General features: G+C 28.9%; 7 protein-coding genes, 1 long non-coding RNA gene and 1 pseudogene across 14 annotated transcripts; 4 read left to right on the forward strand and 5 right to left on the reverse strand.

Moving 5' to 3' along the window:
• The first annotated feature begins 14,364 nt into the window (after positions 1–14,364).
• Positions 14,365–15,225, forward strand: LOC132934125 (uncharacterized). Its single transcript, XM_061000398.1, has one exon. It carries the CDS (start codon positions 14,365–14,367, stop codon positions 15,223–15,225), a length of 861 nt encoding a protein of 286 aa, XP_060856381.1.
• Positions 15,226–20,534: 5,309 nt separating this feature from the next.
• Positions 20,535–26,375, reverse strand: LOC132935213 (class E basic helix-loop-helix protein 22). The gene is made up of 5 exons (XM_061001692.1): positions 26,054–26,375; positions 25,765–25,851; positions 23,779–23,979; positions 21,626–21,908; positions 20,535–21,541 (listed from the first exon to the last, which is right to left on the reverse strand). Exons 3-5 carry the CDS (start codon positions 23,973–23,975, stop codon positions 21,431–21,433), a joined length of 591 nt encoding a protein of 196 aa, XP_060857675.1. The 5' UTR covers positions 23,976–23,979; positions 25,765–25,851; positions 26,054–26,375; the 3' UTR covers positions 20,535–21,430.
• A 14,169-nt stretch (positions 26,376–40,544) lies between these two features.
• On the reverse strand, positions 40,545–80,110 carry LOC132934740 (G-protein coupled receptor Mth2-like; annotated as a pseudogene).
• LOC132934735 (G-protein coupled receptor Mth2-like) lies at positions 58,355–68,934 on the forward strand. Of its 4 annotated transcripts, none has more exons than XM_061001071.1 (6): positions 58,357–59,179; positions 61,904–62,580; positions 64,164–64,242; positions 66,177–66,361; positions 67,888–68,062; positions 68,478–68,934. In XM_061001071.1, the coding sequence occupies exons 1-6, from the start codon at positions 58,602–58,604 to the stop codon at positions 68,725–68,727; spliced, it is 1,944 nt and encodes a 647-aa protein (XP_060857054.1). In that variant the 5' UTR covers positions 58,357–58,601; the 3' UTR covers positions 68,728–68,934. The 4 variants fall into 4 exon arrangements, with proteins under 4 accessions (XP_060857058.1, XP_060857057.1, XP_060857054.1 ...); XM_061001073.1 differs by having other exon boundaries at positions 58,360–59,161; XM_061001075.1 differs by lacking the exons at positions 67,888–68,062; positions 68,478–68,934 and adding an exon at positions 66,490–67,849 and having other exon boundaries at positions 58,355–59,179.
• LOC132934741 (uncharacterized) lies at positions 64,249–66,165 on the forward strand. Its single transcript, XM_061001086.1, has one exon. The coding sequence runs from the start codon at positions 64,738–64,740 to the stop codon at positions 65,542–65,544; it is 807 nt and encodes a 268-aa protein (XP_060857069.1). The 5' UTR covers positions 64,249–64,737; the 3' UTR covers positions 65,545–66,165.
• Positions 71,792–77,966, forward strand: LOC132934743 (uncharacterized). The gene is made up of 3 exons (XR_009663064.1): positions 71,792–72,871; positions 77,023–77,116; positions 77,842–77,966. It is a non-coding gene; the product is annotated as an uncharacterized LOC132934743 (long non-coding RNA).
• A 5,145-nt stretch (positions 80,111–85,255) lies between the features above and the next one.
• LOC132934737 (G-protein coupled receptor Mth2-like) lies at positions 85,256–108,147 on the reverse strand. 4 transcript variants are annotated; one of them, XM_061001078.1, is made up of 6 exons: positions 107,130–108,147; positions 96,631–97,142; positions 95,106–95,184; positions 92,492–92,673; positions 86,106–86,280; positions 85,256–85,714 (listed from the first exon to the last, which is right to left on the reverse strand). In XM_061001078.1, the coding sequence occupies exons 1-6, from the start codon at positions 107,723–107,725 to the stop codon at positions 85,462–85,464; spliced, it is 1,797 nt and encodes a 598-aa protein (XP_060857061.1). In that variant the 5' UTR covers positions 107,726–108,147; the 3' UTR covers positions 85,256–85,461. The 4 variants fall into 4 exon arrangements, with proteins under 4 accessions (XP_060857061.1, XP_060857060.1, XP_060857062.1 ...); XM_061001077.1 differs by having other exon boundaries at positions 107,112–108,145; XM_061001080.1 differs by lacking the exon at positions 86,106–86,280 and having other exon boundaries at positions 85,577–85,714; positions 107,112–108,146.
• An 8,929-nt stretch (positions 108,148–117,076) lies between these two features.
• Positions 117,077–127,647, reverse strand: LOC132934736 (G-protein coupled receptor Mth2-like). Its single transcript, XM_061001076.1, has 7 exons — positions 127,558–127,647; positions 122,974–123,675; positions 120,196–120,713; positions 119,346–119,424; positions 119,073–119,251; positions 118,534–118,711; positions 117,077–117,949 (listed from the first exon to the last, which is right to left on the reverse strand). The coding sequence occupies exons 2-7, from the start codon at positions 123,582–123,584 to the stop codon at positions 117,697–117,699; spliced, it is 1,818 nt and encodes a 605-aa protein (XP_060857059.1). The 5' UTR covers positions 123,585–123,675; positions 127,558–127,647; the 3' UTR covers positions 117,077–117,696.
• A 7,143-nt stretch (positions 127,648–134,790) lies between these two features.
• Positions 134,791–140,390, reverse strand: LOC132934742 (uncharacterized). Its single transcript, XM_061001087.1, has 2 exons — positions 140,015–140,390; positions 134,791–134,967 (listed from the first exon to the last, which is right to left on the reverse strand). The coding sequence occupies exons 1-2, from the start codon at positions 140,363–140,365 to the stop codon at positions 134,917–134,919; spliced, it is 402 nt and encodes a 133-aa protein (XP_060857070.1). The 5' UTR covers positions 140,366–140,390; the 3' UTR covers positions 134,791–134,916.
• Between the last annotated feature and the right edge of the window lie 3,789 nt (positions 140,391–144,179).

Consider the following 144,179-nt stretch of genomic DNA (forward strand, 5'->3'; position numbering starts at 1 on the left):
CCCCCCCCCCCCGTAAATACGCCACTGTACGGGTACCTAATCTTGACATATTGTCATTTGAATTCAGAAATACCTACTAAGATCATAATAATAATATTATAAAAAATACGTACGTAAAAAAACTAATTGAGGTTTTAAATATATAAACTAAAGAAAAATCACGAATCTACTGTAGGTTTAGGTACCTAATAACAGCGGTAGCATTTGCAGTTTATTAGAACTCACTTTTTTTGATTATTTTCGAAGATAATTTCATTTTCTTCACTAAAAATATTAAATAATATCATTGTCAATTTCAAGTGAGCTCTCCCATCATCTTTCTGAATTGTTATTTTTTTTTTTAATATCAGCTAATATTATTTTGTTACAGTCAAATTTCTTTAAGTAAAATTATTTATAATTAGAAACATTTTTTGTTTATTATGCTATTATAAATATCAAGCGGGCCTTCAATAATGCAGTAGAGTCAGTCAGTCTTTAACATCTTTTACAGGACATAACTGAATTATTATACAATATACCTACTTACCACGTAATTCACTTATCAGTAGAACCGTTGGAAGATGTATAATAATATGTAAGCAAACATATTTGTTTTATTTTATTTTATTATTTATTGTATATTTAAAAAAACCTCAGTTTTATCAATAATAATAAATAGTCATAATCTTAGGAACAATCTCTGAATTATAACTAATAGTTAGTGCTAGTCATCAATTATTCTGTACATCATATACAGCAATAGGTACATATTTTTTCAGATTTCATTAAATTGAAAATATTTTTTATCAGGTAGGTACAAAATAAATATAATTTTAGTATATCAGCGTATTAAGTATTATTTGTGCAAGTTTAAAACATATTCAGCTATTTTCTTTTTATCACTTTTAACGGAAAACAGTTTAATAATATTTAATTAAAATGTTAAAATTTTACTCTAAATATATTAACTTCAAATAAGTAACTAACCATAATATTGAAACTTGAGAGAGTTCAGAAAATGAACTTCATTTGATCACTTGCAAAGTAAATATACTTTTATTGTGTTTACAAATAAATGATGACATTGTATAGAGGTAATCGGTTTAGGTATAGGTAGAAATGAATAATGTATGTACAGACTTTAACATCATATAGAGTTCTAATATGGTGGTAACTGGAAGTCACTAGTTGAATATCTCAATTTTTTTATATAGTTACCTGGTAGATTTTTAAAACTAAAACAATATTATATTGTGGTGCCAAAAATGTATAATCTGTGGCCGGTACCTTTTTTTTACGCGACCAACAGGTGTGGATCTAGGTGGGAGGGAGGACTCCTCACAGTTGCCATTTCATAGGGTAGGTAGTCACTTTGTGTGTATACAATTATATTATTATTCTGTATCACCGAATATTATTATTATATTGTTATATTCGAAGTTAGATACGAATTCGTTTTTTTTTTATCGTTGTAACATCATTGTAACATCTATTCAGCTTAATCTTCTCAAAGGAGCACAAAACAAAAAATAAGTTTTTAATTTGAAAGAATGTTTCATTCTAAAAATAATGGTATAGGTTTTACGTTTCTACTCACATTATAGACTCTTATTAGGTGCTCGCTTCATACAAAGATTTACCATCCTAAAAATGGTATTTTTGTAAATTAATTTTCATATAAATGTGTGGTTTTATGTGTTTAAGACGAATGATCAGAATTTCAATATAACGTTAAGTTTTTAAATATTAAAAATCTTAAAAGAGATAATTATGAATTTTTATTTTATATTTAAATGGCCATGAGCCGCCGTTTAGGAAAAATATCACTTTTAAGATTTATTAATATTTAAAATACTAAATGTTAAGTATATTGAAATTCTGATACTTTTAACGTCTCGAACACATAAGGTCACAGTTATAAAAGTAAAAATAACTAAATTTCAAAAATAAAATTTTTCGATTGGTAAATCGTTGTGTGAAGCGAGGAACTTTTAAACGTATAAGATACGCAATTACGATGAGCGGAATGACGTCACGCGGTTATTCCATATTTTTTAATCTCTTAAAGTAGGTAATAATTTTTTTTTTACATCGGTTTTTTACCAAATCATTTCATATAACCATAGATACATTAATTTAACATTTAAAAAAAATTTAAAGACATTTTTTTTGTGTTATGTGCTTTTAACAAAATAAATTGTCTTATATTAATAGACTATTACAATTTCTAATCCTAATTAATTAAATCAATCTATGAATAATTTGATAGTTGGTAAGTAGTTGATAGGTATTACCGTAGATGTCGAAAGTTATATTAATATGGATTAGACAGGTTAATGGACGTGCAAATCAGAATGTATTTAGTACTAAAATCATGTTATACGATATTATTAATTATTCAAGTAGATACGTTTTAGATTCTGAGCGAATCGATGAATGTATTAATTTTACAATGATGTGTGTTTTTTTTTTATTTTTGTGTCATTCATCACCTTTTAGAACAGTAAAAGTGCTTGGATTTTCTTCAACAGTAACTTTCCTGATAGGAAAGTGAATCTAATTGGTACTTTGGGGGGTCAAAAGTAAAAATTTCCCAGTAGTTTTCAAAAGCGACGTGAAAAACAAAAGAAAAATTAAGGAAAAACGGGAATTTTTACGCAAGATCTGTTTTTGAGAAAATCGATTTTGGTTTTTGGTGTAACTCTAAAACAAATGACCGTAGGGACATGACATTTTGACTGAATGTTTATAATTACATTTCCTATACACCATAACATTTTCCAAATATTTTGACTTATTTTGAGCTGTTAACGGATATTATCAATTTCCATTTTTTTAGTTTTTTTTTCTATAAATATCAATAAAATTTTATCTGTTGAGTAAAAAAGCTTGAAAATTTAATAGAAGGCTCCTAGGTTATTGTTTCAAAGGCAGATGAAAAAAATTAAAAATCCTTAGTCACAGTTTTTATTTATAAGCATTTAAAGTTCAAATTTTGACAAAATACTGGAAAATCACGAAAATTAGCAAATTATTTTGAGTTGAGAATTCATAAAAATTTTTCTTTTTAAATCTAAGATTTGAAAATGTAATATAAGATTACTAATAAGCTTGTCTACCTTTATCAAAAAAAAAAAATGTCTACAAGAAACTTAAATTAAATTTTTATGAGCGTCTGAAATTTATATTTTTACAACATTTGATATTCACTCGATTTCTCATGTAACAATTTTCTTATTTTATTATTGTAATTGAAAAACAAATAACCGTAGATACTTGAAAATTTCATTGAATGTTTATATTAGCATTTTCTATACACCATACAATTTTGAAAATATTTTGACTCTTTTTGAGCTGTGTCCGTACATTGCCAGTTTTCAATTTTTTTGTTTTTGTTTCTATAAATATCAATAAAATTTTATTTGTTGGGTGAAAAAGTGTGAAAATTTAATATAAGGCTCCTGATATATCGGTCTAATAGCAGTTGAAAAATATTAAAAATACATATACACAATTTTTTTTTATAAGCATTTATTGACAACATTTATCAAATTTATAATTTATGAAGTATTTTGTAGTTAAAAATGTATAAAATGTTTAACTTTTATGGCTAAGGATTGAAAATTTAAAACAAGGCTCCACGTAAATAGGTTATATATAAATAACTTTATTCACAATAATATCATCAAATATACTTGGTAATATCATAGGCTGAATGACCGTTTTCGCTCAGAATCATTTTTCTTATACAATGATATTATATCATTGAATTCAAATTTAACACCATCCATTACAGTGACCCACTTAACCTACTGTACAGCAGAGCGACATCCTTTTTATCCACCTTTTTTTTTCTTTGACGTTCACAATTCTTACTATTTGCAATCGCCGCCAAATTAACTAAATCGTTTAGGATTCAATGTATTATATCGGTAATTGTGTATATTTTATATCGATAGGAACATAATATGATAACAAAGATAAACATTTTTTTTTTAATTTTAATACCGAATAACAAAATTCTACCAAAAAAAAATAATTCATTGTAATTTGTAAATAATAAAGAAATATTTTTAAATATTTATTATTGTATAATATTATATCATATAAATATAAATATAAATTAACTAATATAATATGATTTAACTGATAAAGCCCAATCACTATGATATCTAGGTTTTACTAGTTAATGCTGCTAATAATTGTATTCAGAAAGAGAAGCAATATGAAATGCAAAATTTTTTTTTTTAGGATTTTACTTAAACAGTTTTGTACAACAGTAAAAGCTAATTGATCCGTAGCAGAAATCTAATTTAATTTTCTTCGAATAATGAATAATTAAAACTTAGTTATGTATTAACATAGTACTTACATTTTTTTTTGTAATCAAAAGTATGGACTATAATATTAGATGATAATTCATAACAAAATATTTAAAACGACACACCTGATAGTTGCTATATGGCAGAGTGTGTTGTACTTGTGAGTGAGGTGCATTGTACATTTGTACCAATATAGTAGTAATAACTAGGTATATATTATAAAAATGTCATAAATTTGTCACAGAATATACGGTCTATAACATTATCGATAATTTATATAAACCATTTTTCAATGTTAGCCGACAATATATTTATTGAAAATCCAAGTTGAAATATTATTTAGAGCTGAATATTATTTATAATTAATTTACGATATGATTGACATTATAAATAATTAAAATCTTATTTTTGCTCTAATCCTCATTAGGAATTAGAAATATGTGTCTTGTTCAATTTGTATTTAACAAAAGATGTTCAAATTTCAAGAAAAAACGCTATTATATTTATTATTTAATTTGGAACTTTGACAGTAACCTCAAGTCATTCTTGTCAATTTGTGTTTTGTTCACAATTCCAATTACCAGATACAACTGTTACAAGTATATAGTACTTAAACCTTTTAATTCTTAATTGAATCCAAATGTTTTTATTTCTACGTGTAACTATTTTATTTTATTATGTATAATAAACACGTGATAATTTGGTAATAATTAATTTCAACTCATTGAATGATTTGGCTGAAGTAATTAAATAAATAATAGCAATAATAATAAATTACTAATTATACATACACGTTTATATTAATTATAATACTCTACCATCTGTATATTTATAAAAATAATCATTAATCATTAAACATTAATTATTATTAAATATGAGTTAAGTACTGCAGATCTAATAGGTATACGCTATACATATCATTATGTTTATCAGACTTCAGCAAAAGTATAATGGATGTTACGACTCTCGGACTTAAGTACGAAAGTATTACGTGGAGTGTTCGACGTTAGGGTTAGAATTTACTGTGGAGACACTTATTTATTTTTTATTTTTATAAATAAACAGGTATTTAAACCCTTTATCGAGGTAATACAATAATGTGAGTACAAGTTTCAGCTTAACACCAGTGGGTATACATTTTAATTGAGTTATAAAAATAAAATAATATAAAATAATATAATATTAGTCCCGTAGGTACTTATAAACAAAATATTGAACTGCATAAAAATAAAGTAATAATGAACAATAACAGTTTACTTATAAGAACTAGGCTTAATTCGAACTTCCACTTTTTTCAGTTTACCAAGTAAACTTAATTGTAGAGACATAAATATTTTTATCGCACGTTTTATTTTACAAATACTTACCAATATTTTACTATTTTTACTAGTCGGTAACTTAAAGTTATTTATTAAAAACAAATGTTGTACTTTAAGAAACAGTATAAAACGTACCATTTTTATAACAGTGGATTGTATTCTAGTTCTTAAAAGTGTCTCGAATATTTAATATATTTTGCTGTGTTAATTCAAACATTAATATATGTTGCTATAAATATGTTTTATGTTTATTAATTAAACTTCAATTGATTGCAATACGTTTATACCTTACGGTTTATATAGTTAATAAAGTAAATCAATTATTACAAGATTTTAAAACAATCTTAACACTTTTAAAAGATAGTAGGTACCTGTTCTTAAGAAAACGATTTCCAAGAATCTCTTTGAATTAATATCAGCTTATCAGACATGGGTATATTATGTAACGTTAAATAACTTTATAGGAATGTAATATAATAATATTCATATTTATTTTCAAACTAAATAATGTAACGTAAAACACTATAAAAAAAACGAATTACAGCCAAATAGTTTTATTATACTATGACGTCGTATTATCCAAACCTTGTATACGTCATCTCTATATAAACAAAATAATGTATATAAATTTGTATACATTTATTAACTATCTATTTCTAAAATAACACATTGTGTCAATATAAATTCAGCCAAAGAATATTATATATTATAACATGGAAGGTTATGGTTATCTATAATAGCAAATACGTTCAGACGTATACTCACGTAAAATTATATATAACATAATGTCCTATACAAACATAATAATATTATAATATATTATAATATACCATTACATTAATATAGGTACCTATCCTGAAATTCAAATAACATTTTTGTCCATTCGTCCCTTTATAAAGGTTCATGTGGTTTAAAATTTTAAACTGTATTTCCAGCCAATTTAAACACAAACTGATGTTAAATTGTACATTTTGGACTAAATTATGTAAAAAATGAAACATTGTCAATGACACTCAGTGGGTCTTGACGAATATTTTGATGTAACTTCTACGAAAATCAATCCATTAGTTCTGGAGATTAACCAAACATCTGAATGCCTACGTTAGGTTATATAGATTTATGGATTGGAAAAGTTCTCCACGAATACAGCCCCCACCCTCTCAAATCTTTCCAGTGATAGGAATAACAACACAAATTTAATTAATGCATATATTTTATTAATATTATACAATACAACTAAGACACTATTACATGATCTGAAAGAAATTTCTTAGTTAAATCAACATCGGTACCGGCCAGAACACCACACATGATTAGGAATATTTTCCGGGAGGAGAAATTTTTTAAAATCAATAAAAGCAGTTTTATTTGAATTGTTGATATTTTTAAATAATCCTGTTGCATTAAAATTATATGGATGTGTAATTTTAGAATAATTTCCATTTGCATTATATGTCTTGTTGTATAACTTCATATCTTTCACTATATCAGCGACAGTGAAAGGTAAAAATGATTTTTGATTATCATAGTTTAATGTTGCTGCTTGATTAATAATAATAATCATTGATAAAACAACCAATATTTGCACCGGAAACATTTTATCTATAAAACAATGTAAATACATATTATCAGAAAATAATAAAATAAATAGTGTTACTCCTAACCATGTAACAATATCAAAATTATTTATTTGAAATAAACTTAGTTTATCTTACTTTTAACCCTACCCTAAGTTTTCCGATATGTAAACGTTGAATTACATTTGTAAGTATTGGACAATTTAAAGTGTTGTATAGAGATCATTAGGTACTTTCACACAAAATGTTAGTTGGTCAAATTACTACCAATTTCTCTAATAATACAAATATTATAAATAATAACCTACCTATATTTTTATTTCATTATTAAAAATTTAAAGCAAATTATTTTATACTATACCTAACGTAGAAGTTACCTATGTATATATTTTTATTTATAACTGTTTAAAAAGTAAAATATACAACTTATTATTGTATTTCCATTGGGAATCTCCTATTTAGGTCCTTTAGATGCTATACCATTTTATTTATTCATCAAAATGTTCAATGTTTATTACTAAAAAAAATTATACATTGTTAAATGGCGGTAAAATTGCATAACTCTGAATACTATCATTGAAGATTCAATTCTTACTAGAACTAGAGACATTTTTGGTTGCAGCCAAGTCTGTTTAGTGTTTATTATTCACAAATCAGTACTTAATACTTTTATACAATTAATGATTAATATATATTTCTGTGTTAAACCAAAATACAAATTTCAATTTTTAGATTGAGTGGTATACCTCTAAAGTATAGCTGATGATAAACATCGAAATAATACAGTTATTTTTATCATTTGAATTATACATACCTAGGTACCTATAGGTAAGAACAGTTAATAGTTGAACATTTTTGTTTTTGTTTAATTTAAATGTTAACAATACTACCTATCAAAGTTTAAATAAACACAAATACCTATGTTTAATAACAAAGAACAATGCAATACCTACCTTAATTTTAACTTGAAAAATATAGGTACTTTAGAAAAAAAGCTTATATGGAGGTATTTTATCCATATTGTATCTACCCATATACCTATCTACCCGTATACTTATGGAGTAATTGAGTAATCGTTATTTTCGTGATATGAATGTTAACTTACCTGAATTTATTTATTTTATGTTTCATTGGCCCACGATATAGATAACTATTTTTGTACACATCGCAAAACATGTAGTTAATTTTGTATACCTTATGATCTAATGTTACTATACCTAAGGTTGTTCTTTTCATTTAAAAATAATATCTAATATTAAGTAAATTAAATAATATTATATAATAAGTACAAACCTGATATTTTGATGTTCGTCGCTTGGATATGTGGTGGAACTCTCTAATGACTATATGATAGATTCAACTTGCACTATTTAAAGGCTTTTTTTTACTATGTATAGTTTTAATTTTATTATAATACCGTTAAAGATTTTTTTATGTATTGAAAATTGATAAAATGTATGCATGTTTACGTGTTACGTTGTAAACGTATCATCGGTATATCGGTAGTCGATAAAGACATTAAAATATGTAATTGTGTTAAACATAATATTTAAGTACCTACAATTTATTAACACGGGGTAATTATTTTTCAACTTTTACGAATAGGTATTAAAAGTTAAATGACTTAATGTAGGTACTGATGATTAGTTTAAATGTAAAATATATATTGCACCTGAATTTAGAGACGTATATTATAGCCAATTTATAGCATTGCATACTCATGTGTATAACATAATATAATGTGTATTACCTATATATAATTATAGCTCGATATTTTTAATAGCATTAATGAAATATGAAAAAATTAATTATAAATCATTATATTTAATGTTATTTATTTAACAATTTGGTTTTTGGTTGGTAATATTAATTAGTCCAATTTCTATACTCGAAGGTAAAAATAAAAATAAAAGTATGAAGTCATTTGGGAAATGATAATATTTTAAAATGCTTGAATAATGAACACTGGACTAATGATATTTTATAAATATTTTCTTCTCATTATAACAAAATATTCTATTATAATATGATTTCATAAAAATGTTGACTTAAGAGGATGCTACCCATGCATCTAGCTGTTGTCTCCGTCTTACAAACGTACGACATAGCAAATTTTCGTCCACTAGTTACAATAGTGTGCTTTACGTTTTGATATTAGAGTGATTTGACCAATTATAATTTTTTTAGATAATAACACTATCTGTGCTTAAGCGTTGGTTTTTATTCGATATTTTAATTTCCAAGCGAGATACGAGCATTTTTAATTTTTGATATTTCACATAACCTAGTCTTGCTTGAAAATGAAAATTTCGAAAAATCGGCAACGCTTAAACACAGATAAAGTTATTACCTAAAAGTTTTATGACAGGTCGATTCCCTCTAGCACCTATCAAAATTAACAGTACATTATTGAAACTATTGAACGACAATTTACTATGTCGTGCGTGTGTAAGACGCAGACAACAAATGTATGGGTAGCGTCCTCTTAATATTTTTATAAAGTTTCCGTAAAAATGTTTTTTGAAAATATATGATTTAAATGTTTTGTAAATGTTTTTTATAAAATATTTTCAAAAATATGAACTTCTTGGCCAAAGTATAATATTGCTAAAATATTTTCTAATTATCTACGCAACTTTTTAAAATATTTTGACAACTATGTTATTTTTTTGAAAATATTGTTACCATAGTTAGGAAATATTTTTATGCTGTGTGTGATATAGGTATAGGTTATATAGGTATCAATGAAATGATTATGCCACTCTTTTACCACATCATTAATGACAAGTGATTTATGTCAGAAATATGTAATGTTAGTAAACAGATAATATATTATTTTGATTTAATGATTTAATTTAATTTTGATTTAAGCAATTAATTATTTATTTAGCCTTAATACCTAATATAATTGGGAAACATAAAAATAAAAAAATAAACATTTTTACGTAAAAGCAGTTTTTTACAAATTCGATTTTTATGTTGGTTTAACTCTAAAAAAAATAACAATGGGTACATTAAAATATATCCACCTTATGTAAATATTAGTATTTTTTTATACACTATATATAGATAATAGTTAATCATATTTATTCAAAATCACAAAATCATAAAAATAAAACTTTTGGGATTATTTGCAGATTTTTATACTAGTATTATACTTCACGTTTCTCGTTTCTCCAGATAAAACTTATGGTTTGTATTTTACAAATATTAGTGACAAGTCAACAATATTAAGCGTGATCACGTCTCTTTTTGACTTCTGCAAATATACCTATTTGGATACTAATTTGTAGTAACAATTGAACATGGAATTTGTGTGGCGTGATAAAAGTATACACTAATAATAAAGGTGCGGATCAACAACTTTTCAAAACTATGCATACACATTTTTGTAAATATTCCGGGGACTTAGTTTGGCGTTGCAATAATAATTTATGTAGTGTTATGATGACGACAAATGCAGATATTCGTTAAACAGAATAAAAGTGAACATTAACACGAAAACATAGAAATTAATATTTAATACAGATTTAAATGAAATTCGATATGCCGTTAAACGTAATTCATAGTTAGATACTTTCTACGAAAAATCATTAAAAATTTAAAGTAAGAACTATGCATGTCTTCAGTGAGTCAGTGATAGTGCAGATACTATTGATGATATGACTCTATGAGATAGTCAATGAATCGTTAACATTGTATAAACTAGCTTATAGGTCTATGATCGTAAAAGACAAAAACGTCACACTAAATAACGTTGAGCAATTTGTGTTTGTGAATGAGTCAGCTCATATAATTATAGTGACTTGTAGGAGAAACCTCTAATTTATTTTACAACAATGTGTACCGAAAAAATTTTATTTTTGTGTCTGTCACCACCGTTTGGGGGAAAAGACTGCTTAGATTTTCTTCAACGGTGTCTTGTTCGATGGGAAAGTAAATCTAATTACTGTGTTTGGGAGATGAACATTTAAAATCAATATTTTCAAAAACGTAGGGAAAAACAAAATAACAATTAAGGAAAATTCAGGGATTTTTTCGACAAAATAGATTTTGGTGTTTGGTGTAACTCTAAAACAAATTACTGTAGATACATGCAATTTTCACTGAATGTTTATATTAGTATTTTCTATAAATAATAATATTTTCATAATATTTTGATTTGTTTTAAACAGTTTACGAACATTTTCAGTTTACAATTTTTTTAGTTTTTTTTTTCTATAAATGTTAACAAAATTATGTTTGTTTGGTCAAAAAGCGTGAAAAATCAATACAAAGCTCCTGATATATATTGCTTGAATAGCAGTTGAAAAATATTAAAAATACATAAGCAACATTTTTGTCATAAGTATTTTAAGTTCGATTTTTGACAACATTTATCAAATTTAAAATTTAAAATATGATTTTGTAGTTAAATATTCATAAAATGTTCAACTTTTATAGTTAAGGATTGAAAATTTAAAAAACGGTTCCACGGTTATTCTGTAACCAAAAAATCTTAAGAGTATAAAAACATAGCTTTTTCTTATAGCTATTTGATGTTCAAATTTGAACGAAATTACATATTAAATAACTAAGAATAACGATTTTCGTTATTTTGTTGTAGTTTTATAATATTAATTCAACTTACCGACCGTAAAATAATAAGTGATAACAATATAAATATCATATAAAATATTCACACTGACAAACCGTCACCGCTCAGAATCGTTTTTCTTATACAATGATATTATATCATTGAATTCAAATTTAATACCATCCATTATACAGATCCACTTGTAACCTACTGTACAGCAGAACAACATCCACTTAACCATCTTTTTATGTAATGAAATTTAATTTATATTAGCAGATGGAACTTTCACTTACTGTCAAAATGTTGACCTATATCAATAGTGATCAATATCCACAAAATAATAACAGTTGTATTATCATAGAGGTTATCATATTAACTAATATAATAACTTTATATTGTTAACTAATAAATAAATTAAGGAATTATTATGTACACTTTCCAAAATACGTAAAACACTAGTCTACATAATTTTTTTGTAACATTAGTACATTGTTTAGATTTCTTAGAATTAGTCCGAAAATGTTGCTATAAATATTTGTTTCATTATTTTAGCTGTTTCTTATTTTTGCTTTCTATGTTCTTTGCCTTGTTCTTATAAATAAGCAATTCTAAGTATTACATTTATTTTTTATTGGAACTCGTTTGTTCTTAACAAATATATACATATTATTTGTTATGAACCAATACAGTTGTTGATCTTATCCAAATCCAAAAACGTTGATTAAATTTAATACCTAATTTCATTTTCTCATTTTTTGCATAGTCAATACAAAGAATACAAAAAACGGTCTTATGATAAAAGGTCTTCCTATTCCCCGTTTCCAATTCGTAAATAATTATATTTATTTCTTAGAGTATTATGGCTGTATAATAATAGCGTAGGAAGCATTATATTTTTTTTACAAAGATAAATATATCTTTTTAAGTAATGTTTGTCTGTGATAAGTTTTATATGAATTCTTACGAAAATGAAAATAGTTAATACTGCTTAATTTGAATTAAATCCGTAAAGTCCAGAGAACGGTGTTACTTAACTATATAAACCTGTAATTTGCAGATGGTACACTTAACCTAATCACGGTACACACGATGATTGTGCCCACAATGTTTTATCGATTCATACATTTGTATATTAATAATATGTTGATTCCACCAGCCATCAATTCCATATTATGTATATCATAATGAAAAAAAAATATAATCTATTAAATAATAAATTACATACTCAAATACTGACTAATAGCTGTTATTAATTTGTGAATCTAGTTGGTATGCAAAACTAGTTTTCCAAAAATTCGATTTTGTTTTTTTGTGTAACTCTAAAAAAAACTTTGATTACCTACATAAAATTTTCACTGAATTTTCATATTGGCATCTCCTATAAATCAAACCATTTTTGAACTGCTTATAAACTATTAATAGGTATAAGAAAATTTTGATTTTAGGTTCTGAAAGGAGCGAGGGATCTATTGGTTTTACAATGGGATTTTTTATTTTCTTGTATACAATATTTCTACCCGACGGAGTGCTTCAATTTCAACATATCGTATCTTATTTTTTAACAAATTGGATCAGTATGATACCTTAAAGAGGTCAGTTTTCGATTTTCTCAATAATCATTTTATGGCACAGGTTAAACCACCGACAAAGTACAAAAAACCGCTAAAAATGGGATTTTAATTTCTAACGCTTTGTTTATCACCATAGAAACGAATAAAAATAAAAATAACGATTTTAATTATTTTGTTGTAATTTCTAATATTAGTTCAAAATACAGGCTATAATAAAATATAAAATACCTATACTAACAAACCGTCTCCGCTCAGAATCGTTTTTCGTATACAATGATATGATATCATTGAATTCAAATTTATTACAATCCATTATACGGTGACCCACTTGTAATCTACTGTACAGCAGAGCAACATCCATTTACCTGCTTATAATTATTTTTTTTTAGATAAAAAAATAATCGCTTGACAAAAAACTCGAAAATTTAATATAAGGTTTCTCGCATAAATTGTTGTTAGTGAAAATTAAAAACAAGTTAAGCATAAAACCACAGTCATTTTTTATGAGCCTTTGAAATTAGACATTGTATATTCACCCGTAAATTAACAAATCCTCATAGAACGATTCCAAGCCTTGAATAATACATTAATACGTACACAACACTACTATAATCAATATTGTAATTTGTAGGTATAATATATATTGCGGAATCATGAAAATTATTACAAAATATATATAGATTATCATGAATTATAATATTATGATGTACCTATACACTATAATAATAGGTATGCATGCACTATGCAGGTGCTAGTGGTTGGATATTGCACTTAGTCCACAATATCATAATATATCTTATAATATATTTTTATTGAGCGGCATTATCTTAGCAACGTTGTATTGTTAGTACTGAAGGAAAAAATACAAACACATTTTTTTTATTTCTATCTACGCGTAATATTCGAAGTTCGAGAGAATTACGAGTAGAAAATCGCTTAAATAGATAATCAAACAAAATTTGACCGTATACACTCACCCCCGAAACCACAAACACTATTACAAACACAAACGAAGCGATGAACAAAAAAGATGTTAATGTGTGCGTATCAGCCCAATGCTGTTGCAAATTGATAATGAAATGTCCTGAAAAACCGGCCCCGGCGGCAGCTGTGAAACCACGCAATCCTTGCGGTGAACGTGCGAAAAACCCCGAAATGAGTCTATGCGATTACTTAAAATCGCAGTCCGTTTCGGACTGGATGAAATCCCTGCAGGACAATCGTGCCGGGGCGAAAAATCCAAAAGACAGGCCGCGCGGCCCGGTAAGGCCGGTTGTGGCACCAGCTCCGGTAAGTCGTATTTGTGAACAGCCGCCATCCGCCGACCGCGGAGCGAAACAACCTCAGAACCATCACCCGGATATTAAGCAGAATCCGGTCCAAGAAGATCGTAATATGTCGCAGATCATCATCAACATCGGGACGATAATAACTAATGGAGTCTGCAAGCGGGACTCGTGTCAGCAAACTGATTCGGAAGTCCAGATCTCCGTCAGTCCACCGGCCAAATGTCCGACCTCTGCTTGTCCACCGGTCGAGCGCCCGACCTCCATCTGTCCACCGGCCGAAAAACTGATCATTGCCTGTCCACCAGCCGAAAAACCGACCATTGCCTGTCCACCGATTGAACGTCCGACGTCCATATGTCCACCGACTGAAAATCGGACTTCTGTCTGTTCACCTGCCGAACGTCCAACTGCCGCCATCCACCCTAAAGTCCGTTCACCCGCGGTTGGATCTATTCCGGTGTCACGGGACCGTTCCTGTCGATACCAGGGCAACACACCATCTGCTATTCCAAGCACAGAGCCGAAATCCTGTCCCGAGCCCAAAATTGTGTTTAAGGTGAACTGTTGTTGTACCTGTCACTCGGACTAGCCTACCATAGAATAAATGACGGCCGATAAAGTTATACGTTTTTAAAGCAATTTGTAATACAATTTCAAAAATGTACAGACAATATTCCTATCTGATGATCCACAAGTCCGAAGATAAGTGAAGAAACATAACTATATACCTAGTCAAATTTTATTATAATATATTCGATTTTTTAGCACATGACAATTTAAAATTTAAACATAATATTGTCACGTTTGACAATGGCTCTATAACTTATAACTTAGAGAATATTTTTTTTTGCTTTTGCGTTTTTGAGTATAATTAAAGACAAGCTCAACATTTTTGACAAAATTTCAAACACAAATTTTAAGGGGGGCGTGCATATAGGTGATTTTATCTTTAAAAAAGGGGCGTGCTGTATCTGAGAGTGGGAAATTGGCAATATATAATATAATATTTGACATTCGATTTTACAAGTATTTGTAACATATGTTGTTACAATATTATGATTTTAAAAAAACCCGATAAAAACGTATCATTTACCAACTTTCAATTTTATTTAGGTAATGTGATTACAAAGATTTCAATCCAGCAATAATGTTTTTATTTGTGGATGAAATTGTCCAAAATGAAAAATGTATAAAAAATATTTTATAGAAGATAAAAAGTAAAGTTTTTATCGGATGATTCTATCGTAGTATGAAAACGTGGACACAAAAATAACTCAAATGTAAACTTTTATACGAAAAACTTAAAAATAACTTTTGAATCTATAGAACAGCGATTTTAAACAAAATGCATTTTGGTTATGAGGTTGTGATTAAAAATTACATTATTTAAGTTAGTAACAAAATATATGAACCTTCCTTATAAAGTTATACATTTTATGAAACGTTTTTTCATAATTTTTTTTTTTATAGATGAATATATCATAATATAATATTACTTTTGCTTATTATTATAATAGGTACCTATCATATATAATTTGATTTGTATAAAATGTTTTCTTAATCAAGATTATTTATTTCAACAATCGAAATTCAACATTAACAAGACATAATACATTTTATATTACCAATGAAAATGTATACTATAATGATAGTTGATGTGTGCAAAACAGGGACTGGCACCTTCAGAATTTTACGGTTCCGTTTCCAGTTCCGGTAGGTAGGTACCTACTAAATTATTTCATCATGGTGTTTTGGTACTGACTCAATTTTTTAGAAAATTTAATTCAAGGATTCTGGTTCCGGATTTCCCATCTCTAAATAAATGTAACAATAGTTTATAAAATCACTTATGCACTTTTTATACCCGAAAAATTGATTACATGCGATGGAAGTAAACACAAAATAACCGTTGTAAAATCAGATTTGTGTAATTTATAAATAAGAGTTCCGATTTCGGATCAAGTTAGGTTTCAGTTCTCAATATTTTAAGAGATTTTGTTCATAGTCCCTGGTGAAAAATAAGCACACCTATTATAAGGCTGTTTATTATAACTATTTTTATCATATAAAACATTATATTTTGTAATTTATTTAAACTGTTTTAGTTTTAAAATCCCTTGAATTATAATTTCATCAAACTGAACGTTACGTACGAGAAAGTTTTTAGAATTTAAAAGCTGAACAATAACGTTTATCTATATCAACTGAATATTAAAGCAAAATAGGGATCACTGAAACTCCCACTAATATAATATTGAAACATCTTGTTCTGTTGTCCAAAGTGGGAATATAAATAAAACGTAAACTAAAATATTTCGCCGACATAATAATATTACGAACGGTGGTTTTTTTTTAAATTAAAATTCAGTAAACAAAAACATTAATTAAATTAACATTTCAATTATAAACTAGGGAACTCAATGTTTTAAGCTACTGTAAGACATATTTATGATAAACTAACCTTGTATTACATTGTCAGGCTTTTTTATACTTAAAAACAAAAATGTTATCAACATTAAACTAAAAAAAATAAATTCAAATTCAAAATGTCTACGAATAGTTGTTTAATTAAAGGCAAAATATTTTGGAATTTATGAAATGCTAATAAAATGTAATGATAAATATTTGGTGAAAAATTCAAATTTCTACGATTATACCTTTCAAAATTTTTTTTATGTAAGTAATTGTTAAAAAAAATAAAAAATGTTGTTAGTTTTCCACAGTTTTTCCTACAAATTGCACTTATATATACCTAGGTAATACAACATTTTTATATTAGTAAAATTAACTCAACAGAAATACATTTAATCAAATAATAATTAGTACTATGAACTTTTAATCATCATCTAAAAACATATTATAACATGAATATACTATTCAACATTCCAAGTTATAATACAATAATATATTTTTTCACAGTATAGGTTAGGTTAGGTACGTATCTATATACATATTTAGCGTACTAATAAATTTAACTATTACATTTATTTATACTTTTAAATTCTGCAAAATAATAAGTTATAACTCAAAATTAAAATTAAAAATTTAAAGATAAATTAATTTATACAGTTTAACAGGTATATGGAATAAGTACCTACATACTTATATTAAAACAAAATACAAAACATGTGACATAACTTGAATAGAAAGTAATAATAAATCATTGGGAGACTCTATAGTTTATAGACATTTATGTACGTTTCAGATGGTCTGTAAATTATTAACAGAGTTCGAATTCGTATGCAAATTTGTATTTTGACGTAATTAGTATTATAATCAACCCAATATGTGGTAAAAAATTTAAATATACTAGAAAAAATTAGAAAAAAGACATTTGGTTTCTGAATATTTAGTTAAAATAATAAGTTTAAAATTATGGAACCCTACTGTAAATACTTTTCATTCAAATATCTGTGTTTTGTAGGTAGTTTTAATCTATAAGAAAAAAATATGATTCAATTAATATTAAATATGTATCCTAAAAAGAATTTAATAACCTAAATGATTTGTGATTTTTTGCAGGTGTTTTAATCGATAAGGAATAATATAACATTTTGTTTTCTATAGTACGACAAGTAATTATTTCAAAAATGTCTAAAAAAACACCAAAATATACACTAAAAGAATAGATGAATCAATATGCAATTAAAATCGTAAAATAAGCCCTAAAAAAAAAAAAATGTATACACCATAAAAGTGTCATGGATTAAATCTATGTCATTATAGTATTTACTATTTAAAAGTTTTAGGTACAATTGCCAAAACTTGGACGGATTGAATGGATTTAAATTCACCAATAATAGTGTACTATATTTCAATTTTAATATTTATCATACATTGTTAAATCACCAAAATGACTTTATATCAGTTTGTATATAATTGTATGCTTAAAGACAGCCTCTTAAATTTGTTATACAATAAATATAATATTATATAAATATTTTAAATATACTAAAAACAAAACATTCTATGGTTATATAAGTGTATATTTAAGTGTTTGATTTTAATCATAACGTTTAGTTCCTGTTTTAATATTATTTAATATACATATAATTACATTTTTAAATGTTAGGTAACAAATATCTACTTCACTTTGAATAGGAACATATTTTAATTTTTTTTAAGTATCTATATCCTGTTTGTGTACCTGGTGATGTTTAGCTTTGTGTACAAAATTTACTAGAGTCTAGAGGTACTATGTAAAATTGTATTTTTAAGTAAATAATATTAGTTGATGACAAAATATAATAATAGCATAGTAAGTTAATACATCACGCTATAATTTTAATAGAATATTAAACTCAAATAAATTAGTAATAGCACTAATAGGCTCATTAGGTATATTAATTTAATGTAAAAATATTAAATAATAAATAAAGTTGATGTTTAAAAATAAAAATGTAGTGCTTGTTTGTATTTATTTATTTTTCATAAATTATTAGGTAGGTATACAAACATGGCAACATTTTTAAATTCAATAGTTCCTATAAAAATAAAATCATTAAATATTACTGGTATACATTTTTAAAAACAATAAGTGCCTCATATGCATAACTCAAAAACAGTGCGCGATAGTAGGTCGTATAACACTATAATTATTATTAGTAAAGTATTACCTGCAGGTACCTACGTCATTTCATAGGTACCGACCGGTAGTGATATAATATGTAAGTAATAAGTAATTAATTATTTATTTATTTCTATTAAGATGTATTTTTAATATTAAATGCCGACAATATGAAATGGTATTAAAATCATCTATAGTAATGTTGGCTTAAGAGTATTTCCGAAATAGTTATATTTAAACATTTAACAAAGAAAACAATTTCCAATTTATAATAAAATGTTTTTCTAGTTTCCGTGCTATGGAATTAAGTTATTTGAAAATGTGTTCATTTGTCAGTAGGTACCTAGGTAGAAGTGATTTTATACAATTTGAATAAAAAATGTTATAAAAACAATTATAAGTGCATACCTAACCATTATCGTTTTAAATCTTAAATACATAATTATGAAGTACGAATTAAATACTGTTTAGGTAGGTTAGGTCGTATAGTGTCTTATAACTTATAACTTATAAGTATTAATTTTTGTTATTATTAAAAAAGAAAAATATGATAATTAAGGACCTAATTGAGTTATTTATTTTAAACATTATAATGATGTCAAATACAAAATAATATTATACGATTTTTAAGCTATCTTGTTTTGTATAATATTTTAACACTTCTATTTGTTTAGAGTTATTTTTTTTTCCTAGAGATAACTTTTTGTTATTATAATATTTTTGATGAAATAAAATATAAATTAAGTGGACAACACACCCGTTTTTTAAAGTGTTTTATTTAGGCAATTTTAGTGACATTTTGAGAAAATTAAATTTTTACTCGAATATCTTTAATTATTAATTCAAAGTAACTTACAATTAGTGGTAGGTTAGGTACCTATCTATGTTAGTACCATAACTGGTTATTAAATAATAAATTATGAGATTATTTAAAAAAAACAATTCAACGCGAAACAACTTAAGCTACAGTTTATAGTTACCAAGCGTAATAAAGAAGAATATAATATATTCTGAGTTTTTACTAATTATTATTGTTTGTATATACATTTTACAAAAAAGTTATTATTTTTTTTTTTCAATTTGGTATTTTTATGTTTTTCAAACTGATATAACTGTTTTGTACTAATGATAATATCAAACAAATAAAAACGTAATGACAACAAAATATATATGTTCTTGTGTATCGTGTATAAAATATAAATGTGATTTCTCAGCTATGACTGTAGCCAAACTCAGTAGTTATTTTTAACGTAAAACAGTTTTTACAAACAATTTGTATTGATGGGCGTGTTGTGTCCTCTTAAAAAGTAAAAAAATCACCGAAGGCAGCATGAGACAAATGCATTTTTATTGTATACAATAATTGATAAAATAATATTATGTTTAAGAATTGGATATGATAAAGATTAAAAAATACATGTTTTAATTTATTATTCCTATTACAATATGAGTCTAGTCAGTAATTGTATTAAAATGTATCAATATAATTATGAAATATTTAAATGATAAATTATAGCATTAATATTATATTATAAGTACTTTAAGTGACTAGATTTTCCTATCTATAAACTAAATAATAGTTTATCGTATGCATGGCAGTACGTATAGCTAAATTAATACATATTATAAAGTAGAAACTATTTAGGTGCTAATTAAAATAAAATACATTTTTAACTTAATAAGCCATCAATCATTATTTACACGAATTTAGTTTTACCTACCATTATATGTAAAGAATACGCAAGCAATTATTTAATAGAAATGATACATGAGTTATAGTGTGGGAAATATTGGTACTCTAAATTATAATTTATTCATTGAAAAGAGGCTAACAATAATAATTAGTCTGAATATTTGAACACAAAATCATTATGCTTAATGTAAGTATATTATGTTACAAAGATGTGCATTCATGTACAAAATATTATGTTTTTCAAATGTCCGTCTACTTCATACAGACAGGTCAAAAATATAAAATCGATTTGTATTTATAACAACTATGATAATATAATTTAATATATAATAATATTATTATTGTGTGTGTAATGTATATAATATATTATTATGTATTAATAATAATTTATGAAAATCACATTGTAAAACTTAGCGACGTGTTGTTTGCTTAGAAGTGTTAGTAGTCCACTCATTAATATTGTTTACATTTTAGTATATTATCATATTATATTTTTATATTTTTTGTTATAAAAGCGGTCATTAGTGTAACATTTTAAGACTGTGGAGAATCTGGTGAAGCGTTGGGTGAAGCCAATGAAGGTTTAATGGGATACATCGAAGCCTGTAGATCAAAACCTGGTGGCATTGTCATTGTTCCTTGAGCCTAAAAATTAGAATAAGTCGCAAATAAGAAAGAAAAATATTGAAACTGAATCTCAAAACGCAAGACACGTGTTCTCAGGTATACCTGTATGTAAGTGATCAGTCTTCTTAATTCTTCTAGAGCGTTTGCTTGCATTAAAATGTAATTTTTTGCCAATAAAAGCGTAGCGATTTTCGACAATTTCCTTACGGACGGCGAGTGAGCATATGGTATGACACTTCTAAGTTCATCCAGCGCATCATTCAAGTCGTGCATCCTTCTCCTCTCACGAGCGTTGATATTCAACCTGACGGACTTGCCTTGCTTGGACTTGGACTTGCCTCCCGCACCGGACATTGTCGAAGTGCCTTGACCATTGTTAGGTATTCTAAATGTAAAAATAAGAAAGCATTGTGGTAAATAGTAAATATAAGAGTATGCCTAAATAATATATATTTGTATGTTCGCAGCACCTTTTTTTGTAACGAGATCTCATCTGTTTAAGAGGATGCTACACCCGCATGTGTTGTCTCCGTTTTACAAATGTACAACATAACAAAAACTGTTTTGCGTGGGAAACAACCGAGAAGGCTAAAGTCATAACTAAGAAACGAGATTTTCACTACCTACATAAAATGGAGAACTATGGCTGTGCAATGTCGTTTTTATATCACTCATGCGAAATAAGTTATTCAAGTTTGAAAAAACGCAAACAGTAATGATTTTTGAAACAGTAATAACTTTTTTCGTAAAAATGATAACCAAAAAAATAAAAACGACATTGCACAGCTAAAGTTCTCCTTTTTATATGGTGAAAATCTCGCTTCTTAGTTATGACTTTATCCTTCTCGGTTCTTTCCCGCGCAAAAAAGTTTTTGCTATGTTGTACATTTGTAAGACGGAGACAACACATGCCGGTGTAGCGTCCTCTTAAGGGGGCATTTTCACAGCCTCTATCGTGTAACGCATAGTCACAGAATTGTTCAAAAAAGTGTAATGTATGATGTTCACAGCACTTTTTATAGGTATTAATCTGTACATTTAATTGTCATTTAACAATAGTTACTTTTAATGTTAAATTCGTCATTGTATGTGTTATTCAGTATTCTTTACATTGCAGTCATCGAATAATCATTTTTGTATGTGCTCTTACTATTTTAGTAATGAACGGATATTATAGCTAAAAAAATATATTTTTAAAAATTTAGTAGGTATATTCCAGATTTACTGGAATTGGAGTATTTCACACTAAATAAACTAGGGAAGAAAAATCAATGGTATTTTTTTTTTTTGTAAATCTATGTTTTTAATGAAATTGAAAAAAAAAATTAAAAACGAGAATAAAAATAAAAGCAACTTAGTATAATAATGAATTATTAGTTAGGTACTTAATACATGACTAAATTAATTTTGTTATAACCGAATAATAGTTCAGTGTGCCAATATTTGTAATAAATAATAAATTGATTACAAATAAACAAAATTTTGAAAAATTCTATGATTACACGGCGTAGAGCATGAGGAAATGTCTGGTTAAACTAATGAAATCACAATGTAAAAAAGGTGATGTGAACATATAAATGTATACTAGCCACTTACATATTTTAATTTCGATTCGAATATATACTCTTAATATACCTAAATGGCAATTGACAAATGCAAGTTATCACAACAGACATAAGAGGTAAGAACCACCCCTATATCTTTATTCCTACACGAATAAAACGAAAACAAACTATGTCATTTTTTATTTTTGGAAACCTATTTTCATAGATACTTACACGAAAATGACAATTTTTCGATACCAAAACAAATTTTTTTCATACTTTAGACTTACAACTTTAATTTAATTGGTGACGAGTGAGGTTATTATAATTTGTTTGTAAATGAGTACTGAATTAAATAAAATGTACTGCCAACACTATTTTGCATTATAATTCTTAGGTAATGAAGATAAGTCTAGATCGGGGGTGGCACGTTGGATAAATTTTCACGGCACACAAAAACGACCAGAAAACGGTTTGCTACTCCTGGTCAAGATAGTTAAGGTGTTATATTATTATGTAATAATGAACAGTAGGTACCGATTTAATTGTACCTATCTATAATATGTAGGAACTTATAAGTACCTACTGAGGTACTGGTGATTTTTCCCGTAGGAACTTACATATTATTATAATATATAACCGTTGTCCGTTCACCTGGTACGTTTCGTGTGGGAACATAGCAAATACTTCTTATTTACGGATTTCGTTTACCTGTTGTCAGAACCATTATTGAATGGTTGACAAGCCGGGCCCGGGCTATTTTCGTCGGAGGCCACTGATGATGGTTGCGGGAAATAGTATCCTCCCAGTCCAACGGCGCTCAGAGGAGTCCGTCGGCCGGGTACTTGGTTAGATTCACATGCAAAGTACGTGCCGTTGGTTTCCAAAGAACTAGACGTGAAATCCATGGTCCTATAAAATGTAAAAAAGTCATTTTTCATAATTTTGCCAAAACCTGACTGCAACTATATACATTTTATTTCTACTACTATTACTGTGGTCTTCTGTGGTCTGACGCATAAGCTTCAATTGTACAGATATTATGATTGAGACACTTTGAAAAAGTCAATTGAATCAGCTTATCATAATAATATATTGTATTTCCGTATCAATGTATCAAACTGATTATAATATGATGTATTTCATTATTAATAGATTTAACTATTATATTTAAATTAGAATATTTGATCATGTTATTATAAGTTATAATTAACAAACTAACCTGTACCTACATGCATATTAGGTATATTATGTAATAGGTACATAAAGGCAGTGTTCGGATTAGATAAGTATTTTTTTATCTAGATAAAGATAAAGGTAATGCAAATCAAATGTATCTAGATAGATATAAAATATAACCTAACTCGTATTTATCTAGATAAAGATAAAAAAAAATACTTTTTTTCTAGATAAAAAAAAGATACAATTTTTTTTTAAATAGGTTTTAAATATAGTTATATTTTAGTTGGACACTAGAAACATAATAATAATAATGATATAAATAAAAATAATTACATTATTTATAAACCATAAACTTGGTTTGAGAATCTGTATAAATGTTTAAAATGTGTTATACAATTTCGCGATTTTTATCAATAAAAAATGTATCTAGATGAATTTATTTAGATTAGTAAAAAAATATCTAAGATGAACGTTTAGATACCTTGTAACTATTTATCTAGATAAGTCCTAACACTGCATATAGGTAAATCGATGTCATGAATAGGGATGTTAGGATGGTTAATTATATCTAAACTCATAAAAATAGATGGTTTATTGTTGGAAACAATTATATCGAATTTAAAATTAAAATCATAAGTTTTCAAAATAATGTATTTATGTAGCTTATGGATACGTAATAATTTAATATATTTTTAATATATTTTAAAAAGCATCGTGTTTAAAATATTATTTATGTTGAATAATCAATAAAAACAAAAAAATTAATAAATAAATAAAAAAATGGTTATTAAAATATGTGTAAGAAATACTGTAGAGTTTGAAATTTAAAGTTATAGAGGGATAAAAGTTCAAAATAAAAATCATACCTTATTATTGCATCACAGTTCCATAAGTTAAAAAGTAATATTAACTCATTAGGTACATAATGTGGGCAATGCCTATACCTATAATATAGCAATTTAAACGAACAAAATAATATATTTGACAAAGTTATTCGATTTCTAATTAAACTATTACCATTGCACCAATGAAGTATAGATATTTATATATTATAATATATATGCATTATATACGATATCCAAACGAATTTAACTGCTATTTGAATCCATCGTAAACATGCAACAGTCTTTAAGTATAATAGGTAGGTGCAAACTACTCTCCAATAAAAAAAAAGTCATTTATGCAATAATAACAAATATGCGTATAATAGAACAGGTACAATAAATTGGAGTGCAGCTACCTATAAGTGGTAACCTTCATGTGCTATAATGAACAATGGTACTATGTAGTTCAGTGAATGCTATATAAATATCGGTAAGTAGGTATTCATGTTGAGGCATTCTTAGACTATCTCGTAGTTTGTCAGTCTGTGTATACCTATTATGTAATGTTTTGTTGTCTGTGTATACGGGCATACGGCACGTAAAAAACCAACGCCTAGCGTCATTTTAAATAATATGTATGATAGAAGCCAATAAAATGATTTTAATAATATCAAAACTATAAAATTCTTACAGAATCCACGGAAAACAGCTTTTTCATTTGTTGACAAACGGTGGTTGTGGCGGCAGCGGCGGAGAGGCTGCGGCGGAAACGAGATCCCTGTACAAACACGTATAGTATATATATATTACAACAACAATCATGACAGTAAACAATATATATATATAACAATGACGACGATGCTCGATTATTAGGTATCTAATAATATAATATAATATTATTATGTTTGTATACAATAATAATATTAGTATCTATTTTGGATTAAAACTAGTATGAAATATTATTTACACAGACTACGTACCTCGTATATGATATGCGACGACAGAAATAATTAAATATTCACGCGCGCTCGTCGTCGTACGATGTTCGGAACGGACCGGCGGCGGCGGCGATGACGACGTCTCTCCCGGCTGTGATCCCGCGGCGGCGGTGACGGTGAGATGAAGCGGGACAAAGCGCGCGCCCCGTGTGACTGTGTGTGCGTGCGTGCGCGTGTGTGTGAGCGTGCGTAATGTTTTGGGACTCGCGTAAAAGTCGATAACGGGTGTCGTGGACCACCACCGCACCGCGACTGCACCGCACCGCGACGACCGAAAACTCGTCCGGTTCTGCGGGTCCGGAAAACCGAATAAAGCGCGGCGGTGGCAGCGATAAAGCCCTCGCACCACTCGACCGTCCGTCCGCCCTCTCCGTCGCCGTCCGCCACCCTTAGCCATCACCACCCGCTCACCGCCAAACACCGCGACCAACGACTCGGTCACCCCGCACGATCACTCGGCGGCGAGCTAGTAATCAGAAATCCGTGATTTTCAAAGGGATGACAGATGGTGCGGCGGCGGCAGAGGGGAGATCCCGGACGGCTCGGCGGCGACGAGCGTCGTTACCGTGGTAACCCCGCCGCGCCCGGCGCACGAGTTATCGACACCCTTTTTTTGGCGGCCTTTACGGTGGTGCTTTTGCTAACAGTGCCGCCGCCGCCGCTACCGTTATATAATAATACATTATTTGTACTCACCCGCCCACTCGACTATCACCCACCCACCAACCCCTCAAACTAGTGGGGCCGAGGCTGAGTTGCTGCACCGACGGAGCACCGCCACCGATCCCCTTTATATTATTTATTATTATTATTATTATTATTTTTTTGCTTCGTTTTGTTTTTCGTTCTCTTCTGCGCCACCGCCGTTATACCATCATCATTATTATTCGGTAAGACTTGGTAAACGTCGATAAAATGTGTACACCAATCGTTGTTATGTAAATATATAATACGTAAATTTATATTTACATATTATAATATTACATAATATACATATTATAATTTATATGAGGTGATTTATTTAATTATGGCCACATTAATTTTCTGTCATTTTTGTTTTGTTTTTAATAATAATTTTTATTGTTATATTTTGATTTATTTATAATACTTCATTTTTACAACAGTTTATTAGTTATTAAATGTAGATCAGAAGTAATGACCACAATTTATTCAGCGTACCTCTTGCCAATTTATTCTTCAACATTAAATGTATATTAATTATAAACATTAACAAAAAATTTATTCAATATTTTTTTATTTATTCATAAACATTTTTAAAAAAGTACTATACGTTTGATAATGAAATTAATATAGTTCGTTGTTTAAAATATTAAGAAATCACTGTGATGCCTACAAGTAATTTCGTAAATTTTCAGAGTAGGCATAACTTATAAGTTATAATATTCCAACTATAACATTGTGTTAAGTTTATATATAATTTTTTTTTCTCACAAACTGAGTTGTAGAATTATTTTAGCCATGTAGGTATAAGTATACATATATATTTATTTATTTATCTATAGATTACCACGTAGTCTGTAACCACGGCAGGTCTTCCGCGTCAAGCCGTCTAATGATATTATATTAACCAATACCTATAATAGGGTATAGTACGCACGAGTCCGGAGTGACTTACCTTATAAAGATCCCAAATAGGTACACTTCACTCAACAATTATTATACATAATTATTGTTATTACCATTTTATTACCATAGGCAGTAGGTACCTACGGTTTATGGTTAACCAACCGTGGCCCGTGGCTGCGGCCGGCTAAACATAAATACATAATACATATTATGTATTAATAAATTCAATCAACAATAATATGGATGATTGAAAAGACATGCTATTTTTAGGTGTTATCGAAGAGCATATTACTGACCTAACCAAAATGGTAACATTAAATATTAAGATTGTGGTATTGAAAATTGATAAGTAATAGTTAAGTAACTTACTAAACTATATTATTTCCTACTGATACAGGTAAGTGGCGATACTAGGTACCTACTATAATATAGCATGTATATCTACATAGCTTAATAATATATATTTGTTAATTTATATGTTTTATTTATATTATTTACCAAAATGGTAACATTAAATATTAAGATTGTGGTATTGAAAATTGATAAGTAATAGTTAAGTAACTTACTAAACTATATTATTACCTACTGATACTGGTAAGTGGCGATACTAGGTACCTACTATAATATAGCATGTCTATCTACATAGCTTAATAATATATGTTTGTTAATTTATATGTTTTTAGGTCCATACACCAAATTAAATGTTTGTATATATATTTTTCTTCATACTGATATCTTTTAATAATTTAAAATAACTAGGTACCTAATTAATTTTCAAAGTAAATACCTTCAAAATTAAACAGATATTAGTTATTACTATTTGAAGGTTATTACTGATAAAGTTCATTAGCTGAAAAATAACTAAATTTATGGAGCTGTGTTGGCAGCGTGATTAAAATAATAAAACGATGGCAGCTGTCAATAAAAAATAGACAGTAAAAGAGGGTTTAAAATATTGAATATCTACTTAAATTCTTTCGGCTACGACTGTAATTATAATATGAATCAATAATTAATAATAGAAAAATGATATGAAATTGTAGAAACAATTAGAGAAAATAATTGTCCGGTATTTAGGATTTTAGTAGCTGACAACTGGTTATAAACTATAGAAATATTTATTTAATTGGGAAAAAATATATACAGTAATACTAATTTACCTACTTCAACTTAATCAAAGTTTTAATATATTAAAATTCCATCCAATGATATATTATTATAATATGCACATATTGGTTTTTCATTAGACTATAATTAATAATATGTATATATCTATAATAGTAAATAATAATATAAAATTATTTTATTTTATATCAGATAAAAAAAAATTTTAAAAGTTTAATAGTTGACAGGCGTCAATTCCGTTAGATAATTTCCTTGTGCAGGATTGAGACTATATCTAATTTTGTGTTATTTTATCGACGTAAAAAGGTAGATTTCGTTCAACCCATATCAGCACACTATGACGCAAATAGACCCTTTTTAAACCTTTTTTGTCCGTTTACAAAACTAACATAGCTACTGATACATACCATCCTACTGATTATAACATGCGACGTAGGAGAGAATGACACTTCATCTTTCGATAAAAAATACTGATATTTCAGATATAAAGACTCTTCAATTACATGACATATAGCTCCCTATGTATGATTATCAGGTTAGTTTCATGCTTGTACCCTAAAACAAAATTGTATTTTACGTGATTTAAATTTTTTTTTATTTATTCGAATATTTAATTTTTGGATATTACATTTTTTCGTACTTAAGATTTTATATATTAAGTTGTATAAAAAACTGGTTCTGTTATAAAATATAAGCCAAGTACCTACTAGTACTTATTTGCATTAAGAGCGTTCTTTGTTACCCGCATGTGTTGTATCCGTCTTACAAGCGCGTAACATAACAAATTTTATGCTAGGCCGATCACGTTTAGCTCCGTTAGTTTAAAAATTAGAGGAAATTGAGCTCTTATAAATGTTCTTATAATGTAAATGTAAGATTGTTATCTAGTCAACCTCATAGGCACATTGCTATATTTTAATTTTTAAGCCAGTTATGAGTATTTTAAAATTGAAAATTGTTTGTACATCCTAAAATACTTAATTATTCACTATATTTAGGTACCATTTTTGATCTTTTTCCTGGGGAAAGGAGGTTTTCTTCAGATAAGCCAATATTTTTCTGAGCATTTGTATTAGTATTTTTCTAATAAGCAGGTACAACAATTAGTACCGAAATAATACAAGAAATATATACCAAAATAAATTTAATTTGCTCAATAATATAATCTTACCAATAATTAATTAAAAAAATTGATCAAATATACATTTTTTTACTAGTCAAAATTGTAGTTTTAATATAATATAAATTAGTAATATATTTTAAGGGCTACTTTAAACTTAATGCATACTAAATAGGTATGTGTACTAAACAATTATACGAATTTAAAGAAAAAATAGACACTTACTTTCGACTTTTTCGATATTTCTACAATAAATTTATTCATTTTAGCAAGTTGTCGAAACACTTTTAATTTTGAATCGTTCGCGGATAAGAAATAAAATAATACAAGTGTCAAAAATAAATGCATGTATTAAACAAACAAATAATAATTTTAAGCTATATGAGACACGTTTTCACTATCAGCTGCCATTGAGACTCGAGTCGGCCGATCACAATAAAATATAAATAGGTATACACTATACATATTGGTATAATAATAGAAAATGGTTAATCACCAACTATAAATAAATGTGGAAAGAATACAATATAATAAGAATTCCAGTGCTTCAAAATTAAGTTAAACATTGGTTCTCAAAATATAAATTAGTTAATTTATTATTATATTGATATTTGAATTTTTTGAAAACTGAAATCGTAATTTTTTGGAGCCGCAAAAAGATATTCTTGCGACCCTGTGATATTTTCAGGGTCAGTGTGACCCCGTGCGACCCCCAGTTTACGCCACTGAACTGAACTGTTATCCGTTTTTATGTTTGAAATATACCTTTAATCTCTGTTGTTTGCGAGAAATGTACATGGACCGATTATCCGCAATCTGTCGTAAATAAAAACTGGCCGAAGTCATAAACCACAGATTAATATAAATGCTGTTACATACCATTATTTTACCATTAATAGGAAATAAATAATAATATTATATTTTATGCATAAAAACAAGAAATTATAAAATCACAAAAAAATATTGTAAATTTGAAAAAGAAAAGGTTGTTTTTTTGAATAGGAAAAATTTTTGCATGCCATTATTTTCGTACGTGTTAAATAAGAATTATGTAAAATGTATTATTTATCGAAGGTATTATTATAATAGTCAACAATACAGCTATGCAGACTGCAATTATAGCGAACACGTCATGTTCTATTGTGTAGATATTGGAGATATCTATTATAGGTATAAATACTGGACTTGATATAAAACCATTGTAGTCAAATATTGTAGAAATAGTTTACAGACAAAACTTTTTTGGTTTTTACGTGTTTAGGATAAGTTTCAAGATGAAAGTGTCATTATTCATATTATGTACGATCATAACAGTTTTACAGGTAATAATTGCATTTTAATAATATTTAATACAATTATTTTCATATTGCCCCATATTGCAAATTGTTCAATTAAGTTCATCAGAACACTCAACCCTCTACCAATCAAAAAAATTATAGTTACACCTATGCTCAAACTCCTCATTTGTAGTAATATATTTGTAGAAATAGCCAATAGGTGGTTTCTATATAAATATTGTCAGATTTTAAACTGTTGTTCGTGAAATAAAATTATTTTATTTTAATTTATCACAAATTGTATATTTTCCGTATATAATCTACAATAGTACACTACAGTTGGATTATCCGCTGTCTTCCACGGAATCGTCTACATACCTATATGTATACAAAAAAATATATACGTATTGTATCTTGTCATTATAAATCATTATAGGTTTAATTGGGTTGTGAATTTGTCATAACCGATAACTCGACAACGACGTAAAATACGCTTATTTAATATAAATACACGTGTAGGTATGTACTTTTATTAATACACATTATGTTATGTTCCTTTAACACTAGACCCTCGAATGTACACTGATTTTTTTGCACATAAATAATTTATAATTTTTATTAATTTTTCATTATACATGTACATACATTCATTGTACATAAATGTGTATCTTTTTTAATAATACATATGTAATAATAATTTTCAATTTCAATTTCCAATTTAGTTTTTATTATAAAATTTAATTTTGCGGATTATCCGCGGAATTCGTTTATCCGTGGATGTCCTGCCACCCTATTCCACGGATAATCGGGAGTAAACTGTATATTGTTTTTTAGTCTATTATAAAGTATCTTAACCTAACCTAAGTACTTCATACATATTCGTAGATTTCAGTATTAATATATAGGTATTATATTGGTGACCAGACGTACTTATTTTAGAGGACAACAAAAAGTTGAATTGTACTATAATTTGATTTGGTGCAAATGGAGATAACGAAACATACGGTATATCGGGAAGGATCATGATTCATGACCAATGATATCGTATATATGGTAAGACAGCTTGTAAAATACACAATAGGTAATATTGATGTATATATAATATAATATATAAACTGTTATACCTATAATCTATATAAATATATCAAATAGTTTCATTTCGATTCAAAAATCAAGGAAACAATATTTATGTTTGGTGCTGTGGGGTAAGTCAATACCTTGCGAAGGTCTGATGATTTGCAACAATTAACTTGTTTGTTTTGTAATATAATATTATATTTTTTAAAGTTTTAGTGTTAATATTATATTGTAATAATATTATATTAGGTACCTAAACTCTGAAATAAGTAATTACAATTAATACCTGTCAATATATAGAGGTTCTTAACAGTGGCGGCTTGAACTTTTTTTTTCTTGACTCACATTTAATATTTTTACACCAACCACCCTAAAAAATTTTTCACTGCTCTCCAAAAGGTGAATTCATAGTTTTTTAGTGGATAAGTTATGCCAGTTATAGGTATTTAATTGGTATACACAGTAAATATTATATAACCCTGTATCACCCCTGAACCAATTAATAATTGTACTTATATTACATATCAATATATGCATTACATTTAGAAAATATTATATAATAATACATTATATTCTAAATGTTAAGTATTAAATGTAATGTTTTCAACAATAATCTAAACTAAAAATTTAATTTAATGATATTTATTTTAAAAAAATTCATGTGATACCAGTTTGTACTTTGTATGCACTAACCTGTAGTTATTGAAAATTTCAAGATAATTTCTTATTTCTTACTTATTTTAACGGTTTAAAGTCAATAAATTGTGAAAATTGAGTGAATATAATAAAATTAAATAACGTGGATACATTATTAATATAACCATGAATCATGATCCTCATGAGAAAAAAAGTTGACCTGCTCCAACTTAGTAAATTTGAATATTAGATTCTGAGCGAAGCGATGAATGTATTGATTTTACAATGATGTGTGTTTTTTTTTTTTATTTTTTATTTTTTTTTTATTTTTGTGTCTGTCATCACCTTTTAGGACAGTAAAAGTGCTTGGATTTTCTTCAATAGTAACTTTTCTGATAGGAAAGTGAATCTAGTTGGTACTTTGGGGGGTCAAAAGAAAAAATTTCCCAGTAGTTTTCACAAGCGACGTGAAAAACAAAAGAAAAATTAAGGAAAAACGGAAATTTTTACGCAAAATCCGTTTTCGAGAAAATCGATTTTGGTTTTTGGTGTAACTCTAAAACAAATGACCGTAGGGACATGAAATTTTGACTGAATGTTTATATTAGCATTTTCTATACACCATAACATTTACAAAATATTTTGACTCTTTTTGAGCTGTTTACGGCCATTGTCAGTTTTCAATTTTTTTAGTTTTTTTTTCTATAAATATCAATAAAATTTTATCTGTTGAGTAAAAAAGCTTGAAAATTTAATAGAAGGCTCCTAGGTTATTGTTTCAAAGGCAGATGAAAAAAATTAAAAATCCTTAGTCACAGTTTTTATTTATAAGCATTTAAAGTTCAAATTTTGACAAAATACTAGAAATACACGAAAATTAGCAAATTATTTTGAGTTGAGAATTCATAAAAATTTTTCTTTTTAAATCTAAGATTTGAAAATGTAATATAAGATTACTAATAAGCTTGTCTACCTTTATCAAAAAAAAAATGTCTACAAGAAACTTAAATTAAATTTTTATGAGCGTCTGAAATTTATATTTTTACAACATTTGATATTCACTCGATTTCTCATGTAACAATTTTCTTATTTTATTGTAATTGAAAAACAAATAACCGTAGATACTTGAAAATTTCACTGAATGTTTATATTAACATTTTCTATACACCATACAATTTTGAAAATATTTTGACTCTTTTTGAGCTGTTTACGAACATTGCCAGTTTTCAATTTTTTTAGTTTTTTTTTCAATAAATATCAATAAAATTTTATTTGTTGGGTAAAAAAAAGTGATAATGTAATATAATACTCTATAGCTCCTGATATATCGTTCTAATAGCAGTTGAAAAATATTAAAAATACATATGCACAATTTTTTTTTATAAGCATTTATTGACAATATTTATCAAATTTATAATTTATGAAGTATTTTGTAGTTAAAAATGTATAAAATGTTTAACTTTTATGGTTAAGGATTGAAAATTTAAAACAAGGCTCCACGTAAATAGGTTATATATAAATTACTTTATTCACAATAATATCATCAAATATACTTGGTAAAATCATAGGCTGACTGACCGTTTTCGCTCAGAATCGTTTTTCTTATACAACGATATTATATCATTGAATTCAAATTTAACACCATCCATTACAGTGACCCACTTGTAACCTACTGTACAGCAGAGCGACACCCACTTATCCACCTTTTTTTTATTGAAATAATTACATTAAATTGGAATTCTTTTAAGATAAAAGTAAATAACTTATATTGTGATATTACTATTTATTCATTTTATTTGAACATAAGGTGTGATTTTAGTAAATCTGAAGAACAATCAAATCTATTTATAGCTTCTTCAATATTAATATCTATATCCTTTTCACAACTTAAAAGAATGAGACTTTCAAGTCGTTCTTCACCCATTGTTGAGCGTAGTCTCGTCTTTCACTTTTATTTTTGTTAATAAAGTATAAAATTCGTCAGTATGACAGACAAATCTCGTAGTGTTCATTCGTTCTCTAACTAATTGCTACAAATCTTTCCAAAACTCTACATCTACTATTATCACTAACGTTAATAGTTATCTTTCATCGATAATTTCTTCGAATTAATAAATATAATATTTATATTCCATTCTTTACACATGCGGGTACCGGGCTTAACCTAATGTTGGCTGTTACTGTACGACTTACGCTGATACACATGTAGTCCATATAGAGCTGAACATGATATTTCTAATTGAATTACCAACTTTTAAAAATTCTTCAAACTAACTTTCCCAACCACAGGACACCCACCCACCCACCCATTAATATCTGGTTCTTAATGTTATTTTTTTTTATACAGTACCTACTTAATTGATAAAAATAAAATAGCATAAGTCAAATATAAAGGGTTAAAATCGGTATCAACCGAAACCGAAACCGAAATATGATATTATTGAAAACGGAAACCAGAACCGGAACCGAAATTTTGGATTTTTGAAAACCGAAACCTAAACTCAAACCGATAAAATCATAAAGATTCCAGTCCCTGATTTAATGCTCAAATTAGTTTTTAGTTATAAATATGTATACAATTTTGCTTAGTGTTGAACATTTATTTAAAGGAGGTTTTTCATAAGTTATATGTTGTTCATACTGTAACCTAACAATTTAAAAAATATAAAGGAAACCACAGTTTTTTCTTTAGATATTTTAAGTTCAAATTTGGACGAACTTTTTTTGGCCAAAACTATAGTTAAAAATAATTATAATTATAATTCAATCTATAATGACTTACTAATGTCCAATAGTGAAATAAATTACATAAATAGCAATAATATCATCATAAAATGCTCTAAATATTATTTTTAGATTTTTTCTATAAAAGTCTTTCAAATTTAATTTCGTTTGGTAAAAAAGCTTTAAAATGTAATACAAGGTTCGTCATATGTATAATAGATGTTTAAACATTTAAAAAAATACATGACGTGCAATTTTTTAATGCTAAATTTGAACAATATTTGTCAAAATCATGAAATTTTGCGAATTATTTTGTTGTTAAATTTTTATAAAATATTCTATTTTTATTACTTAGTATCGACAATTTAAAACAATATTTCTCATAAGTTTTTCAAAGTGTAACCAAAATATCTAATAATTATATAAACACAGTATTTTTTAATAGATATTTGTAATCAAATATTGACAAAATTAGATATTTAAACAAAGAATAACGATTTTTGTAATTTAAAAATAATACCAAATAAGACAAAATTCATTTTTCGTGTACAATGATTGTATGTCATTGAATTCAAATTTAACACATATTATGTATTACAGTGACCCGATGTACAGCAGAGCGGTTATTATAAATAGTACAACATGTTTAAAATCGATATTTGTACTATGTTGTAATGTTAACACATCTCTATGGTGTAATAATATGCAGAACATTTTTTTGTCCCTGATGTAGTAGAATAAAAAAATACGAAAAGATAAAGTAAAAAGTGAATAGTAATAATTATAGAAAAATGAAGTGTATTGGAATATGGTGAAATAGGACGTAAAATCTTAGATCAAATAATATACTATAGATAGCCAACGGGTATAGGTGATATGGTACACGCAAATTAATAGCACAACGTCTCAATAGATGGCGTACTCAGATGTAATATCGAAAAATAGAGAAAAATAAACAGGGAAGATTTTCTGTGCGGGAGGACAATGGGACATGACCTGCGTTATTATGCGTTATGCCGGTTTATACTGAATAAATTAATAATAAAATAATAATTAATACGAATAACAATCGTCAACACTCACAAACAACTCTATTGGCTATAAACAAAAATCTATTTTAATCCCTATTCCAAAAATAGGTAGGTACATAATAATATAATGTAAATATAAATATATGATACAACACAATCACGACAATATAATATGACATTATTAAGTTATATAATATGGGCAAAAAGATTTTCCTAAAATTTTCTTTCATAAGAATCTTATCCTGGCAATTATGAACACAAAAAAAAAAACGGGTAAGTGGATGTCATTCTGCTGTACAGTAGGTTACAAGTGGGTCACTGTAATAGATGGTGTTAAGTTTGAATTAAATGATATTATATCATTGCATAAGAAAAACAATTCTAAGCGAAGACGGTCAGTCAGCCTATGATATTACTAAGTATACTTGATGATATTATATTGTGAATAAAATTATTTATATATATAACCTATTTACGTGGAAACTTCTTTTAAATTTTCAATCTTAGATATAAAAGTTGAACATTTTATAAATTTTTATCAAAATTTGAACTTAAAATGCGTATTAAAAAAAAATTGTGCCTATGCATTTTAATATATTTCAACTGCTATTGTAACAGTTTATCAGGAGCCTTGTATTACTATTAAATTTTCACGCATTATAACCCAACAAATAAAATTTTATTGACAATTATAGAAAAAAAAATTAAAAAAATTAAAAAAATTGAAAACTGAGAATGTCCGTAAACAGGTCAAAAAGGATCAAAATATTTTCAAAATTTTATGGAGTATAGATAATAAAAACATTCGTTGAAATTTTTATGTATCTACAGTTATTCCTTTTTGAATTAGAACAAAATAACAAAATCGCTACATAAGAAATCGAGTGAATATTATCCAATCTAAAAATATGAACTTCAAAAAATCATAAAAATTTAATTTGATTTGCTTGTAGACATTTTTTTTTTTTGAACAGTATCTTTTCTGATAGGAAAGTGAATCTAGTTGGTACTTTGGGGGGTCAAAAGTCAAAATTTCACAGTAGTTTTCAAAAGCACCGTGAAAAACAAAAGAAAATTAAGAAAAAACCGGAATTTTTACAAAAAATCTGTTTTCGAGAAAACTTTAAAACAAATGACCGTAGGTTCGTGAAATTTTATCTGAATGTTTACAATAGCATTTTCTATACACCATAAATTTTCAAAATATTTTGGCTTATTTTGAGCGGTTTACGGACATTTTCAGTTTCCAACTTTTTTATTTTTTTATTCTATAAATATCAATAAAATTTTATTTGTTGGGTAAAAATCTTGAAAATTTAATAGAAGGCTCCTTATATATTGTTTCAAAGACAGATGAAAAATATTAGAAATATATAGTTATTGTAACTTGTGAATGTTTTAATATTATAACTTAATAATGTAATATTTTTGTGTAATCCCTTATTTTGATATGCATTGATTAATACGTAATGTTAAAGTATTGATGTGTTTATATTTTAAAGAGGTGGTCAAACAGGGAAATTGAAAATTTTTTTTGTTTATTAATGGTGGGATTTGGTTGCAGGTTATATATACGAAATATTTCACAAACCTAGGTGCAATTACGCCGATTTGTGCGTAAAAATAAAATGAAATAAATTAAAATAAAATAATATACTAATATATAAATATTAAATACTCCTATAAAAATTCGGTTTAATTAAGTATGTTTTCAATACTATTTTAGGTATACTGTATAAACATTTTTTTCAACTACAAAGATATACTTATAATATAGTAATATAGGTTTTATTTTATCACTCACCTTGTTGTATCCGCAATCTACCGCAGGTTAGGTTACCTGATAATATACTGTTTACATATCCATAAGAGAGTCTCACGGGCAACGCCACGCGGGATGGCTAAAAATTAAATATAATATGATTGTGCTTCCATATGCACAGTGAATTATACCCAAAAGGAGTTAATTAATAATTAATCGACATTTTTTCTCGGGCAATGCCGGATTATTAAGCTAGTTATAGTGTAATATAATAAGAGTTACAACGGTTTGGTCTGGCGCTGCTGATAATTGATTGGGTTTTGGGTTATTTTTACTAAACGTCTGATCAGAGAGGTGTTGAATATTATATTTTATGTGTTGCATGTGTCGCTGTGTGTGTGTAAAATGTACACGTAATGTAGTAATATTATAAACAAATATTTCAAAGTAATAGTGCTATAATATTAATATGCCTCTTTGATGCTAATGCCTAATGTCCTATCGAAACCATTCATCCGATAAAGTTACGTTTTTTTTTTTTTTGAAACAATATAGTATAATATAGCAGAGTATTTTTTAAGCATAGTTTTATAGACCCAACTCATATGACAACGAAATATTGAGGGATAATACAGGAATAAACTGGTGGTGCCATCTGTCCAGTAAAATACAATAAGAAAAATACTACATTCACTTTTTAAAACGTTTTCACTGTCGATGTGGGGTACCACTGCTAGATACTGTATTAATTTGGGTAATCTATGGAAATCTATAAAAAAAAATGTACGACGATTTGAACGTACACTAAAACCGTGATATACGGAAATATTACCGCATGTTGTGTTTCTTTAATTTCGGGTTTTACAGCTAGAGTATACCTCAGAGAAGGATTTAAAATTTTTTTAATCACTATATGTAGCTAAAGGGTAGCTCTTCAGCACGAAAAAACAATATTCTTTTTGTTTATTTAAATGGTTGCCATCGGTTACATATTATAATGGTTACCGCCACTATTATAATAATTAAGAGAAATATAGTTTGTACCTACATATATTTTACAAATCTTTGGCACGGACAACGTCGATCAGGATAGTTAATATAATTTAATATACACTATACATAATACATGGTACAGGTACACATTATATATATATATATATATATATTAAATAGATTTATTCATAATAAATGTTTTACATTTTTATAATAATATTATAGTATAAACTATAAGTTATGAATCACAAATTAATCAAAAACAAACGGCGGGTATTTTTACGCAAAACAAGTTTTCGACAAAATCAATTTAGTTTTTTAGGTGTAACTCGAAAACTTATAATCGTACCTTACAATTTCACATAATGTTTGTATGGTAATTTTTCATATATGATCAACTTTTTAAAATGGTTTGACTCTCTTTGAGCTATTTATAGGCATAAGAAAATTTCGTTTTTTATTAATTTTTATAATTATCTATTGCGATAAATAACTTTTTGCTTTTCACTCGATCAAAAATTTGAAAATTTAATACAAGGTTGCTCATAAGTTATTTTAGTGGAAATTAAAAAAAAAGTTAGGGTAAATCTACAATAATTTTTTATGATTGTCTGAAGTTGGAATTTTGATAACATTTGTCAAATTCATGGAAATTTCCAAATTCTTTTAGTTAGAAATTCATGCAATTTTCATATTTATTTCCAAGATAGAACAATTTAATACAAGATTGACAGTGAAGATTCCTCATAAAATTTTATACCTTTCTCAAAAAAAATTATGGTAAGTCACATTTATTTTTTATGAGCGTTTGAAGTTCAAATGTTGTAAACATTGGATATTAACCCGTAAATATTAACAAATTCTCATCGAACGATTTTCTTCTTTTGTTGTAATTCAAAAGTATACTAATTCAAAAGGTAATGCTTAATATATCATAAAATATTATTTCATTTTTTAATAACCACAAAAAACAAATACGTAATATTTAAAGGAAAAAAATAATGATTTTTTTTATGCCCTAAAAACCTTAAAGCCTCGAGTCTTAATATATAACATAATAATATTTACATAATATTATATATTCATATTGCAATTTAGAAATCATTATAACTTTTATGAGCACTGCCCCCCAGTGCCACTTTTATGACGACCCGGTGACAGTGTTAATTTGTGTCGATTCATTCTGATCCATTGAACCTCTAAACTTATTCCATAAGTCCAAAATAACTTTGCGCTTGGCCACAAATACGATAAATATTAATACTCCATGTAGTCTGTTAATTGGACGAAAAAAGTCAAATATGATCCAATGAATTCGGAATACAATCTGTAAAATCGTAAATAAATATGGGATTCCCATAACTAGAAATAGTTTGATGCTCATTACAAATCTGTAAAAAATTAAAAAATTAAAAGTTTTTAAATGTTTTTTTGAAGATTTATACTAATTTATACTAACTACTTTATACTAACTTTAAATTTATCAAACTTTTAGATTAATTAGTAATAACACATCATATTTTCTATATACCTAATATTTTGTACTATAGTTCAAGTTGAAAATATAGATTTTTCTTTATCTTGATATTTTAAGACGCTTATATATTTTGACTTACCTCACAGAGATTAATGTTTATCACATAGCAAATTAATTTAAGTGCCCCTACATTAAATTTTAAATGACACAGTAGGGCGCATACTGTTGGGCATATACAAATTATAAAGCTTACTAGATTATAACAAAGCTGTGCATTAACGAGTTAAAAATTAAAATTAAGTTAAAACGTTAAGTTAATTAACTCGTTACTATTTTTTTCTCAAATTAACTTTTAACTTAATAAGTTACTTCAAGTTAATTTTATTTCAAAAGTATCAATATTAAGTTAGTTTTCACCTAAAGAATAATACAAATGTTTGAATGGGTTTTTACTTTGATGTATCATTTTAAATTTCCCCAGTAATTTTCTCGTGCGTATAGTAAAACTATCTAATAAACCATACCTCTTATGTTTCTGGAATTTTTTATTTTTACAAATTAGCAAATTTTAACTTTACGCTAAGTTAAGTTACTTTTTTTCAAAGTTAACTTTTAATTTAACGAGTTAACGGAAAAAATACGATTAACTTTTAACTTAACTCATCTTTATTATTATAAAATTACTTAACCAAATGAGTTAAAAAAAAATCGTTAACTTGCCCAGCCTTGGTTTATTATATATAGGTATTAGGTACCTACTACAATAAAATATATAGGTACCTAATTGAGAAATTAAGAAATTTATTAATAAATTATTTATATTATTTATTAAATAAATAATACTCGAAGTACGCCACGATTTTAACTATATTTATTGTGAAGGCGTTTTAATAATGAATATGTAGATTGTAGGTACCTACCAAAAGAAGTTAACAGACTACCTATATTAGGTATGTGCCCTACGTGAATGAATATTACTCTACTGTATTCTTACTTATCTTTGTAATCTAAAAACATTTCTATTTTTAAATTATTGGTTTGTTGGAATTTACTGAGTTCAGATTTAATTCTTGAAAAATGAATAGCAGTTAGCAAGAACAAAATTAAATTGACATTCAGCATAACACAGGAGGGTAGCAAGTAGAAAATTAAAATTCCATAGCCATTGTATTCTGGAAAAATATTAAATATAAATTAATAATTATAGATTTATAACCATGCAATATACAAATTTAATATAGAAAACCAGTGACGCCAATGTCCATTCAAAGTTATATCGCAAAATGTTATACTTATACAAACACCTTACACATAATATACTGTCGATCATTAGTTTTTTCCCCTTTATGAATCCAACAAAACTTTTTTTACAACAATATGTTTTGCCAGAATGGCAAACAATTAACAGTGTATGAATATATAGAAGGTATATAAAATAAATTGCCGCAGTTTGTATAATGTATCTTATCGATTTTGTTGCAGATTGTATAATGTAAATTTTTTTTTGCCGCAATTGACATATCAACTTTTAGAAAAAAGTTAATTTTGCCGCAGTTTACCATCTCCCCATTATACAAGTAAAGAATGTAAACGTTACTAGTTGCAAATAGAATATAAATAAAAGTGAGAGAGTGTGTGAGCCCCCCATTACACTCTGGGGAAGTAAAACTTCTTTCATAAGTAATTGGGCCCGTGAAATTGTATACGATTTTCAATTTCTTTCTTGGGGTGTAACGAAAAATGAAACGACCTGTTTGTTTATTTATTTATATATGTCCGTAGCAACCATTATGAACAAAAATGTCTATCGTAAATTATATATTTTTTTATTGTATTGATTTTTCTCACTCTCTCCCTAATTCACTTATAATTTCATGGCCCAATTACTTATGAAAGAAGTTTTACTTTCCCATAGTGTAATGGTGGGTTCACACACTCTCTCACTTTTATACATTAGATACCTATACATGTCTAATTGATATGCTGTCGTACCAATTATAGTTGACTATCACATTCTATTAAAAAAAATTCATCGGTTCACTCCCATCTGACCAAGTCCAAGACCAGTCTCTTGTTTTTTCCACCCACACCTCAAGAAAGATGTTTTACTTCAAAATGTCGTGTATTAATATTCAACTTATAATCATACTAAGAATTTATTATTCAAGTAAAACATTTAAAACAAGCCATTATTACTAAATTGTACATCGAGCTAAAATTTACAATATTGAAATCTGAGAAAATAAAAATGTCTAAATTTATTTATTTTAAAATAATTGTGTTAACTTACCGAAAAACCAGCAACTACGGTAACCAATATCGGGTGCCAATTTCACTACCGTTTTGTGTTGTGAATGTTGAATGAAATAAACAGTACACACCCAAATACTTGAAAATCCCCAACAGTAAATATGGTACATAATGGTACGTACTGATATTGATCTACGTCTCCTTATTGAATTGTTGTACCTAAATTAAAAATGTGTTGAAAATATTATATGCAGTTATATACTTGTCTGAACTATTATATTTTGTACTTTTAGATTTAGAAGCAGCACCTTATACTATGATACGGTATTACTGGACACTGGTATAATACATTAGGTAATACTATATAACCCAGATATTGAAATCGAAATAAAACATTTTGATTTTCATTTCAATTTTGGTTATTGATATATTATTTTTTTTCTGATTTCAATTAAAAATTATATTATAATGATTTTATACTTTAATGAGTTTTATTATTTTTATTTTTTATTTTTATTTTGTTGCAGAATATTGATTAAATATTTTTTGTTTTTACTTAGGTAAAATCTAATAATATAATATAAAAACATAATTTTTTTTTTCTATTTAAAATGTCTCTTTTACATTTATACGATTTTAATTTTGATTTCTATCCACGAGCCATATATGCAAGATTGCCGTGTGCGCGTTTCATATATTATGCTTGGATGTTAAACAATCATAATAAAACAAAATTTCCTACTGATGAACAATTTTATTATAGACCTGTTGTCTATTGTTGAATTTTAATTTTGAATTAAATTAATTTTTACAATTTAAATCAATTTTTTCATACAAATTATCAAATGATTATTATTTTGATTTAACTTATTAATTTAAATTTCAATATAAATATATCAGTATATAAAAATTTAAATGTTTATATGACTATTGATTTCATAGAGATATTTTATCGATATCTTTAATCGAATAATAAACTATCTATATAGCAATATGTAAAATAATAAATATGGTATACGCATAAGGCATTAAGCATAATTATTTATCTATAATATTTAATAACATGTATTAATATACTCCATACTAGTTAGGACAGTTAGGTACTATGTAGTGTGTAGAAATTTCTCACATGATTTATTATAATAATTGCTATTTATATACCTTTTTGAATATATGAACATGGGTGGTCCATGACAAGTCCAGGGAGGAGTGAAAATACTTTAAATATATATATATATATATATATACATATCTTCTTTTTTTTTACTGTTGATTATAGGACAATGATCAGTAAATATAAAATTATAAACAGTGTTCGGACTTATCTAATTAAATTTATCTAGGTAATTATTTATTCATATTTTATCTTATTTAGATAAATAGTTACAAGGTATCTAAACGTTCATCTTACATAATTTTTTTAATAATCTAAATAAATTCATCTAGATACATTTTTTATTGATAAAATTCGCGAAATTGTACAAACATATTTTAAATATTTATACAGATTCTCAAACCAAGTTTATGGTTTATAAATAATGTAGTTATTTTTATTTATATCATTATTATTATTATGTTTCTAGTGCCCAACTAAAATATACATAAATTTAAAACCCATTTTAAAAAAAATTGTATCTTTTTTTTATTTAGATCGTTCCAATTTAGTATATGTACTGCCGAAGCAAGTAGAAAATAAAAAAGTATTTATCTTTATCTAGATAAAAAAAATACTCATCTAATCCAATCACTGGTTATAAACTTTGTAACGGTCGAAAATCAACAAAAATTAAAATGTTCGGTATTGTTCGATAGCGGTCTCCGTCCCGCGGGTATCTCTGCCCACACCCAAGAAAAACGCCGATATTCATATTATAATCGGCGTTCACACACACACTATCACTAGGCAGCCTAGTACCCGTGGTTGAGATTGACCAGCCGGCGCTACGTTATTATCTATTACTTATCCACATGTAACACAAATACTGGCCAATCAAAATAATGTTACCAATTATGTAATATAAAGTTTTTTTTTTTTTGCGTGTGATGACGCTCTCGTACATACGTCGTTTCTTTTTATTTTGCCTCTCTGCCGGACAACAACATGGCCGCGAGTAAGAACACCGCCTCACCGAAGACGTCCTGGTGACGATGTTTAGCACCGCACGCAGAATTGGTAACGACTTTATTATTATTAAACATGTACAATTACACCTTGGCTGGTATTCGTTATTTTGTAGGTATGATTTTTATTATGTACGCCGGTAATCACATAGTTGCCGCACCAGTACCCTGCTATGAGGCAATTTATGTATTATTATTATGCCGTTTGTTTTTTTTAAGGTGACCCTCTTTTACGGAAAAGTTTTTACGCCGTGTGGGCTTTTCTTGGTCACAAATTAATTATTATTCGTCTATATTATTAAAATAAATGTTCATTTCATTCTCCCATCAAATAGGTGTTATTATTACTTTTTACATTTCCCTTATTATTTTTACAATCCCACATGCTCCGATTTCCAGATCTCGGCTGTGGGTTGGCGACCTTACAACTAAGTTTTCGTCAACGTACGCTCCATGCCGAATCTGGGTAAGCCACCGTGTGAGACGTTATAACTTATATACACTTTTATTATATAATTCAAATCTATAGGTATTAGGTATGTTATGAAATAATTTTTATTTAGGTATAGTTTTTCAATGATTGACGTTTTGATGACTATTTAGACTTAAGTACTTCAAATGTACTCATTTTTACATGCCAGGGAGTGGGGCCCTCCACCTCAACCATATAACCGATACCGGTTATGACAGTAAAAATAGCAGTCCAAGGTATAATAAATATTAAATTTATTTTATGAAAAGGTTGACACTATAACAATAGTATTATGTAACGCACAAATATGCAGTAAGTGGTAGATTTGTGGTGATTTGTAAGTCTTATCCCGTATAGTTCTAATAGAAGATGTTATAGTTATAACTTATAAGTTGAATTATAATTACCTGCCTAGTTATTTGTAGCTTAGAAGTTCATAACACCACATAAATATTATACACATTATTGTTTTACACATTTTATTACCATAATACTATGTAAGAATATAATTTACATACCTTATCGTCCAGTAAATATCGAAACATATTACGTTTAACCAACAAAATGATGTCAAATATGTAAATAAAATAAAATAACCTAAAATTACACTTTAAATTAATTCAAAATACATAAACAAATAAAATATAAATTAATAGTATATGTATACAATGTGGAATCAAAAACATGAATGCCGATAAGACAAATAATAACGGAAATATTTATATTTATTGTTGTTAAGTTTTTAGATGCATGGACAGTTAGTTGCGTCCCCTCCCCACATTGCCATTTTCACTACAAACCTTCACCAATATTTTGTATTTTAGTTTTTTTTCTGTGGATGTCAATAAAATTGTATATGTTGGCTAAAAAAGCTTGAAAATGTAATACAAGGCTCCTAATATATTGTTACAATGGCGTTTAAAAAATATTAAAAATCCTTAGTCACAGTTTTTTTTAGAAGCATTTAAAGTTCAAATCTTGACACAATACTGAAAAAAAATGAAAGTAAGCAAATAATTTTGAATCACAAAATATTTCTTTTTAAATCTAAGATATGAACGTTTTATACAATATTCCTCATAAGCTTATCTACCTTTATCAAAAAAAAAACATGTAAGACATACCAAATGGAATGCACAACAGGCTGCTTATGTCGTCAAGTGTCATTGCGCCGATTGTATCGCAGACGTACGACAAGAGCTGGGTGGCCACATAGCACATGAGGTAGGAGCCGTGGAAATTCCGGAGTTAAGGCAGTGTGGTGTACACGAGTAGCGTGAGCGCCAGGCACACGACAGACGGTATGAAACTAGCCGCTCTGACTAAGCGAACCCAGCTGTTACGTTTGTGCTCGGGGATTTTGCGGATGGCTGGAGATTCGGTGTCATCAAGGCATATGAACGCCAGTGGGCTGTCGGCTATCGGTGGCCCGGCATCTTCATAATACTCCAAACAGTATTTCGTGTCCGGCACGAGCTTGTCTTTGTCGGTACGGTAAAGGCTGCCATTCGTGGTCAACTTGAACCCGTCGTGCAACAATTTCACATGGGAACACAGGAGATCGACGTGATGGTACGGCAGCACCGTCCTGTTCGACTGGCCTACAGGACGACCGTCCGCGTCTGTTTCATAGGCCGACAACGTGAAAGGCTTCTCGCTCTGCTTCCAATCCGGACCACTGTATAATATAATATTATACTCGTTAGTGTAATTAGAGGGATACTGCTTTGGTGCAGAAAAGCGTTTACTGTTAATGGTATTTATAATGGCAATGTCAATGCTAATTTTTTCTCAGCAGAACCAACTCTGTTTTGCAATATTAGTGGGTTTTTTTGAAATATTTCAATTTTTCTACGATATAATTATTATTTTTAAAATGTAGTACCTATTTTGTATATCGTGGGTCTAGAATGAAAAGGTTCTAAATCGTTTTTATGAAATTGTCCAGGAGAGCAATTTTAAGGTTTGAGTTCAAATGTTTTACTCCTTGAACAAAATTTTTTGAAAATTAAAGTTCTAAAGCATGCAGAAACTTGTATAGTTAAATTAACAACATTATAATAATAATTTGGTGTATTGGTTGATAAACAAATTAATAAAATAGAAATTATAAAATGTTTAGCATGAAAAGGTTCTACAAAATTAGAATATTTAGAACCTTTTCATCCTAAAATAAAAAAAAAATATATTTAATTAGAACTTTTTCGTTCTTATTTATTATTTTTATTATTGTTAGCTGAAACCTTTTCAGAATAATGCTTTCTCATTGCTACCAATCTTCTATCTCAAAACAATGTAATAATTATGAAACATCGAAATCTGTATCTCGATCGTATAATTCTGTTAAATATGAATAAATGTAATAATAATAATAATTATTATTAGGTTTATTATTGGTAGTGAATAATTTAATTAGAACCTTTTCATACTAACGTGTTGTTAATAATTTGGTTCCATTAACTAAGCGTTTTCAATTTGATTAAATTGTTTTATAATTTATTTTTGGTGATTTAGAACCTTTTACTTTTAAAAAAATTGTCAATAATGATCGTATAATCATAAATATTATCTTAAAAGATGCACCTTTGCACTCTAAAACCATTTTAGTTAAAAAGTGACTTTTGAAAAAATGTGATTTAGAACCTTTTCATTCTAGTCCCACGATACCTATAATATAGTTTATCGTCTTTATTTGGTAAGTCTATAATGTACCTAGATAGTTCATGAAATAACACCATTTCATACTTTAATAGTAAAATATAGGTATACCTTAGTTGTTACTATGTACATGAAGTTGGCCCCCCCACTTTGTCCGAATGACTTCAAAATACCACCACATAATTGCAAATTAATTGCAAATAATTGCAAATCGAGTTTCATTAATTGCAAATCACCCAGTTTCGAGTAAACTCAAATTCAAAATTGGGGGGGCCAACTTTATGTAACCCCCCCCACTTTGTCCGATTCATTTCAAAATACCGCCAAATAATTGCAAATTAATTGCAACTAATTGCAAATCGAGTTTGGCTAATTGCAAATCATTTTTTATATTTTTTACGAATTTTTCAATTTTTTAGCCAGCCCCCCCACATTGCCCGATTCATTTCAAAATGCCGTCAAATAATTGCAAATTAATTGCAACTCATTGCAAATCGAGTTTGGCTAATTGCAAATCATTTTTTATATTTTTACGAATTTTTCAATTTTTCAGCCAGGCCATTTGTTATCTTAGAAGACATACTTCCTTACCTAGATACATTTTATTTAAATCATATTAATATTTTTTTTTACTAAAATTGCTCTATCAGAACACTATCCAATTAGTACATAATTTTACTAAATCACTGTATGCACCTATTAACTATTCGTTACTTTATGTTCAAGTAGGTAAAGAAATATATTTGTTATTTAAGTATAATACAAATTAGTTTTTTCTACCTACCATATTATCTAGATAAAAGTTAGGTAATCTAATCTAATCTAGATAAATGTCAAATTTATAGAAAAAAACAACTTAATATGGTAATATTCAAAATTAACAGCCACTAATTGAATGGAAAAGAATAACCTATGTGGTTACATACAGTGTTGAGAATAAATAATGAAAACCTATTTCTAGATACGATACAGATAATTGTATATACATTTATCTAGCTACAGATAAAGATAAATAAATTTGACATTTATCTAGATTAGATTAGATACTTCGAATAACGCTTGAAAAACGCAAACAGAAACCAGATGAACAAAGTGTGTCTTACATTAATGAAGTAGAGTCATTGTGTAGGTGAATTGACAAAGATATGTCACAAGGAGAAATGGTACGAAGTATAATGAAAGGCTTAAAACCCACAATATTGAGATGTATAGGAATATTAGGAAATAAAACACTTGATGAACTTAAAAAAAACGTTCGCAAATATGAACTTATAGAGTTTATGACAGCAGATAGTATAGATAAAAACCCATATGAAATTGAAACAGAGATAATTGAAAATAAAATCCAGCAAATAAATACAAACTACAAATTAAAAACCAACAAAAATAGTAAATTACGAGAGGAAATAGAAAATTTAAAAGAAACTATAGGTCAGTTAAAACTATCTCAGATAAACAATGATAATAATTATCAAAACAATTCTACTAAATACGACCCAATTTTGAGATATAACGAAAATAACAGTAATTATATCAATAATAATAATAATTCAGCACACACAAAACAATGCTCAATATGCTCGAAGAATAACCACACTGAATATGAATATTACTTTAAAAATAAAACTAATATAATATGTCAATTATGCAATAAATTTGGACATTCCGCGATCACTTGTCGTTCAAGTTCAACTAACAACAAGCCAAAAAAATTAAATACAAGGTTAAATTCTTCTAATAATTGCTCATCTTTAAATACAGAAATACAGAAACAAAATATAAATAAAATTAACTGTACACCCGATGCTATTTATATTGAAGCTCAATTTAATAATATTACCTTACCAATAACAATTGACACGGGGGCAAACATATGTTGTATTAGACAAGAACTACTACCCAGTAATTATACAATAACGCCGAGTACACTACAGCTATGAGGACCAGATAATGAACTACTATGCGTGGTAGGTATAACCAAAATTAAAATCAAAATTGACAATAACTATTTCAATATTGACGCTCACGTAGTAAAAAAATTAAGCAGCGCAATCTTACTTGGAAATGACTTTTTGATCAAAAATAATGCTCTGATCGATTTCAAAGACAGTAACATTATTTTAAATAATAATATAAATATCCAATTAAAAATCAACAATAATATAAACGCGCTCAATAGTATAGATAATACCAACAATATTATAGAATTAACAGGTAGCATATTTAATTGCCCAGATAACTTCGCTATAGCACACTGTATATCTGCAGATCTCAAAATGAATAAGGGGATAACAAATTTACTATCCAAAGTATACGGTGATACTAAACCACAACTTGCATTACAAGAAATAAATGTGGGGGACACAATACCTATAATCAATAACTATAAAACTATATTTCACTTAATAACAAAAAATTTACACTATCACAAGCCCAAATATAAGGATCTAAAATCTTCAATTCACTAAAACTTGAAGCTACAAAACTAAATATTTCAAAAATTGCAATACCCTGCACCTTAGCTTCACGAATAGACAAATTAAATTGGTCTATAATAAGACAATTAATATACTCCGAATTTCAAAATACTAACATTAAAATACATATATACTATAAAGATTAAAGATGAACAAAAAATAACACACAATTGGAAATCAAAAGAACACATTAACATAATAAATAACATTCATACATTTTTTAATGACAATAATAAAAATAAAACTCATGGTACAACCTAAAAATCAAGCCAATAATATATGTCCTATATTCAAACCAGGAGAAAACGTTCTCGACGATAGGAATCGTGGATTGTATACCGTTAAAACAAAAATGTCCAATAAAATTCCCAACAATATAATCAAATTCACATACAAGAAATACAGACACTCGATTCATTGATACACAATATAAAACTTAAAGATACGATAAACGATGGTAAAAACACAACGATTAAAATAAACAAAATACAAATAACTTCGATCGAAAATCATACAAAAAGAAATAAAGAATTAAGAAAATACCCTAACAAACCAATTGATATACAAACAAAAAAAATAAATAATAAAAGGTCAAACAAACCAACACTCTTAAAAATACAAAAAACATTAATCTTTAATTCACAAATCACACAACACTTGTAAAATAAACCAATTAACAATAAAAATAGGTACTACCCTGACAAGTATCCAAACTATATATTATGAAAACAAAAAAAATATTAATACCAAATCTTATGGGATACTCAATCATACTATCAACCTCCTACAGGACTAATAATAAAAACCCCAAATAAATGTTTTGTTTTACTAACATAACTTTAAAAAAAAAAAAATCACGAATTATTAAGACTACTTATATAACTATTATATAACTATTGTACAAGAGTTATAGAATAATAATAACAAATACAAATAACATACCTTAAGTTACTTACCTAAGCACTAAAACCTAATTTAAGTCAGCATAAGCACAAAAATAAATGTTAAAGCAAGTAAATGTATAAAAAAAATGTAAAAAAAAAATTAACCCAATTTAAGTTAGTATAAGAAATTAAAAAAAAAAAATGTTAAAGCAAGTCAAGTACAAAGAATGTGTAAAATTGTTTCTAACTTATTTAAGTCAGCATAAGCTTGAAAACAAATGTAAAAAAAAAAAACAAAATTTAAAAAAAAAAAAAAAATGTAAAATGATTAACCTAATTTAAGTTAGTATAAGATATAAAAAAAAATGTTAAAGCAAGTCAAGTACAAAGAATGTGTAAAATTTCTTCCAACTTCTTTAAGTCAGCATAAGCTTAAAAACAAATGTAAAAAAAAAATGTAAAATGATTAACCTAATTTAAGTTAGTATAAGATATAAAAAAATGTTAAAGCAAGTCAAGTACAAACAATGTGTAAAATTTCTTTTAACTTATTTAAGTCAGCATAAGCTTGAAAACAAATTTAAAAAACAAACAAAATTAAAAAAAAAAAAAATGTAAAATGATTAACTTAATTTAAGTTAGTATAAGGTATAAGATCAATTTAAAGCAGTGAATACAAAAATAAACCTAATTTTAAGCTAGTACTAATAAGAAAATAAATGTTAAGCATAAGAAATACCAAAAAAAAAATATATATAAAAAAAAATTAACTTTGTTTAACTTTTAAGTTATCATAAAAACAAAACAAAAAAAAAAAAAATGTCTATGAACTAAATACATTGTAAGCAAAGTAAATATGAAAAATGTATAAAATGTATAATTATATTAGTTAAAAGTTAAAACTATGTAGAATATATATAGGATAAAAACCAAAATATGTCAAAATTCATAACATGTCAACATGACAATATATTGTACACAAATATTAAATTTAAAAAAAAAAAAAAAAAACTGTATAGCTATCATTACAACACCAGATAGGGAACTTAAAATATAAAATATATAAGAATAGAAACACATCAATGGAATGCGGGGAGTACGAACTTTCAGCTTCAGTTCTATCTTCCTAATTTTTTGTTTTCCAATGTAATATGTAAACTTTAATATTATTTACATTGCCCTTTTTAGATTGTATAGTAAAAATTTGTTTTCTTTATATATATATATATATAAATGTCCAGTTTAAATTGTATAACTTTTTCAACTTTTAATTTTCAACTTTCAACTTTTTCTAACTTTCTCTCTCCTCTACTTAAATGTTTGTATTGCTCTCACTCTCGCCCACGAGTGGTGTTGTGAGGGCACAACACAAAAAAGTGCAGGGTGGATGTAATGATATGCTCACACACCATTATAATAAACTAAAAAGTTTACAGAATAATAAACAACGGCCAGACTGTCACTTGTAGAAATCGGTCGCATCAAATAAAACCATTGACAACGACAACTAAGATATTGACACGCACTCATAACAATATTACGTAGGATGTGTGTGACTTTATTTTATGCTGACGCCAAAGAATAATCTAGTTCCCAGGCCCACGATAATTTAGTGAAAAAGCCACCCACCACTCTCTGGTCAGCATCCTCGCGTCCGTCCCTTAAATCAGTGCATGAGCACGTCCAGCCACCAAGTAACAACCTCTCAAGTACCAAAGAAACCGATTTCAACGAGCGACAACTGGACTTCTTATGCAAGCGATAATCAGTGCGTTCGTTAATTCAATTTGTGTATTTGAAGTAGTACTTTATTTTATCTAAAACCTAAAACTCTCACAATATCGTCTACGAACAACTGCGAATCAGGTAAGACATATGATATAATATTTTATGTTGATTGCAGTCAATACGTTCTATGTGCTTTTCTCCATAAAATCATATTGTACGGTGTATTTGATATAATTCTCGAATACACGATCTCGAGAGCCCTCCGAACACCTGGAGGAAGGTAATAGCGTAATTATACTATTCTAACGTTTACTATTTTAATATAACTATCGACAGGAGTCGTATTTATAATCATTTATATTTAGATTTTATTTTATCTAATTTTACGTTATTACAATATTTAAATAAAGATAAATATAATTTGGAAATTAATTTAGATACATTAGACCACGATAAAAAAGATGCCGTAGTAATTGATTTGATTTTCTTAATTTTTTTGAGATGATAGTTAATATTAACCTAAATTTTTGGAGTTATCTTGTTTTTTGACCAGAACCATGTATTTATTATTTATTCATAATTTGTTTTAATACAAAAAAAAATATTATTATTCATTCTATGTTTTAAAAATTTGTAAAAAATATTAAAAAAAAATAATAAAAAAAATATAATAAAAAAAAAAATATATATAAATATAATTGTATGTACCACTTCGGAGTTATCTGGTTTTTCAACGAAAAAAAAAACCAGACAACTCCATTTACTTTTTATTTCCTATACGAATGATCGGAATTGTCTCGTTCTTGCACAGATATACTCGTAATTTTTTTCTTGATAATAAACAGCCAAAACCCCATTTTTCGAAAAAAAATGGAGTTATCTCGTTCTTGCACGGGCCCCTTCGTATGTAATATTTTCAAATAACCGAAAACATGCTCCCTACTGCATAATATTTATGTTTGAAAATGTCGTGAAATTTAAAAAAATGAAATATTTCAAATAAGTGAAATATTTCAGTATTTTAATAAATTTTGTTTTATTTTTAAATAAGTTATATATTTACATATAACCGTCATAAATCACCTTCATAATTGTTTGGTACCTAAATGTATACCTAACTTTTGGTATTATACATTTAAAATGGTATTCAACATTTTTAAATATTTTAATGTTTAAATGATAAAAGTAGGTATACAATAGTATACATGTATATCATATACCTACTGAATTCTTACATAAGAATTTAGAAAACTGAACATTGTGTTAAAAAAATAAATAAATTGTGTTTTTATTTGTGTTCAAAAAATTTCAATGTTTCACGTTTTTGTGAAATTGTTTTCATGTATTATTACATAATACCTGTTTACCTATTTAATATTTATATACCAGCCAAATACGTCTAAAAAACATAAGCGAACATGAATATTATTTTATTATTTTATTTTAAATGTTTTAAAAAAAAAACACATTTACTAAAAACAAATGGACGTAGGTAATAAATGGATTTATGTATTATGTATATTATAATCCGGGATGGGTTTACTATTCAAGTTCAAACCAGTCATCCCAGGTGTTATAACTTATAATATTATATAATATGTCTACAGAAATATTAATAATCAAAAAATACGATCTATCCAAATATATTTTAGGTATAGTTTATTTTACTCAAATAATTTATCTTTGTTCTAAATACATAGTATAATATTTATATTAAAAAAATGAATAAATTCTATCCAATAAAATTACAAAATAAATGTTGAATTGTTTAATTGATCTTTTTCTTGAATTTTAATATTTTCTTCAATTCATTTCCAATAAACTACAAAAAGTATTTTCTAAAGAAAATATTAACAACAAGTTTTATGCTACCTGCAATTCCATAATTTAATACGTAGGTATATACATATTTATACCATAACAATTAAATCAAAGGTATCATAGTTATTATATTGATGAACTACCTTTTATATACAATTAGCATGCATAATTTATGAGCTGTTTACTTTTTATTTTTTTTAAACTGTAATTTTTACACACATACATTTTGAACCTTGATTATTATATTGTTACATTAATTATTATTTTGTATCTTTACAAAGTAAAAATAACACTGCGAGTATTACATATGGTGTTAAATCACTATTAAGATCAACCGTAATTTTAAGATTTATGATATAATACAAATGAGAATAAGATTAACCATATCCTTCAAGATTTAGCAAAACCAAATTTACAGTGGATTCAATATTCGTTGCAAATTCAATCTAAACCATATAATGTACCTACAAAAATCATATATAATATATATATTATGTATATTTCAGAAATAAACATTTTATGTATATTCCCTATATGTATACAATAGGTATCTATAACAGTATAATGTATATAATATGGTGTTATATTTATATACGCACATTTCTTTGTAACAGGATGCACTTCAAGATATTAACATGGATCGTTGTAGACACGAATCTACATATTCAAACATTAATAACTTTAATAAGTACCTTTTACCGCATTGCTTATACATACTAATATTTACTTGTATTTATAATCAATGCTTTTATTTAAAAGGCAAAAAAAAAGTCATAATAATTAGTAATTGATTTGCAGATATTGATGATAGCGAGTAGATAAGTGTACAAAACGTGCTACCTAACGTGAATTTATTAAACAGACTCATCGAAAGACATTGAAAACCAGTTAAAACAAAAAATGAATGAATAATAATTATAATTTTCCTTAATACCTGTCTACTCTACAAATGTTAAATATTAAGTGAACATTGTGTTTGAATCGTTGAACACGATGAATAATTATTAACACAGGTACCTTACTAACTGAATAATAATATTTTGAATTATTTCTTTTCCTGAAATTTAAATGGTAGAGACTATATATATTAATAAACAACAATCATACCTACCTACAACAATTTATTTATACAAACCATTTTACAGTTGATTTTTTTAACTGAAAAAAAAAATGTAAATTGTAACATAATAATATGTATTCAAGCTGTTTTTTAAAATATGATTAAACATACCTTTTTTATACGAATACACCTTAATATCTTTACTTAACGCGATGTTCTCAATATCATTTTTGCAAATGTATAAAGATTAAAAAAAAAGGTTTAAGATTTAAAGATTTAAAAAAGTTATTTGATAAATATTCATATTTTTAAGGGAAATTAATTTAAAAGGTAATGATTTTTTTCCAATTATTTTTGAAAATTTTCAGACATAATCTTTCGGACATTTTATTATCTTAAAATATTTACTATCCATATAATTTTCATAATTGTTTCCATACGTTTGACTAGTTTTATTTTTTATTTTATTTGTCAGGTAATAATGTTAGACTGGGGTGTAATATATATAATTATAGTTACCTATTAGTAGTATAACACTAGTCAACTTCAGTCCACATTGATAAATTTAAGTTTTGAATAGTCTAACATTTCGTGTATTCATCAACAGAAACAGAGTACATTTGTAATTACTACTAGTATTGGTATATTACTATATTAGTGTATTATTGCTTATTACTGTTGTTAGTTAACTGTGTTCGCACCTCGTGTAGGTAAAATAATATATTGATACTATTTAATTATAAATAGGCCAACTAAAATGTACAAGTCAAACAAAGAAAGCAAAACAAGGAAAAGTACTTCTTAAATAAAAAAAAGAAACTTATAGTGATAAAATAAATTCACCGAAACCCTTCGTCCAACTCCGTGTAAAAAATGGCTCAGTAAAAAAAAAACAGACTTTTAAGTACTATAAAAAGATATATACTCTGTTCAAAATAAGATGATGACTCACGTGTGTGAAATTTGCCCCCCCCCCCCCCCATATCGGGCAAATCGATCCGGACCAATTGTAAGTTAAAGATATTCATTTGTAAGTATTTGTAAGTTGGTTTTTGGAATTTGTAAGTTGGTCCCCACTGAGTTATCTACAGCCCTAGATATTAACCATCAGCCCCCCTCATATCGACCGAATCGATCCGGACCGATTGTAAGTTAAAGATATTCATTTTTAAGTATTTGTAAGTTGGTTTTCAGAGTTTGTAAGTTAAACCCCTACCCTCTGGCTAATTTCCATTTTTAATAAAGAAAATCTTTTTAATAAAAAAATGTATATTTGATAAGTTATTTTTTTTAGTCATTTTTTAATATTTTAAAGTATCAATTTATTATTAATTATAAGTATACATTAAAAAAATCTATTTAATTTAGTTTATTGAATTTAGTACTTCTTAATTTCATCGCAATAAGCTTTTTAAAATTGGCTTTATAAATCTACGTTCAATCTATGGTAGTTAAAAAATTTATACTTGACAAAAAAATCTGTTCATTAAGAAAATCTTTTTAATAAAAAAATGTATATTTGTTAAAAAAAACTATTCATAAAAAAAATGAACATAATTATTTTTAAATATTATTAATGTATTAACAGCTTAGTTTAATTAATTGTTTTGATTTATGTTATTCAACAATTTTTGTTGATATTATGCAGATAAAAATTAGTTTTCCCGTGGTAGTGGATAGTACTTCAGTCGAAAAACCAGATTTTCTGGAGAATAGGTGAAGTATCATATAATTATAATGAAGTATTATCACTTAAAACGGATTTTGAGAAATACACCAACGGGTAAGGGTTTGACTTACAAATTCTAAAAACTAACTTACAAATACTTACAAATGAATATCTTTAACTTACAATTGGTCCGAAACGATTTTCCCGATATGGGGGGGGGGGGGGAAACTTCACACACGTCGATGACTCGCCGGCCGAGTTGTGTGCATGGGCGTGGCTTTGTTCCGTAACAGCGCCCGACGCGTCGTCGTAGTATAGGGAACGAAAACTGGTCACCGCCAAGTCATCGTCTTATTTTGAACAGAGTATAAATGTGTAAACATTTATATAAATAATAATCATATTTCAATAATATTATAATATTATTTAGGCGTCGAAAACCTAAATATTACATTTTTATAATATTATTACATACGAGCGCGGCTGTCGGCGACGGCAGCTCGTCGAACGGTCTCGATTGCAAACATACGCGGCACGGCGCCGACAGTCACGAACGAGAATGCAAACAGTGTGGGCACACGATGAATACCGTCCGTTCGTATTTTGCTGTCACCGTCGCGTTTCTCATGGTCGCGATCGGCTGGTGGGCCGCCGACGCCGTGGTTTGTTGCAACAGTACTTCAACAGATATATTTTGCTGGAACAAAAATCGGACATTCGACATAATCGAGACGATCAATGAGGAGCCGTGCGATGACAACCGGACGGCAGTGCAGGTCTGGAAGTGCTATCCGCCGTTCTATTCGGAATGGCAGAAATTCGGACCGGCTGGGGTGGACGGTGACGAGAGGATGATGCAGCGACTGAGGGACGGATTTCGGGCGGTGACCGATGCGGTGATGGTGGGTTACTATAATGCGAAGCCAAATTGCGATGACTCGCAAGTGCTAGTCGATGTGCCCGCCATGGAGGTGCGTAGGCTGATGGAGGCGGACCCGTCGGCGGTCGAGTTGCCGCCGGGCTACTGCTTCAGCCTGACGCCATCCGATGAGCTGGTGGCCCAGACGTGCCGGCCACGCAAACAGCACTGCGGCCAGGATGATTACACGTGCGTCAACAAGTGCTGCAATCGTGACCAGATGTACGTCGACGACTACTAGTAAGGCCACGAAGGCCTATGTATTTGAGTATAAAGTAATATATAAAGCTTATAGGTAGGTACTGAGCGTATCGACAGCTGCAACTGGTGCCGTGGTTATTTGGCGGGAAAGGGATGGTGGAGGTTAGGAGTTGTCCTGATTGGTAAAATTCCGAATGTGTGTTTATTTACACATAGTGATGCCGAGAACGTGGTTAATTTAAGGGGTTGGGTGTCGGGTGGTACAATATATTTTGTAAAAATGTCTATAATTATTATTATTCCTTAATTGAATGATATTAAAAAAAATTCATACTGTATTTTTGATATTTAATTTCGTCCAAATTTAAAAATAAAATAATTATTAAAAAATAATGTTTTTTTATTATTTAGATTTTTGGGTTACTGAAAATCTACTTATGTGGCATCTTGTTTTTAATTTTCAATCCTTACCCATAAAAGTTGAAAAATTTATAAAATATTTATAACTACAAAATCATTTTTCAATTTTTGATTTGATATATGTTGTCAAATAATGACAGTTTTTGACTACCATGGTTTTATATTAATTAATCTGTTACGTATCATAGTTCTGTAATCTATATGGGTAGATAAGTAAAACATATTTTTTATCGCTAGTTCACACAAAATGTGCAATAGTTTTAAAAGGCTTTAGCTTTTGAAATTTTGCAATTTTGCTATCTTTATATTTATTTTAGTTGTTTCGCTTGCTGATAAAATTAAGTTTGGTATAAAATATAAACTATAAATGAATAAATAAAATGGTCATAAATTGAAAACAATTTTGGCACAATTCTACTTGTACATTGTGAGGATTACTACAATACATTTCTGTTGACATATTATATAATATTATAAGTTATAACACCTGGGATGACTGGTTTGAACTTGAATCGAAAACCGGTCACGGATCATAATATAGATATTATATCTATTTAATATTTATGTTATTTTATTTTAAATGTTTTTCAGTTTCAATTTTGTAAGTATGATAATCATGAAAACATGTACCTATTTCAACAATAACAATTTTTTAAATGTATTCATTGCATGTTGAATAATTATATTAAATAATTTTACAATTGCAAAATCTGTCATAATATATTAGGTATATACCTAATACTTAAAATGCAATATTAAAATTTAAACAATAAATTATAACGTTACAATTTATTACGTTAATTTATAGGAGCGACTTTCAACGCACTTCTGTATACGATTTTATTATACGACCTTTCTAATTCATTAGTTTATTAATAATATTTAATACTTAAGTCTCTACGACAGTATCACGCGTACGAATAGTTAACAGGTTTTTCCCCAACATAAGCTTGTTTGTATGAATGTTTGTAGTTTTAAAATTGACCAAAGTCGTAAAAATCATGAATTAGTTTGTATTTGAAAATGCATAATACTTTATTTTAATATCACTGATTTGAACATTCAAATAAGGTGCACCATAAGTTATTCTTTCTGGAAGTAACAAAATAAAATTGAAAGTAAAGTCACATTCATTGTTTATGAGGGTTGGATGTTACTGAAGTTTTACTTGAAGTGTTTATTGTTACTTAAAAGTTAAAACATTCTACTTATACTAACATTATTGTTTTCTATATACTATTAAATTTTCAAAATATTTAAATTCAATGACCAATAAATTTATGAATCATTGTATAGGATGAAAAATTATGAAAAAAAAGTGGTGCCAGTAGTCTGTCTGATAATTTTATTTGCGGGGGATCCAGAACCGATTAAAACATTATGGGAGATATAATATCCCTACATGGATCTATTTGTATATCTTAAAAATGACTTAACTTTGGACGTTTATTCACGCTTAAACATTTAAAAACGTAGGTATATATAAGAATTACAACTGGGTAGTCAAGGTTAAATCTTAAATGAAGTATAAATATCATATTATAAATATTATTTTATGACCCCCCCCCCCCCCCAAAAAAAAAAAGAAAAATACTATATCCTGTGTATACCGCTGGTCAGTACACGACCTATTTGTTTTTCTGAACCATACGCTGGCCACTAAAAATTTGCATTCAGCAGAACATAAAAGGAATATTAATGTTAGAGTGAATTGACCCTCTGTTAGACCTAGATTATAGTTACGATAATCATCTGTGTTTTGTGCGTTTACTGTCTTGTTATGATAAGTTATGAGTATGAAATATAGGTACTACAATATAAAAATAATAATTTTATCGCAGAAAAATTTTAATATTGCAAAATATCACACGTTTTGAACAGTTAACTTTTTTATTTGTTTTTATAACAGTCCATTAATTTTAATTTTAAACAACACAAAATTGGTTCTGATGAGTAATTAATTAGCTATGTTGTGCGTGGGTCGGTCAAAGAGAGATAGAAAACAAAATACAGTGCCACGAGATTCTTTTAATATAATATTCTCATTACTGGATATAATTTCTTTTTGATTTTAGCTATCTCTATTTTCTTATCAGTATTCTGTTCTCAATAATTGTAGTTTGAATTAATGTGTTCGTAGTCGGGCGTTTGGGTCAGTTTGATGGTACCTTTACAATTAATAAATTATAATGACAACGTATCAATTTAATATAGCTTAAATCTTGTAAAAAGAAAAAATTGAAATTGCCATTGCCATTATAAATACCATTAGCAATTAACTTTACTTTGCACCGGAGCGTTATCTCCCTCTAATTACACTAACGAGTATAATATATCATACAGTGATTGCATGCTGCAGAGCGAGAAGCCGTTCACGATGTCCGCCTATGAAACAGACGCGGACGGCCATCCTGTGGGCCGGTCGAACAGCACAGTGCAGCCTTACTACACCTACGTCAATCTCCCGTGTATAAATAAGAGAAAGTTTAAATTCAATATTATGTTGGAAATAGATAATATAACTTACGTTACTAAATACGAAGACCTCGCACCGGACACGAAATACTGCGTGGACTATTCACCGGTTGACTACAAAATACTACCGATATTATGCCCCAGTGACTATCGTAGTGGCAAAAGTGATGGGGTGCTGCCTTTATTTGCCAATGTCCAGTGTTTCAATAAAAAAATATTGAAAGAAGGGTTTATATTGACTACGGATGGCATTCTTTACCTTAGCGAAAAAAGCCGGTTTCAAAATCTAATGGCGGACATATGCAACAAGTACGCCGAGGGCAGCATTAGCAGTAGACATTACTTCCTTATTCTGACCGGTTACGTGACGTCTGTCGTGTGCCTGGCGCTCACGCTGCTCGTGTACGCCACACTGCCCAGCCTCCGGAACGTCCACGGCTACTACGTCATGTGCTACATTGCCTGCCTGCTCATGTTGTACGTATGCAGAACAATCGACATGATGGCATTCGACGACTTATACGAACCCGTAAGACTTCCATTCGGTATGTCTTACCTGTTTTTTTTTATAAAAGTAGTTAAACTTATGAGGAATCTTGTATAATACAACAAAATCTTAAATTTAAAAATAAAAGTTATTATGAATACTTGACTCAAAATGATTTGCTAACATTCATGATTTGTCCGTCTATTGTCAAGATTTGAACTTGCAATGCTTAAAGCTGTGATTAAGGATTTCTAATATTTTTCAAACGCCATTGTAACAATATACTATAGGCCTTGTAGTACGTTTTCAAGCTTCTTTTGCCAACAAATAAAATTGTATTGAAATACTTAGAAAAAAAAACTGAAAAAATTAAAAATTAAAAATATCTTAACCACTACAAACAAATCAAAGTATTTATTGTGTATAGGAAATTTTCATATAAACAACCAGTGAAAATTTCAGGAATATACGGTCATTTATATTAGAGTTGCACCAAAAACGATTTTGCGTAAAAATGCCCGTTTATCCTTAATTTTTATGTTGTTTTTTCCAACGCTTTTGAAAACCATTGGGAATTTTGACCTCCCAAATGCACCAACTAAATTCACTTTCCCATCGAACAAGATACTTTTGAAGAAAATCTAAGTAGTTTTACTGCCTTAACTGGTAACGACAGTCATATATAAAAAAAAAAAAACACCAATGTAAAATCAATTCATTTATCGCTCCACTCAGAATCTAATTTGCTTGAATAATTATTTAATTTATTTTTGGTTGATCGCAAGTGTCAATAATAAATTATAAATTATAATATGTAGGTATAAATATTATATTAAAAACATAAAAACGTTTTTAGTTATTTTTTGTACTATTAAGTTTGATAATAATCTTTTTGCAGGTCTGCGCGATCAAACATTATATTATACAAATCCTTGAATATCCCATACATTAAGATGACCTGAAACCCAAATACGTAGTTTACTTTTTACAAACGTAAAAGATAGTAAATTTGCGGTCAGCTGAACTAATTTAGTTTAACTATCTTATGAGCTAAAATTAAATTCATGCGTGAGGCATGATCAACCTTATAAGCTACAGCATGGTTTAAAAGAAATCTAAAACATCCTCAGAGTCTTAAGAAATTTATTGATTTATCTTTCTCAAATTTCCTTTTACTTTCTATCCCTGTATAAACAGTATTGGCTAGCAATTCCGAAGGGTATTTCAGATTCAGCCCACCTTAAGTAAAGGTTGGAGAGTGGATTAGTTTTTTCCCCTGGGCTTAACTATAAATCAAGATAATCGGAATTTAATAAATTATCATTGAAATGTGCCAACCAAAATACAATTTTACTGGGAGAAATATGAAGTTCCAAATTCGGAAAATTAAGTTCCAATTAGATCCAAATAAGTTCCAAAATATTGGTGAAGGTTTCAAGTGAGAATGTCAATGTGGGGAGGGGTTAACTTCATGCAACTATTTGTCCATGCATCTAAAAACTAAACAACAATAAATATAAATATTGCTGTTATTATTTGTCTTATCGGCAAACATGTTTTGAATTCCATATTATATTATATACTATTAATTTATATTTAATTTGTTCATGTATTTTGAATTAATTTAAAATGTAATTTCAGATTATTTTACTTTATTTGCATATTTGACAACATTTTGCTGGTTAAACGTAATATGCTTCGATATTTACTGGAATATGAGGTATGTAAATTATATTTTTACATAATATTATGGCTATAAAATACGTTAAAGAATAATGTGTCTATTTATGTGGTGTTATAAACTTCTTAACTACAAATAAGTAGGTAAGTAATTATAACTAAACTTATCAGTAATAACTATAACTAGTCATCTTCTATTAGAATTACTCCTATGTACAGGATAAGACTTACAAATCGCTGGGTTGTGTCTTGTGTGTTGAGTGGAAACATAAATGGTACCACTTACTGAATATTTGTGCGTTTCATAATATTATTGTGAAAGTGTAACCATTTTCATAAAATTAATTTATAATTAATTTTATCTTGAACTGCTATTTTTACTGCCATAACCATAAACTTAAAAATTTTCACTCTGATCCTTTCAACATTCCATCAGGCGTTCCTCAAGGATCTCACTTAGCCCCATTGTTATTTTTTTTTTTTCATAAATGATTTACATCTTCCCAATTCTAATAAATTACTTTTTACCGATGATATGAAAATCTTTCGTTTAATTAAATCACATTCTGATTCAGCTCTCCTTCAAAATGATCTAAATACACTAACTGTTTGGTGTAATTTAAACAAATTACCGTTAAATATTGATAAGTGCAAAATAATGTCGTTTACAAGGTCTCGATCTCCAATTATTAATGATTATACCATAAATAATATTGTACTTAAACGCGTTTTTGAAATTTGCGATTTGGGGGTTACATTTGACTCAACCTTTTCTTTCAATAAACATTATTTAAACATAACAAAAAAATCATCAACTATATTAGGTTTCATTAATAGAACTTGTCAAGATTTTACAAATTCCAATGCCTTAAAAATTCTGTATTTTTCACTAGTGCGTTCTTCTCTGGAATACAACTCGGTCGTATGGTCACCCTCTAGTGTTGTTCATATACAGAGTTTAAAAGCTATTCAAAATCATTTTCTTCGTTTTATCTCTTACAAATGCAATATACCACGTAAACCAAACTCTCAATATACACCGTTATTAAACCAATTAAATATGACCACTCTAGCTGAAAGGAGAAAAATCATCGATTTGAAATTTCTATATAAAATAGTAAAGGGTTTTTTAAATTGTCCCGAATTACTCAGCTGCTTAAATTTTAATGTTCCTCATTGTCGAACTAGATCTGCAAATACATTTTACATTCCATTTCAAAGAACTAATTACGCGCTTTGTTCACCTATTAATAGATTAATGAAAATAACTAATGACGTCCAGATAGATCTATTTAGTTTTCCTTCTTTTGATTGTTTTTCTAACTATATTGCGCATCTTTAAATTATTTCTGCTACCTATATTATTATTGTCTATATTATATTTTTATATTGTTTTTATTGTTTTTAATATTATATTTTTATTATACATATACTATTTACTGTATTTCTTAATAGATTTAAGTCTACAAAATTGTTATTAAATTATAAAAAATTGTAATTGGGTTCTACCCGTTTGAATTAATAATAAATAAATAAATAAGTATAAGTGCTGATCACGGTACTATCAACAGTATAAAAAAATGAAGATATATATTTATATATTTAAAGTATTTTCACTTCCCTTGGACTTAATAAGAACCACCTATATACAACCAAACAACCCCCTAATTCCCCTCTAATAACGCCCCTGAAAAAGGAATATAAATATTAATTATTATAATAACGTCGTGTGAGAAATTCCTACACATTAGTAATAATGTACCAACAAAAGAAACGAGTGATGAATAATATTATATAATTGAATAGGAATGTAGTACCTACCTAGTATGGAGCATATTAATACATGTTATTAAATGTATTATAGTTAACTATGCGTATAACATATATTTTATTCTATTACCTATTGCTATATAGGTGAATTATTATAATTATAATTTAATTGCATATAATATTTTCAACACATTTTTAATTTAGGTACAACAATTTAAGAAAAATAAATACATCAACATCAGTGCGTACCATTATGTACCATATTTACTGTTGGGGATTTTCAAGTATTTGCCCATCTATTGGTTATTTTTATATACTACATTTATTAAACGAACAGAAACGGATTTTAGAAGCCACAAGCAGCTTTACAATGAGTTGCTGGTTTTCCGGTATGCTCACACAGTTATTTTAAATAAATTAATTTCGACATTTTTATTTTATCAAATGTAAATATTGTAAATTTTATTTTGGTGTACATGTTAATATTTTATGACCACAATATAATGTAATTGTATAGGTGGTTCCAAGATTTTACTTCAGGTGCAGCACATTTATTTATACATGTAATACAGAATATACATACATTCCTAGAGCTGGATAGGCCAGTCAAGCATTCAAGGAAAACTCGAAGGCCTGCTAACATTTTAGGCTGGTAGGATAAAATGTCCACAATACCGCGTTACATTTTTTTATGACAGCTATAATATAATAGAATACTATTAACAAATGCGATATATGTGGCCAATATATAGGCCATTGTGCAACCATAACAAATTAAGGGTTGGTAGAAAAATAATTTTCGAAGGGTCGATATAACACAACCTACCCCTGTAACATTCCTATACCTATACCGGCTATACCACACTCACATACAAACACATATATAATATATCCTATACATTTCATTGTATTTTCCTACTTGGAATTTTCATTTAATTTTATTTTTATAAACAGCTAGTTTATTAAATATTTATAATTATTAGTTATAATAGTTAAAATAGATGGAATGTTGTTTTTAAAGAAAATGAAGCAGCTGCCCTACATGTCCATCTAGTAGTAGACAATGTTAAGGTCAAATTAAGTACAATGAGGATAGCAGTGGACATAATATAGAATATTTTTGTTTTCCATTTTACACTTAGCTTGTCTTCTTCCAATACGTAATACCAGGTATGGTACATGCACCATCAAAACAGACTAACGTAATAGATGTCCAATATTTTTTGTCATAGTTTTAGGCTTAAAGAAATTAGTAAATCAAGTAGTAACATCTTTGGACTATGCATACCTACTCGTAATGATGAATAATTGAATTAAGATCAATACCTATCAATAATTTAACAATTTTAAAAGATAAAGCGATTCACGATCTAAAATGCTTAAAATCATAAAAAGAGACTTTAAAGAAAATTGAATCCGATTAATGTGTGTGACCTACACAACTATAAAAGCAAGTATTAATGACTTGATTTAAATTTTTTGCTTGAAGATAATAATTATTTATATGATTATAAGTTTTAATATTAATACACGACAATACGATATTAGTTATTATCTATTTACTTACACAAAATACAAATACATACATCCATAATAAGTAGTTGAACAGATTATTTTTCAAAAATACCTACCTACCTTTATTACCTACAACTTAAAAATATTTATTACTCATATATTTTATTTGCAACTATTAACTTTTATATTATTTACTCATTTTAAACGTTGATAAAAAAAATTTTTGTTGGATTCATAAAGGGGAAAAAATAATAATCGACGGTATAGGCGTTTGTATAAAGTTTAACATTTTTCAATATAACTTAGAATGAACATCGGCGCCACTGGTTTTCTCTATTAAATTTGTATATTACATGGTTATAAATATATAATTATTGATTTATATTTAATATTTTTCCAGACTGCCGCACCACCGGAAACTTAATTTTCATAATTATATTCGTGTCAATGATGCTGACTGCCAATTTAATTTTGTTCTTGCTAACTGCTATTCATTGTTCAAGAATTAAATCTGAACTCAATAAATTTATCCCTACAGATTCAAAAACAAAAAGTTTCCTTGTTAACAAAGAGATGTAAGAATACAGTAGAGTACTATTCTTTCACATACCTAATATAGTTTGTTGACTACTTTTGGTACCTATACATAATATTCATTATTTAAACATTATTAGATATTTAAAACATTAATCCCTGTGAGGCAAGTTAAAATATAAGTGATAAGCGTCTTTAATTATGAAGACAATGAGAAATCTATATTTTTAACTTGTACTATATTACAACATATTATTTAGGTAATATTCTAATATAAATTGTAATATGACGTTATTAATAATTATTAATCTAAACATTTTATAAATTTGAGTTTGTAGTTTCCCTCTTCTCCACAGGACAATAAAAATCTTCTAACAGTTTTTGATTTATTGGTCAAAAATATATAAAATCTTTCCATTTGACTCAATATAACTTATAATTTTTAATTGTTGGCAGATTTGTAATGAACATCAAACTATTTCTGATTATGGGAATTCCATGGTCATTTGAGATAATATCTATATTCTTCCAATATAAATGGAGCATATTGGAATTTTGTAATGCAATTAAAAGACTACAAGGAGTATTCATATTTATTATACTTGTCGCCAAGGGCAAAGTTATTACGGACATACGGAAAAAGTTTAGAGGTTTAATGGATCAGAGTGAATCGACACAAATTAACACTGTCACCGGGTCATCATAAAAGTGGCACTGGGCAGTGCTCATAAAAGTTATAATGATTTTTGGATGCAATTTGTATATAGGATGCAAACATTATTATATTATAATATATTAAGACTCTAAGGCCTAAAAAAATCATTATTTTTGTGCATTTAAATATTACGTTTTTGTTTTTTGAGGTGTAATAATAAATGACGAACGCTGAAGTTTCAGGTTTTCAAAAATCCTATATATATCTTATAATTTTCATTATTACCTATCTACTGTACGAATGAATATTTTTTACGATGTACAATAAACTACCTAAATACAGTACCTGTCTACCCATCGCCCGTATGCTAAAGCTATAAGAACGTTCCTACTAACGTAACCTACATTCCTTGGGGAATATTCCCAATGGCACATCACTAGTCACGTTAGTGAATGTGCCGACGCCGTACGATCCGGAAGTGTGGTTCTGCGGACTGGCTTGGTCGGACAGCGATGAGTACCTGCGGAGAATGATGCAACTACTGCGGGGCGTATTCCGGGGGTGGCTGATGTGGTGATGGTGGGTTAAGATTATGAGCTACTGTGTGACGCCACGTGCTAGTCCACGTGCCCGCCGTGGAAGTTCGCGGGCTGGTGGAAGCGGACCCGTCGGCCGTCGAGTGTGCGAGGGTCACATTTCAGCCAAGACTGAAATTGCCTTCCCGCACGAGCCACACATACATTTTTTTTGTCATTCATCTGCTTTCATTGATTACGGCAAAGGTAATTCAGGGATCTATGCAACAACTAGACTATAAGTATAATACAACAATATTTAATGAAAGAAATGATTTGGTTTTATTTATTTTAAGCGTCACGCATGGAGGTTATAATATGATTATCTATAAGATGTAACCAAAAGTTTATGTTTTGTAAGGACCGACGACCCAAATATGACGACTATATGATATCAAAAATAAATGTTAAGTATAAAATAGATATGTTTAATCATATTCCAAAAACGGTTAAAATAGTTAAATACATGTTACAATGTCTATTTGTTATTCAGTTAAAAAAATTAATTGTAAAATGGTTTGTATAAATTATTGAAGATAGTCAAGAATGTTGTACCATACTAATTTATTAATATCTGTAGTCTGTAAAATTTAAATTTCTGGAAAAGAAATAAATTATTCGAAATATTATTATTCAATTCCTACCTATGTTAATAATTATACGTCGTATTCAATGATTTAAACATTTTGTTCACTTTTCATTTATACATGATATTACATAAGTAACTATATTATATAACACATTAAAGCTAGTGAGTTTTTTTAAATATTTACCTACACAATAAGAGTCAATTAATGATCCAGTTGGAATTTACCTATCCAATATTACATTTTACCAAGAATTTATCAGCTACCGATTAACTACGAGTTTAATGTTAATCAACATTGTATGCTATATACTTACATAAACATACTTGAAAATTCTTGCTAGTCATAAGTTTTAGTTTGATACTGATTTCAAAGTTCTGGGTCAAAATGTATTGTTTACGTGAACTTGGTCAAACTTTTGATTTTTTGGTTTCACAGTGAGAGTTTGGACTTGCAAATTCAAAAATATACTTGCAAATAACTTGCAGTATTTAGGTGCTCAAACTTCACAAACGTAGCACAAACATACGGGATTTCAGCAGAAACCAGCCCAAACAAAAACAACGGGTTTAAACTAAAAATGTTTAATGGGCGTGCTGGTGACATGCTATAAATATTAAGACCGTAATAATGTATACATAATTTTTCCATAATCCATACATTTATTTATTGTATTTTTTATTACCATCGTGTAATAGAATTTCGTTTGCAGGCATGCTGCAAAAACAACTACCGCGATATGACTCAGACGCTCAGTAGGTACGTTCTTATAGCTTTAGCATACGGGCGATGGGTAGACAGGTACTGTATTTAGGTAGTTTATTGTACATCGTAAAAAATATTCATTCGTACAGTAGATAGGTAATAATGAAAATTATAAGATATATATAGGATTTTTGAAAACCTGAAACTTCAGCGTTCGTCATTTATTATTACACCTCAAAAAACAAAAACGTAATATTTAAATGCACAAAAATAATGATTTTTTTAGGCCTTAGAGTCTTAATATATTATAATATAATAATGTTTGCATCCTATATTATATAACTTTTATGAGCACTGCCCAGTGCCACTTTTATGATGACCCGGTGACAGTGTTAATTTGTGTCGATTCACTCTGATCCATTAAACCTCTAAACTTTTTCCGTATGTCCGTAATAACTTTGCCCTTGGCGACAAGTATAATAAATATGAATACTCCTTGTAGTCTTTTAATTGCATTACAAAATTCCAATATGCTCCATTTATATTGGAAGAATATAGATATTATCTCAAATGACCATGGAATTCCCATAATCAGAAATAGTTTGATGTTCATTACAAATCTGCCAACAATTAAAAATTATAAGTTATATTGAGTCAAATGGAAAGATTTTATATATTTTTGACCAATAAATCAAAAACTGTTAGAAGATTTTTATTGTCCTGTGGAGAAGAGGGAAACTACAAACTCAAATTTATAAAATGTTTAGATTAATAATTATTAATAACTAATAATTAATTATTAATAACGTCATATTACAATTTATATTAGAATATTACCTAAATAATATGTTGTAATATAGTACAAGTTAAAAATATAGATTTCTCATTGTCTTCATAATTAAAGACGCTTATCACTTATATTTCAACTTGCCTCACAGGGATTTATGTTTTAAATATCTAATAATGTTTAAATAATGAATATTATGTATAGGTACCAAAAGTAGTCAACACACAATATTAGGTATGTGAAAGAATAGTACTCTACTGTATTCTTACATCTCTCTGTTAACAAGAAAACTTTTTGTTTTTGAATATGTATGGATAAATTTATTGAGTTCAGATTTAATTCTTGAACAATGAATAGCAGTTAGCAAGAACAAAATTAAATTGGCAGTCAGCATCATTGACACACATATAATTATGAAAATTAAGTTTCCGGTGATGTGGCAGTCTGGAAAAATATTAAATATAAATTAATAATTATATATTTATAACCATGTAATATACAAATTTAATAGAGAAAACCAGTAGCGTCGATGTTCATTCTAAGTTATATTAAAAAATGTTAAACTTTATACAAACGCCTATACCGTCGATTATTATTTTTTCCCCTTTATGAATCCAACAAAAACTTTTTTTATCAACGTTTAAAATGAGTAAATAATATAAAAGTTAATAGTTGCAAATAAAATATATGAGTAATAAATATTTTTTAATCAAAATTAAATTAATTTTTTTAAGTTGTAATTAACAAAGGTAGGTAGGTATTTTTGAAAAATAATCCGTTCAACTACTTATTATGGATGTATGTATTTGTATTTTGTGTAAGTAAATAGATAATAACTAATAAGTAATATCGTATTGTCGTGTATGAATATTAAATGTTAGTGTCGTGTATGTAACTTAAAATCATATAAATAATTATTATCTTCAAGTAAAAATTTAAATCAAGTCATTAATACTTGCTTCTATAGTTGTGTAGGTACCACAACCATCCACCACCCACTCAAAACAATTATAGCGGCTGCATACATTCATTATTATTACTATTCATTGGTACTATCACACACATTAATCGGATTCAATTATCTTTAAAGTCTCTTTTTATGCTTTTAAGCTTTTTTGATCTTGAATCGCTTTATCTTTTAAAATTGTTAAATTATTGATAGGTATTGATCTTAATTAATTAATTAATTCAATTATTCATCATTACGAGTAGGTATGCATAGTCCAAAGATATTACTATAATAACTCCAAAACAAAATACCGTATATACATGCAATTTTAACTGGTTGTTTATACTATAAATTTCTATACACGATCAATATTTTGATTTGTTCAGGGACATTTTCAGTTTCAAATTTTTTAGTTTTTTTTTTCTGTGATTGTCAATAAAATTGTATATGTTGGCTAAAAAAGCAGTATTTTTTGTCCGGTACGAGCTTGTCTTTGTCAGTACTGTATAAAGGCTGCCATCCGTGGTCAACTTGAACCTGTCGTGCAATAATTTCACATGGGAATACAGCGAGGGCCTAATTCAATAATGTTGTAAGTTCATTCTTTGACGTAAATGATAGTATAAGAGTATAATAGTATAAGAATAGTAATAGTTGTATGTTTGCAAATATGTGGTAAGTGATATTGTACATATTTAAGTCAATAGATAGCGGACTATTATGTGATAAGTACTATAATAAAATATTGTAATTTCTAAAAAGTCCTATAATTGTGTATTAATAACAATTTTGCAATAATGTGTTAAGTGAGCACTTACAACATTTCTACCGTCTATGAAATTTTTCCCGCCATATTGGGTGTGTGTTAATTAAATGTGTTAAGTACAGTTTTAATTTATTTATCTTTAAAATGTCTTCTACTCAAAAATATTCCTTATATACTATTAATAGGGTAAAGAAGCAGTGCATCACAACTGTTCTATCTGGTTTCATTATTGCATAATCTCTTCAGTGATACATACAAAATTAAAAAAAATTGAATTGGCTCTACTGTAAAATTCAATATTTTTTGCATACAACATTTTTGAATTAAGCCATCGACAGGAGATCGACGAGCACCGTGCTGTTCGACTGGCGCACAGGATGGCCGTCCGCGTCTGTTTCATAGGCGGACAACGTGAACAGCTTCTCGCTCTGCTTCCAATCCGGACCACTGTATAATATAATATTATACTCGTTAGTGTAATTAAGGGGATAATAATGATTCGGTGCAGAAAAACGATAACTGTTAATAATGGCAATGTCAATGCTAATGTTTACTCAGCAGAACCAACTCTGTATTGTTTAAGGTAAAAAAATTGACTGTGTTAATAAGTGGGGTTTTTGCAATGTTTCAATTTTTCTGCGATATAATTATTATTTTTGAATTGTAGTACCTATTTTGTATATAATATAGTTTATCGTCTTTATTTGATTAGTCTATAATGTACCTAGATAGTTCATGAACTAAACGTAACCTTAGTTGTACCTACTTTATAGGTAACTAAATAGATTGAAAAAATGTCCATGTTTCAGTATTCTTACTTACATAAATTGACTATGCATACGGGCATTAACTGTGTTGAACTCAGATAGTAAAAATATCTAGATAAGAAACAGGTAATTCCACAAAAACATCTAGATAAAGATAAATATAAAACGTTATTATTTAGATAATATAACGGGAAATTCAAATTTTTACATATCAATAAAAAATTTGGATATTATTAGTATTTAGATATAGATGAAGATGATTGTTTACGTGTAAATAAAATATCATCTTCCAAGATTTGATTTTTGAATTAAATTTACTTTTTCATACCCAAAGGCTAAAATGCATGATATTTAGAGTTTAGACTACAAAGCTTAATTATAAAAATGTTGCTACATTTAAATTTATATATAAATGCAAACAAGCTTACCTACGGTATATTTGAAAACACTAATTAATAATTAACATCAATTATAATTATCATTTATCAAACATACATAAAACTAGAAATCTTAATCTTAATTTATTTGTATGAATTTCAACTGGCTTGTTGTTTTGGAATGATGAAAATCTATTGTAATTAGTAATTATATTCTAAAATAATATCAATTGAATCGTCATAAGTATTAATATTTTAATAACTATATCACCATAGCACCATAGTATTGTTTGTGTAAACTGTGAATACGGAATAACAATCAACAATAATTAGTTATTTTATCTTGTAGGTACATAACTGTATGTTATGTTGTTAAATAACCAAAAGCATGCTCGCTACTGCATAGTTAGTGTTTGAAAATGTCATGAAATTTAAAAAAATGAAATATTTCAAACAAGTGAAATAGTATTTTAATAAATTTTATTTCATTTTTAATAATTTATATATTTACATATAATCGTCATAAATCACCTTCATAATTGTATGGTACCTAAATGTATACCTAACCTTCGATATTATACATTTAAAATGGTATTCAACATTTTTAAATATTTTGTAGTTTAAATTATAAAAGTAGGTATACAATAGTATACATTTATATTGTATACCTACTGAACTCTTGCATTAGAATTTAGAACACTGAACATTGTGTTAAAAAAATAAATAAACTGTGTATTTATTTGTGTTAAAAAAATTTCAATGTTTCACGTTTTTGTGAAATATTTCACATGTATTATTACAAAATACCTATTTAACTATTTAATATTCATATACCAGCCAAATACGTCTAAAAAACATAAGCAAATATGAATATTATTTTAAATGTATTTTAAGATTATCATATTAATATTACAAAATCGAAACTGAAAAACATTTAAAACAAATGGACGTAGGTGATAAATGGATATATGTATATTATAATCCGGGATTCAAGTTCAAACCAGTCATCCCAGGTGTTATAACTTATCACTTATATATTATTATATATTGGGGCCGGAGTGGTGCAGTGATCACGTAGTTGACTACGACTCGCACAGTCATCGGTTCGATTCATAGCAAAGTGCAAAAAAATTGTGTGGTTCTATGCAACCACCAAAAATCCCCATGCTGTCGTCCGATCGCGTCATCCGGTTTCCAACTATGTCCCACTCCACGGGAAGTGAAGACCGCACATGTCTCCTCTTGGAGAAGGGGGGTAGTATCATGTATATAGTGATATATATACATAGATAAATAGATCACATGGTCTCCCTACTACCCACTTGTGATAAGCATTGACGAAGACCTTGAGGTCGTTTCAATGAACAAATACAAAAAAAAAAAAAAAATAATATTATATAGTATGTCTACAGAAATGTTCTGTTGTAGTAACCTTCACAATGTACCAGTAAAATTGCGCCAAAATTGTTTTCAATTTATGACCATGTTATTTATTAATTTATAGTTTATACTTTATACCAATCTTAATTTAATCAGCAAGTGGAACAATTAAAATTAAAATAAAGATAGCAAAATTGCAAAATTGTTGCACATTTTGTGTGAAGCATCGATTGAAAAAATTGATAAAAAATATATTTTACTTATCTACCCATATAGACTACAGCCCTCTAAGACGTAACATATTACACGTACAAATTATGCAAGTGCAGTTCCAACTGCAAGCGCAAATATTGTAGGATGTCACCTTTTATAATAGATAATATACTTTTACCCAACTCAAAAAAATGTCTACACTGTTACATGTTAATTAATTTAAAACCATGGTACCTAGTCAAAAACTGAGCAATTTTTTTTTATATTTTTATTTGACATAAAAAATCTATACTATTTTTAGCACAAGAAGTTTTTATGATAAAAGTTAAAGTAGAATAACACGAATGTTAAGCAGCCATCCATTAATGGCTCTTGGCTAATGATAATTTTTTTTTAAAATTATTTAGAGCATTTAAAGGTCATAATTTGACAAAATTTATGAAATTGAAAATTCTAAAATTATTTTATAGTTAAAAATGTATACAACTTTAAACTTTTATGGGTAAGGATTGAAAATTTAAAACAAGGTTGCACGTAAGTAGATTATTCAGTAACCAAAAAATCTAAACAATAAAAAAACAGTAATTTTTTATAGTTCTTTTATTTTCAAATTTGGATGAAACCATCTATAGATATTCAAATAAAGGAGAACGATTTTAGTTATCTGTTATATTTTAAAAATACTATTCGTGGGTACTTGAAACTTCTAAAGTATATAACTGTACCTATATGATAATAAACAAACAATATTAATTCAACTTAACCGGCTACCGTATTAATAATAACAATAGAAATACATATAATATAAAATATCCTTAGCTGACAAACCATCTCCTCTCAGAATATTTTTTCGTATACATTTCTATTATAATATCATTGAATTCAAATTTAACACCATACATTACAGTCATTCACTTGCAACCTACGCTAGAGAAGAACGACCCACCCTCAGCCAAATTATATATGCATAGGCAGTGGCGTGCCCAGGAATTTATAATGAGGTGAACAACATTTTTTTTTTTAAATAAACAAAAGAAAGCGGGCAAGTGGGTGACTGTAAATTTGAATTCAATTATAAATATCATGTGGTTCTGAGCAGAGACGGTTTGGCAGCCTAGAATATTTTAAATTATACTTATATTATATTATTCATATGTATAAACATTTTTAACTACAAAATTATTTTAAAAGCTTGTGGTTTTAAAATGGAATTTATTAATTTATTTTTTTTTTATCCTAGATACAAATTTTCTACCAGAAGGAGTGCTTTGATTTCAACATATAGTATCTTATATATTAGCAAATTGGACCAAGATGGTACCTACTTTAAAGAGGTAATTTTTCAATTTACTCAATCGTAATTTAATTCCACCGAAAAACCACCGACAAATTACAAAAAACCACTAAAAACATGATTTTAATTTCTAACGCTTTGTTCATCACCATAGAAACGAATAAATTTAATAATATTATAATATTAATTAAATTTAAAGGCTATAGCCCAGGGGCGGCCAAACTTTTTTTGGTCACGATCTACTAAAAATATACTTCACCTTTGAGGATCGACTTTTATAGAAAAATTTTTTATTATTGAATAAGTGCATATAAACATACAATAAGTATTATTAACTAATTACTAATTACTAAAAATAATATAATAATAAATAATAATTTCTAAAATCTAATTAGATAAGTTTAATTAACATATTATTTTGTTAGGTTAGCTATAGTATAGCCTATAGGTAATAAATAATAACAATATAAAATATCCAGACAGACAAACCATCTCCGCTCAGAATCATTTTTCTTAAACAATGATATAATATCATTGAATTCAGGTTCAATACAATTCATTATACATTGATCCACTTGTAACCAGAGTGACATCCACTTACCCACTTTTTAAAAGTAAGGCTTCATACATTTTGTCGAAATTAAAACTTTAAATATTTATAATAAAATTGTGCATATGTATTTTTCATATTTTTCAACTGTTATTGTAAAAATATATTAGAAGCTGTGTATTATATTTTATACTACTTTATATACTTATGCATAGGTTGCCGTGGACTTACTCGTCGACGACGATTATCTTGTCGCGCTTGCAGCATTTGTTGACACACGTGTAACCATCTTGACCACAGTACTGGTCGCGTGGCCGGCACGTCCGGGCCGTGAGCTCATCGGATGGCGTCAGGTCGAAGCAGTAGTCCGGCGGCAACTCGACGACCGACGAGTCCGCTTCCATCAGCACGCTCACCTCCACGGCGGGCACGCCGACTAGCACTTGCGTGGCGTTGCACATTGGCTGCTCATAATCGTAACCCACCATCACCGCATCGGCCACTGCCCGGAATCCGTCCCGCAGTCGTTGCATCATTCTCCGCCGGTACTCGTCGCCGTCCACCCCAACCGGACCGCAGAACCAAACTTCGGGATCGTACGGCCGGCCTGGCGGACAGCAGTCCCATACCTGCACTGCTGTCCGATTGTCATCGCACGTGCCACCGATCGTCTCGATCATGTGAAACTTTCAATTATTGTTCCAGCAAGACGCCGCCGCTCGCTACTGAACTACTGTTGCAACAGACCATGGCATCGACGGCCCACCAGCCAATCGCGACAACGAGAAACGCTACGGTGCCGGCGAAACACGAGCGGACGGTATTCATCGTGTGCGCACTACTGTTGGCATTCTCTTTCGTTACTGTCGGCCTCCGCCGTATGTCTGCAATCGAGACCGTTCGACTTGCTGCCGCCGCTGACCACCTCGATCGTATGCAATAATATCTGCATCATCAGCCGCAGGTACCTACTCGTCGCCGTCCGACCCTGCCGGTCCGCAGAACCGCACTTGCAGATCGTACAGCTGACCTGGCGGACAACGCACTTCCAGACTTGCACGGACGTCCGGTTATCATCGCACGTGCCGCCGCCGATCGTCTCAACCGTGTGGAACGTGCGATTTTCGTTCTGGCAACACTCGACTGAACTACTGTTGCAACAGACCATGGCTTCGGCGGCCCACCAGCCGATAGCGACAACGAGTAACGCGACGGTGGCGGCGAAACACGTTTGGATGGTATTCATCGTTTTTGGGCGGCATCGTTAAATTCACTATCCTGACTGTCGGCCGCCGCGTATGTCAGCGATGGAGACCGGTCGACCGTCGATCTCTTATATTGTAATGTTATAAAAATGAAATTAATTGATTTTCGTTGCTTAAATATTATTATATTATTGTGTGATGAATTATGATAATTATTTTTATCATGTTAGGTTGTACGAGTTGTCAATATTATTATTAAGTATACCTTTTATGTCCGGGAGGGTTATCGCATAAATTATAATCACAACAAAAACACTTAGACGAACTCCGTTTAAAAAAACAGCTAAGAATAAATAAAAACAGATATTTAAGCACTATAAAGATGTGATATCAAAAATAAATGCTAAGTTAATTGAATTGAAGTACATATTTTTTGTTTCAATAATTTATTTACATTGCGAGAAATTATTTTGCTTAAAAATGTACATTACAATGAACATTATAAAAACTATAAAGAACTTCTAAAGCTTTTTGTTTATTTTGTTCATGTTATTTTAAGTGCTGTGTCATAATATAAAGCTTATAATTTCTCGCCAAACAAATCAATTATTGAAACAAAATAAATGTACTTGAATTCAATTTACTTGGCATTTATTTTTGATATCATATCTTTATTATAGTGCTTAAAGACCTGCTTTTTTTTCTTTACTTAGCTGTTTTTTACATTCTGAGTTTGACAAAGTTTTTTTATTGTAATATGGCCAATTTTTTAAAAAAGTGTAGAGACAACCTTTTTTTGGCGAATTTATTTTATCACCGAGTATTTTTTTTTTATTTAATACTAGCCAACCCGTCACAGCTTCGGCCGTGATTGGTTGTTTATTTTGTCTCCAGAGGATGTTATGTATAATTTTTATTCAAATTTTATCGATTAATGTGATCGGCAAGTAAATATAAAAAATGGTTAATGAAAACGTATTGAAATGTTTTTAGCGGTATTAATGATAAATATATTTTTATCAAAAATAGCTGATTTAACTATTTAGTATCAAAGTTATACGAAGTTTGTCGTTTTTACTAAATTCCACCTACGGTGGATTAATATAATCAATTATTACAAAATCCTAACCTAACCTAACCGTACTAAAATCCAATGAATAAAAAAAACCAAATTTAACCCTTTTTAAATTAATCTATCTTCTTCCCAGAGGTCTAATCTACACACAAACATTCATTTATATACACCTATATATATATACCTATATGGTTACCTATTGGTTAATCGGGCATGTTTGTTGATTTTTATTATTATTTTTCGTCAATATATTAATAATAAAAATCAACAAACATGCCCGATTGACCAATAGCAACCAATATATATATATATATATAGTACAGTAAAACCTCGCTAAAACGGAACTTTGGTAAGACGGAAACCCCGGTATTACGGAATATTTGTTTAGTCCCGTTTCAAATTACATATAATTTTATCCCGCTAAGACGGAAATCTCGCCAAGCCAGAAACGGACACGTTTTTGTAATGAAAGTTGATGAAAACCCTCGCTAAGACGGTAATATAACACGATTTTCGTGTAATAAATTTATTTTTGTACTGTCGATACCCATAGATAATCGATATACGAGCGCGTACGATGACATTAAAAACTAATACAATTAATATGTATACGCATACAATATTATTATCTGAGTTGCTTTGTTCAGTATCAAATCGTATATCGTTAAGTTCGTGTCGTTTGCGTCGTTGCGTTTCCCGTCTATCGTTTAAAATGTCGAAAAAAACAACTCTTACGCTATCGGATAAAATAAAATTAATCGAGTTAAAGCAACATGAGAATCTTTCAGTGAAGGAACTTATGGTGAAATGTAAGTGTGGAAAAACGCAAGTTTATGAGGCAATAAAAAATAAAGACAAACTAATGGAGCAGTGGGTGAGTTGTAAAAATTCTGGTAAAAGTAAAAGATTGGTGTGGGTGGGATATGAACGAGATTTAAGTATACAGGTGGTTCATCAATTGTCGGTCGAAAAGTTTGCCCATCTCTGAACCTATTATACAAACAGAGGCCACTAAATTGTACACTATTATTATTTTAATCTGCAACAATAAACAACATTTTTTAGTATTTAGTTTATTTTTTTCTGGACAGATGGCGCTACTGTTGTTTTTTTTTACATCCCTTTTTCCTACTTTTCTGGTGAATTTTCTTAAAATGTTCTTTCATAAGAACCTTGTCCTGACAATTACGAACAAAACAAAAAAAAAATCAGCCAAATCGGTTCAGTAGTTTTGGAGTTTATCCCGAAAAAAAAAACCGACTTCATTTTATCTATCTATAAATATAAAACTGAAATCAAGCAAAAGATCTTTGTTACGGTTTGGCTTCGAAACTTCTTATCCAATTGTCATGCAGATTTTTTTAAATGAAAGAGGATATCACGGAGCAGTTTTTGGGCATAAATAAAGTTCGATAATGTTAGTCAATAATTAGTTATCTATACATATAAAATCCAAATACCACTGACTCACTGATCGCTGTATCTCAAAAACTACTCAACGTACGGACTTGAAATTTGGAATAGAGGTTCTTCTCATATTTTCACCGTGCAATAAGAAACGATTTTCAAAAATGTTGCGTTTTAGTGGAGTAATTAACGATTATAATTATTCACTACCAATTTGTGATATCGTAAATCTCAAAATTCCTGTTTGAGCGCCTACCGGGGGTGATCACTTCCCTTTTGAAATTAGCCTATGTCACTCACAAAGAATGTGGCTTTGTATTGGTGAAAGAATTTTCGAAATCGGTCCAGTAGTTTCGGAGTTTATCCCGAACATACAAACAAATGCTATCATTTTATAGTATAGAAGATAAAAATGAATATTTATGTGTAAATTAGACACTGGGAAGAAGATAGGCTAATTTAAAAAGTGTTAAATTTGTTTTTTTATTCATCGGATTTTAGTACGGTTGCGTTAGGCTTTTGTATTAATTGATCATATTAATCCTTCGAAGGTGGAATTAAGTAAAAATGACAAACTTTGTACAATTTTGATACTTTAGAGTTAAATCATACACTTACGTACAAACAGCACGGGGTCCGCGATCTACCGCAGGTAGATTGCCTACCTGATAATATACTGCTGCGAATCAGAATTTTTATTCCGGGCAACAGAAAAGTTAAGATAAATTTTGAACACCATACACCATACACCGAATATTAAATAACGAATTGAACAAAGTTTGAGTCATATAGAATTGGTACATTTAACGGGCAACGAAGTGCCAGCGGGATCAGCTAGTATAGTAGTATAGAAAGACTTTTCCTTATTTCGTTTTGTTTTGTTTTTTTTGTTCACTTTAGTTGGCATATTATAAACTTGGTATAAGTTTGATACTTTAGAGTTAAATCATACACTTACGTACAAACAGCACTGGGTTCGTGATCTACCGCAAGTAGATTGCCTACCTGATAATATACTGCTGCGAACCAGAATTTTTATTCCAGTCTACAATGATCCATCATGTTAATATTTTGAAGCGAAACCGGTTACAAAGAAATGTACTTATATAAATATAACACCATATTATATACATTATACTATTAGGTACCTATAATTGTACATAGAGAATATAATATATAAAATGTTTATTTCTGAAATATACTTATATAATATGTAAGTATATAGGTACATTACATGGTTTCGATTGTATTTGCAACGAATATTGAATCCACTGCAAATTTGATTTTGCTAAATCTTAAAGGATATGGTTAATCTTATTCTCATTTGAATTGTATCATAAATCCTAAAACTACGGTTGATCTGAATAGCGATTTAACACCATATGTAATATTCGCAATGTTTTGTTTTTTAGGTACAGATACAAAGTTATAATAATTAATGTAACAATTGACACGGTACGCAGCGGCAACCAGTACAAAGTACAGATACCGCAGCGACCGGTCTATACTTTTGTTAACCGCCACCACGAGCTAGGCAGCACCACCGGGCCGCAAAGGCACAAGGCGGGACGGGAAGGCAAGTCACGCAAAGCGAGTACCGGCCGCCGCCGGCAGAAACTCTCTCGTTCTCCACCCGTCGTACCTCATAGGCATTTAATTATATTTTAATTTTAAAGCGAACTATGAGTATTTAAAAATTGTAAATTGTTTGTACATTTAAAAGTACTCATGACTCACTCAAAAATTAAAATATAATAAAAAGCTCTTGGGGTTGTCTAGATAATAATCTTACCTTTAGATTTTATAAGAAGTCAATTTACTCTAATTTTTAAATTAACGGAGCTACACGTGTTTTTCTGAGCGTAAAATTGTCTATGTTATGCACTTGTAGGACGGAGACAACACATGCGGGTATCACGTCCTCTTAATAATAATTATGATACCTAGATTAAATTATTATGGTATTAATATGTGTAAACCTACGTATTTAATTATGGAATTGCAGGTAGTATAAAACTTGTTGCTTACATTTTCTTTACTACATACTTTTTGTAGTTTATTGGAAATGAATAAAAGAGAACATTAAAATTCAAGAAAAAGATTAAAAAATGGTTAGACAATTTAACATTTATTTTGTAATTCTATGAGATAGGACTTATCCATTTTTTTAATGTAAATTGTAAATGTTATTTAAAACAAAGATAAATTATTTGAGTAAAATAAACCATACCTAAAATAAACTTGGATAAATCGTATTTTTTGGTTTTTAACTACTAGCTGTCACTCGCGTGCTGCGCGCCCCCGTTGATAGTTGTTTGTAAATTGTGTTTCGTGGCTCCAAAAATCCCGTCTATCTATCTTGCAACGTTTTTTTTTTTATATGAAGAGTAATTGAACTGTATGCAGAGTAGTGTAAAACTGTTGAAAACTTATCTTAACTTTTAATTAAAAAAAATTCTGATTGTTCAACTCCTTTTGGGCGTAATATATGATGTGGAAGCAATATCTTTTTAAGTGTAAATGATACTATATTTTAATGTATAGCCATCTCGACCGGCATTATCCCGTGAGATTCGCAGCAGTATATTATCAGGTAGGCAATCTACCTGCAGTAGATCGCGGACACCGTTTGTACCGGTGGAAGACATAAGTGCCAAAATAAGATAAGAAAAATTAAGTTCTATAGTACGAAATTGTCAAAATCATATCGTACAAAATCGCAAAAACCCTAGATGCCCTTATACCACGATTAATGGATATTAGGTACATTAGAACTAATTATATTTTATTGAATAATTTATTATTGACAATTTTTTATAAGATCCAAAAAATCAACCCATTTATTAAAATTATAATTTATTAATTTCTACTATATTTGTTCATTATTGAAAATTGTTTATAAGATAGACATTTTTAAATAACTATTTATATGAAATATTAATTTTGGCGTAAATGATATGCTATTTTTGCACCATTGGTGCTGCTTATGTCATATTATAGCCGTTTATACGTAAGTGTATAATTTAACTCTAAAGTATCAAAGTTATACCAAGTTTTTTGTTTTTACTCAATTCAACATACAGCGGACATGTTATTAATTTCATCTTCACCTATATTGTTCCTAGATAAGCGCATCCTCTTGGCACCATTTGTGGAGTGGACAAGGTTTGATTTCCTCTTTTTGTTTTAATAAAATTCTTCAAGATTAAAAACCAAAACTATAACAATCATAACCAATAGCAACCTTAAAATAAACAAACATAATATGTTTATTTTTTTCGTGGACAGATGGCGCTGCTAATTCCAGATTTTCTACTTTTCTGGTAGATTTTCCTAAAATTTTCTTTCATAAAAATCTTGTCCTGGCAATTATGAACACAAAAAAAAAAAAAAACGGGTAAGTGGATGTCGTTCTGCTGCACAGTAGGTTACAAGTGAGTCAATGTATAATGGATTGTATTACTCTTGATTTCAATGATATAATATCATTGTATAAGAAAAACGGTTCTGAGTGGAGACGGTTTATCAGTCTGGATTTTTTTAAATTTGTATTATTTACTATACCTAGCCTTTAAGTTAAATTAATATTATAATATTATAATATTTATTCGTTGCTATGGTGATAAACAAAGCGTTAGAAATTAAAATCCCATTTTAAACGGTTTTTCGTAATTTGTCTGTAGTTTTTCCCGTGGCATTAAATAACTATTGAGAAAATCGAAAAATGACCTCTTAAAAGTACCATATTGATCCAATTTGCTGAAAGATAAAGTACTATATGTTGAAATTAAAGCACTCCTTCTGGTAACAACTTTGTATACAGATAATATATATATAAAAAGAAAATAAACACCATTGTAAAACCACTAGCTAGTAGCTTCCTCGCTCCGCTAAGAATCTAATAAGCAGTTTCGGAGCCAAACCGTAACACAAAATATGGACTTGCTTTTATAGTATAGTTGATTTTATTTTTATAGTAATTACAAAAAACAAATACGTAATATTTAAAGGCACGAAAATAATGATTTTTTTATGCCCTAAAGCTTCGAGTCTTAATATATATTATAATAATATTTACATAATATTATATATTCATATTACAATTTAGAAATCATTATAAATTTTATGAGCACTTCCCAGTGCCACATTTATGAGGACCCAGAGATAGTGTTAATTTGTGTCGATTCACTATGATCCATTGAACCTCTAAACTTATTCCGTAAGTCCATAATAACTTTGCGCTTGGCCACAAATATAATAAATACGATAACTCCTTGTAGACTGGTCATTGCATCAGAAAAGTCCCATATGATCCCCTCATAAATTTGGAATAAAGAACATATTATCCAAAAAAAATATGAGGTTCCCATAATCAGAAATAGTTTGATGCTCATTACAAATCTGTTAAAAATAAAAGTTATATTAAGTCAAATGAAAAGATTTTAAATATTTTTTGACCAATAAATCAAAATTTTTTTAGAAGATTTATATTAACTAGTAGATAAGACGGAAACTACTAATTTTAAATTTATCAAACTTTTAGATTAATAAGTAATAACGTCATATTACCTATATAATAATATATTGTACTATAGTACAGTAATATAGATTTTTCATTATCTTCATATTTTTTGACGCTTATCACTTATATTTAGACTTGCCTCACAGAGATTAATGTTTTAAATATTTAATAATGTTTAAATAATGAATATGTAGGTACCCAAAGTAGTTAATAGACTATATTATTAGGTATGTGCGCATGTGAATGGATAGTATCCTACAGTTTTCTTACTTCTCTTTGTAAACAAGAAAACTTTCTGTTTTTGAAACTGTCCCTTTGAATTCGTTGAGCTCAGATTTAATTCTTAAAAAATAAATAGCAGTTAGGAAGAACATAATTAAATTGGCAGTCACCATAAAACTGGTGGGTATCAGGTAGAAAATGTAAATTCCGTAGCGAGTTTTGTCTGGAAAAATATTAAATATAAATTAATAATTATATATTTATAACCATGGAATATACAAATTTAATATAGAAATCCAGTGGCACCGATGTTCATTCAAAGTTAATTCTCAATAAATATTAAACTTTTTACGAACACGTATACCGTCGATTATTATTTTTTTCACAGTCTTAATTACTAAATAATGTATAAGTTAATTGTTGCAAATAAAATATATGAGTAACAAATATTTTTTAATTAAAATTAATTAATATTTTAAAATTGTAGATAACAACATGTACCTTTTGTTCTTTGAACAATTATCTGTTAAACTACTTATTATTGGTGCATGTATTTTGTGTTTCGTGTAAGTAAATAGAGAATAATGAAAAACTAATAATTAATGTTTTATATTAATATTGAGCTTATAATCATACCAACAATTATTATCTTCAATTCAAACATTTAAAACAAACCATTTATACTAGCTTATACCTATTATAGGTACCACAACACTCCACCAACCATTCAAAACATGTAAAGCGGCAGCTGTAGACAGGGTTCGGCTCCACTGAAGTGAACGAACCAAACTATTATGGTAACAAAGGTTTGTTCGAACAAAATAACTACCAATTACATTTTTTTAAAAACATACTTTGTACAAAATAAATATAAAATATCGATTTATTTAATAGCTAAAAGAAAATTTTTAAGCATTTTATGCAATATTTATGCAGTATGGTATATCGGCATATTATTTAAACAGAAAACCTCGTTTCTTAAATAAATTTTAAAAACACATTATAAAATTTATATTTTTTTTAAACTTATATTAGATTCATAATATTATGGTTATTTTATTCTTGGCAACGTCCGCATTCTTCCTAAATAGTCAACAGTATTTAATGGTATAATTAATGTATAATACATTAAGCAATCAACATAATAACCTATATACCTATCGTATAAACACAATTTTCACAAATATTTTAAGATGATTCGCTTAAGATTTACCTACTGTAGTTTATTATGCAAATACCTACTTGTTTAAATGCAAATAAACCTGTCCACCCGAAGTCATATAATATGATGATTAACAGATGTAGCCGTAGGATTTTAAAATTTCTTGAAATATTTTATGAAAAATAAAAATAAAATGTTTATTATATCTAAAAGTTTATAGTCGACAACTTCGAAGTGAAAATTTTTAAAATTTCGTTTATTGTATGAAACAAATTATGTAAGATATTTACATATAATTTATAAGTTGTTTAACAAATCTATAATATAACAAATTTAAACATTGCTTTTAAACTCTGAAGTTACAAACTCATAAACCAACTCAACATCATAACATATTGTTGAGAGCCATGGCTCTACGAATGCATATTATATAATACTATATTATTATTATATTCACAATGTATTGACATAAACCACTCTTAATAGTAGTGACCTTTTAAAATATACTAAATATGATCTAAGTATTAAATAAAAGAGTTCAAGCCCCTTTACATCACTCATAATTTACACGTTTTCAAGGTAGAAATATCTTCTGGTTTTTATAAAATATACAATATAGTTGGTCCTACGGGTGCAGGGTGCAGAGCCAGTGCTGCACCTGACATTTAAATTTTAAACCGCAATGAGACATACAATAAATATTTTAACATGATCTAATTGTTAAGCAGACAAATATAACAAGTCCGGACTTGTTACTTTAATTTGTCAAAAACAATTCATTCAATTTTGGACTGGTAATGTTTAAGACATTATTTAATTTGTTAATCTATTTATAAAAAATGAATATATCCAGACGGATTTTTTTTTTTGAATAACTGTTTTTAATCTATGCCATTCTAATCACCGATGATATGTCGATACGTCTTATTATTTTAATTTGTCTGACAACCCTGTAATGTTGTGTTTTAGTTGTGTCTACAGACTTATGAGTTTCTTATTTTACTTTAATTGGTTAGTATAGTCAATACAATTAGGAAACATATTTCAACTTTGGTTTGATACTTTACAAAATTATTTTTTTTTTTTTAGTAAACATTTTTAATTTTTTTTAATTTTTATAAAAATGGATTTTAATTTCTAACACTTTGTTTATCACCATAGAAATGAATAAAAAATATTAATATTATAATCTATATCTATACTACTATATAAAATTGTAAGGGTTCTTCTGCGACCGCGCTAACCGGGAAAACTACTAAACCGATTTGGCTGAATTTTTTTCTGTTAGACCTGACAGTCTGCTGTCGGTTTTAGTACCACTTTTGTTAATAAAAAATAAGTATAAAGTTCTTGGCAAACTAAAAAACAAAGCTAATTTTTGGGGCCTCTTTGCAAGGTCCGCAAGAATAGGCATTATTTATGTTCCCATTTTGTGACAACACTATTTATCTTTTTTCCATTTTTGTTTCACAGAGTTGTTCCAAATACCCTCCTGAGTGTCACCACATCACCCGATTTTTTATATTAAGGGGGGGGGGTGGTTATTGTATTTAAATGTTCCATTTTTCCGACGACGCTATTTAACATTTTTCCAATTTTTTTTCACAAGGTTATACCAAATATACTCCTACGAGTGATCTATTATTCACAATTTAATTTTATTCGTCATTACAGTTAGAATCGTTTACGCACTCTGTCGTAAATAAACACTAGCAGAAATTATAAACTACAAATTATTATAATAGTTTTAATATTATAAGAGTTGTATGGAAAACACCGATATCTTATCTTTATATAAATTGCGTTATCAAAAAATAACTCAAACGTGTTACGATCCTCTCGACGCCGAATGGGTTTTAATGGTTTTCTGTACATAGCATTTTATATATTTTATTATTTTATATTATAAACAGTATAAAAAAAAAGGTGGATAAGTGGATGTCGCTCTGCTGTACAGTAGGTTACAAGTGGGTCACTGTAATGGATGGTGTTAAATTTGAATTCAATGATATAATATCATTGCATAAGAAAAACGATTCTGAGCGAAAACGGTCAGTCAGCCTATGATATTACCAAGTATATTTGATGATATTATTGTGAATAAAGTAATTTATATATAACCTATTTACGTGGAGCCTTGTTTTAAATTTTCAATCTTTAGCCATAAAAGTTAAACATTGTATACATTTTTAACCACAAAATAATTAATAAATTATAAATTTGATAAATGTTGTCAACATTTGAACTTTAAATGCTTATAAAAAAAAATTGTGCCTATGTATTTTTAATATTTTTCAACTGCTATTTGAACGATATATCAGGAGCCTTATATTAAATTTTCACGCTTTTTTACCCAACAAATAAAAATTTATTGATATTTAAAAAAAAAAAACTAAAAAAATTGAAAACTGACAATGTCTGTAAGCAGCTCAAAAAGAGTCAAAATATTTTCAACATTTTATGGTGTATAGAAAATGCTAATATGAACATTCAGTGAAATTTTCAAGTATCTACAGTCATTCGTTTTTTAATTACAATAAAATAAGAAAATTGTTGTAAATTTACTCGAGAAATCGAGTAAATATCAAATGTTGTAAAAATATAAATTTCAGACGCTCATAAAAATTTAATTTAAGTTTCTTCTAGACATTTTTTTTTTGATAAAGGTAGACAAACTTATGAGTAATCTTATATTACATTTTCAAATCTTAGATTTAAAAAGAAACATTTTTATGAATTCTCAACTCAAAATAATTTGCTATTTTTCGTGATTTTTCCGTATTTTGTCAAAATTTGAACTTTAAATGCTTATAATTAAAAACTGTGACTAAGGATTTTTAATTTTTTTCATCTGCCTTTGAAACAATAACCTAGGAGCCTTCTATTAAATTTTCAAGCTTTTTTAATCAACAGATAAAATTTTATTGATATTTATAGAAAAAAAAACTAAAAAAATAGAAAACTGACAATGGCCGTAAACAGCTCAAAAAGAGTCAAAATATTTTGTAAATTTTATCGTGTATAGAAAATGCTAACATAAACATTCAGTCAAAATTTCATGTCCCTACAGTCATTTGTTTTAGAGTTACACCAAAAACCAAAATCAAATTTTCTCAAAAACAGATTTTGCGTAAAAATTCCTGTTTTTCCTTAATTTTTCTTTTGGTTTTCACGTCGCTTGTGAAAACTACTGAGGAATTTTTACTTTTGACCCCCCAAAGTACCAACTAGATTCACTTTCCTATCAGAAAAGTTACTATTGAAGAAAATCCAAGCACTTTTACTGTCCTAAAAGGTGATGACAGACACAAAAATAAAAAAAAAAATAAAAAATAAAAAAAAAACACACATCATTGTAGAATCAATACATTCATCGCTTCGCTCAGAATCTAAAATGTTAAATGGAATATGGATTTCCTACCGGTTACCTATTGTGAACGTAAAATTCGGTATTTTGAACGTTTGAAAGACGGAGACAGCTTCAAATTGGTGTGGCGTTCTTTAAATAAAAAATATAAGTTCAATGTCAGTGATATTATTATCTATCTAAATTAGATAATCAGCGGAGTACACCCAAATAATAATTTAGATAACATTTCAAATACTATAATATATATTATTTATTACCGATTAGTTTCAACGACAGGATATTACCTACTAAGGGGCCTCGATACGGTTATTATTTAAGGGGTAACATTTAGGCAATTTCTAATCTTGTCATAGCCGCCCTGGAATTATATTTGTTAGTTGTAAATAATTATTAGTGTGAGTGAAATTAAATGCGGGTATCGGCAGTTGCCTCTTTCGTACGCGCATGCACATGTCAATAGATCGATAACCATAATATAAATTTCATTACACAAAATTTAGAACAGTATACGTCTTATTGTCTTGACAAAATTAAAGTTAGTTAACGTTGTCTGATTTTGATTCCGAAAAAATATTTAAATTTAGCAGAAAAATGTCTGTAGATCGTACGAAACATTATCCGTTTTTAATATTAGTTTTAATTTTGATTATGATTCGAAAAAGTTCATATTTTCAAGTTTTTCAGCTTTAAATCCAAAAAACAAAAATCTTCAAAACAAAATAATTTGGGTAGAATAATTTATAATCATAAAACTGCTCTCCTGTAAAATTTAGTGTTTGTGACATACAGCTTTTGGCCTCTTAGCGATGGAATTTTATATGTTACCTTATGGTTTTAATTAAATATACAATATTCCAGTTTATTACAAACATAGGTAGTCCTACGGGTGCATAGCCTGTATTACTAGTTTCTGTAAGCCTTTTATCTGTTATGTCAGTCTGTTTTGATGGTGCATGTACCATGCCTGGTAGTACATTTGGAAGAGTACAAGCTAAATATAAGGTGGAAAATAAAAATATTTTAAAGTATGTCCACTACTATGCTCATTGTATTAATATTGCCCTAGTAGATTATATATTATGTGAAAAGGTAAATTCAGCATTCGGTTTGAAGAATAATGATGAATTAGTTTTTTGGTACTAAACAATTTATTTTTATTTTTATCGAAGGAAGACCTCCTAGCCACGCTATTTTAGAAAATATAATTGCATCATGATCATTTGGTCATACATTTACAACATTGAAATCATTGTCTACTACTAGATGGTATTGTAGGGCCGAAGCTGTAACTTCTGTAAAAACAACTATGCATCTATTATAAGTATAACTATTATAACTAATAATCATAACAATTTAATAAACTAGATGCTTATAAAATTAAAATAAAATGAAAATTCCAAGTAGGAAAATGAAATGAAATGTATATAATATATTATACATTATGTGTGTGAATGTACAGGGGTGGATTGGGTAGTCTCAAAAATATTTTTCAACTAGCCCATAATTTGTTATGATGTCCCAATGGCCCATATATTAGCCATATATTAATATTAAGAAATAATAATGACTTTTTCACATTTGTTGATAGTATACTATTATATAGCTGTCATGAAAATTGTGATGCGGCATTGCGGCCATTTTATCCTACCGGCCCAAAATTTCAGCAGTCCTTCGAGATTTTCTCAAATGCTCGACTGCCCTATCCGGCCTTAGGAAGGTATGTGTATTCTATATTAAATGTGTAATTAAATGTGCTACACTTGAAGTAAAAACTTGGGACTGCCTACGATTACATTATATTATGGTCATAAAATATTAACACCGATCTAAAATGTTCAATATTTAAATCTGAGAAAAAAAATGTCGAGATTAATTTGTTTTAAAATAATTGTGTGAAGTTACCTTCGAACCAGCAATCTCCAATGTCTCCAATGTTGGGTGCTAATTTCTGTAACGTTTCGCTTTGTGAAAATTGAAAATAATAACCAGTAGATACGCAAACACTTGAAAATCCCCAACAGTAAATATGGTACATAATGGTACGTACTGATATTGATGTATTTCTGTTTTTTGAAATGTTGTTCCTAAATTAAAAATGTGTTGAAAATGTTATTTGCAGGTATATAATATGAACTGTTATAATTTGTACTTTTAGATTTTAAAAGCAGCCCTTATATTATAATATGATATACTGGACACTGGTATAATGCATTAGGTGATAGGTATGTAACTATATAAATGTAAAATAAAAATCTCTGTACAGGCTAAACTCTGGAACTACTTATCAGATCTTCTTGATTTTTTTTTAATCGAAAGAGTATTTTACGGAGAAGGTTTATATGAAAGAAAATTTTAGGCAAATCCACCGGAAAAGTAGAAAATCTGGATGTCAAAAATACAAGAGTAGTGCCATCTGTCCAGAAAAAAATAAACTAAATAATAAAATAAAAATGTAGTTTATTGTTGCAGGTTAAAATAATAATAGTGTAGGATATATTGGTTGCTATTGATTAATCGGGTATGTTTGTTGATTTGTATTATTATCTTTTATCAATATATATATATATATATATAAATGAATATTTGTGGGTAGATTAGACCTCTGGGAAGAAGATAGGCTAATTTAAAAAGGGTTAAATTTAGTTGTTAGTACGTAGTACGGTTAGGTTAGGTTAGAATTTTGTATTAATTTATTATATTAATCTACCGTAAACTTTGATACTTTAGAGTTAAATCATATACTTACATACAAACATCACGGGGCCTACCTAAAAATGTACAGCTGCGAATCAGAATTTTTATTCCGGGGTACAGAAAATTTAAGTGAAATTTTGATCACTATAAACGAATATTAAATAACGAATTGAACAATGTTTTAGTCATATAGAGTTGATATATTTAACGGGAAACGAAGTGCATGGGATCAGATAGTAATACTATATAAGCCTTTTGTGGAATTTTAATTTTTAATTACATTTATTTTTAAAATTTGTATCAATTATTAAAAATTACCACACGATTGTTATTTTGATTTTATTTATTGATTTTAAAAGTTTAAATATTATGATATTATTACTATTGATTTCAAAGATATCTATAATCGAATAATAAACTATCTATGTATATAGCAATTGCCAATTGGTAATATAATTAACTATAATATTTAAAAAACATAAATTAATATAATCCATGCTAAATAGGTACTATGTACCTATTCAATTATATATTATTCATGATTTGTTTCTTTTGTAGGTAGGTACATTACTAAAAGGTAGGAATTTCACACACGACTTTATTACCTATGATAATTGCTATTTATATTAACTTTTCGAATTATTATTAATTCCAAACGATTACTTCCTTTTTTTAATGTACGATCATGGGTGGTTCTTGACAAGTCCAAAGGGGAGTGAAAATAATTATAAAAAAAAAAAATATACATAATATCTTTTTCTACTGATGATGGGACAAGATCAGTAATTTTATACATATGAGCTTTTATTTACTTTTATTATATACTTCATATTATATATTATATAGGTATGTTATGAAATAATTTTATTTATAGATGACCTACCAATGTTTGACGTTTTGAGGACTTAGAGTTTCTTCAAATTTATACATTTGCACATGCCAGGGAGTAGGGCCACCCATCTACCACAACAGTAAAACTGACACTGGTTATGACATTACTAACCACTGTGTGACGGGGAGTTATAAGGCCGACACCTCGGGGGTTTTTACACCATTAGCCATATGTCTCGAGGGCGACTCCTTCACTGGTTATGACAGTAAAAATAACCGTCCAAGGTATAATAAATATTAAATTAGTTTTATGAAAACGTTTACACTATATTACAATAATATTATGTAATGCACAAATATGCAGTATGTGGTACCATTTATGTTTCCACTCTACACTCGTAAACATAAGAATTACGGTGATATAAAATGATTTGTAAGTCTTATTCCGTAACAGTATAATTCTAATAGAAAATGACAAATTGTAGTTTTTACTTACAAGTTCATTTGAATCGGGAATTTCAAAAAGGCTCATAGGTAACTAAAAATTCAAATTTTTCAGGAAGCACAAAAAACTGATATTCTTTTTAATTTTGTTTTTCATTGTAGCAATTTTTTTTCTAAAATTACTATTATTTAATGTTATGCCTACGTAATATATAATATTCTTGAAGTGAAATTTTATTGGAAAAGTGATTCATTAACTTTTCCGAGATGAGTCTTTTTCGAAATTTATACGAGGATTACAGGGATTTAAAATTGGAACAGATATGAGCCTTTTTTCTTGGTCTATATAAGACATAAGTAAATGAAAAAAAACATGGAAAAGTATATTTTGATGTAAACTCGACATGGGCCCTTTTCGAAATTCCCAATTCAGTTATAGTTACTTGCCTACTTTTTTGTAGCTAAGAAGTTTAAAACACCACATGAATATACACATTATTGTTTTACACATTCTTTTACGTTATTATGAAGAATATAATTTACATACCTTAACATCCAATAAATATCGAAACATATTACGTTTAACCAGCAAATTGATGTCAGAACTGCAAATAATGTAAAATAACCTAAAATCACACTCTAAATTAATTCAAATTACATAAACAAATAAAATAATAATTAATAGTAAATATAATGTGGAAGCCAAAAAATGTATGCCAATAAGACAAAAAATAACCAGAAAATTTATATTTATTGTTGTTTAGTTTTTAGATGCATGAACGATTAATTGCGTACAGTTGCCCCCGTTCTCACATTGCAATTTACACTTCAAACCTTTACCAATATTTTGGATTTTTTTGGATCTAATTGGAACTTAATTTTCCGTATTTGGAACTTCATACATTTAACAGTAAAATGTATGTCGGTTGGCACATTTTAACTAAGATTTATTAAGTTTTGACCATCTTGATATATAGTTAAACCCAGGGGAACCCACTTATCAAGTCTCCAACATTTATTTAACGTGGGCTGAATCTGAAATACTTTTCGGAATTGCCAGCCAATACTGTTTATAGAGGGATACAACTATAGAAGGTAAAAGACATTTAAGAAAGATAAGAATAATTAATTGATGTGAAAACATCTATAGGTACGCGCCACCTACAAGAATATGTATAGCTGTAGTAATTTCATGTACGATCGAAACGAAATTCATAACAATTGATCAAATCAATAGCCAATCTATTAGAATTAGGTACACCAATTGTTAGTATTATAATTATCTAAATTATTTTGTAAGAATATTGCGTTTTTTTAACTATTGTTTATCAGCAAAGATCAAAATATAAGAATAATTTAAAGTTTAAACAATATCATTAATAAATTAATTAAAGATAAAAGGTAGTCACTTTGCGGAACACATGACATGACGAAATACGATCAGAAATAAAATTGTTGAATTTAACAAACTGTGGTCTACTAATTAAAAATTAGTGTAATCAAGATATAGGATAATAAGCACAGACAATTTTTTCGAGTTTCAAAATTTAAAGCAAGTGGTAAATTCGATCAAACAGCATAAGTTTCCTAATTATTTGAAAATTAATTTAAATGGAAATTTTATAATTGATCACTGATCAAGTTGGTAATTGTAGGATTTTTTACATAATTAATATTGTTGTAGGCTACCTATATGTATATGTATTATAAAAAATAGAAGAAATAGTTTGAAATTCGTAATTTTAAAGAAGTTGTAATGATAGATAATATATATAGGACGATAGTTATATATTATAGATTTATTTATTAATCTTTTTTTAGATAACATTTATTATATTTTTGGGGGATTTAAATATTTAATATCCTATCTGATGGTTTTTTAATCCTGCATTTGTTATACAATAAATACTTTGAGTTGGATGTTTTGGTATAGCATATTTTGCCCTTGGACATTTTTTCCCAAACCAATTTATTACATATTATCCAGCTGGTGTCTTTAGAGTCTTAGATATATTGCTATATTATGTGGTAGGAATTAATCAAATAATGATAAAAATGTAGGTAAGACATACCGTATAGAACGCATGTATGGCCTTTTAGGTCTTCTGTAATCCATTGGCTTGCATACATGGTTGACGACACGAGCTCGCAGGCCATGTAGAACTTGACGTAGTAGTTGCGGCTGTTCTGGAGGCTGGGCAGTGTGTTGTACACGAGTAGTGTGAGCACCAGGCACACGACAGACGCCACGTCACTAGCCCGTATGAATTTGTACACCCAGCTGTCACGTGTGTCTTTTCCGCACACGAACGCCTGCAGGACGGCGACCACCTGTGCACCGGCCTTGGCATAATATTCCACGCAGTACTCAGTCTCCGGTATGCGTTGGACGTCACCGGTAAGGTAAAGGCTGCCATCTGTGGTCAACGTGAACCCGTCCTCATCCATTTGTTTTGTGAAACAACGGGGTTCGATGTTGTACGGCAGCACCGTGCTGTTCGACTGGCCCACAGGACGGCCATCCGCGTCTGTTTCATAGGCAAATATCGTGAACGGCTTCTCGCTCTGCTTGCACTTTCGACCACTGCAAGATATATTATACTCGTTAGTGTAATTAGGGGGAGAGAATGCTCTAGTGCAATGTAACGTTTATTGCTAATGATATTTATAACTACAATGGCAATGGCAATTTAAATTTTTTTCTTTTTACAAGATTTAAGAGACATTTAATTGATACGTTGTCATTATTACTTAGGCCTATCTCAATAGGGGGTGTAAAGGTATCACCAATCCGACCCAAACCCCCGACTGAGAAAAAATTAGTTAAAACTACAATTATGAAGAACAAAATACTGATAAGGAAATTTAGCTAAAAAAAAAATTACAACCCGTAATGGAGAATATTATATTAAAAGAATCTCATGGCGCTATATTTTGTTTTCTATCCCTCTCTAACCCACCCACGCACAACATAACTAATTTTTACTCATCAGAATTAATAAAATTCTGTGTTGTTTAAAATTAGAGTGAACGGACTGATATAAAAACAGGTATATCCCCAGTTATATTTCTTATATATACGTATTTAAACGTGTGGATAAACGCCTAAAGTCCAGTCATATTAAATGTATATAATAAGACCCATTGAGAAGTATTATATCTCCTTTCTTACTCTATGTGGACACCATTAGTGCTTATATCCTTTTACACAGTACTAGCTCTAAGTGAAACTCGGGGGGGGGGGGGGGGTCGTTGGACTCGCTGAGTGTATGTACAGATTTTGGAGTAAGAGTCGTTTGAATTATGAAAGTCGCGACGGTAAAGTTGTAAGACGAAAGCTTAGAATTTGTGATAAGGATTTGAGATGTGGATTGGAGATAAGGCTTGGCATTTTGGTGGGAATGTTTAAAAGATCGAGCGTCTAGAAATCCGTCACGAACATTGTGAATGGATACAATCTCTAGGATCTCCTCACGTTTGTCCACTGCTTTTGGTTGTTAAAATTGTTAAAAAGTGTTAAGTCGATAGATGTATTTGATTGTCTAGGTAGGCGATCTGACTGCGTCGGATCGCGGACAATATGCGAAGCGTATATCACCAGGTATGCAATCCACCTGCGGTGGGTTGCGAACCCCGCTAGTTGCGTAGATATGTCAACAACTTCACGAAGACAATTTAGTTTTAAACTTATATCAAGTAACATACATATTATATTATGGTAATTAGTATTATGGATCTGGACGATCTTAAATATATATATATATTATATTGTCTATTATTAGGTAGGTACCTACTAAACAATTTAAGATGATATTTTCATAAAATTACGTGTAAATCATATTATTTTACATACCTTGGTACACTCATAATGGTGTAATATAATACAGTTACAATTTTTCAATATTATTCACTTCTGGTGTGCCCATGTCGCTACATCAAACTACCATAACTTACTAACTTCCCTATTGATGCATTATACATAATATATTAATATAATAAAATATAATATATAATTAATATAATATATACATAATACATAATATAATTTCTGTAGAAGTTATTTATTACTATTATTATAGGTAGGTCGTTGGTACATTATATTATACTAAAAATAAATAATTATGTTCCCATCTACACATAATTATATAATTCTAAAACATTAAAGTGACTCGGCGCGGCGCAGTGGCTGAAATCAATCACGCGACGAGATTAAGAGTAAGCAACGGCCGCTGCCACTAGTTCTCGGATGGGTGACCATCTTTGTTCGTTGTGCGCAAAAACCTTGTCACACATACACGTGTTCCTAACCGACCGTACCAACAGTCCCAACCCTACCAACCTTACAGGCTAATGACCTCAGTCGTCGAAGCCTTAAAAAATAATAATATACATATTAAAATATAGGCGGCACTTGGCTCTTATTGTCGGATGGGGTAAAAACTAATCACAATTTAGTGACCCATTTAAAAATCTTCTCACATTCAACTTATCTATATAATATTCCACCTAAATTTTTATCTGGGGTAGCAACTGCTATCTCCCATATTATATATCTTTAACGGGGTGTGTGAAAATCATTTTCCGTTAATAACTATTAAATCATAGGCAAAACTATAAAACAAAAATATATACTATAAATAATATAATATATATAATATAAACTATATACAAAACTAAATATATATACGCGTCGGTTGCCGGCGTCATTTCGAAACGAGATTGCGAGGCGAACGACCTGATTTTGAAGGAAAAGCGCATATAAACGGCTTTTAAAATACGTTTACTGCGCGATTCGGGCTCGAACGTCGTGCGAAAAGACGAAACGGTTGAAGAAAACGAAAAAGTCCGGTTGGGAGCACATTTCGACATTGCGACCGCTACGGACGGCGCGCAAATATAAACCACACGCGAATAAAGTATAAAAAGGGGCGAAAAAATTTCAAAAATCGGGGAAATGATAAGAAAAGAGTCGATAACGCCGCTGTAGCAACGGAATTTTTTCATTGCTCTTCCTTGTTCAATCGCACGAGCCTGTCAGAAATAAACGGAGACTCTTGCTCTTTTATAATATAAGAGATTATACAGTTTTGTTCGAGGTATTGTTGTTATATGACGTGTGGTATCATCACTTCCCAACGGAAACACTTGTCGTGTTCATGTTTGGTATACCAATGGTCGTCCGCGGGCAATCAGCTTTGATTTGTATTTATGAAATTGCGGTAGACTACCACACTTGTCCTCCCCTCCCTCTACGGCTCTACGTGCCGCCGGCTTTTCGCGCCACCGGCACGTTACTCCTGCGGCGCTCGCAGCTCGTTCTATCGTCCGACTGACTCCGCGAAAACCATTCGCAACTCTTGTTTTCCGTTACACTTTATTGTTATTCGCACTTTTGTTTAAAGTCACGCAACTTTTTCGTCTTTTTTCGCTCTCGCGATTGACTGTTCGGATCGCCGTTCTCGATAACGAATGGCAACGGCAACCATCATTGTATTAATAATTATATTTTTTTACGTGTGTTATAATAAAATTGTTTTCGTCGACGCATTCACGAACGACAATATTATTTCAATGTGTTGTCTTTATTAGGGAAAACCTCGTGTACCTTCCTTTTGCCTAATAGTTAGAACAGCGTATTATATAAGTGTACGCGTCGTATTGATTTGCTCGAATGGCTATGTTGCAAGTGCTATAGGGGTGAAAGGGAAAAACGGGCACTACTACGTGCTTTGAAAACCCTACAGACGTGCGGACAACGGAGATATATTCATGGTCACTGTGGATGGTTCAAACTGGTCTTCAAACTGGATCGGGGCAGACCAGGGAGCTCGGGCCAGGCTCAGGACGAACCCGGATCTTCAGGTGACGCTCCTAGGAAGAGGTCAAACAGCGACGGTCAGTCATCGGTGAAATTCTATGGGCATGCCAATTATACCCCCATCGACACTACATCCATCAATAACACACACAGGGTCACACGGTCACCATCCAGCTGGCAGAGTTATCACATGATGCCCAGAACAGCAAAGCGTTATCAGCTCATTTGGACCGGCTCAAAGAGCCCCCAGAACCATGACATGTGGTTCCCCCAGGGGTTGGTCCTAGGACCGACCCTGTGGAACGTTTCCTACGACGACCTCCTTAGCATGGTGGTACCACCGGGCATTCACCTGGTAGGCTTTGTGGCCGGTTCGAGAAGAGGACCCTCTAAACGAGATGTCTAAGACAACAGGCGCAGGCCAGTCGGAGAAGACGCCGAACTCAGTTTGAAACTGCAAAACTAAATTGCAAATATGTGAGGGGATTTCCCGGGGCATGTCTCGGCTATATCCATTTGGCTTGCCATCTGAAAGTTGTGTCAGGCATCATGGAGTTCGTAGCATACGAATATACCAGCTATCGTGGAGAAAGGTATGCTACGGCTCATGTGAGCTGTAATCAATGTATGTACATTTATATTATATTTAAATGAACGATGCAGCATATGGGAGTCAAGTAATGTGAAAGCGTTCGGCCCTCATGTAGTAGTGCATCAAAAAAAAAAAAAGTTATTTTATTGTAATTTAAAAATATAACTCGTTGGGACTTGATACTTTTTCACCATATACATATATTATTATTTCCTATACACAATAAGAACATTTTAAAAGTACTATTAAGATTCATTTTAAGCAATTTACACCATGAACCAACTTACATCTTTCTACGTTATTTATCTGACGCATAAGTTAATAATAGCTTCGCATAGTTATATTTTTAATAATTATTACATAGATACAACATAAAATTTGTTTTTTTTAGATTTGCTTAAGTTACTGTATTACCAACTCATAGAAAAATAAATTACTCATAGCAACGAAATAATAATGCATGTAACAAAATATACTTTGTAACATAATAGGCAGATAGACAAAACTGTCACCACTAAGAATCATTTTTCATCGTATACAACGATTCATTAGTCACTGTATTCAAATATTTTGAAAATGTATTCGTGTAAAAAAAAAAATAATTTAAGTAAAAGTAAAATGTTTCAAGTAACAAAAACCGTTTGAAGAGAAATCGTTATTTTATGTTTGAATATCAATTATTATAATTTGAACTTCAAACACTAATAATAAATGAATTTGCCTTTACTTCAAATTTTGTTTTGTAATTCCACAAAGAAAAACTTATATACATCTTGTTTTAATTTTCAGGATTAAAATGTTAGTCTTTTTTTCGTGGTGAAAGATGAAACAGCTAAGAGGAACATTGAATCTGAAATTTGATGAAAAACTGACTTGTAACTTGGAAATATTGTGAATTAATACATAGGTATAGGTTAGTACAGATATCATGATACAACATAATAAAGTATAAGGTTGTATAGGTATTATGAGATGATTTAGTTGTTGTACATTCAATCAGTCAAACTAATATGTTTGAGTAGGTATCTAGACAAAATAAATATATCTTGTATCACAAGTTCATGAAACATGATAACATTTTTCTTTGCCCTTTGTCTGGAACTTCAGAGTATTGTAAATGTTTACCGAAAAATTATATTTCTATACATAAAATATAATAATAAGATACAAAATAGTAAATACCTACTAAATACTATATTGAGTTTAGCAACCAACAATAATATTAGTAACTATAATAAACTTTTATCAAATTATTTAGAACAATAAAATTCCCTGTGGATTCAATACTTTTTTTCTTATTCACGCTGGTTAACCCTACGATACATATAGAGAAATTTAAAATAGTAAGTTTATATCAAATGTGGAATAATTATTATAGTTTTGTCTTTTACAATAGTTTTAAAGTAGATCTTGTAGAATATACATACAATGGTGGTAAAAGTAGTTCGAGTTATATTATTTTTACGATGAATAAAATAGGTTTGATATGGATTCAATAATTTAGTAAACACAATTGGATAATATCGCATTCAAAACAACAATTATTCATAGTGTTATTGTGTTATGACAAAATGCAAAACGTTACTGATAACCGTATGCATGGTAAATTTATGTAACACATAGAGGCAGATAAAGATAAAGAATATTTTTGATATCTAGATAAAGATAAATATAATTATAATTATTATAAAATGTTATTATCTAAATAACAAAATAAATACATTTAAATTTTTGCGTATCAATAACTAAAAAAGTGGATAAATTTCTTGGCAAACTAAAAAACAAAGCTAATTTTTGGGGCCTCTTTGCAAGGTCCGCAAGAATAGGCATTTTTTATGTTCCCATTTTGTGACAACACTATTTATCTTTTTTCCATTTTTGTTTCACAGAGTTGTTCCAAATACCCTCCTGAGTGTCACCACATCACCCGATTTTTTATATTAAGGGGGGGGGGGTGGTTATTGTATTTAAATGTTCCATTTTTCCGACGACGCTATTTAACATTTTTCCAATTTTTTTTCACAAGGTTATACCAAATATACTCCTACGAGTGATCTATTATTCACAATTTAATTGTATTCGTCATTACAGTTAGAATCGTTTACGCACTCTGTCGTAAATAAACACTAGCAGAAATTATAAACTACAAATTATTATAATAGTTTTAATATTATAAGAGTTGTATGGAAAACACCGATATCTTATCTTTATATAAATTGCGTTATCAAAAAATAACTCAAACGTGTTACGATCCTCTCGACGCCGAATGGGTTTTAATGGTTTTCTGTACATAGTATTTTATATATTTTATTATTTTATATTATAAACAGTATAAAAAAAAAGGTGGATAAGTGGATGTCGCTCTGCTGTACAGTAGGTTACAAGTGGGTCACTGTAATGGATGGTGTTAAATTTGAATTCAATGATGTAATATCATTGCATAAGAAAAACGATTCTGAGCGAAAACGGTCAGTCAGCCTATGATATTACCAAGTATATTTGATGATATTATTGTGAATAAAGTAATTTATATATAACCTATTTACGTGGAGCCTTGTTTTAAATTTTCAATCCTTAGCCATAAAAGTTAAACATTTTATACATTTTTAACCACAAAATAATTAATACATTACAAATTTGATAAATGTTGTCAAAATTTGAACTTTAAATGCTTATAAAAAAAAATTGTGCCTATGTATTTTTAATATTTTCTAACTACTATTAGAATGATATTATATCAGGAGCCTTATATTAAATTTTCACGCTTTTTTACCCAGCAAATAAAATTTTATTGATATTTATAGAAAAAAAAAAATTAAAAAATTGAAAACTGACAACGTCCGTAAACAGCTCAAAAAGAGTCAAAATATTTTCAAAATTTTATGGTGTATAGAAAATGCTAATATAAATATTCAGTGAAAATTTCAAGTATCTACAGTCATTCGTTTTTTAATTACAATAAAATAATAAAATTGTTACATGAGAAATCGAGTGAATATCAAATGTTGTAAAAATATAAATTTCAGACGCTCATAAAAATTTAATTTAAGTTTCTTGTAGGCATTTTTTTTTTTGATAAAGGTAGACAAACTTATGAGTAATCTTATATTACATTTTCAAATCTTAGATTTAAAAAGAAAAATTTTTATGAATTCTCAACTCAAAATAATTTGCTAATTTTCGTGTATTTCTAGTATTTTGTCAAAATTTGAACTTTAAATGCTTATAAATAAAAACTGTGACTAAGGATTTTTAATTTTTTTCATCTGCCTTTGAAACAATAACCTAGGAGCCTTCTATTAAATTTTCAAGCTTTTTTACTCAACAGATAAAATTTTATTGATATTTATAGAAAAAAAAACTAAAAAAATTGAAAACTGACAATGGCCGTAAACAGCTCAAAAAGAGTCAAAATATTTTGTAAATTTTATCGTGTATAGAAAATGCTAATATAAACATTCAGTCAAAATTTCATGTCCCTACAGTCATTTGTTTTAGAGTTACACCAAAAACCAAAAATCAAATTTTCTCAAAAACAGATTTTGCGTAAAAATTCCCGTTTTTCCTTAATTTTTCTTTTGTTTTTCACGTCGCTTGTGAAAACTACTAGGAAATTTTTATTTTTGACCCCCCAAAGTACCAACTAGATTCACTTTCCTATCAGAAAAGTTACTATTGAAGAAAATCCAAGCACTTTTACTGTCCTAAAAGGTGATGACAGACACAAAAATAAAAAAAAAAATAAAAAATAAAAAAAAAAAACACACATCATTGTAAAATCAATACATTCATCGCTTCGCTCAGAATCTAAAACTGAATACTATTAGTATTGATAGGTGAAGATGATTGTTTGTGTGTAAATAAAATATCATCTTCCTTGATCTGACTTATTGAATTAAATTTATTATTTCATACCTAAAGGCTAAAATGCAATGTTTAGCCTCCAAAGCTGAATTATAAAAATATTTAACTCTTATTTTATATATAAATACAAATAATAGTCAGTTATTTATCTTGTTGGCCAAAATTGCCAAAATTGACCGTATGTTATGTTGTCAAATAACCAAAAACATGTACACTACTATATAATACTTCTTAATACCATATTTTGCAGTTTATACTAATTATTAAAATAATTTCGGTATTCGGGCGAAGCCGATCAAATCTATGTATATAAAATACCTATATAGACATTTCGTTGAAGAATTCTCATTTCTTTATAATGTGTTTTTTTTTTCAAATTAAATAGGTATATTTATTTAGATAAACTCAACACTGGACATTTATGACTTATAGAAAAAAAAAATAATGACTACATAATATTATAATGTTATGTTAATTTAGTAAGATTATCATAGCCACAAAATCGAAACTGAAAAACATTTAAAATAAAATGGACGGAGGTATAAAATGAATATAATACATTGTATATTATAATCTGGGACAGGTTTTTGATTCAAGTTTAAACCAGTAATCCCAGGTGTTCTAACTTATAATATAATATGGTATATCTACAGAAATTTATCGTATTAACCCTCATAATGTACCAGTAGAATTGCGCCAAAATTGTTTTAAATGTCTGACCATGTTATTTATTCATTTATAGTTTATACTTTATACCAATCTTTTTTAATCAGGTGAAACTAAAATAAAAATAAAGATAGGAAAATTGCAAGAGCTACAGCTTTTTAAAATTGTTGCACATTTTGTGTGAAGCAGCGATCAAAAAGATTGATAAAAATATATTTATCATATCTACCTTTATGGATTACAGCACAAATATTGTACGGTGCCGTCTTTAATAGTAGACTTTCAAATTATCATGTATTTACCCATAGTACAATTCATACAATTTTTATGACCTTATGTTTGAAAATCTAACACTCGCTCAAAAGTGATTTACTGAAAATTAAAAAAACAAGTTAATTGTTATATTTATCACAGTGATTTAACCTTAAGAGAGTTTTGTTAATATTCTACAAATATTGATCGAAGAATCTTGAAATATTCCAATGTTACTTAAATTATAATTTTCTATACTCAATTTAAGTATTTAAATAATTTTTTTAGATATTTATAGGTATTTCTGGAGTGTTTATAAAATGTTGGGCCCGCTAAGATATCTTACAATTTATACAAGATGTGAAATGAATTTTTCTGTGTACAGTTGAAATACATTTAAAATACATTAGGAGTACTTAGGACTTGTCAATGAAATACAAAGTTCCTCTAAAATATTTCATACTGGAACTAAAAATACATTAAATAGACATTGAAGTTTAAATTTATACAACATTAGATATTTAAACGAAGAATAACGATTGTAGTTATTTTATTGTTCCTAATTCAAAAATATTGTTCGTTTGGAATTAAATCTTTTATGTATATTATTATATTTTACTATACATAACGATGTTTCAAAATATTTTTATCAATTTTATGCTAAATATTTTAAGTTTATTGGGTATTTATACGTTGGGTATACCATGAACCTCACACGGTTGACCGATCTATGGAAAGTTTGAGTAGACCAAAAGTGAATAATAATATAATATGAATAATACGATAATAACATTAATAATATATGGGTAATAGGTGGTTTTATAATGTATAATAATATAAATTAATAAATGTAATGTTTTCAAAAAGAATGAATTCAACCTTACAGCAAAGCAATTACTAGTTACCTAATTCCTCACTTTTTACATTTCTACTCGTACTTAAAGACCCACCACTGACCCGGGTGGGATTTTACAATGACAAAATAAACAGGTACCTTACAACTAAAGAACAAACCCCGTGGATGCTTTCTCCGTGTATAAAATGTATTGGTCAATATACCTATAATTTCCATACTACTTAGGCATAATAATATGAATAGACATTTTAACAAAGTATACTGAATTACCCACCGCCCACCCACAAAATAAGGTCACAAAATAAGGCACTTGCCAGACTTTAACCTTGTTCTCGGCACCACTGTATGAATATACATACACATTCGACATTTGGCCAATCAGGACAACTTCTAACCTCCACCATCCCTTCCCCACCAAAAAACAACGGCACCAGCTGCAGCTATCGATACGCTTTATATCGATACTTTATACTTATACATAGACCACCGTAGACGGTAGACTTACTCGTCGTCTATGACGTACATCTGGTCGCACTTGCAGCACTTGTTGACGCACGTGTAACCGTCCCGGCCGCAGTACTGGTCGCGTAGCCGGCACGTCCGGGCCACCAGCTCATCGGTTGGCGTCATGTCAAAGCAGTAGTCCGGTGGCAACTCGATGGCTGACGGTTCCGCCTCCATCAGCCCACGCACCTCCACGGCGGGCACGTCGACTAGCACTTGCTTTGCGTCGCACATTGGTTGCTCGTAATCGTAACCAACCATCACCGCATCTGCCACCACCCGGAATCCGTCTCTCAGTCGCTGCATCATCCGCCGCAGGTACTCGTCGTCGTCCGCCCCGGCTGGTCTGCAGAACCGCATTTCCGGATCGTACAGCTGGCCCGGAGGACAGCACTTCCGGACCGGCAAGGCTGTCCGGTTGTCATCGCACGTGCCACCGCCGATCGCCTCGACCATGTGGAACGTCCTATTTTCGTTCTGGCAAAACGCGACTCCGCTGCCGCTCGTGACTGAACTACTGTTGCAACAGACCACAGCGTCGGCGGCTGACCAGTCGATCGCGACAACGAGATACGCGACGGCGGTGGCTGCGAAACACAATCGGACGGTATTCATCGTGTGCGCACACTGTTTGGGCTGCGTCGGCACAATCACGATCGCGACTGTCGGCCGCTGCGTAGTAAGCAATGTACACCATTCAACAAGCTGCCGCCGCCGACCACCGCGCTCTTATAAATTTTTATAAAAATGTAACATATTGGTTTTCGTTGCCTAAATTTGTATTATATTATTGCGTAATGAATTACGATTATCTATATTCCTACTACTGTATAAAATTGTAAGGGGTTTTCTACGACTGCGCTAACCGAGAAACCTACTGAACCGATTTGACTGAAATTTTTTACCGTTATACCTGACAGTCTGTTGAAGGTTTTAGTACAATTTTTTCAAACGATAAATAAGTATTAAATTAGTTCTTAAAAATTAAATAAAGTTAATCCATCCTTACATAAAAGAACAGCCCTTTTTTTTGTTCCAATTTTGTGACAATACTATTTGTTATTTTTCCATTTTTTTTTTTTTACAGAGTTGTTCTAAATACCTTCCTAAGTGTCACCACTTTGCACGATTTTTTTTTTGTCGGAGGGGAGGGAGAAGGGAATCTATACATTAACTCACTCACTTATCGCTGTATCTCAAAACTTCTCAACGTACGAACTCGAAATTTGGAATAGTGTTTTTCTAATACTTTCACCGTGCAATAAGAAAGGATTTGCCGAAATTCGCATTTTAAAGAAGTGCTCAAACAGGGACATTGAGGTCCACATTGTAAATTTTATTTTTATTTATTAATAGTTGTCATTGGTTACAGTCTGCAGTAGAAATTAGTGTTTATTCACTATCGGTCGCCATTGGTTATTCGGGCAGATCATGTTCAAGATTGCATCAAATAGAATTATTGAATATTGCCTACAAAGGTGAAACAGTTGCCTTTTGTCCGCGATCCGACGTAGTTGGATTGCCTAACAGGGTGGCTGAGTTGCACTTACTGCAGCAAATTACACCCAAAAGTAGTTGAACAATCATAATTTTTTTTATGCGCAACAACGTGCACGAGTTCAGTTATACATTTATCATTAATACCACTAGAAACATTTCAATTTGTTTTCATTAACTGAATTTTATATTTACTTGCCGATCACATTAAACAATAAAATTGTAATAATAAATTATACATAATTTGGTCCGAAGGCCAAATAAACAACCAATCATGGGCAAAGCTGTGACGGCTAGTTATTTATATAATGTTAGGTTTTATAAATTGTCAATATTATTATAACATTAGTATTTAATATTATATTCTGTGGCAAAGTCGGTGTAATATATACCATTAAGATTTAAATAAAAACACGAGATAACTAATAAACGATAGACCGTATGGAATGTGGGGTGATCCAATATACATATACATATATTAGGCATATATTTACGCACCCTCGTACACACACACGACACGTCATGCAAAACATAAATAATATTCAACACCTCTCCAACCAGACGTTTAGTAAAAACAAAATAATCAATTATCAACGGCGCCAGACGACACCGCATTGTAAATCATATAATTCAAGACCCCGTCGACAATTTTCCGATCAAGACGTTGGGACATAATAACACAATAAATTACCAGCGGCACCTAGTTTGTCATACCGCTGAAGACAAAATCATAAACACATCAATACGTAAACGCAGATATCGATGCATATCATCAGAAGAAGGGATTACACCAAAATCATATTATATATAAGGAACCTCGACTCGCCAGCAGTTTTTTCCACAAGACGACCTGATGCACAACGTCCACGCCAGTATGCACTTTGACAATATTCTTGCCAATCAAAGCGAATGCGTTCATATATGTATGTATATTGGATAGTTCCAACTTACGGTGTGATTATCTTATTAATTATTTCGTATCACCAAACAAAACTCACTTTTATTCATTCACATATTATATATTCACCTTTTACAACATTAAGTTCTATGACTAATCATCGTATATAATAGCGTGGTTATAGTATTAATGCACACTTACGATTGCTGTGAATGTAGGAATTTAGTTTATAGTATGGTTATAAGCGCACACCAACATATATTGCACACTTATCTTAATATCATTATTATATCGTAATTATATCTATTTATTTAGAATATAATCATAATTTTAGATGCATACTACTATAATTATAACTAGATCATAATCATAATTGTCTATTTAGAATATAAGCATAGTTTTAATTGCTCATTAACTTAAATTACATTCGACTAGCCGTTGACTATGTATACGATTGTTGCAAATGTAGGGATTTTTAAAAGCTTACGATAATAGTCACGTCCCAGTTCAAATAACAAATTCATATAATATTAGTGTTTGAATTAAATCAATATTATACCTAGAATTCTGGAGAAAAAAATATCTTTTAATATACTCAGTATTAAATATACAAATTAAAACACGTAATATACATGACATAATTAATATACGTCGCAGTGACTTCGAGCATCGAACTCAACCCTGTATCTACGAATACAATTACATAACCAGCTAAACAAATTATAATATTTCATAATATGCTTTTATATAATATACATTATAAGATACGAAATATAATAAAGTAGTGGAATACTCTTAGAAAGACCATAGTATTTGAATCGGTCATCGTCCATATAATATTCTTACGTAAATTATCACATTATCTCCATACCCTTTTCTTTTTCTATAATTGTTACTTTTCCATTTCCTTTATCATTTTCGTATATATATTTCACTACAGCGGGAAGTGAGCTATTTCAATAACGGGCGACGTGTGCGGGATGAGCCGCAAAAGAGGGCTGCATTTCGCCCAAGACAGAACTTCCGGTAGAAGCCACGCATACTATTATTTGTCTCACCTCTGCATTCATCGATCACGGCAAAGGTAATGCAGGAATCTATGCAACAACTAAATTATTCTACAAAAACAATATTTCATGAAAGAAATGATTTGATTTTATTTATTTTAAGTGTGACGCATGGAGGTTATAATATGAATATAAGGTATAACCAAAAGTTTATGTTTTGTAAGGGTGTATAGATTTCAGTGTCTGGTTGTGCAGGGGATACGTGCGTGATATTTTTGCCCAGCACTTTTTGGGATTTCCACTTTACCGCCCGGCATTTTTAAGGATTCCCATTTTACCGTCCGCTGGACGGAAAAAGGACGCTTTCCAACGCTTCAACAGCTATCAAAAACCAAACTTTCGGTGCAGGCGTGACAAAAATAATTTTACAGTTGCAAAATCTGTCATATTATATCATATTTTATCACTAAGTTTCTTTTTCTTATTCAATAAATAATTTTCCTTATTTTGCATTCTTTATGTACACTTTAGTTTCCATATTTATAATTAAAAAAATCAATATATTTTTGTATGCGATTTACGAACACAGTTACAAGTAATAACACACTAATATACTTATACTAGTAATAATTACTAATAATTACAATTTAACAAATTACATTAAATATAATATAACAACTTATAAATACGTGAAGTCTTGAAGTCGTGAAATAGCAATAATGAAATGCGTCGCGTACACAAAATGGAGTGGGAGAAACCGGTGTCAGAGGATTCTATTACTCTTAATAATTTGTACCTCCCCTGTAAATATATCCTAGGTTATAGTTACCGGGGGAAAATATTTATTTATTTATTTATAATAATGAAACGGATGGGGTCCTTATGATTAAAATTACAGCAGTAATTAAGAGGTTAAAGTTAATAATAAAATAGGCCACGTACACTAAGAGAAATAAACAAAAATTATTATGAATAAAAATTATAAATCTATTAAGATGACTAATAAAATACAATAAAACAAGTTAGTGTAAGTTAATATAATAATAAACTTAACTAGCTAAAATCCAAAGAATAATTATTACCTGCAATCATTAATAGATTAGCAGGAAAATTTAAGATATAGATATAGATATTTTATATATACTAGGGTCTAGGACATTTTGACATCTCTTGGGTGGTAAATATATCCTTGAATATTATTACCACCGGTCAAATAACACTGGAATATTTTTACTACCCAGGTGAATATTTATATACTAGCATATAAAATTTACACCCGGGTGAATGTATCCTATGATTAAGTTAGACACCGGTAAAAATGTAGTGTTAGGAGGGGTATAAATATCCTAGGATATAGTTACCAACCGGTAAAAATGTCGTGTAAGGGTGGTATAAATATACTAGTGTATAATAACCTCCCGGGTAAAAATATACCAGTATAAACTTACCTTCCGAGTTATCATATACTAGGATAAAGTAAGTTAAAAATGTCTTATTTTATATACTTTATAAAAAATCATCAAAAATACAGAAATTTGTAAACCGAACCAACCTACTGGTCCACTAATAGTAAATAATTATATTACTTTCATAGCAATACTACAGTAAAATATTCCTACAGAACGTAATATAGCTCGTCTTCGCTATAGACGGTTGTTGCTTGTTTGAATACAATGATTTTGTATCGTTAAATACAATTGATTTAACACATCCTTTACAATTCACCACACGACATCTACATTACAGCAGATCGGTCACTTGCTCACTTTTTATTTTGTATTTTATTCATAATATAATATGTTTTTTTCAAAAATACCAAAATTATATGCAATTCGAAATAATTGTTGTTGTATAAAAATGTTAATACATATACTTTGCTTACCGTAATTGAGGGGTGGAAATACAAAACGTTCTATTGCCAAAATTGACAATACCTAGTTAGATATCGATTTTTATGAAAAAAACATCGATTAATCGATTGGCATCGTCAGAATAGATTTAAACGTTTAACGTACTATTTCCTGGTCAAAATTACTTGTTAAGAGGACGTGATACCCGCATGTGTTGTCTCCGTCTTACAAGTGCGTAACATAGCAAATGTTACGCTCAGCAAAACACGTGCAGCTCTGTTAATTTAAAAATTAGAGTGAATTGACCTCTTATAAAATCTAAAGGTGAGATTATTGTCTAGGCAACCTCATGGGTTTTTTAGTATATTTTAATTTTAAAGCGAGTTATGAGTATTTTACTGTTTTAAGATGTATAAAAAATTTACAATTTTAAAATACTCATAACTTGCTTTGAAATTAAAATATAATAAAAAGCCCATGCGGTTGCTTAGATAATAATCTTACCTTTAGATTTTATAAGAAGTCAATTCGCTCTAATTTTTATACTAACGGAGCTACACATGTTCTGTCGAGCGTAAAATTTGCTATGTTACGCACTTGTAAGACGGAGACAACACATGCGGGTATCACGTCCTCTTAATTTAAAACAAACCTTTTCCATACATAACAATGATACTTAGAAAATCAAAACGTATAATTTTTACAATTTTATGCCAAAACGTATTATTGCCAGTCTTAAATGAATAGGCACCCAATAATTATTTATACCAAAACGAACTATTTCTGAAACATACTTTTATGTTATACCAAAACTTACTTATTACCTGTGTGTTAGATGTTGACCTATATATAGGGAAGTAAAATAGTTAATATAAAATGTATTCAGATTTAATTTTAAAAATTTTAAAGAAGTTTGAAATTAAATTTAAAATTAAATTTAAAATATAACTCTAGAATATTTAACACATTTTAAATCGTTTTAAATACATTTAAATCGTTTTTTTCACATTTAAATCGTTTTAAATATAAATAATAATAAAAAAAACATTTTCTCCAAAATCATATTTATATTGTTGTTATAGGTGTACAGTTTAAAAATTTAAAAATTTAAATAATTATTATAAAATAAGCAAGGCTGGAAAAGTTAATGACATTTTTATTACATCAATTAAGCTTAAAATTAAGTTGACAAATATCATTAACTTAACTTAATTTTTGAATTTATAAGTTATGTTAATAATAAAAAAAATCATTTATGAGGTATTATTTAATAAGATCCGTTATAATCGCTTGAATAGTAACCATCATTCATATTTATATTATAACTATTCAAACAATCTATAATAATCATTAGTGTACTAATAAAAAATAGTTAATAACTAATGAGTAATGCATTCAGGTATTATGATTTATTAATATTATTCGTGGCATCGTGGGCTACGGATGTCTTCATACAGGCGACTAATGTTACCCCTTTATTAATATTTATAAGTAACTTATTAATACAATACATTAGTTTTTATCTTTAAACATAAAAACAAAGTTCTTTGTAAATATTTCTTATTATTTTTCTGATAATATTTTCTATATTCTACGAACTTGTAATAATTATTATAAACCGAAAACCCCTAAGTAATAAACAAAATATTTTTCTGGATAATAGGAATATTCTAAATTAATTTAATTGGGAAAACAAAGAAAATTAATATGAGTTGATTTTAAGTTAAAGTTAAGTTAATAATTTAACATTAACTTACCTTTTAACTAAACTTGTAACTTATTAATTGTTAATGACCAGCCTTGAAAATAAGTAGGTACCTACATTTAATTGATTTATAATTATTAATATTAATATTTTTTAGTTATAAATTTGACTGTCATGCTGTAAAAATGTATATCGACGAGGGTAGGTATAGTGCGCTTCGCGTATTTATCGGACGGGTTATACGTTTCTATGTACGCCGCCTACTCGTGTGTTTTTAAATATGTAATTCCATTAAAACCTATATAAATATAAGGGGTTATATAACCGTATGTCCAGGGAAACATAAAACACTTTATAAATGAATAATCCAGTACACTGTTTTTGAAATTCAGTTTGATTCGACTAATCTACACTATTAGTTTATTAAATTCCCTTGACTTTCAATTTTTTCAAATTATAAATTTTGCGTTAAATTTCGTTTGATTTAGAGTTTGTTCATTGATAAAATAATTACTATCTAACATTTCAATTTCAAACGTATTATTAATTTTATAATAGTTTTCATTTGGCCAATTTTGGATTTAAAATACAAGTATAAATATTAAAACGCCTTAAAAACATCTATCAATGCGAGAAAGATCTTTAAAATATGGGTTTCTAATATAATCAAGTTTTGTTGTGGACGTGATTAATAGGTAACTACAAAAGTTATAAAAATGTTAGTCAAAGTAATGTATGACACAAACATCTGCGTAACTAGGGGGGGTCTAGGGGGCTTAGTCCTCCCGTATAAGTATTTAGCCCCCCCAAAAGGTTTTACTTTTCAGCCCCTCCTTATAGGCTCGTAGTTAAAACCCAAATCCTCAAGTAGAAAAAAAAAATTTTTAAAATAATTAATTGATAATGATTATTATATATTATAATTATATAATATACGTGGATGGACCAAGTACGAGTTTATCGTAATATTAGCCATAGTTTTCGCGGAAGAAATGTGCGTGTTGTGTATTATCTGCTTAGTGCATATTTGCTTCAAGCTTATATAGCACCCCTATGGGCTATGGCCCATCATAATATTATATATTATTTTATTATATTTAAATAGGTACCCTTATTTGCGTACCTACCTATTCTTATAATACAGTTATAATACAGTTATAATAGTTGCATCGTACTGAGTGATCAAAAGTAAAAATTGTCAGGAGTTTTCAAAAGCACCGGGAAAAACTAAAATAAATTAAGGAAAAACGGTAATTTTTACAAAAAATCGATAATGGCTGTAGAATGAAGTACATGAAATTTTCACTGAATGTTTATACCTTAGCATTGTATTAGCATTTTCCTTACACGATACAATTTTCAAAATGTTTAACTTGTTTTGAGCTGTTTACGGACATTTTTAGTTTTCAATTTTTTCTATAAATATTAATAAAATGTTGTTAGTTAAAAACATAATACAAGGCTCCTATTATATTGTGACAATAGCTGTTAAAAAATATTAAAAATACATAAGTCACAATTTTCTTTTTATAAGCATTTAAAGTTCGAATTTTGACACAATACGTAAAATTGACGAAATTAATGAAATTATTTTAAGTTAAAAATTCGTAAAAATTATTCTTTTTAAATCTAAGATTTGAAAATTTAATACAAGATTGCTCATAAGTTTGTCTTCCTTTATCAAAAAAAATGTCTACTAGAAAGTCAAATTAAATTGTTGTGAGTGTTTGAAGTATAGACACTTGAATTTAGCAAAGTTTTTGTGACTATTAAATTTCAATGACGCTGATTAGGGGGGTGTGGGGGCTCTGCCTCCCACGGTATATTTTACATTTTGATTTTATAGGACGCTAGCCCCTGTAACTACTCAATCCTAGTTACGTCCATGTATGTATGTAAATAACAAATGTTTGAATATAACACAGGAATAATAAATATCACTTTAATAAGTTCATTTTTACAGTTTTATTCTTAACAAAACTTATATAATATTATTTATATATTGCAGTCTTAAAACGACGGTTGATCTGAATAGTGATTTAACACCATATGTAATATTCGCAATATTATATATACTACGGATACAAAATAATAACTAATGTAACAAAATTGTGGTTCAAAATGTATTTGTGTAAAAATTACATTTTAATTTATTAAAAATAATAAAAAGGAAACAGCTCATAAACTATGTATGAACTGTATACAAAAATTAGTTAATGAATATAAATTATGATACTTAGATTAAATTATTATGGTATAAATCTGTTTATTAAATTATGGAATTGTAGGTAGCATTAAACATGTTGCCTATATTTTATTTACAACATATTATTTTAGATTCTGAGTCAAACGATGAATGTATTGATTTTACAATTATGTTTGTTTTTTTTTTAATTTTTTAATTTTTTTTTGTGTCTGTTCACACGATAAGTAGTCGAAATAATGATTGGATTTTCAACTTCAGTATCTTGTTCGATGGGAAAGTGAATATCGTTGGTGCATTGAGGATGTCAAAATTTTCAATTGTTTTCAAAAACGCTGTCAAAAACAACATAAAATAAAGGGAAAACTGGAATTTTTACGTAAAATCGGTTTTCCACAAAATCGATTTTGGTTTTTGCCTTTTTGGTGTAACTCTAAAACAAATGAACGTACCTATACATGAAATTTCCACTGGTCATTTATATTAGCATTTTCTATACACGATAAAATTTTCAAAATATTTTGATTTGTTATGAACTAATTAGGAACATTTTCAGTTTCCAATTTTATTAGCCTTTTTTTCTATGTATGTCAATAAAACTTTATTTGTTGGGTAAAAAAGTTTGAAAATTTAATACAAATCTCCTACTATATCGTTACAATGACATTTGAAAAATATTAAAAATCCTTAGTCACAGTTTTTTTTTTAAAGCATTTAAAGTTCGAATTTTGACGAAATTTATCAAACTTAAAATGTAATAATTATTTTGTAGTTAAAAATTTATAAAATGTTCAACTTTTATTGTTGAGGATTTAAAATTTAAAACAAGGTTCCACGTAAAAAGGCAAATATATAAATTACTTTATTCACAATAATATCATAAATATAATTAGTAAATAGTTTATGCTCAGAATCGTTTTTTTTATACAATTCATTGAATTCAAATTTAACACCATCCATTACAGTGACCCACTTGTAACCTACTGTACAGCAAAGTGACATCCACTTACCAACATTTTTAGCTTATTAAACATTAATAAAAGAGAACATTAAAATTTAAAAAAAAAAATCAAATAAACAATTAAAATTTTTTTATTTTTTTATTAGATAGGATTTATTCATTTTTAACATAAATATTCTATGTATTTAGACTAAAGATAAACTATTTGTGTGAGTGCAATATAACATACCTAATATAAGATTGAATGAAACATATTTTATGATTATAAACTATTATTTTAATTTTATAATTACAACACAAAACAAAAACGAATTACCTATAGAAAGGCATAAAAATAATGATTTTTTTTATGCCATAAAGCCTTGCGTCTTAATATATAATATAATAATATTTACATAATATTATATATTCATATTACAACTTAGAAATTATTATAAATTTTATGAGCACTTCCCAGTGCCACATTTATGAGGACCCAGATATAGTGGTGTTAATTTGTGTCGATTCACTATGATCCATTGAACCTCTAAACTTATTCCGTAAGTCCATAATAACTTTGCGCTTTGCCACAAATATAATAAATACGAAAACTCCTTGTAGTCTGCTAGCTGTATCAAAAATGTCCCATATGATCCCATATCTTTGGAATAAAACAGATAGTGTCGAAATTAAAAATGGAATTCCCATAACCAGAAATAGTTTTATGCTCATAAAAAATCTGTAAAATTAAAAATTAAAAGTTATTTTAAAACAAATGAAAAGATTTTAAACAACTTATGACCAATTAACCAAAAATTGTTTAGAAGATTTATATTAACTAATGGAGAAAACGGAAATTACTAACTTTACATTTATCAAACTTTTAGTTTTATTAGTAATAAGTAATAACGTATCATAGTACCTAAATAAAATGTTGTACTATAGCTAAAGTTAAAAATATAAATTTTTCATTTTCTTCATATTTTTAGACGCTAATTATTTTTATTTTGACTTACCTCACAGAGATTAATATTTACAGCATTGTAAATTAATTTAAATGCCCCTACATTAAGTTTTAAATGACACCAATGCCAGCAAACAAATTATAAAGCTTACTAGTTTATTATATATATATATATATATATGTTATAGGTACTACAATAAATATAAGTAATTAACAAATTAATTAACGCTCCAAGTAAGTACGCCACGATTTCAACTATATTTATAGTGAAGGAGTTTTAAATAATGAATACAGTATACAGTAGTCTTTACCTAATGAAGGTACCTATGTGAATGAGAAGTATCCTATTGTATACTTACTTCTCTTTCTCAACACGAAATCTTTGTATTTTTGAATCATCGGTTTGTTTGAATTTATTGAGTTCAGATTTAATTCTTGAACAATGAATAACAGTTATCCAGAACAAAATTAAATTGGCAGTCAGCATAACAGATGCGGGTAGCAGCAAGAAAATTATAATTCCGTAGCCAGTGAAATCTGAAAAAATATTAAGTATAAATTAATAATTATATATTTATAAGCATACAATATATAAATTTAATATAGAAAACCAGTGGCACCGATCTGCATTCAACGTTATATTGCAAAATGTTAAACTTCATACAAACACCTATACTGTTGATTATTAGTTTTTCCCCTTTACAAATCCAACAAAAACTTCTGTTAAAAATTTTTTAATTAAAATTAAGTATACAATTTTGAAGTTTATTAAAAATGATTACATTATATTCTGGTCATATAATATTAACATGTACAACGAGCTAAAATTTACAATATTTAAATCTGAGTAAAAAAAAATTTCGATATTATTTTTTTTAAAATAATTTTGTGACCTTACCGTAAAACGAGCAACTATGGTACCCAATATCGGGTGCTAATTTCAATAGCGTTTCGTGTTCTGAATGTTGAAATAAATAACCGGTAGATACACAAATACTTGAAAATCCCCAACAGTAAATATGGTACATAATGGTACGTACTGATATTGATGTATTTCTGTTTATTGAATTATTGTACCTAAATTAAAAATGTGTCCAAATATTATATGCTGTTATATGAACTGTTGAATTTTGTACTTTTACCATATTATGTAAGAATATAACTTACATACCTTAACATCCAGTAAATATCGAAGCATATTACGTTTAACCAGCAAAATGTTGTCAAATATGCAAATAAATGAAAATAACCTAAAAATACGCTTTAAGCTAATTCAAAATAAATAAACAAATGAAATAACAATTAATAGTAAATAAAAATTTTTAAATGTATGGACAATTAGTTGCGTGAAGTTTCCGCCTCTCCACATTACCATTTTCACTTCAAACCTTTACCAATATTTTGGAACTTATTTGGATCTAATTGGAACTTAGTTTTTGGAATTTGGAACTTCATACTTTTCCCAGTAAAATTTTATTTTGGTTGGCACATTTCAATGATAATTTATTAAGCTACGATTATCTTGATATATAGTTAAACCAAGGGGAATCCACTAATCCACTATCCACTATTCTAATTAAGGTGGGCTGAATCTGAAATACCCTTCGGAATCGTCAGCCAATACTGTTTATAGAGGGATAGAAAGTAAAATGATATTTAAGAAAGATTAGAATAATAGTATTGATGTGAAACATTTACAAGTATCCGCCTCTTATCAGAAAATGTATAGCTGTAGTAATTTCGTGCAAACGAAACGAAAAAACGCAACTTGCTATCATCTAATCTCAGAAAAAAACTTGACTGATTTTAATAAAAGTTATTAAATTTCCTAAGAGGATGTCACACCCGCATATGTTGTCAAATCTTGACAAAATACAGAAAAATCATGAAAGTTGGCAAATTATTTTGAATTAAGAATTCATAAAAATTTTTTTTTAGTTTTAAGATTTGAAAATGTAATACAACATCCATTATAAGTTTTTCTACCTTTATCAAAAAAAAAAAAAACATGTAAGACATACCAAATGGAATGCAAAACGGGCTGCTTAGGTCATTCGGTGAAAACATTTGGATTATTAGCAAGACGAACAACACGAGGAAGCAGGCCACGTAGCACATGACGTAGTGGCCGTGGACGTTCCGGAGGTAAGACAGTTTGGCGTACACGACCAGCGTGAGCGCCAGACACACGGAAGATGCGATGTAACTAGCCTGATCGACGAAGAAAGTGAACGATGATTCGATGGGGCACATGAACACCCTCAGACCGGTGGCCACCGGTGACCCTGCCTCGGCGTAACTATCCACGCAGTATTTCGTGTTCGGTACGAGCTGGTCTTTGTCTTTAAGGTAAAGGCTGCCATTCGTGGTCAACGTGAATCCGTCGTTCAGCCTTTCCCTGAATAAACACTCGAGTGTTAAATAGTATGGCAGCACCATTCTGTTCGACCGGCCCACAGGACGGCCGTCCTCATCTGTTTCATAGGCGGACATCATGAATGGTATCTCGCTCTCCTTGCAATTCAGATGTTTTTTGAACCTAGGATATAATATTATTATACTCGTTAGTGTAGTTAGGGGGAATTAATGCTCCAGTACAAAGTAACGTTTATTGCTAATGATATTTATAATGACAATGGGAGTTTCAATTTTTTCTTTTTACAAGATTTAAACCACATTTAACTGATACGTTGTCATTATTACTTAGGCCTGTCCCAACAGAGGGTGTAAAGGTACTAATATTTTGTTATAACTGAAAATACAAAGCTTCTCATTAGTTGTATTCGTACAACGACCTTAAAATATCAAAAATACATGTTAAAGTATTTAGATTGATTTTAAGCAATTTACCCCATCAACACATCGTTCTACGGTATTTATCTACGTTTGTATTGACATGTAAGTTGATAATAGCTACGTATAGTAATATTTTTAATAATTTTTACATTTAACATAAAATTTGATTTTTTTAAATTGTATTAAATTATCATATTGGCAACTCACAGAAAAAAATTATTCATAGGAATGAAATAATAATGCTGGTAACAAAATATACTTAGTAACATAATAGGCAAACAAGCTACTGTCACCACTTAAAAATCATTTTGCATCGTATAAAATGATTCATTGGTCACTGAATTCAAATATTTTGAACATTTAAAAGTGTATAGAAAATAATAATTTAAGTAAAAGTTGAATGTTTTAGGTAACAAAAATCGTTTGTAGATAAATCGTTGAATATAAATTATTATAATTCGAATTTTAACACTCTTAATCAATGAATGTGCCTTAACGTCGAATCTAGGACAGATTCAAACCAGTCATCCCAAAGGTTAATACTTATAATATGTCTACAGAAATGTACTGTAGTAACCTTCACAATGTACCAGTAGAATTGTGCCTAAAATGTTTTTAATTTTATTTATGATCATGTTATTTATTAATTTATTGTTTATACTTAATACCAATCTTAATTTAATCAGCAAGCGAAACAACTAGAATAAAAATAAAGATAGTATAATTGCAAAACCTAAAGCTTTTTAAAATTTCTGCACATTTTGTGTGAAGCAGCGATCAAAAATATTGATAAAAAATATATTTTATTTATCCAACTATATATATTACAGCCCTTTAAGACGTAACATACACGTACACATTATGCGAGTACCGACTGCAAATCACAAAAAATGTCAAAAACTGAGAATTTAATTCATAATTTTTCTCATAATTTGACAAAATTTATCAAATTCAAAAATTATTTTGTACCTAGTTAAAAATGTTTATAAAATTTTCAACATTTATGGGTAAGGATTGAAAATTAAAACAAGGTTTCACGCAAGTAGATTATTCAGTAATCAAAAAAACTAAAAATAAAAAAACAGTAATTTTTTATAGTTATTTTATTTTCAAAATTGGTCGAAATTAGATATTTGAACAAAGAAGAACGATTTTAGTTTTGTTATATTTTAAAAATATTATACATGGGTACTTATTACTTAAAGCATTTATGTATATTATTATATTTTACTATATATATTGACGTTTTCAAAATAATCTTAATAATTTTAAGCTACGTTGAGTATACCACGAATTGTTGATCGATCTACAGAGGTTTGTGTTCACCAAAAGTTAATTATACTATAATAATATTATAATAACATTAAACTTATAAATATATAGATCCTAGGTGGTAACGTCACATACATGCAATTATAATAATTAATAATAATATAATTTAATAAATGTAATATTTTCACCAAGAATGAATTTAACCTTAAAGTAGAGTGTGTTACCAATTACTTACCTAATTCATCACTTTTTACATTTTTACTCGTACTTAAGGACCCATTACTCAGCCAAATTATATATGTATAGGTAGCAGCTATCATATTCAAACATCAGCGACACTTTATAATGACAAAATAAACAGGCACCTGACAACTAAAGCGCAAACTCGGTGTATGCTTTCTCCGCATATAAAATGTATTGGTCAATATAGCTATAAACTCCATAATACTTAGGTATAATAATTATAGACATTTTTACAAAGTTTATTGTACCACCCGACACCCATCAACTAAATTTGGTCTGGCACTTGCCAGACTTGAACCATGTTTTCGGCACCTATGTGTAGGTATACACAGGTATACACACACGTTCAAAATGTTGCCAATCAGGACAACTCTTAACCTTTCCCGTCAAATAACCACGGGACCTGTTGCAGCTGTCGATACGCTCGGTATAAGCATTATATACTACTTTATACTTATACATAACCATATAGGCCGTTGTGGACTTACTGGTCGTCGACGAAATAATTCTTGCCATCCGTGCAGCACTTGTTGACGCACGTGTAACCGTCCCGGCCGCAGTACTGGTCTCGTGGCCGGCACGTCCGGGCCACCAGCTCATCGGATGGCGTCAGGTCGAAGCAGTAGCCCGGCGGCAACTCGATGGCCGACGGGTGCGCCTCCATCAGCCCACGCACTTCCACGGCGGGCACGTCGACTAGCACTTGCGTGGCGTCGCACTTTGGCGGCGTATAATCGTAACCCACCATCACCGCATCGGCCACCGCCCGGAATCCGTCCACCAGTCGATGCATCATCCGCTGCCGGTACTTGTCACCGTCCGCCCCGGCCGTTCCGCAGACCCGCAATTCTGGATCGTACGGCCGGCCCGGTGAACAGCACTTCCGGACCAGCAAGGCTGTCCGGTTGTCATCGCACGTGCCGCCGCCGATCGCCTCGACCGTGTGGAACGTCCGATTGTCGTTCTGGCAAGACGCAACTTTGCCGCCGCTTGCAACTGAACCACTGTTGCAACAGACCACGGCGTCGGCGGCCCACCAGCCGATCGGGAAAACGAGAAACGCGACGGTTGCGGGTAAACACGTTCGGACGGTATTCATCGTGTGCGCACACTGTTTGGGCGGCGTTCGCGCATTCTCATTCTTGACTGTCGGCCGCCGCGTATGTTAGCAATGGCATTCGACCGCCGCGCTATTATATAATATTATACAAATTTAATATATTGGTTTTCGTTGCCTAAATAGCATTATATTATTGTGTAATGAATCATGAGTATTATTTATATCATATTGTTAGGTTTTCAAATTGTTAATTCTGATGAAGTGTTTTTGTTGTAATATTATCATCAATTTTTTAAAAAATTGTAGGTATTATCATGAACTAAGATAGTATGGACTGGCGACGGTGTTAATATTTGCGGTCAAGTTATTCAACGGTATTTCTGTAGTGGGAGAAATTTAGTGACTGAAACGCTATCTATTTGAAAGTATTGACACTCTTTCAAATTATTTAAATAAATACAACATATTAAAATGGTTTGAAATTGTAAGCCACAGATTATCGATTTCTTATTGAAACATTGCTGATCAGCGTATAAAAATTAAAAATATTTTTTAATTAAATAGTTATATACACAGTCAAAACATTCACGATTCACTAACTGTTCTATTAAAGTTTTACATCTTACAATAAGTTAAAATTGTACATGCTTGCACAAGAATCAAGTACCCACGGCCACTTTCAAGCGCAAGACGCCCAGACGCGCCCAGTGTGCACCGGGCCAAAACGGCCTGACTGAAAAACTGTCTGGGCATATTATAACAGTTAAAATAAAATTTTTTGATAAATAAGGTTACAATCATTTATATATAATATGTAAAACTGTATATTATTAAGTAGATTGTATTATAGCCGTATAGGTATTAGCGTTTAGCATGAACTCATACTAATAATTAATAATAAACACGATTTAATATTTATATTATTATTTACGAATTTACGAGGGAATATATTAGGTAAAAATAATAGATAACAAAGAAGAATACAACCCACTGCACGGCGCGCGCCCGCCGACCGGCGAACGAACGGAACACAATAAGTTGATTATTTTTTTATAGTTGATACTTGGTAGTTCATGAAAATAACACTACGATCGCTTCGGTTGCAAGATTTCCCTCTCTACGGAAACTACGTTTTAAAACATGACCGCACCACTACCACCCGCCCATCATGTCGCCACCAGTCCATATTATCTTAGTTCGTGGTATTATCACTAAATTTCTTTTTTTTATTCAATAAGTACTTTAACCTATTCTGCATTTTTTGTTTGTACACTTTAGTTGACATATTTATAATTAAATAATATAAATATATTATTGTACGTGAGGTACGAACACAGTTATAACTAACAACAGTAGTAACACACTAATATACTAATACTAGTAATAATTACAATTCAACGAATTACATAATATACCTACACCTTTAAAAATGTTTTATTTTATATTATCGTTTCACGTTCATATTTAGAACGTTACTAGTTTTTTTCAATTAGAACGTGAACGTGAACGATGTTTGTATATTACTTAATGAATTTTAAAGATTTTCAAGACGTTCAAATTTATTTATTATTTGATAAAAATTTTTTAATAATACTATTATGATATATAATATATTACGAATTATAAAAATAAAATATATGAAATTCTAATGGCCACGCCTGGACATAAAACAACAATTATATTATTTTGTATTCGTATTTAAACGATACATAAAAATAAAATTAATTAAATGAACGACAAAATTAATACATTCATAATTTCAAAGAACGTGAACGTGGACGTGTTCATATGATAAAAATATGAATTTGAACGTGAACGAGTTCTTTTTTTAAGCACTGAACGTGAACGAATTCACTTTCCGAACACTGCTTATTAACTATATTATAATTTGAATATAATTTTTAGCCAATAGATAGCCAGATAGGTGTGTATTATCGAGCATAAATATTAGGTATAAATAATATATTATGACAGATTTTGCAATTGTAAAATTATTTAATGTCAACATGTAATGAATGAATACATTTGAAATAAAAGCTAATTTGCAGTCATTATAGATCTATCTTTTACTATAGTTATAAAGTAGATCTTAAAGAATATACAAACAGTGGTGGTAAAAGTAGTAAGAGCACTATTATTATTACGATCAAGAAAATAGTTTTGATATGGGTTCAATAATTATTTAACAAACACAATCGGATAATATCACATTCAAAACAACAATTATTCTTAGTTTTATTGTGTTATAACTAAATCAAATATTAAATACAACTTATAAGTATGATCATTGATTATATAATACATTAATTACTATACTACATTATAATAATGTAGATATATAGCTATCAATGCTAAGATTATGTATTATTATGTATGGCATATATTTATATTTCTTAGTTTTAGTATCTTATCTTTTAGCAAAATGGATCAAGATGGTACTTTAGAGAGATAATTTTTCGATTAGGTTATAAACCTAACCTAAACCTAAATTACAAAAAACCGCTAAAAATGGGATTTTAATTTCTAACGCTTTGTTTAACACCATAAAACTGATTAAAAATAAAAATAACGATTTTAGTTATTTTGTTGTAATTTATAATATTAATTCAACTTTCAGGCTATAATAAAACATAATAACAATATAAAATATCCAGACTGACAAACCGTCTCCGCTCTGAACCGTTTTTCGTATACAATAATATGATATCATTGAATTCAAATTTATTACAATCCATTATACATTAACCCACTTGTAACCTACTGTACAGCAGAGTGATATCCACTTTTTAACAATTTGTATCATTAATTTATTAGAGTTTATATTAAATTAATAACTCTTAAGAAGATTATCATAGTTACAAAATCGTTACTGAAAAACATTAAAAAAAAATAGACGTAGGTATTAAATGGATAGATATGTATATTATAATCTGGAACAGGTTTTCGATTTAAGTTCAAATCACTAATCCCAAGTGTTATAACTTATAATATTATATAATATGTCTAAAGTAATTTATAGTAGTAACCCTCGCCATGTACTAGTAGAATTGTGCCAAATTTGTTTTCAATTTATGACCATGTAATTTAATTATTTATAGTTTATACTTCATACCAATTTTAATTTAACCATCGAAAGAAAATTGCAACAGCTAAAGCTTTTTTTAATTGTTGCACATTTTGTGTGAAGCAGCAATCAAAAAAATTAGTAAAAAATATATTTTACCTATACAGATTACAGCCCTCTAAGTCCTAAGACGTAACATTCACGTACACAGTATGCGAGTGCAGTACTGATTAAAATGTAAAAAAAACTATAAAAATAGAATATCTTAAATGTCTATATAAGTACCTTGAAAACAATTCAAAATATTCTAATTTCAAAGCGGGTAGGCCAACTTCATAAGTTCAGAAATTTATAGCGGCCATCCGAAGGACTTGCAAATTTCAAAAACGGCCTTACAAATACTCGCTAGTCATTACCTTTTGTTTGATACTGATTTTAAAGTTCTGGGTAAAAAGGGATTGGTTACGTGAAGTTGGTCCAACTTTTAATTTTTTGGTTTTATAGTGAAAGTTTGTACTTTCAAATTCTAAAAATAGACTTTTAAATACTTGCGAATAAATGGCATTTATTTAGAAACAACTGAAGTATTTAGGTGTGCCAACTTCATGAACGTAGCACAAACGAAAGGAATTGCAGCACAAACCAGCACAATTTAAACTCGAAACGTTATGGAATATTAATACCGTAATAATGTAAGTATAATATTTATATAATACATACATTTATTTATTGTATTTTCATTACTATCGTGTAATATAATTTCGTTTGAACTTTGCAGGCATGCAGCAAACACCACTACCGCGTTATTACTATAGGACCCCCAGTATACCTATAGGTAGGTACGTTTTTATAGCTATAGCCTAAGAGCGACGGGTACTGTATATAGTATCGTAAATAATATTCATTAATAGAGTAAATAAGAAGACAAATGATAGTTATTCAGTATACCTGTTGTAACTGGTTTTCGATTTCTCTCGATGAGTCTGTTTAACTACTTCACGTTAGCACGTTTTCTACTATGATTAAAAGCAGCCAAACAATTACAAACGATTATCATTTTTTGTTTCACCTTTTAAATAAAAGCATTGATTATAAATAAACATTGACAAGTAAATGCTATTACCTATATGTAATCAATGCGGTAATAGGTACTTATTAAGTTAGTTAATAGATACTATGTATGAAAATGTAGGTACGTGTCTACAAAGATCCATGTTAATGTTTTGAAGCACAATCAGTTATAAAAAATGTGCCTGTATAAATTGTAGTGAAATAAATATATGGAATGATAAAGGTAAATGAAAAAGTAACAATTATAGAAAAAGAAAAGGGTAAGGTGATAAGGGGATCGTCTACGTATTAATATAGGGAGTGCGATTACCCATTCAAATATGGTCTTTCTAAGAGTGAGGTGCCACGACGAACCCTCTGCCATTATATTGAACATGTTAAACGGTATCTATAATAAATTATTAATATTTGTTTACGTAATGAGATATTATAGTATAATATTATGGATGTGCATGATATTATGTATTTACGCGTTCTGGTTTATTTTATGTTAATTGGTGATTTTATTTAGTTAAAAGGGTACGTATAATTATTCCTGTACTTCTATATTTCATATCTTATAATAATGTAAATATATAAATATATTATGAAATATTATAATCTGTTTACCTGGTTATGTAGTTGTATTCGTGAATACAGGGTTGAGTTCGATGCTCGAAGTCACTGTGGCGTATATATATATATGTATATAACGTGTTTTAATTTGTATATTAAGATATTTTTTCTCCATAATTCTATGTATAATATTGATGTGATTCAAACACTAATACTATGCAAATTTGTTATCTATATGATTTGGGACGTGACTATTATCGTATAAGCTCTTAAAAATCCCTACATTCGCAGCAATCGTTCATATTCAACGGCTAATCGAATGTAATTTAAGTTAACGAGCATCTAAAATTATGCTTATATTCTAAATAAATAAATATGATTACGATCTTATAATAATAATATAAGTGTGCAATATATATTGGTGTGCGCTTATGATTATACTATAACCTAAATTTTGCTCTTAAAAATCCCTACATTCACAGCAATCGTACATAGTTAATGGCTCATCGAATGTAATTTAAGTTAATGAGCACTTAAAAATTAAAACTATGCGTATATTATAAATAAATAATTATAATTACGATCTAATAATAATATAAGTGTGTATTAATACTACAATTACGCAATTATACGATGATAGTCAAAGAACTTAATATTGTTATAGGTGAATATATAATAAGTGAATGAATAACATTAACAAAGTGAGTTTAGTTTGGTGATACGAAATGATTTATAAGATAATCAAACCGAATGTTAGCATAACCCAATATACATACATATATGAACGCATTCGCTTTGATTGGCAAGAATATTGTCGAAGTGCATACTGGCGTGGACGTTGTGCATAAGGTTGCCTTGTGGAAAAAAACTGTCTGCCAGTCGATTCTGTAAGATCTCTTCTCAACACAATAGTTAAAATCGAAAAACCGATCAAAAAAAGACATGGCCCACCGCAATGCCATAATTGCCAAGACTATGGACATACAAAGAATTATTGCAGCCATAAAGCTCGATGCGTCAAATGTGATGAAAACCACCTGACAATCGAGTGCACATGGACCAAAATAGTCCAGCCAAATCCGCCCTATGCGCTAAAGACCACACCGCAAACTTTAAAGGATGCCCAGTCTACAAAGCTGCCTTCAAAAAAATTGTCAATCCAGCCAAAGGATCTGATCCCAACACCTATCAAAAAACCAAATCTTACGCTGAAGCCACCAAAAATCATCAAAATTTACACGCGGAACTCAAAATCACCAACACTCTCTCAAGTCTTATTTCAAATTTAAACTCACTAATAACTCCCCTTATCTCCCTTCTTTCGTCAGTCATAAAAGCACTCACAACTAATAGCATTCCATAATCTTATCTTATCGACCAGACAATTCACATTAAAATTTATATTTATATAATATCTTATCTCCCATTATTTTTCATTCCACAATAACATCATTATTATTTTCTGTTAACCATATCACCATATCATTATTATATAAATAATACCTTGTAATAACATGTTCAAGAGAAAATGGAGCCGAGATTTGATAACTTAAGTTAAAACTTATAAATGTAAGAGGTGTCGAAAATGTGTGATTTCACTCCTCATGTGGATAGTCATTGTGAAGTGTTGTAAATTAATAATTTTACTTATTGTACATACTGTATAGATCGTAATTTTTCAAATAAAGTCAATTCTAAAAAAAAAAAAACTAAAATCCTTGGATCACCTATGATTACATTAAACTGTGGTCATAAAATATTAACACATCTATAATTTACAATATTTAAATCTGAGAAATAAAAAACATGGCCCTTGTAGATTTAATATGTAAAAAGTTAAATTCAGCATCTGGTTTGACAAATAATGATGAATTAGTTTTTTAGTACTATACAGTTTATTAATATTTTTATCGAAGGAAGTCCTACAAGACATGCTATTTTAGAAAATATGATTGAATCATGATCGGTCATACATTTACAACATTGAAATAACTTTCCACTACTAAATGGGCTTGTAGGGCCGAAGCAATACAACTTATGTAAAAAACACCTATGCATCTTTTTTAACTAATATAACTATTAATTATAACAATTTAGTAAACTAGCTGTTTATAAAAATATAATAAAATGAAAATTATAAGTAAGAAAATTGAATGAAATATGTAGAATAAAATATTATATACTCGTATGTGTGTGAATGTACAGGGACGGATTCGGTAGTCTCAGTTCTTCGAAAAATATTGTTCTACCTGCCCATAATTTGTTATGATGTCCCAATGGCCCATATATTAATATTAATAAATAATAATGACTTTTTCACATTTGTTGATAGTATTCTATTATATTATAGCTGTCATAAAAAAATGTAATGCGGTATTGTGGCCATTTTATCCTACAAGCCCAAAATGTTAGCAGGCCTTCGAGTTTTTCTCGAATGCTCGACTGGCCTATCCATCACTAGAAATGTATGTGTATTCTGTATTAAATGTGTAATTAAATGTGCTGCACTTGAAGTAAAATCCTTGGACCACCTATGATTACATTATACTGTGGTCATAAAATATTAACACAGAGCTATAATTTACAATATTAAAACTGAGATAGTAAAAATGTAGAAATTAATTTATTTTAAAATAATTGTGTGAACTTGAAAATCCCCTACAGTAAATATGGTACATAATGGTACGTACTGATATTGATGTATTTCTGTTTATTGAATTGTTGTACCTAAATTAAGAATGTGTTGAAAATAGTATTGGCAGTTATAATATGAACTGTTATAATTTGTACTTTTAGATTTTAAAAGCAGCACCTTATATTATAATATGATATACTGGATACTGGTATAATGCATTAGGTAATAGGTATAATACTATACAAGCCAGATTTTGAATTTGAAATAAAATATTTTGATTTCAATTTTGCTTATTGCTAAGTATTATTTTTATGATTTCAATTAAAAATAATATATTGATTTTATAATTAGATGAATTTTATTCTTTTTATTTTATTTTTGTTGCACAATATAGATTAAATATTGTCGGTTACTTATTTAAATAAAATCTAATAATACAATTTAAAACATACATTTTTTTCAATTTAAAATTTCAGTTTTACATGTTTACGATTTTAATTTTGATTTCTACCTTCCAGCCATACGTGTCGTATGCTTGTTTCATATAGGCATGCTTGGATGTTTAACGGTCCTAAGGAAACAAAATTTCCTATTGATGAACAATTATTGACATTTTGGCTATTGTTGAATTTTCATTTTGAATTATATTTTTTTTTACAATTTAAATCGATTTTTAATAAAAAACATCAAACGATTATTATTTTGATTCAACTTTTAATTTCGATGTAAATGTATCGTTATATTATAAAATTTTCAATTTTTATATTATAATTGATATATTATTAAATACAATATTGATTTCATAGAGGAATTTGATCGATATCTTAAATAAAATATTAACCCAGTGTGCATTGGAGGTTTCATCACATCCCAGCAATCAACATTTCATGTTGTACAATCAACGTTACTTTGTAATATGTGTATAATGTATCCGTTCTGTTTAAATAAAACGAAAATTTAAGATTTATTCCGGTGACATTATATGATACTATTGATAATACAGACCTATAATGTTATAAATTATATGTCACATGGTTGTTACATTATTGTATTCAGTACCTTCTTAACAATATTGAATTGTTCTCCTTGAAACGTACCAGAAACATAAAATCGATGTTTCAGTTTTTCACAAAAATAATATTTTAAAATAGTTTTGCATCTCGGTTTTACCCTTAATCTAATATGTTTCACTCTAGTCCCTACGCCTGTCACAACTCGCCGAAGCATGGATACCTACGCTGACTGGCCGTGGTGATCTGTTGAGTAGTGACCATCGAGTGTCGACCGCAGTTTATTGATTACGACTGCTACAGTGAAATTTGAATGAAAACAGGTGAGAGTGTTTGGAAATTTATAACTATTAAATATTATCAATTTTGAATTTATTCTGTATTCAACAATCAACATTATTATAATACTATTATATTCATTATAATATCATCAAATAATATTGATGAACAACTTGAAATTCAAACTAAAGTGAGCACTTATTACGACTGTATTTGACTGCAGCTAAGCAAAGTCAGGTACCTATGTATTAAATTATTTATTACGGTTCAGTTACGGTATGTAGCACCTATGGTTCCCAGCCTCAGGAGAATACAGTGTGATTCCAACAAATTGGATTGTAGAAAATTATGATGCAAATAGTCTTATAATAACACTAGTATTACTACCATTTTAGAAAATCTATAAATCCATCCCAGTCATGGGAAACTTATAGGGTGAAATTTGTTGGTGCCAAAATAACTTATGGTAAGTGCCTCTACTTATTCTTAAATGTTTATCCTAAATTATTTGATCCATTTCACAGTAACCAAATCTTCTATTTGCTAATAGACTCATGTTTGCATTTGGTAATTTTGTTCACAACAAAAGTAACTTCTATTAAAGTTGCATAAGATTTAAATAGAAAGTTAAACGACCAGGCTTTAACAATATGCGTTGTAATTTTTTTCTCCAATTTGATTAATGTAAGTCATGTTATATTATGTATAGGTAACAAGTAAAGAAATACATAACATGTGACTAGATATTTTAAATTAAACTATAGGTACCTAAATAAATAATAATAACTGAATAGGTATTGGAATGTTTATCCAGTGATAATAATTAATTATTAGGTACCTATCTAATAATTGGTAAAAACAATAATATTTTTACTCACTAGTCACTTCTTAAGTATTCCTAAATATCAATATTAAAGTTCATTTTTATTGAGTATTGACATTACCTATTTAGTAACTTTTAAAATGGTATTTATTTCATTATTTGACATAGGTTTCAATATGAATTATGTGAATAAATAACTTTAGGTTAACTTTGTTATTTATATTTATTCTAATATCAGCTATCTGATATTATTTTAATTTAGGTATAAAATCATAATTTAACGCTAACCAATACAATTATAATATTAAATTTAACTAATCTGGATCCTAATATAATATAGAAATAATGTAGGTAATATTTACCCACCTACTAATGATAATTGTAAAATCCATAGACATGAACTATTTTTTTTTTTGAGATTTTAAACCAAATAAAACAGTTGTGACTTGTGAACAATAAAGCATGTACTCAATATTTGTTTTTAACTCATAAGTTTGTCTACCTTTATCAAAAAAAAAATGTCTAGAAGAAACTTAAATTAAATTTTTATGAGCGTCTGAAATTTGTATTTTTACAACATTTGATATTTACTCGATTTCTCATGTAACAATTTTCTTATTTTATTGTAATTAAAAACGAATGACTGTAGATACTTGAAAATTTCACTGAATGTTTATATTAGCATTTTCTATACACCAAAACATTTTGAAAATATTTTGACTTTTTTGAGTGGTTTACGGACATTGTCAGTTTTCAATTTTTTTAGTTTTTTTTTCTATAAATATCAATAAAAAATTTTTTGTTGGGTAAAAAAGCGTGAAAATTTAATATAAGGCTCCTGATATATCGTTCTAATAGAAGTTGAAAAATATTAAAAATACATTGGCACAATTTTTTTTTATAAGCATTTAAAGTTCAAATGTTGACAACATTTATCAAATTTATAATTTATTAATTATTTTGTAGTTAAAAATGTATAAAATGTTTAACTGTTATGGCTAAGGATTTAAAATTTAAAACAATAAGGCTCCACGTAAATAGGTTATATATAAATTACTTTATTCACAATAATATCATCAAATATACTTGGTAATATCATAGGCTGACTGACCGTTTTCGCTCAGAATCGTTTTTCTTATACAATGATATTATATCATTGAATTCAAATTTAACACCATCCATTACAGTGACCCACTTGTAACTTACTGTACAGCAGAGCGACATCCACTTATCCACCTTTTTTGGATCTAATTGGAACTTAGTTTTCAGATTTTGGAACTTCATACTTTTCCCAGTAAAAGTGTAATTCGTGTTTTATATTTTAGAGATTTTTTGGTTACAGAATATCATATTTACGTGGAAACTTGTTGTAAGTTTTTAATCTTTAAATAGAAAAGTTGAATACATTTTTAACTACAAAATCATTTTTAAATTTTAAATTTCATTTAAGTTTTCAAAAATTAAACTTTAAATGCTTATAAAAAAATACTGTGCCTATGTATTTTTAATATTTTTCAACTGTTATTCAAGCATTATAACAGGGGCCTTGTATTAATTTCTGACGCTTTTTGTCCCAATAAATAAATTGTCATTGATATTTATAGAAAAAAATCTAAAAAAATTGAAATTTGAAATTGCCCGTAAACAGCTCAAAATAAGTCAAAATTTTGAAAATGGTGTCAAGTATAGGAATTGATAAAATAAACATATAATATAAATCTCAAGTGTCTACGGATATTCGTTTTTAATGTTCAAATCTTGATAAAATACGTAAATGCGTAATACTCCACGCAGTACCCGGTCTTCGGTACGCGCTTGCGGTCGCCAGTAAGGTAAAGGCTGCCATCCGTGGTCAACACGAACCCGTCCTTAACCATTTGTTTCGTGGTACAACTGGGTTTGATTGGCCCACCGGACGGCCGGTAGCGTCTGTTTCATAGGAGGACATCGTGAACGGCTTCTCGCTCTGCTTGCACTTCCAACCACTGCATGATATTTTATACTCGTTAGTCTAATTAGGAGGAGATAATTATCCAGTGTAAAGCAACGTCTATTGCTAATGGAATTTATAATTTATTACAATGGCCATTTCAATTTTTCTTTTTTTAAGATGTAACCCACTTTAACATATACGGTGATATTATTGCTTAGGCCTGTCCCAATAAGGGGTGTAAAGGTACCATCAATCCGACCCAAACACCCAACCCTAACTATGAAAAAATTAATTAAAACTACAATTTTTAAGAACAGAATACTGATAGGGAAATAGAGCTAGCTAAAATCAAAAAGAAATTATAATGGATAATAGTATATTTAAAAAAATCTCACGGCCCTATATTTTGTTTTATATTTCTCTCTGACCGACCCACGCAGAACATACCTAATTTTTACTCAGCAGAACCGATTCTGTGTTGTTTAAAATTAGAGCAAACGGCAAACGTAAAAAAGTTAACTGTGTTAATACGTGGGATATTTTGCATTATTTCAATTTTCCTACGATATAATTTAAAATTTTTTTTTTTATTTAAAGCCTCGGCGTCTTGGCGTCTCGTTGGACCGTAGTAGGTTGATAACGTGGATTGAAAACAACGCCGCCGACCGTTCGTATCTCGTTAGACACGACGGCGAAAACGTGAACTTGATACGGTCGGACACTCGTCGGCGCATCTATTTATTTTGGCCGTGGCGGCAACAGGTAGGGTGTCAATCTTTGCAAGTTCACTAAGTTCACTGTTGACGTAGTTGTTAAATAACCGAGGGTTGATTTCATTTTTAATAACATCTAGGTGTGGGAAAGGGATGTATTTTTAAATTGTAGTAGGTATCTATTTTGCATACTCATAACTTTTCATAACAATAGAAGGTATAGACGGTGTCGAGTAAACGTAGCTCGTTATTGGTCAGTTCACCGAAATGGTTGTGTTAAATTTGAGTTCAGTAATTTATCGTTGATTACAAAAAACGATTCTGAGCAATGACAGTCGGTCAGCCAATATTTTAAAAGATATTAGTAATATTATAAATATTATTAAATATTAATATCGGAATTTCTATGGAAGATAATATTCCTCGTAAATATTATTTTTTTTGTACCTAATTAAAATTTAAGTCTAGTGTAAATCCATATACATTTATGACGACCCAGAGGTAGTGTTAATTTGTGTCGATTCACTGTGATCCATTGAACCTCTAAACTTTTTCTGTAAGTCCATAATAACTTTGCGCTTGGCCACAAATATAATAAATATCAATAATCCTTGAAGTCTGTTAATTGCACGAAAAAAGTCACATATGACCCAATGACTTTGAAAGAAAATATGTGGCATCCTAAATATATATGGGGTTCCCATAATCAGAAATAGTTTGATGCTCGTTACGAATGTGTTAAAAATTAAAAATTAAAAGATTAAAAATAATTTTTGACCAACAAATCAAAAATTGTTTAAAAGATTTATATTAACTAGTTGAAAAGTCGGAGACTACTAACTTTTAATTTATCAAACTTTTAGGTTAATTAGTAATAACGTATCACATTACGTATATAATATTTTGTACTAAAGTTTAGTTAAAAATATAGATTTTTCTTTATCTTCATGTTTTTAGACGCTTATTGCTTTTATTTTGACTTACTGAGATTAATGTTTTTAATATTTTAAAATGTTTAAATAATAAATATTTTGTAGGTACCTAAAGTAGTTAACAGACTTTATGATGTATGTACCCTATGTAAATGGATAGTACCCTACTGTATTTTTACTTCTCTCTATAAACAAGAAAATTTTCTGTTTTTGAATCTGTTGAGTTGAATTTATTGAGTTCAGATTTAATTCTTGAACAATGAATAGCAGTTATCAAGAACAAAATTAAATTGGCAGTTATCATAAAACTGGAGGGTAGCAGGTAGAAAATTTAAATTCCTTAGTGAGTTTTGTCTGAAAAAATATTAAATAAAAATTAATAATTATAGATTTATAACCATGCATTATACAAATTTAACATAGCAAACCAGTGGTGCCAATGTTTATTCAAAGTTATATTACAAAATGTTAAACTTTATACACATATACCGTCGATTATTATTTTTTTCTCTTAATGAATCCAACAAAAACTTTTTTCACAAATAATTTAAAACGGCATTTTATTTTTATAACTTTGTTTCAATTTTGATAGTACTTAAAATTACTTAAATAGTGTTATTCAAATTTTGCCACTGCGTGTATATAAAATGTCCACGCTCAATAACTTTTCTTAGAGTCAAGAAAATAAGTTTTATTGTTTTTCTAATTTTTACTATGTTTGGAGTGGTAGTCACATTTCTATTCACCTTGAAATTTTTTTTCATCAATTATTTTGAAAAACACTGAGCATTTTCAATTTCGACCTCTAAAAGTACAATTTCCTTCCAAAAACATACATCAGGCATCGAAGTTTATGATTAGAGCATTTTTTCCACCAGAAAAGTTGAGAAGTTACAAACATTTTAAAATACCTCAAATAAACGTCTAAAATTATTAGACAGGACAAAATAAAAATAAAATTGTAACTAATTTTCAAGCCCTTCTCTCCCCATTGAAAATTCCTGCGTACACCACTGCCTTGAATGATTTTACTCTTATGAAAACTCGTTAGAATTATTTAGAAAGATATGTGTCATATTCTAAACATACTTAGTGCAACAAAAATATAAAATATCGATTTCTTTAATAGCTTAAAGAAAATGTATAAGCATTTTAGTTGGAATAATATCTATGCAGTATGACGTATCAGCATTCAGCATAGTATTTAAACAAAAAATCTAATTTCTTAAATAAATTCTTAAAAACACATTATTAATGTATATTTTTTTTTTAAATTTATATTTGATGCATATTATAGTGATTTTATTCTGGGTACTATTAATATTCTTCCCCAACAGTCAAAAGTATTTAATGGTATAAATGTATAATATATTAATTTAAAAACATAATATATATACCAATCGTATAAATAGAATTTTCACAAATATATTAAGATGATTCGCTAGCGGAAAGTACTGTAGTTGATTAAGAAAATTCCTACTTGTTTAAATGCAAATAAACCCGTCCATCCGAGGTCATACAATATGCTGATTAATAGATGTAGGTACACTAAATCAAAATTATATGTCAAATGTTAATTATATTTTACACGTTTTCATGGTAGAAATATCGTATGGTTTTTATAAAATATATAATATTCCAGCTTATTACAAATATAGGTGGTCCAACCAAGAAAGAATATACAAAAATAAAAATTAGTGATCCAACCTACCCATCAATTATCCACGATTATAAAAACGTCCCGCTAACTTCACGCTGTGGGAAAATGAAACGTACTAATTCCCGATGCACTACCAACTTTTAGTGCTCAATTAGTGCTTTCAGGATATTATACAAAAATAAAAATTAGTGCTACCCCCAAACCGAAATTTTCGCCATCCCTGTTTTTTAACAATAAGATACAAGATCGCACATTATTTTTTCTCTATGCTGTTTAAATGTATTTAAATATTAAAATGCATTATGTATATTTAGAAATTGCCAATGAAATACAAAGCTCTTCTTAAATATTCCATACCGGAACCAAAAATACATTAAATAGAAATTTAAGTTTAAATGTATAGAACATTAGATATTTAAACGAAGAATAACGATTTTAGTTATTTCGTTGTTCCTAATTCAAAGATATTGTTCGTGTGGACTTAAAGCTTTTATGTATATTATTATATTTTACTCCAAATAAATAATAGAAATGATTAAAATTATAAAAATATTGTGTTAATTATTTTAATCGTTTCTTACCTATAGTAATTAGTAAATGAACTAACATTTACGTCTAATTGAGGTTAATTAATTCCTCAAAATTAAATTAAAATGATTTAATAATATCTGCAAACCTACGGAAACAAAAAAAAATACTTAAAATTTTATAATAATTCAAAAAATTCTAGTAAGATTGTTGAACAATTCAATAATTTTAATCGAAACTTTGACTGGTTGCCATTTGGTCAATTTTGATTTTAGAGGTATGGTAAAAAGGACCAAATCGACTTATAAAATTCGGTCTATCCGAATTTGATATTCAAAACACCTGTCGCCGTTTAAAAAAATGCAAGTTGTATTGCGCATGCGCACACGAAAAGATCTAAAAATGTAAAAATCATCAAGAAATGTGTATTTATGTATTCCCTATCCCCTCCCAAAAACCGCATATTAATCCGATTTCACTGGACAGAATTATTTAGTGTTACCTTTAAAAGGAATCACACTGTATAGTATATGATCTAAGCAGTATTTCGATTCAAGTAAGATCTAAATCGTTATTCGTGATTATTATCATAGAGCAATATAGAAGCGAAACTCGATCAGCTGATTGGGGTCTTGTTTACCTATGATCTGAAGTCTGAACCTACGAAATCCCTCGTCAGTCATCATTTCATTGTGCCATTATTATTAGGTCTTACTTACAGGACGCCTTTTTTAAAAACATATTTGTTATTCATATTTATGTAGTTTTTGACGCTGACGTGGTGCAGTCAAAATATGCTAGGGGTCGTGCTTATTTTAAGTTATCTACAGAAATTGGCCAAATTGCTTTGGATGCCATCGTTTTTATGTTAAAATCGTTGGAATTGTTGATTTTCAACAAAAAAATTATTAAAAAGAAGTATCTTGCAGAGTAGAAAAAATTTACGTAATTTACTCATATCAAAATAATATCATTGCATGGTCAATAGCTATAATCTCAATAATACTTAGGTATCGTAATATTCATAGACATAGTTACAAAATATATTGTACTACCCGACACCCACCCTCAAAATCAGGTCTGGCACTGGCCAGTTCCACTGAACCATGTTCTCGGCTCCACTCAATACACGCACATATCGAAATTACATCAATCGGGACAACTCCTAATCTCCAACATCCCTTTACCATCGATAACCGCGGCATCAGCTGCAGTATAAGCATTAAGACTACTACTTTATACTTATATAGGCCGCCGTAGACTTACTCGTCGTCGTGTTTGCAGCACTTGTTGACGCACGTGTAATTGCCCTGGCCGCAGTACTGGTCGGCACGTCCGGGCCACGACCAGCTCATCGGATGGCGTCAGGTCGAAGCAGTAGCCCGACGGCAACTTGATGACCGACGGGTGCACCTCCATCAGCCTACGCACCTCCACGGCGGACACGTCGACTAGCACTTGGGTGGCTTTGCACTTTGACGGCTTATAATAGTAACGCATCATCGCTGCATCAACCGCCGCCCGGACTCCGTCCCCCAGTCGCTGCGGCATTCTCCGCTGGTACTTGCCGGCGTCCGCCCCGGCCTGTTCGCAGAAACACGTTCGGACGGTATTCATTGTGTGGGCACACTGTTTGGGCGGAGTCGGCACATTCCTAATCGCGAATGTCGGCCGCCGCGTATGTCTGCAATGGATTCCGTTCGAAGCGCCGCCGCCGCTGACAGTAGCGCTAGTATATATATATATATGTATATATATAATATATTATAATAATATTATAAAAATGTAATTATATATTGGTTTACGGTCTTATATTTTTGTTTACTTTATACAAAATTTATCAAAAATTATTTGTAATTCATAAAATGTTTAGTATTAAACATACAAATATTTAAAACAGGGTTTCTCGTAATTATAATATAATTATATTATAATACTTAAACAAATATATTATCTAAAAATTATATTAACAGTTATTTTTAATAGGTGTGTTAAGATTAAATGTTGGCGAGATTAAATATTTAGACGTAGAATACTCCGATAGATTTTTTGATTTATATATTTTGCGTTGAATTTCGTTTGATTTAGTGTTAGTTTGTTGATAAAACAATTACTATCTATAGAACAATTCAATGATTTGAAACGTATTAATAATTTTATAATATTTATTAATTATGGATTTATAATTTAAGTGTAAAGATCAAAATGCCTTAAAAATATTTTTGGATGTAAAAAAGATCGTCAAAATAGGGGTTCCTATTAAAATCAAGTTTTGTTGCGGATGTCATAAATAGGTATCTACAAGAGTAATAAAAAACTTTAATCAAAGAAATGTATGATCCAAAAGTTTAATTTAATATCAAACAAATAAAATTTATATGTATGGATAGAACACCTAGTTTCAATGGATAACCGAAATATTACATTATTAAAAACTTGAATTTACAAATGGGGACAGCAGTTGCCTAGTGTTATCATACTCATAACTTTAATTATATATTACACCCTGTGTAATAGAAAAACCTGACAAATAAAAAATTAAAAAAACTAGTCAATCGGATGGAAACAATTATGAAAATTATATGGTTAATAAATATTTTAAGATAATAAATTGTCTGAAAATTCCCAAAAATTATAATTGGAAAAAATCATTTAAATTAATTTCCCTTAAAAATACAGATATTTTACAAATATCTTTTTTAAATTAATAAACAATTGTTTTGTAAATTAATCTTTATACATTTACAAAAATTATATTAAGCACATCGCGTTAAGTAAATGTATTAATATGTGCATTCATATAAAATACGCATGTTTAATCATATTTCAAAAAACGGTATAAATAGTTGAATACATGTTACAATTTCTATTTGTTTTTCAGTTAAAAAAATCAATTGTAAAATGATTTATAAAAATTATTGTAGGTAGGCATGATTGCAATCATGTTGTTCTATATTAATTTATTAAGAGGATGTCGCACCTGCATTATGTTGTCTTCGTCTTACACGCGTACGACATACCAAATTTTACGCTCAGTAGATCACGTTTAGCATCGTTAATTTTAAAATTAGAGTGAATCGACCTCTTATAAAACTTAAAGGTAAGAATATCATCTAGGGTATCTCATCGGCTTTTTGTTATATTTTAATTTCAAAGTGCATTATGAGTGTTTTAAAATTGTAAATTGTTTACACATCTTTTAACACACATAACTCAATTTAAAATTAAAATATAACAAAAAAACCGATGAGATTCCTTAGATAATATTCTTACCTTTAAGTTTTATAAGAGGTCAATTCACTCTAATTTTAAAATTAACGGGGCTAAACGTGATCTGCTGAGTGTAAAATGTGCTATTTCGTACGCGTGTAGGACGAAGACAACATATGTGGGTGTGACGTTCTCTTTAATCTGTAGTCTTTACCTACCATTTAAATTTCCAGAAAATAAATTATACAAAATATTATTATTATTATTCAATTAGTACCTATGTTAATAATTATTCGTCGTATTCAATGATTCAAACAAAATGTTTAATTAATATTTATTAATGATTTTACATAAGTTACTATATATAATATTATATTCTAGGTAGTGTGAAGGTGGTGTGTAGATGTGTATATGTGTGTGTGTGTGTAGGATTAAAAACTAATGACAAATGTAAGGTAATTTAAAAAAGATAAATTGTAACAATCCGGTCCTCCTGGCCCGACATTATAAATTTATAAAATAATAACCAGTGCATCCATTGTACCACAACCGTCCACCAATAACTCAAAATATATATAGCGGCAGCTGTATCTAAGTTCTGCTCCACTGAAGAGAACGAACTGAACGATTAAGGGGATTCAATACCGTGATTTTCTGTTTTTGTCTAACACACGCGTGACATAGTATTTTAGACGTGTTTTTTGCCAAACATTCCAATTGATCTATTGAAGCGATAAGAATTCTGAAAACAGATTTGAATTCGTCGTCAAGTCTACTAAAAATCGACTTTCCCACATTTTTGATATTATTCCCCAAATTCCAGAAATTGGGGAAGTAATCCGTTAAAATATTGAAAATCGAATTAAACTTTTATTTTTATTTCTAGTATAAAATTTAAGTTACTGCAGTCTTACATCTCAGTGCATTGCTGTGAAGTGGTGTAGTATTTAGAATGGTTCACAGGAACAGATAATTGGCTTAAGGCGTATTGATACAAAATAATTTATAACAGCATTTTATTTTTAAAACTTTGATTAAATTCTGGAAAAACTTAAATAGTGGCATTCAAATTTTTGTCACTGCGTACTTATAAAATGTTCACGCTAAATAATGTGTGTTAGCGTGTAGAAAATAAGTTTTATTGTTTTCTAATTTTAACTATTTTTGGAGGAGAAATCAAAATAACATTCACCTAGAATTATTCAACTTTTATGCAAACTGATTAGAGTAAGAGAAGAAAACTGAAAGAGTTGTGTCATATTTGAAACAAAATTGTAGGTATTTAAAACAATAGCCATTCGCAAAATAATAGTTGCCAAATTTCAAATTATTATTTTTTTTACGAAAATATTTTTTAATAACATAGGTACCTTGTCTAACAGAAATATAAAATATCGATTTCTTTAATAGCTTAAAGAAAAAGTTTAAGGATTTTAGTTGGCATAATGCATCGGCATGATATTTAAACAGAAAAACTCGTTTCATAAAAAATTCTTAAAAACACATTATTAATGTATATTTTTTTTAAATTTATACTTGATGCATACTGTGGTGATGTTATTCTTGGCACAGTTCAAATTCTTCCTCAACAGTCAACAGTATTTAATGGTATGAATGTATAATATATTATACCTATCATATAAATACAATTTTCACAATTATTTTAAGATGATTCGCTAGCGGAATGTACTGTAGTTTATTATGCAAATACGTACTTGTTTAAATGCAAATAAACTCGTCCACCCGAGTTCTTACAATACGAGTATTATGATGGTTATAACTTATAACAGTTTAAGGTGTATTAAATCAAAATAATGTTATTTCAAAACAAATTATTACATTATATTGTGGTCATAAAATATTTACATGTACACTGAGTTAAAATTTGCAATATTTAAATCTGAGAAATTAAATATGTCAAAAAAAGTTTATTTTAAAATAATTGTGTGAATTTACTGTAAACCCAGCAACTATGGTCTCCAATATCGACTGCTAATTTCAGTAGCGTTTCGTATTGTGAATGTTGAAAATAATAACCAGTGGCTACGTGAATACTTGAAAATCCCCAACAGTAAAAATGGTACATAATGGTGCGTACTGAATACTGATGTTGATGTATTTTTGTTTATTGAATAATTGTTGTATCTAAATTAAAAATGTGTTGAAAATATTATATGCAGTTAGTCTGATGGTCTGTTTAATAAATTCACGTTAGGTAGCA

The sequence above is a fragment of the Metopolophium dirhodum genome, chromosome 1 (genome assembly GCF_019925205.1).
Source record: "Metopolophium dirhodum isolate CAU chromosome 1, ASM1992520v1, whole genome shotgun sequence".
NCBI lineage: Eukaryota > Metazoa > Arthropoda > Insecta > Hemiptera > Aphididae > Metopolophium > Metopolophium dirhodum.

Excerpts from the sequence above, each read along its gene's own strand:
- LOC132934125 (XM_061000398.1), top strand. The coding sequence starts at position 14,365 with ATGAACAAAAAAGATGTTAATGTGTGCGTATCAGCCCAATGCTGTTGC.
- LOC132935213 (XM_061001692.1), bottom strand. The coding sequence starts at position 23,975 with ATGGATTTCACGTCTAGTTCTTTGGAAACCAACGGCACGTACTTTGCA. Across the intron at positions 21,909-23,778 it reads AATAATGGTTCTGACAACAG|AATACCTAACAATGGTCAAG; the intron begins GTAAACGAAATC and ends TTTTACATTTAG. Across the intron at positions 21,542-21,625 it reads GACTGATCACTTACATACAG|GCTCAAGGAACAATGACAAT; the intron begins GTATACCTGAGA and ends TCTAATTTTTAG.
- LOC132934735 (XM_061001071.1), top strand. The coding sequence starts at position 58,602 with ATGAATACCGTCCGTTCGTATTTTGCTGTCACCGTCGCGTTTCTCATG. Across the intron at positions 59,180-61,903 it reads ATGTACGTCGACGACTACTA|TGATTGCATGCTGCAGAGCG; the intron begins GTAAGGCCACGA and ends TATATCATACAG. Across the intron at positions 68,063-68,477 it reads TTCCTTGTTAACAAAGAGAT|ATTTGTAATGAACATCAAAC; the intron begins GTAAGAATACAG and ends AATTGTTGGCAG.
- LOC132934741 (XM_061001086.1), top strand. The coding sequence starts at position 64,738 with ATGAAAATCTTTCGTTTAATTAAATCACATTCTGATTCAGCTCTCCTT.
- LOC132934737 (XM_061001077.1), bottom strand. The coding sequence starts at position 107,725 with ATGAATACCGTCCGATTGTGTTTCGCAGCCACCGCCGTCGCGTATCTC. Across the intron at positions 92,674-95,105 it reads GATATTTATTGGATGTTAAG|GAACAACATTTCAAAAAACA; the intron begins GTATGTAAATTA and ends TTTTTAATTTAG. Across the intron at positions 85,715-86,105 it reads TTTCTTGTTTACAAAGAGAA|ATTTGTAATGAGCATCAAAC; the intron begins GTAAGAAAACTG and ends TATTTTTAACAG.
- LOC132934736 (XM_061001076.1), bottom strand. The coding sequence starts at position 123,584 with ATGAATACCGTCCGAACGTGTTTACCCGCAACCGTCGCGTTTCTCGTT. Across the intron at positions 120,714-122,973 it reads AATTATTTCGTCGACGACCA|GTTCAAAAAACATCTGAATT; the intron begins GTAAGTCCACAA and ends ATTATATCCTAG. Across the intron at positions 119,252-119,345 it reads GATATTTACTGGATGTTAAG|GTACAATAATTCAATAAACA; the intron begins GTATGTAAGTTA and ends TTTTTAATTTAG.
- LOC132934742 (XM_061001087.1), bottom strand. The coding sequence starts at position 140,365 with ATGAATACCGTCCGAACGTGTTTCTGCGAACAGGCCGGGGCGGACGCC. Across the intron at positions 134,968-140,014 it reads TGCTGCAAACACGACGACGA|TGGTTGGAAGTGCAAGCAGA; the intron begins GTAAGTCTACGG and ends AATATCATGCAG.